Here is a 121,896-nt window from a genome sequence, read left to right as displayed (position 1 = left end):
CAGATTCTCAATTCCTTAAACATTATTACGCACATGCGACACGCACTCCAACCATGGCGAGACGTATAGATCTAGAACTAATAATAAATCATCATTGCAATGAACAAATACATAGGTGACGAAACTTGCGAGAAAAGGAACGCCAATCCATTCTGACACCCATAGGCAGTCCAGCAGGTAGAGTGGGATACATAAGTATTGCCAAGCTATTTGTCTATCGCATTGTTTATTCTCTTTATTTTCCCCAATGAGAGCTTCAAGAGTTGAAACAAAACGCCAAACAAGTTGCTGATAACCTCTGCACCAATATACGTAAACACCATTCCTTGGATGCATGAGATAAATTGATGAGAGTAGTCATGGACACTTTGCCCAACAATATTTGTGCATCCCACTGTACAGACAAGGTGCGTTGGTCTTTCTCATGGTCTTATGGCACATCGAAGGCCAGAGCTTGATTTTAGTTCCACGTCTGTGTGTCCAGGCCCTGGATCAGGTATAAAATCAAGTTTTCATACATTTCTCGGATAACTGACAGGCCAATAACCTTATCCTACTAATCCCATTAATAACCGAATGTTAAGTCCACTTGCTTAGTGATTTGCTGCATGTTTATTTTCCGTTTGCTGTGCAGTGTCAGATTCTGTTCAAAGATGAACGTTTACAGCTTATGAATTGATTTGTAGTATCTGTGTTTTACATAGATGCTCTCTATTGATTCGAATTGTATATCACCGCCGTCTTTTTTTCTCTCAATATGCGCAATCAAGATGTGAAGCTTCAATTATGACGCAAAACTTACCTTTTACAGTCTTGCGTAGCCTACTAGATGCCTGTGCTTTTCATGAAGACCGTAAAGATTTCTACGTTGAAGTGTAAGGGCAAAATGGTTTGTTGTTAGGACAAGACACTCGAATCTGAGCTTCGGTAAATTGTATCAACTTAGAACATATAGACAATTTTGTTACTCCTGACATGTAAAGGTGAGTACACTTTTCTTTGCATGTTACGATATTGTTCAAAAGGATTTTTGTTCGTTATTCAGTGTGTGTAACTGTGTTTTGGTTGCCCCGTTTCTCGATTTCATTATTCTTCCGATATCAACATCTTCACATGCGAATGCAGATGAAACAAGTGGCGCATATCAGCAGTGGTACAGCAACAAGGGGTTACAGGGGATCAAAATTTTAAGAGCAGTTACAGTACAGTAGGTCCTCCCCGAAGCTATCAATCCATATTGTACGTACCTCCCGGAAATTTGTTCTGACAACATTTAGCCCATATTTTATCTAAACCAATAACCACAATCTTTAATAAATGCTTTTCCAAAGGTGTGTTTCCTTGTACATGGAAGCAAGCATCGGCCGATTTCCTTACTTCCTGCACTTGCACTGCTAGCTGAAAATATCATTTCTAATCGTATCCTTGCACATGTTTCTCCGTTCCTCTTTCCCACTCAACACGGATTTCTCCCTCATGCTTCCTGTGACACAAACCTTGCTTGCTTGCTTACCAAAGCGGTCAATTGCCTGAATGCCAAACAAGACATGGATGTCGTATACTTAGACTTTTCCAAAGCCTTTGACTCTATCTCTCACACGCAACTCATCCACAAATTATCGAATAGATTCAATATTCACGGAGCTCTTCTTAAACTACTTTCATCTTACTTGCACAATAGAAAGCAAAAGGTTATCGTATCTGGTTGCTCTTCGTCGTGGCTCCCTGTAGTTTCCGGTGTGCCCCAAGGAAGTTCTCTGGGGCCTCTGTGTTTCTCTCTCTTCATGGATGACATTCAACAATATATTTCTTCCGAATGTTCAGTATTATTGTATGCTGATGACTGCAAATTATTCCGAAACATTAGCTCACTTCAGGACACATGCTACATCCAAGATAATCTCAAACACATTGAACGCTGGTGTCAAGACTGGAATCTCAAATTAAATCCGGATAAATCTGTTGTCATGAGGTTTACTCTAAAATCCAATAGCACAGCGCCATCCTACAAGTTATGCAACCAGGTTATTCCCTTCGTACGCCAGCACAAGGATCTTGGTGTCATTTTTGATAGCAAACTGACTTTCAACCATCACATAGACTACATAACTTTTAAAGCGATGAAAACACTTGGACTAATTTACAGATTTACAGACGTAACACACGTTTCTGCCCTCAAAACCTACTTTACAATGTGTCTTGTTCATATTCTTGAATATGGCTCCTGTATTTGGTCAATGGCATGTGAAAGCAATTTAAAGAAAACAAATAAAGTAGTAAGTTTCTTCGTCAGAATAGTCACACACAGATGCCCAACCCTTGCAAACTTCTCCAAACAATAAATTTTATCCACTCTATAAATTCATGACCTTTCCCTTCGCCGTCAACTCTCAGATTTAACACTACTCTTCAGAATCATTAATGGACAACTTTTCACCAGCGAACTCTTGCTAATTCTTAATATCAGAATCCCACGTCCCAACAGTAAATGCAACAACTTCTTTTACATTAAATCTTCAAGGCTATCTTTAGAAAAAAGATCACTTCTCTACAGGCTACAAACCACTTACAACTCACTAAGAGACGCTCCGGGCTTCCATTTATCAAAACAGACTTAGAGAACGGCGTGCATAAAGCAGCTGTAGAGTAAATAATATTCTTTTTGCCCTAGTTGTTATTATTCTTGTTATATATGTATATGTGTGTGTATGTGTCCATCTTATTATTTTGTTTATTTCTTTTCCTGTTGATATCCTGTTGTAAAATGGATTTTTCTGTATTCAGGACTTTTCAAATAAATAAATAAATAAATAAATATAGTTACAGTTGGTAGAAGTAGGTTTTTAGTACCATGAAACAGGCTCTCTCTCTCTCTCTCTAAAAAAAGCAAATTATGATATTTTAACATTTAAAAAATCCGATATATTTTCAATGTAGTGATTCTTGTGCAAGAGGTTTCAAGGAATCTGTAAATTATCCCAAAAGGCAAGAAGCCAGAGAACACGTTTCTGAGCAAATTAAAAATGTAAAGAAATGGGAAAAGATCAAATAAATTGAGAACATGCTCGCTAGCTACAGTTTGTTCACAAGTAGAAATTAGTAAGAACTTATGACGATTTGCCATATCTCACTGACTCTTTCTCTCTTCCTCAAATATGATAGCAAAGTCTCGATATCATTGATTTTACAGAGGTTTGTCTCGTTCTCGGTCACGTCACGACCAGATGAAATTCATGGACAGTCGCGAAGGAAGGCCCATCCATGCCCAGGCAGGAATTAGAACCTTCAACCTTCGATGTGCGATAGTGAATAAAGTTGACACTTCTGTTATGATTGGGAAGGAGCTTAAGAAAGAACAATCTAAATTTTATTAAAAAACATACTTTTCCTTCCTTCCTAAAAATTAAGAAAGAATGAAAATAACTAATTTAGCATCCTGGACGCGAGCGCAAGTGCGTAGAGAAGCATATAATAACAGGATCCATAATATCCTCTGCTTGTAATCAACGGGACAGGTGACAAATGAACCTAATCCCGGATGATTCCACTCGCAGGTGCTGCCGCCTAGTGGAGTGGTTGAAGTCTGTCTTCATTAACCCACCTGGCCGGAGGCAAGAAGGGCGGAGAAGAAACCGCGTTTTACTAAGCATTCGTTGTCATGGAAACCTCCTTGTGGCTGAAGAGGAAACGCAGCTCAATACACATGCAAGTGCTGCTTTGTGTAATAACTGTTTTCTAAATGATTCTTTGACATTTCATACAATAAATGGACTGAAATGCAAAGTTATTCTATTTTGTTGCTAACTTTTACACACTTCGTTCAAGAAGAAGTTTTAAAAGCTAGGGAGAAATTTTAGTTGTAGTCAGGGCTCGAAATCGAAATTTTCACGAAACGGAATGCTTTATTCTCGTTAACGTTTTTTTTGTCTGATTGCTACAGTGACGAGATTAACGACTAGTGAAATGACGTGCTGTATTAAAATTAATAATAGTTAATATTACAATTTAAAATTTAAACAGACGGGACTCGAGTATGAGAGTCAGCTCGCCCAAAAAGGGGAAAAATTGATTTATGTGTACATATCGTCAATACTTTGGGTAAATTTCTCGTAAGGGACAGACGGATTTCATCAATTTGACAGGAGAAATTACTTACCCAATGCAGTTTCTTTATACTTCTGGAAGTTCGGGGAAGTGTTTTCTCGCATCGTTCATTGAATTTTGCCGGTAAATCATCTATTTTTCGAAATAAATGTGTGACCGATGCACGAAAGCTCTTGCATCCATTTACTTCCAGGTGGATGTAGCCTGTGTGTGATGACGTAATCCCGGTCAGTGTTTCCAAACCTGTGTCTTTATAACTGAAGAAGGTACTTTCCCGCAAATGGTTTGTGTGGCTATGTGTCAATGGTTCGTGGGGCTATGCTAGAATGGTGTGGGGCTACACATATTTTTTCGAAACCAATTTTTAACTATTGTAACCTATACGTGACCCTACATAACCTAACCTTCCCGGAAATGTTTCGTGGGGCTATGTATGAATGGTTCGTGGGGCTATGCGTCAATCGTTTGTGGGGCTACGTAGGTATTTTTGGGTGCAGTGGGGTGGAAACACTGCATGCCGAGTAAGTTAGTGAAACTGTGACCGCCATTTTGCGTGTTACCGAAGGGAAAAGGAAACGAAGAGAACTTACTCGATATGTCGCAAATAAGAGCTTATTTCCGTGAAATAAGCGAAATGCCACCTTCAGCAATGTTTATCAATGCAGCATACGTAAGTACGAATATTCAAATTAAATGAACTAGCAAATTTCAGCCGTTTGTCCGATACGAGAAATTTACCATACTTTGTTTTAATAATACTTATTTTTAAAAAAATCAATTTGTGCAAGTGAAAGATATTTCCATATTGTTATTTTGCGTGTTATCAATGATTGAATTTATTGTTTGACTGACTTGATATTTTACTCTTGGGTTAATCGGGACAAAGAAAAAAGGACGACGAACAGCACTGAAAAAGGGAAGTTCAAGAAGGAAGAAAATACTGCGGATGGTATGATGGTTGCAGTTCCAACGCTCTGTACTTGCCTCCAACCCAGGCAATCGGTTGACGCCGTCACACTCTCCTAAGCCCCCTCGCGGCAACAACACATTTATATTTTTCTAGGTGTAGGGGAAATTTGTATGAATCCTATAATTTTAATGTATAGTGTGTTTTAAAAGTCCTGCAAGGATTCTAAAAAACTATAACTTTAAAGTACGTAATAGGTTTATTACAATGAAATAGTATATGTTTGTTTCTACACAGAGGAAAATTTAAAATTTTGTTCTGCCCACACTGCTGAATGACGTGTGTGCCGGTGATCACGTGATTCCAAGATGGCGGTTCATTTCGAGCCCTGATGATTTACATTGTGCGACTAAATTTTGTAAATTTAGTAAGGAATACGATGTTTTTGTTTATGAAACTTACTCAAACATGTTTTGTTGATGCATTACAAATGAGTTTTTTTTGTGCGTGTGAGGGCTTCTACAAATAAGAGAAACACTTTCTGTTAAGATGCTATTTTGGGAGCCTGCACAATTATTAGTGTCCTAGTGTCCCCATGTATACTATTACCGCACGCAGCGGGGAGTGCGTCTTCGTAATTGTCGCGGTGCGTCACTCCAGAGAACAGTGAATGTAGGATTTCTGAGAATTGATTGGTGCATTTTGTTGGCTTCGACTGGTGGTCATTGTCAGAAGATATAAGAGCAAACTTGCGGACTTAGGAGAAGGATATACGTGGAGGTAAGTATAACCGTACAACTTTTTAAATCCTAGCGCTAGATGGCACTGTTTATTCTTTTGGTTAGTTAACGTCGCGTTAACCGAGAGCTAATCTGGAATTTGAATATGGATGGTACTGGGGTGTTATTGAACTGTTCTTATGTTGCTTTTCTTTTTCTTCCGGCCAACCGCATGGGTGAGGATGAATGATGATTAGATGAAATTGATAAAGAGATCAGTACTCAAACTCAGGATATTCAATGTGATATGCTGATGATGATACACACTTTTTTTTGGAGAATAGCACAGCGTTCAACGACGACAGAGGTACCGGGTTCGAAACCCGGCCTGGACATGTGTGTTCTTTGTGAGTGTCGTTTCATCATATCATCACTCATCCTCACAATTAGCCAAAAGTGACATAAATGCGAAGAAATATAAATCAAATAAATCAATCAATAAAATTTATTGATTGATTTAGTTTATTTTACTTCGCGTTTTGTGCCTCTTGGCTAATTTGCGAAGATGGGGATGAGTGATGAAATTGATGAATGGACATTCACAAACAACCAAGCCCGAGCGGGATTCGAACCCGGGACACTTGGCGTCGCAGCGCGATGTGCTAACCACTCGGCCACAGGGTCCGGCTAATTAATGAACTTGTGTCACGGGTGAGACAGATAAAACACTACCTCTTTACTTAATAATAATAATTTTATTTAAATTTCTGTGCCTTTTTAAATGATGAAAACAGAGAGAAGGTAACTGACCTTTGAAGTTGAAGGGGAAATATAACACTTGAAAGAGAAATTAATTGTTGTTTGGTGTCACGGGTAGGACACAATACACAAAATTAAGTCAAGATGTTAAAATAAATTAACAATATGTAAAATAATTATGTTTATACCTGAATTTCTATCCAAATCACAATTTTAGATTATTGACTCACAAGATAGATTAACGCTATAGCATTTAATTTAATTTTAAAACACTTTATGGGACATGCAATGCCCCATTTGTATAAAATGACTGTGGATTGTCCTTATTTTCAGTCTGTGCAGGATGTTGTGGTTCGTGAAACTTCATTGCGTATTGCTCGTGGTCTCTCTAGAATGCCTTGCCCAGCTGCCTGACTTTCTGTCCGACTCCGGCCCGTCCCAGGACATCAACTTCGAGGTGAGTAACGATTGGTCAAGCCACCGTCCAATCACGATGCTTGATTTCTTCGAAACAAAAAAAATAGATATCCTTCGCTGTTTGACAACCGTTCAAGTACGGATGTCTTATCAGGTTGCATATACACCAGGGGCTTTAATTAAGTCTCGTCAGGCATTGATACCTAATCATTGTCCGAATTGAAAAGAACTTCCTAGTTTCACATTTCAATATTTCACCCACGCAGTATGTAGATGTCAATTCATACTGTATCTAAGTGACAGTGTCGGCAAATGTGAAATATTTGAGGCATATTTACATAAAGCAGCAATCAATTTTTAATGTGAAATGTACTTTTTGCATGATATTTACTTACCGGAGGTTCTGATCATCTGCCTCTTCTTCGTTGCGCCCTTGATAGCGAGTTGGTGAGTATATTTTCTTTATGGGTTCCAGAATTGAAATTTCTTACCTGTTTCCCTTACAATATTTTTTGAGCGCTACGTTGTGCTTCAATCTCATGTTAAAATCACAGATTATATATTGCCAGTCCTTTCATAATAAAGGGTGAAAAGTGTATTCTTAAAATGCTATAGCATACTAAATTTCACTGCGAAAAAAATAGTTAAAAGTTCGAAATTTGTTAAACTAAATGATGTTTCTTTTTAATTTTAAGTGCTGTAGAAATCATACTTCTATTGTCATTGAATAGATGAAACTACGAGGGTAAGTCAATATTTAAGTCACAAAATGGAATAGAAAGAAAAGTTGAAATAGTCACCTGATGAAATGTGGTTTGTTTTTCAACGTAATCTCCATGAACATTTAGGCACTTGTCCCAACGTTTCACGAGTCCCTCAAAGCCAGCAACGAAGAAGGGTTGTGGTTGGTGTCGTAGCCAGCTGGTAACCTCCCGATGGACCTCCTCCAATCCTGGAACCGGTGACCACCCAGGTGATTCTTCAGTGGGCCGAAGAGATGAAAGTCGGATGGTGCCAAATTCGGACTGTAGGCTGGATGTTCCGGTCGTTCCCAACCTAGGGACCGTATGTGAGCCACTGTGGTATTGGCACTGTGTTTCATCCAACAGAAGAACCCCGTCTCTCAAAGCATCTGGACGTTTCCTGCGAATGGCTGACCGTAACTTCGTCAGGGTTCTGCAATACGTGGCTGCAGTGACAGTGTGACCCTGGGCCAGCCACGAGTAGGATGCCTTTTCTGTCCCAAAACACGGTGCCATCAACTTCCGTGCTGACTGGGTGACCTTGAACATGTTACCAGGGCCGGCAGTAGTCATTTTGCCGCCCTGGACGGTGGCGGTAGATACCGCTCCCTTTCGAACGCCTCCCGCCCCCTCCGTCATTACACTGCAACGGGAAATTGAAAATCAACATATTCTTAAGAATAATATCAAACTATAAAATAAATAATGAAACCTGTTACGGTCTTGCAAAACAATTAAGCATAAAAGGAAGTCTCGGCCACAGCAAAACTTTAAAAAATGCGACAATTATTATATTTTATGAAAACTCTCTCTCTCTCTCTCTCTCTCTCTCTCTTTCTCTCTCAAACGTATCTTAAATGTAACAAGTATTATGAAAGAAATGACTTGACTTCTATGTTTAACGTTGTAGGCCTATGATATACGCATGTTTGGATTTTTAAAAGAATTACATCACCCGCGTGGGTGATCTATGGTCTGAATTTTTTCCTGCGTTGTCCTCACATAAAACGGCTCAAATTAATGGGTACCTGGGTGCAAACCTGGGGGTAAAGGTGGCCGGAGAGTGGTGCTGATCACATCACCTCCAAAATGGCCGAGATCGAGAATGTGTGTGCCCCCCCCCATCCCGTAAATGTGCCTTCATGACATGGTGCTATATACAAGGGTAACTTTACCTCTACTATTGCATGTAATAGTCTTTTTCGTATAATGCATAAAATGAAAACAAGCGTGTTTCAGACTTGATTGACCGAAGGTAGTATTTTTATTAGCCTTATTTTAAAAAAAACCTTCGTTCGCCACTTGCCACGGTTACCGACAAAGTTAAAAAAATCGAAGTGTAACACTCAAATTAGGTGCAAAATCATGACCCTTTATCGTTTAAATTAGTAGCTTCTATGTGTTAACATATCGGCAAGTTTTGTAAACTTTTCAGACAAGAGACCAATATCATTAAAAAAATTGAAGAAATCACTGTGATGTTTAAGCTGCTCAACTTTTTCCCTTAGAGCCGAAATGATCGTCTAGGACCTGGTAATGAAAATCAACTTCGTACAGTTTTTGTGGATCTTCAACAGTTTCATCATACTGTAAGTGCTTCTTTCGATTTCGGCCCTGTACAGTGTTGCCTATCTTTGGATCATCTATGTGTATCTAAATTCGATGCCAATTCTTTCTCATCAACCGGGACTCACAGGTCGTCGCCACCGACGCCTCCACGAGTGAAGGGAGGGAGGTCCTGCCAGGCATTATACTGCGAGGTGGCGTCTAAGAAACTTTCAAATTTTTCGTTACTCCTGCTGTTTTCAAAGCGATGATATGTTTGTAAGAAATGGAACAGCATCTAACAAATCGTAGATTAATGTTTTGAAGACATTTGCTCATACATTACGTCAAGTAAAAAGTCATACCACATAACTAGTGAGCAAAGGAATGTAAAGCCTCGAAACTGGTTTGATTTTGTGACATTCGGAGAGTTTTATTGTCGCCACTTATTTAAAGAAGCACATCATAGACCCCTCCCACTTGATATCTCAACGGAGTTAAGGCATCGAATCTGCTTTCCCACCTTGTGGCACTCAGAGGTTTTAAAGTGATACTACTGATATGTTCCTTCAGAACGGTGGGTTGGCATATATTAACTTCCAAGTTATTTATTTGGTAACATAATATTATAACTTCCAAGTTTGCAATAGGCTTACTTTTTCTTCTCTTTCAATTTTGCCGCCCTTAAAATTTGCCGCTCTGGGCGATGGCACCGCCCCCCCCCCCCCCTTTTCCGCCGGCCCTGCATCTTACCCACTTGGCACTTAATGACTCACCGTGCGTTGACGTTGACGTTGAAGTTTCTTGAAATTTCATGTTGAAGTGCCGTTTCCTTGACTTCCATCTGTTTTAAAGTTGTGGTAGTGGCGTAGTGCGATGAATTGGCTTCTGTTACCTCTGCAACTGTCGCTCGAGGTTCGGTCTGCGATGGCAGTTCAATTGTGAACTGAATGTTGTGGTGCTAAAAAGGGCCGAGAAAATTTTGGTCCTAAAAGGGTCGTTTTTGCTATGACAATTGGTGTTACATCTGAGTTATTATTGGTTGTCTGTTTAGAATGCTTCTGTGATGAACTCGATGAGTGTCTGAACGATGGTAATGGCTTTGTCTGTATCGTTCTTTGTCTTTTGGATCTTGTCTTTCACATTCTTGATGAGCGTTTCTTATTCTCTTGTCTTGCAATTTTGTCAGGATCCAGTTGATGATCTCGTTTGTCTCTTCTTGTTCTTCAGTTGGAGTCTGAAGTTTCTGGCTATAAGTCATGGTAGTCGGTGGTATGTTCTTCGCTGGTGGCTTCTTTTGTGGTAGATTGGTTGATAGTTGTTTCTCATGTTCCTTCCCTTCATCTGGTTTTGGTTTCATCTAGGGATGTGACGAAGCTGAAAATTTACTGATGCCGATGTACTCCCCGATAATTTTTGGAACCGATACCGATGCCGATATTTAACCGATTCCAATACATAAGATTATTAAACAGAAATGGGATGTTATTTTCTGCATGACAAAAATGAATTTGCTATGTACATTTCTATTGCATATCATATGTATATACATATATATTCTCAAGAGATGCTAATGTACATTTGCATCTACAAAATGTTATGTGAACCTTTAAGAAGAACATGGATTCTCAAGAGATTAAACATTAGTACACAAGCAGTTCTTTGAAATGCAAAATGAATTCCTGTTCTGCCAGATTCAACTTCAGAAACACGAGATTGGGAAGCACTTCAGGAAGTAACCTACTTCTTTTCTTATCTCAAATCTGTTCAGCAACACTGAACACTTAATCACTGAATACTGATGCAGCAGGTATGCCCAAGTATTTTCTCAGCACTTGCTTCAGATTTGAATATTCATTTTTGAATTTCCAATACAACAGCAGATCCTGGTTCAGCAATGTACTGTTTTATTTCCGATTTATAGTTAGGTTGATCCTCTGAATGAGAGTTTGCAATAATTTTATTACAGAAACTCTACAATAACGAGGAGTCATAACCTAATTTTCAATAAATCTTACAAAACTAGAATATAAAACTTATTATAAGGTAAAAACTCTAGTATAATCTGTACCGGTTTAAATATCGGATTTTTGCCGATTCCGATACCGATGCCGATGTGTCAATTTCGGCCGATTTTCATACATCTGTAATCGGCTTCGGCACATTCCTAGTTTCATCTGATGCGCACGAAAACGTGACTTTATAGCGCCGTATATGATACACGGTGGTGCTGCCACCTACACCGACACTTGCGGAAAGGATCAGTGCAACGACTGATATTCATAAAACATTTTCACATTGCAGCAATTCGAAGATATTTCATTTGGCGACTTATATATTGACTTCCCCTCGTAGTTTCAACGAATACTTTAATCAATACTAATTATAATAGTTTTCTACCAAATCAATCAATCAATCTTTGTCTATTTCATTACTTTCTTTCCTCGTTATTATATGCTACTTATTAATAATAGCGGCGTTTGGGTGCCAAAACTGGGGGACAACGAAAGTTTCTCTTGGTAGACAAGGCTTAGACCTCTCGCTTGCCTTCTTATCGTCGCCACTGCTACTTATTAACTCACACTGTAATTTATCTTTATCATAAAATGAAGTCACTGTTAATATTACATGTAACTTTCTTTTTAAATTCTGTATTTTTTGTATTATCATTCTTCTCTCTCACTACCTCATTGACAAGGGGGGTTGTATCGTTGGTTAAACTGGAGTTATAAACATAGATTTCACTGCAGGCATTAAACGTAGTTTTAACTAAAATCGAAGGTTAAACTGGAGTTAAAAACTATATTTCTCTGAAAGCATTCCTTAAAATTAATTTTAACAAAAAATCGAACATATACATAATTTTCTATTTGTATCTGTGTATCTCATTTTTGGCTGTGCATAGAGATATAGCTGTTTTCTTATTCTGACGGTAGGTGGCAGGTCACGATGCTTTGGATGCAGCGACGGATGAATTAGCGGGTGCAAGCCAAACCACTGATTCCCCATGCACACTGGAAATTCAAGTTGTAAGTAATATCCTGCGTAATTGGTTCTTTGTGTGTGTGTATGTGTGTGTGTGTGTGTTCGAATTTATTAAATAATCATTTCTGCCATTAACAAGTGGTTAACTATAAATGGACTCACATTTACATGTGTTTTACTATACTGATTTAATTTTTGAATATCTTGTAGCAAATCTCTGGTAAATGAATGCTTATAATTGGAGCACTAATATTAGTAAATATTTTGAACAGCTTTGGATTGTTACCAGGCATCGGTATCGGTGGGAATATGTATGAGTATCTGTCCAAAGTGGTATAGCTATGTTTATGTATGTGTGTATGAATATAGTATACAGTAGCTATTTGCCGGCGTGTAAGTTTATCTTTAAAAATAGGTCCGATACTCATTTCTGGAAATTTTCTCTGTTCTGGATCAAAGCTTCATGGGATGCTGTGAAAACTAAGATAGTGGCTAGATCATTTAAGAAGTGTAGCAATAGTAATATACAGAATGGTCCAGAGGACTATTTGTTGTATGAGGACTCAGACTTAGATTTAGAAAGGGTTTCAAGTGACTCTTCATTTAGCTATGGAAGAAAATGCCTGGCTTTGACTAAGATTAAAATGTATTCTTTCCTAGTTAGATTGTGTAAGTTATTTGTTGAAAGTAGACCTACATTTTACATTGTATTTGAAATGGTGTCGTGTAGTTTCCGCCAAGTCATTTGTGCCGAGGCTTCTTATCGGCTCATTTCCGTCGTGACATATGTCAAGACCTTCCTCGGCTGGTTTTCCCACAATCCAGTGTGTCATCACCGCCACGCGCACGTGTGTTTATGGGCAAATGGTGCATCGTGCATAAAGTGGACTTAAAACATAAAATCAAACGTGTGTTTATGACGATGCACAGCTGTGTTTACACTGAGATAAACCTATCCAGAGAGTCAAATATGACTTTTCTTTAATTATTTCAAAAGACGTTACACAGGATTACTTGTATCAATTTTATTCCACAACAGAAAATACATAAATCAGTATTAGCCTATTAACTATTAATCATTTATCGTTAATCGTAAAAAAAACATTGTAAATACAGTATTGTTAAAATATTGAAAGCATTCTACAAGTACTATGTAAATGTACACTTTGGAAGCAACATAAATGTGCCAGTCTATTACACTTAATTATTATACACTACATAAAATCGTCAAAAACATTATAAATACAGTGCAATTTTTTGCAAACATTATAGAAGTAATAGCTAGTATATATAATCACAATATTTCGATACACTTGCACAACAACAATACAAACGTTATTTGAATTCTTGTAGGTATGCAAATGCTCTAAGGCATTCCACGCGTTGTTTCTATCATTTCCATATATTCTCAGCCATCTTGTCGCCTCTTACAAGTCTCAGTTTTACATAAATACTAATTTCCCAATGTATATCCCTCATATATAATTTCATCTTACATTCATTTACCAATCACCTTCCTTTTCAATCGAAGATAAACACAGCTGGCGCTGAGCAACGTCATAAACACACATGCGCGCGGCGGTAATGACACTTCGGATTGTGGGAAAACCCATCAAGGAAGGTCTTGACATATGTCGCGGCGGAAATGAACCAATAAGAAGCCTCGGCGCAAATGACTCGGCGCAAGCGACACGGACTCATTTGAAATACTGTAAATTAAGTATATTGTTCAGTGATAAAGCTTTTTCCTTAAAAATGCGTACAAATAAGGGATGCATCTTATATGCCGGCAAATACGGTATATGTATGCTTGTATTAATCTTGTCGGCGTCAACGATCATGATGCATATTTATATGATAATTACAGACAAAGAAGATCCCAGGGCGATGCATCACACTGGGGAAGAAATCTCGAACGAAGGGTTGTTTGGCTGGAATGTATCTTCACCCTTTACACCAGGATTGCATGTAACAGCCCTAACATCCAGCCGACACAAATGCACAAGCTCTGGACTTGGGTGCAAGCAACAACGCCAAGTTCGACTCAGCTCTATCGTCAAAAGATTGTGATCTCATTGTAAACGTGCCCATTATCACATGTACCAGCCACCATTATCATATATGTATTGTCACGTGTATTTACTCATGAGTGTTGTTTTCTCAAGCAATGTTCAAATATTTACAATTAAATACTACTGTGACATTAAGTATTGTTGTTTATTTATATTATTATTATGACCTGCATTGTTCATATATTGTTCAGTTCCTTACAATGTCCTCTTCCATTTGTACGTATCGATTTCTTTGTGTCGGTTCTTGTGAAAGAGATAATTGCCATGACTTACGCCCCAACCCTCGTAGCAATATGTGAAGACTTTATATTATGTACAAAAAACATAAATTAAACACTTGTATGTTTTCATAGTATATTTATTGCCGGACCCTGTGGCCGAGTGGTGTCGACCTCCGTGGTGGAGTGGTTAGCAGAGCGCGCTACAACGCCAGAGGTTCCGGGTTCGACTGCCGGTTAAGGCATGGGTATTTGTGTTCGTCTGTCATGAGAAAAATCGAGAAAATAGTCCAATTGATATGAGTGAAAGTCGTGTGAATGATGGGGAATACTTCCGTATAGGAGTATTCCTTTAAAAAAAAAAAAAAAAAAAAAGTGGTTAGCACATCGAGCTGCGACGCCAAGGGTCCCGGGTTCGAATCCCGCTCGGGCTTGGTTGTTTATGAATGTACATTCATCATTTCATCACTCATCCCCATCTTCGCACCAAGAGGCACAAAACGCGAAGTAAAATAAACTAAATCAATCAATCATATATTTATTTTGTTGCAATTAAATGAGGTCTAAAAGTGGTAAACGTTGTAAGTGCCAAAAGCGAAAGTGTTGGGAAATCGCATCTTTCCGTACATCAGCCCGTAAGAACGTGCACACTAGTGACCTATTTACACGCCCTTTGAACTACTTATAGGGCTACCAGCCACATTTCACGTTTACCACATTATAAAGCATGGCACATTTCACAGTTTAACGTGGAAATCGGTGTTTGAATTATTATGGCACTTACAGCGTTTACCAATTTTACTCTTCAATTATTATTACAATAAAAAAAGTAAAGTGTTCCCCTGTGCTTAGCACCACGCCATGAAGGCGTATAGGGGGTAACGCCACACACTTTCTTGATTCGGTCGTGAGTGGGGGTGATGTGATCAGCACCAAATAATTCTAAATCTGAAACCCATAGCCCACTACGAAGGATCGTAGCGGGCTATAGTTAACCAACACAATTTTCACCTGGTAGCCAGTAGCGGCGATGCCAAAACTGAAGGGCAAGGACAATTTACTTTCTCTTAGTGCACAAGTTTGAGTTTTTGTTTTAAGCCTACTTTTATGCACAGATAGACTAATTGCGACTGGACCTACAGTTTAAAGCAGGATCCGAACCACAATACCATTGAGCAGGTGCAAAAGTGAAAATAGTGGGGGTGGGGCAACTGTCCCCATGCAACTCCAATCGCCGCCACTGCTGGTAGCCTTGCATCAATGACTATAAAACTAAAAGTACCCAATACCGCAGACTGCAGACTTTTGGAGACTGCCTCTCTTCTACACAACAAACACATTCATTTATTGAAGGACAAAAAAATTGATATGTTTATAAGTTTGAAAAATCGTCGATGTTGCATTTTATAGCTTCACATTAAAAAAAAATCATGGCTCGATGGCGCGCCAAGGCCCCCATGACCCCTCCCCTGGGTACGGGCCTGCCCTGGACCTCCCCTTTACATACGTCCTTGACTATAAATGTAATTCAGTTACTTTTTGAACCAAGAAAGGTAGCAGATCTGGAGGTGTATTAAAAGTGTTCCCCTGTGCATAGCACCACGCCATGAAGGCGTATAGGGGGTGTGGGGGTAACGCCCCACACTTTCTTGATCCGGTCGTGAGTGGGGGTGATGTGATCAGCATCACGTGTGCAGTCGAAAAGCTGACAATGCACAGAGTATGATTGATTGAATTTGTTTTTAAGTGCACTTTATGCAGAGAAAGGCTAATCGGGACTGCATCTACAGTTTAAAGTGGCTCCAGAACCACAGGGTATCGAACTCGGGATCCCTTGATTACAAGGTTGACGACGCTACCACGCTACGGGGAAGGCCACACAGAGTATTGTACCCCAACGGCAAAAGAAACAGTAGACGAGTTGTCCACCACCATTTTCATTCGGTCTATATTACGCAATGTGATGACAATGAATTGAAATAATGACGTCAATAAGCAGAGAACAATGCCTGCTTTGAACCAACATAGTTTCTTCCTTAAAACAATACAGGATGTAGAATAAAGAAGTAATGAAAATAGTGGTGGATATTTGTCTACCATTATCTTTGCCGTTGACTGTACAAATACGCACGTGGACTCGAATTGCTAAGTCTGATCTAATACATTATGTCGAAAGAAACTTGAGAAGTGGGGGAACGTGACGACACAAAAGAACAAACCAATCACGTGCTTTCTTTTAGCGAGAACACCTTCTTGGCACATCCTACACGTCAATCATCCTATCAAGTCCCAAAGCCAAAGACATTTGTCAGTTTTTCTCTCAACCCCTGAAGAAGAAGCGAGCTTCCAGTTTTACACGGAAAAGTGTGCTGACATGAGATGCTTGGCTGCTCTGGCTGCGTGTTCGATCCTACTTCTACAGCTGTGTTCATCCAGCGTAGAAAGGCTGGATTCCGTGCTCTCAGCTCTGGAGAAGGTGGTGACGTTTTCCGTTCGAAACTGGCGGGATATGATATTCGATAGCGTTCTTGGAGTGCAAATAACGGAAGGTAAGTTATTTTCCCTGTTTTAAGGCATTTGATGTGCGGATGGGCTAATCGGGACTGGATCTACTGAACCACTATTTTCAGGTTCGTTAATTTACAATTGAAGCGTTCTACGCTGTATGGCACTTTTGGGAATGTGCTGAGTTACCAGTCAAATCATGCTGCGGCCACAGGCTACAAGCTGGCCAGTCATAAGATCGGATGTTGTCCAAAGATTGCTACTGTGTTTGCATAAGGATTTCTGTTGTAGTCCAGTAACATACAACAGGGTTTATCCGTTGTTCTCGCATTCACTGAAATGTGTCATACAGCGTTATTCGGTGGAAAGCTTCAATTGTGGATACTTTTGTTAACCTCCTCAGATCTGTGGTAATAAATAGGGAGACAAATTTATGGTAAATAAAAACTGAGGAGAGCGGTAAATAAAATGTTAGATCAGCGGTATATACCAGCGGTGGAAAAAAAAATGGCACACACTTTTTCATTATGAGAGGAAACAAAATACAAGAGAGCCATAAATTGATAAACTACTTCATTTTTATATACTGTACACATACACAAGTACTTAGCTGTCCAACCAAAAAGAAAACATCAACACAAAATCACTTCATTTCTAAATTGCATATTCAAGGGAAGAAAGGAATGCACCTTGACAGGGAGCGAAGTTTTCGAACTGAGATTATGTGCATGGGAAATCCCAATTTACAACGTCTTCCTGATGTGATCGAACATAAAACGTTCTTCAGCTGCAAGTGGTAGGAAACTTTAGGCAAACGTTTCGTTACAAATCGACAGTTTGCGCGCACAACCTCGATTGCCGGTTTTTGCGTGTTTTTTACTTAATTTGATGATATTTCACGGTTATTTTGCGAAAAAGCGTTCATTTCGTGGAAAAGCACACATTTCGCATTACTTCGCGAATAAAACTCATGCATATTTCATCATTGGGGGTGTAGTTACGTGCAGAATGTTCAAAATTGCATCTTCTTTTCACATTTCGCGATTTCGCGCATCGCGAAAATTCAATGTCCCTAGTAATAAATAATAACAATAATAAATAAAATTTGTGATTTCGCAAATGTAAGAGTTGCTTAGCAAACTATTCTGGATGCTATATTTATGGGAAGAAAAACTTCTAAACTCTGCCCCCTCCCCTCCTCAAAGTTAAGCCCCAGGTTCGATCCTACCGCCCCCACCCCACCGATGTGCCACCACCGTAGTGTGTGAAATAACGGGGGGATTGCCGCCCCCCCCAAAAAAATTGTGTCCGGCAAAATAATATTATTTTTATTCCTGCCAGGGATGTTTTTATCCCCATCAAAGGAAATGGAATTGAACAATAACAAACGGAACTGAAAAATAATTCGTGTCCATTAATGGTCCAGGCCTCCCCGATGGCGCAGTGGTGGCGTCATCGCCTTGTAATCAAGGGGTCCCGGGTTCGATTGCCGGTGGAGGCACATAGTGGTTCCGAACCCACTTTAAACTGTAGGTCCAGTCTCGATTAGCCTTACTGTGCATAAAATGGACTTAAAACACCAAATCAATCAACCATTAATGGTCCAGTCCAGTCATCAAATAGGCTATTTCCCTGCCGAAAAGTAGGCAGCCTTGTGGATTATAGAAAAACGCTATTCTGAAACTGTCCAACCTCACCAAGCCGAGACAACAGCAGACTGTTTTCCACTTAAGTTTTCATAGCGTAGTGCTGACATTTTACATGTACGCAGTGGCGGCAGTTGCCCCCCCCCCAAATTTCGCCACTTTTGCCTCCGCACTATGCTAAAGCTTATCTACAAAAGGAAAAATACTGTCTTTGCCCCCCTTGTTTTGGCACCTTACCCCCCGGTTTTGGAACGAAATCGCCGCCACTGCATGTACCTATTAAAGTGTTCACAAGAAACTTGTTGGTAGGTTAAGTCTGAAATTGGCAAAATAAATTTGGTCAAGTTTTCGGTGTTAATAGTTCGAAGGCTCCTTTTGTGTATGAGTTTGGGTTTTCGTAAAATGTAAACATACTGTTTCTAAATTACGTGTAAATGTTATCATATTTTTTAATGGCAAAGGTTAGAACCAACGCTCTAAGGTTCTTACAACCGCAAGGCAATAGTTCAGTCTAGTGACTGGTAACATATGCCAATTTACGTACTCAAAAACCTAACTTAAATACGCCTCTGAATGGGCATCCTCCCCAAAACAACAAGCTCAATTCTCACAGTGCTCCACCGGGCAGGCCCGTACCCAAGGGGTTGGGGGAAGGGGCCATGCCCCCCCCCCCCCCCCATCGAGCCATGATATATTTTGACGCAAACGTACAAAAATAACAAGGATAATTTTTAAGATTTTGCAAAAATTTAGATTGTTCTTCTTGTATAAATGAATGGGTTGTCTCTGGAGAGAGGCAGACTCCAGAAGTCTGCAGTCTACGAGGGGCGATCAGGTTGCTCTGACCCTAACATAGAAAGAGTGGCAATAGGGTTTCAATTTTTTTTTATTTTCAACATACTCCTCTGCAACTCCAATACACTTTTCCCATCGGTGCTCCAACGCCTGGATACCTTGCAAAAAAAAAAAATCTTTCGACTGGTCCTCCAACCATGAGTCCACAGCCCTTATCACCTCAGAATCATCAGAAATTTTTTGCCCACGAATGCCATTCTTCAAATGTTTGAACAAATATATATCACTGGGGGCCAAATCTGGGGAATAGGGTGAGTGGGGCAACAATTCGAACGATGCATCTGCGATAGCAGCCCTCCCAATGCGTGAGGTATGGATAGGTGCATTGTCCTGGTAAAGGATAACACCACGGGTCAACATTCCACGCCTCTTTTTCTTGATGGAATCACGTAATTTCTTGATTAGGTCACTGTAGTATGTGCCAGTGATGGTTTGACCTCTTTGTAGATAGTCCACAAGAAGGACACCCTTGCAGACCCAGAAAATTGTGGCCATCACCTTCTTGGCTGACGTTTGAACCTTGAACTTCTTCGTTGGTGAAGAATGTGGGTGTTTCCACTCCATGCTTTGTGATTTTGTTTCTGGGTCGAAGTGATGGACCCATGTTTCATCCATAGTTACAAATTGGGCAATGAAATCGTCTGTCAGCACGAAACTTGTCAAGAAGTTCTTGACTGATGAGCACTCGGGTGCGCTTCTAATCTGGGGTGAGGTTTCGAGGGACCCATCTTGAAGCAATTTTTTTCATTTGCAATTCCTGGGTAATTATGTTTTAAACAGTGCCATATGACAGGCCACACATCTCAGCAACAAGACGGATAGTGACTCCACGATCCTTCAGCACGATATCGTGGACTTTGTTAATGTTTTCGGTCGTCATGACAGTTTTTGGTGCTCCACCTGCATGTTCATCTTCACACGACTCTCTCCCACAATTAAACTCACGACACCATCTCTTCACCATACTGCATGAAGGAGCAGTGTCCCCTAGTGTATCCACCAAGTCCTCATGAATTTTGGATACCGTCCACTTCTTCTTCACAAAATATTTGATCACCGCTCTCACCTCAGTTTTCTCCATTCTGGCACATTGACACAACTTCACTCAGTTAAACCCCTGTAAACAGAAAACTGTACGCTACTCAGACTTGCAATTCAGAATGAAAGCATATAAAGGATCACTAAACAATAACAAAATAAAAAATCAATCATAACGTCATTCCTTCTATGCTAGGGTCGGAGCAACCTGATCGCCCCTCGTACTGTATTTAGTAATTTTAGTTTTATAACCATTTATTCGAAGCTACTAAATGTTCCAATTTGGTTGGGACAGTTCACCATATTTAATCCATGTATTGACTTTTTCGAACTGCGGTCTTGATGAGAAAATGTCCACTTTTTGTGGTTAATTCACATTCAGACATGTTCTTCATTATAAGGATAATTCCATAGCGTTGGGTACGAATTCCCATTGCCGAAGGGGGATCTCCCACCTTCCCACCAACGAGCAAACTAACAAACTCCATAGCCTTCTTAAACCCGAAGGTTCATGGCTGCAGCAACACAGGCCTTCAATCTTTCCCTATCTTGAGCAAGTTCTATATACTCTTTTCCATCTCTACCGATTTCCTTTAGGTCATCTCAACGTTGTCCCTCCATCTTCGTCTTGGCCTTCCTACAGGTCTCTTACCATCAGGTTTCCCAACAAGAATCCTGTAAACTCCTCTTTCCTCTCCCATTCGTGCCACATGGCCTGCCCACCTAAGTCTTCTTGATTTAATTATTCTAATAATATCTGGACATGAATACAAATTATGTTGTTCTAAATTATGTAGCCTTCTCCACTCACCTGTCTCCTCAACTCTTTTAGGTCCAAAGATTTTCCTAAGGATCTTATTTTCAAATACTCTCAATTTATGTTCTTCTTTCAATGTAAGGGACCAAGTTTCACATCCATATAATACTACAGGCAAAATTACTGTTTTGTATATTTTAACTTTTAGTTTCTTAGATATTAAACGAGAAGATAAAAGTTTATGAAGAGAGAGGTAACATGCATTTCCTGAATTAAGCCTACTTTTTATTTCCTCTTTAATATAATTTTCATTTGTTAATATTACTCCTAAGTACTTGAATTTGGAAACTGGTTCAAACGAGTTGTTATCAATAATTAGATTTTGATTATTACCTAACACTTGGTTTCGGCCTGTAAGCATATATTTAGTTTTCTCTTTGTTAACTTCCAAACCTATCTCTTTAGCAGTTTTGAAAAATATTTTAGCATTATTCTTAATTGTATTCACATCATCCCCCAGTAAGTCTACATCATTTGCATATGCTAACAACTGAGTCACACCATTTAATTTTAGTCCTTCTTTAGTTTCTTTTACCTTCCTAACAGCATATTCTAAGGTAAAATTAAAGAGAAATGGAGATAATGCATCTCCTTGTTTTAACCCATCATGAATTGTAAATTTGTCAGACATATTAATACCCACACGAATTTTACTTTCTGTTTCACTGCTGCATATTTTTATCATACTAACAAGCTTCTTAGGTATTCCAAACTCAACTAATATATTATATAATTTATCTCTTTTGACCGAATCATATGCTTTTTTGAAATCAATGAATAGCTGATGGACATTTTGATTATATTCCCACTTTTTTTCCAGTGTCTGTCTGATGTGAAAAATTTGATCTGTAGTTGATCTGTTATGTTTAAATACACATTAATAATCACCTATAATTTCATTAGCATATGGGGTTAGTCTTGTTAAAAGAATGTTAGACAATATTTTGTATGTTGTTGAGAGTAGAGAAATTCCACGGTAATTATTGCAGTTCATTTTATTACCTTTTTTAAACACAGGAACAATTATGGATTCTTTCCACTGTTGAGGGATTTCTTCTTTATTCCATATTAAACAAATTAATTTATGAATTTGACATATTAATGAATTTCCACCATATTTAATTAACTCAGCTGGTATTAAATCAATGCCAGGTGCTTTGTTATTCTTTAGCCTTTTAATAGCATCTTTAACTTCAGTCAAGTTAGGTTCTGGAACTAAAGGTTCTGCTGTGTGTACTTCATTTACTTCTGATTTATCTCCTACATGAACATTTAAAAGGTCATTAAAGTAGTTCTTCCATCTATTTAGAATATCGCTTGGGTCAGCTAGAAAATCACCGTCTTTATCTTTTATCAAGTTTACTTTAGGTTGCCACCCCTTTCTAAACTCATTTACACCTTTATATAAATCTATGATATTTTTATTTTTGCTGTTTGTTTCAATTTCGTTAATTTTGCTTTTCAAGTAATCTCTTTTTTTACTTCTAAACGTGCGGTTAACTTCTCGCTTTATTCTATTATAATTGTTTAGATTTGTATCATCAGAGTTATTTAACCACCTAAGTCTAGCCTGATTTCTTATTTCTATTAGATTATGACATTCATGATCAAATCATGGCTTACATTTTCTCGGTTTATGGTATCCTATACTTTCTTTAGCTGCTGATTCTATTGCATTACGTATGTGCTCCCAATTTTTAGTTTTACAATTCCATTCTCCTGGCCACCTAACTTCCTGGACAGCTATTACATCTAATTTATACTTAACTATCTCATTAACTGTACACTGAAATGCCCCAGGCCGGTAAAGGCTCAGAACATTCCAGGTGCTCTACGCCTAACCCCCAATATGAATGGAGGAACTACTACACAAGACAAACACAAACACATTAGACAGCACAATTACTACACAAGACGAACACAAACACATTAGACAGCACAACTACTACTCAAGACACACACAAACACATCACAACTATAACACAATATAAACACAAACACACCACAACTACTACACAATATGAACATAAACAAACTACACACCACAACTACTACACAAGACAAACACAATCAAATTAGACAGCACAACTACTACGCAAGACAAAACAAACATATTAGACAGCACAACTACTACACAAACATACTAGACAGCACAACTACAACACAAGACACATACATACACATCACCGATACTACACAAGACAAACAGAAATATTGTTATTAACCAATAAGGAATCACCCCCAGATACACATGAAACCTCCCTGTTTCCAAATTAAAACTATGAGGAAACAATTCGACACAGAGACCGGCGGTCCGCGGCATCATGAAAAGCAACTATAAAAGTTTATTTTTGTATTGAGTAATTAGTAACGATGACGACAGCACAAACAACCAACGAGCTTGTTCTATTAAAATGTTTCCCTCATTAAAAACTTTCCGAGGGTAAGAGTTTGTGTTATAACAACAAAGATAAGCAATTAGTTTGGACTTCAAACATACTTTACTAAGAATAACATCATAAACACATACAAAGAAAAGAAGGAATAACAAAGAATGATGTCTGCATGTGCGTGGATGTTGCATACATCTCTTATCTCTCTCTCTCTCTTTAGAGCTGGCAACAGCATGCGGTAAAAACGTACTTCTACAGTCATAGATAAGATTTTAAAATTATATCAAATTGGACTAGTAAGAAATGGAGCCGTAGCTGCGAAGGTGATTGTCATTGTCACCCTAGGCCCATGGAACATAGAAATAATCGTGGACAATTTGTCGAGTAATACTTGTGCATCTATGTCGTAAGTAAAATTAAAGTATTTTAGACCGACCTGTCATTTTTCCTCCATTTCTCACCTCCTTTCGTCGGCAATAAAACATAGTACTTACATGGTAATTAATTTAATAGGAAACTAATGTCTTCTTAAAGTTTCTAATTTCTTGTCCCTCCACCTAGTTATCTTTAATTTGCAATCGATTTTGCAGATGTGAACATTAACACACACTGCTTTATTGAAGACGGTGTGGGATGCACAACCGACTGCCCTTTTATTAGCCACATTTCTTCAATGCTAGGTTTTCCTATCATCGGATTCAACGAAATAGAGTAAGTACATAACATTTCTACAATGTCTAAGTATGCCAGCTACATCTAGGTAGGGGGATGCAAATTCGGTGCAGGGGATTCGAAAATCATTTTCGTCCTGGGCGCTGAAATCTCTAGCTTCAACTCTGATAAGGAAATATTTCCTTTCGAGAGACAATTAATAGATTTACACCATTATAAAAACATAACACAATAAAAGTATGAAAATGTAATTATCATTTTTAATAAAAAGCAATAATTAAATTAACAATAACTATAAAACAAAACAAAAATACAAGAATGTAATTCTTCGTGCGTAAAATCTACTCCCAAAATAACATTTTGTGCATTATTAAGAACTGATTACAGTGAGATCCTCATCTGCCCATTATTGAAGTACGTTCAGACAAACGGACAAGGAATTATGTCTTTTACAAAACCATAAGCTCGTAGCAACTCATCAGGTCTGAGTAAGGACATGACTTCTCAACCTGACATAATGGTGTGAAAAAAGGAATTTCAGAAGTTACCCCTGTTTCGACTGCTGCTGTAGCTCGTTTCCATAGCACCCAGAAGGTCGTTGCCATCTGAGAACCAGCTCCAACCAGGATGCCCTCGCAAAGTCCATGAATCCAGCTAAGCCACAAACCAGAACTGAAACGGAACAGAGCAGAAGTCTTCAGCTAAATGTTTGAATAGTTGTTTTTAGTCCGCTTTATGCACAGAATGGCTAAACGGGACTGGTCCTACAGTTTAATGTAGAATCCGAACTACTGTGCCTCCACGGGGTATCGAACCCGGGACCCCTTGATTTCAAGGCGAGGAATTTACCACTACACCATCGGGGTGACCCTTCTGTTAAATATTGCTATTTCTCAAAACTAACATAAGATTGAGCATATATATAGGGATGAGCATAATTAGCTAAGATTTTAAAATAGTAGAAATAAAATGAACACGTTTCACTAGAGCATATTATTCTACAAATTCGCACAGTGACTAACAGAAACAGCTTTTTCCAGCTGCTGTTACATTTCGTGCTTAGATGCATTTCATTTTCAAGATCTGTTCAGTTAGAAAAATTCAAATAATTCTTTTCCAGTTTCTTTTGATAAGCTTAAATACATTATGCAATTACGGGTGGTGCTTGAAGAAACGTGTTCTGCATAAATTGATTTTTCCTCTTTATCATTTGTCTGTAATGCAAATATTTTTCTCCAGGGCAGCTGGCCGTTCTGCTCCGCCATCTAAAACTTCGAGACTCTTCTACGCTACCCCAGGACGTCGTGGCGAGGATAGAATCGTTGAAAACCAGCTTGTCATGGTTGGCAGACCTGGTTGTTCGGGAAGGGCTCCTTATACCGAAGGCAGAAATGGACCGTGAGTATTTAAACACAGCGAGAGTGGATATCAGTGTACGAATTAACGTGAGGGGGATGCTGAGGATCCCTCTCCCCACGCACAAAACAATTATCTCCGGCAAAAGATAATTATTTTTATCCCTGCCAGGGATGTTTTTATCCCCCTCAAAGAAAATGAAATTGAAATTATAGCGTATAACATTATTATTAACAACCGGGTGGCCAGAATTAAAGTTACCCAACTCAGAGCCTTCTGTAGCCTGTTTGAGGCATCGTAGAACTCTGAAATTTGGTGAATCCACTATGCAGACCATGGGGAAGAGGATGGCGATGAAAAAAATAGTTCAATTTTCCGCCACCAGGCTGAAATGTGGCGCTGTAATAATGAATATTGAAAAACATAAGTGATTTAGCTGAGTTATTAATTAGAAAGACATTTGTTAGTGGCTGGAAGTTGCGAGAAAATAATCTCTCGTTTATTGCAAGATTGCAAGGTAAAGGCAAATCCATAACCAATTGAAGCAGTTTACGTCATTATTACAACCCGTAATGGAAGTACAGCGTCAAATTTCAACCTGGTGGCGGAAAATTTAATTCTTTTTTTATCACCATCCTCTTCCCAATGGACTGCATAGTGGATTCACCAAATTTCAGAGTTCTACGATGCCTCAAACAGACTACAGAGGGCTCTGACTTGGGTAACTTTAATTCTGGCCAGCCGGTAAGTAACAAAATATTGAAAAATCATTCGTGTCCATTAATTCCATTATCAAAGATTTCTCTACCGAAAAGTACGTGGAAAAGGAGACCATTCTGCAACTGCCAATTTTTATCTACAAGCAAAGTTTTCTAAATAAGTATTTTGGAGGATTTAAAGTACGTAATATTCCCTTCAAATCATGGAAAACCGGGAACAAACCAAAACATGTATTCCGTAAAAGTTTACTCGTTTTTCTTCCAGTTCTGGGGTTTGCTCTTGACCCAGATGTGTGGTTGATCGACAATGTTCCGTACCCAAACCAACTGAGTGAAGCTATCCACTGCGAGAACTCGACATACGAACAGTCCGACTTTGTGGAATGTCTCAACGCGCTGAACAACCAGTGTGCAGTGAACGAAGAGTGTTGGAGGAAAATGACATCTTGCGGCACCAGCAGGTACTACTTAACACACCAGTTGATCTATCTGCTGGTAGGGGAACAGGTACGCATGCACAATACGTGTACGTTGGTGATCAGAATTGTGTATTATAGCATAGATTGTTCACAAAGCGTCTCTTATCTAGTTTTATTTTATTTTTAAGTTTTTGTTTTGTGTACACTCCATGCACAGATAGGCTAATCCGGACTGAACTAAAATTTAAAGTAGGATCCGAACCACAATGATGCCTTCACCGGTTATCGAACCTTGATTACAAAGCGATGACGTTACCACTAAGCCATCAGGGAGGCCCAGTTTCTTATTTTGTACAATAGTATTGAGTGTCCCCAAAGTTTCTTTCTTTTGGTACCATAATACAGAGTGTTCCAATTTTTTTGTACCATAGTGCTGTGTCCCCGTTTCTTTTTTATGTGCCATAATAGTGTACCAGAATTTCTTTTTTGTACCATAGTACAGCGTCTACAGTTTTTACACCATGGGACATAGGGTCCACAGAGTTTTATTTTTGTACCATCGTACCTTGTCAATTGAGTTTCTCTTTTGTGCTATAATACAGAGTGTCCACATAATTTACAAATTTACTTTACAAATTAAAAGAAAATGCTGAAATAGCAACTCATGGGATAATTTAATGAAATTTATTGCAATCTACCCTAACGAAATCTGGTGCCGTGCAGTAGTTGGTCAGTGTACCAGATTTGTAGGGAAATAACAGATCTCTCGTAGGTTCGATCTCTACTATTAGGAAAAATAAATTGGTTCATCTGTAGACGAGAGAAGTGTTAAGATTAAGTTTATCAACAAGCGCTAGACAATTAACGTTTCATGCTAATGTAGAGTCATTGTAACCAACAGAAAATTATTCTATATTTTATTCATTTTTAAGAAAGATACAGGTCACATGAGGCATCACACACATGATCCTCAAATTCCCCTGCCTGACTCACTGTGTAAGTAAAAATTATACAAAAGCCCCTATCACACGGAACTGGATTTCTAGTAGGAATGCCCGAGTTGGCGCTGAACTAACTTTCTAGGTAGCAATCATGGCCGCCTGGCTGACTGCTTGACTGGTTTGGAGTAATAGGACATGTTCTAATTGTTACTAGCTTTCCTCGACTAGATACTGTGAAACAGCCAATCAGAGCAAAGTTTCGCCATGTGAAGATAATCTGTGAGTGTGCTAAGGAGCGCTTTTGTCTGTGGTTTCCGAGTGTTACTCCAGCAATGTATAACGTATACAGCATGAAAGGCGCGTTGAGTTACACCATCTATGCTGAGTGCACGGTGTTTACATTTGAAACAACTAAAATATTCTTCCATACGTGTACAGTAAACGTTGTAAAGTATGTATTTAAGCAGCGCCATTGTTTTGTACCTAATAACGTTTTATACGAAACGTTATTCCTCTCGGTTGAATAGTTATCGGCTTTTAAAAATGTGAAGTGATACATTGTTTACATCTCACGCGGCCGCCATTACAACTTCCCTCGTATGGGAACAAAAGTCTATTGACAAGTACGCTGATAAGTATCGTGTGAGGCGAAAACTAGCAAATTGGTAGCCAGTTCAGCGCCAACTAGGGTATACCTACTGGAAATCCAGTTCCGTGTGATGCGGGCTTAACAATAAGTATTGCAGTGTGTGTGTATATATAAATTAATGTCATTTGTATTTTTCTTACGCATGCAGATTGGCTGCAGCCGGGTGTTGGAGAAAATGTCCAATTCCATAAACCTTTTGTCCTTGGACGATTTAAAGATCAGAATATGCTCCAGGATATACGAAGAAGCTGTGGATATAACCAAGAGAAACTTCACTTCGTTTTACGATGAGGATGTGTTCATGGAGCAAGGTAATACACGTTAATACGAAGCGAGATTCCTGTTCAGCAATTTGTTTCACTGGGAAACATTTGAAACGTAACCTATTACGTTATTTAAACAGATTTCGCGAGTAACAAATAAACCTTTATGCAAGGTACTGTCTGACGCCTTGTGGTGGAAAATATTTACTATACGGCAGTACAGGACAAAAAGTATAATTCTACCAGCTTCCCGCCAAAAGGCAGATGGCAGTAGAGAGTTGTGTGTCAACCACGTTCTTTCTTTCTTCCTTCCTCTGTAGCTATCTCTAATTTCTTTCTTTTTCTTTGATTCTCTCTTTTTCTTCCTCTGTAGGTATCTCTATTTTCTTTGTTTTTCTTTCATTCCATCTTTGTCCTATATCTTTCCTTTGTTTTTCTTTGATTCTCTCTTTCTTCTTCTGTAGGTATCTCTATTTTCATTCTTTTTCCTTCATTCCCTCTTTCTTCATATGTTCCTATCTCTTTCCTTACTTCTTTCATTCTATATCTCTTCCACTGTTGCTCTTTATTTCTTTCTTTCTTGTTCTATCATTCTATTTTTCTTGCTCTATTTTTCTCTCGTTTTTCTTTTATGCTCTTCTTCTCTCTTTTTCTGTGCTTCTTCTTTCTTGTCCTTTTCTCTTTCTTCCTCTGTTTTGTTCTTTCTTCACACACACACACACACCAATTGCTTCCTGTTTCCGTCTCATTTCCCTCCAGCTCCTCTCTCTATCTCTTGCACTCCACCTCTTCTGTTTCCATCTGCTTATTTTTTTATCTCCCTGTTCATTCCACCCATGTGTATGCTCCTTCCTCTAAAATAAATTTTAATAAAATGTGTATATTTTGGTGGAGAGAAGGATGGGCTAATCTATTTCACAATCTCGACGATGAGGATAAAAGCTAATTAGATAAACAGATGAAGAAACAAACACAAAGAAACATTTATGCCCTGGCTGGATTTCCAGCTGAGAACCTTTAGCAGCGAGATAGTGATGATATGGATGGAGGCTTCGGTGGGTGAGCAAGAATGCACCAAATGCTCTCCATGAACTGTGCATGGCTTCAAAGTATTAACTTCATTAGGTGTAAGAACTACTGCATTTAAATGTATTGACAATCCACTATTACAGGGATGAGCATAATTAGCTGACGATTTTAAAATAGCAGAAATAATATGAACACGTTTCACTAGAGTATATTATTTATTGGAATAAATTTTTACACTTCTTGCAGATTAATTCAAACAACACAAACACACACACACACAAACTGATACTAACCAGAAATAATGTCTTTCAAGTGTTTATCATGGAGCATTTTTCTGAAGTTTATAATCAGACGCTTTAAGACATCCTTCCCAATACTCTCAACTCTTCATCCGATAAGACTCCAACACTGCGTAGCATTCCAAGGCAACCACTTGTAGAATTTGTAACATAATAGGCTCTAGTGAAATGTGTTCATTTTATTTCTGCTATTTTAAAATCGTCAGCTAATTACGGTCATCCCTATATATAGGTTTAATCTTGTGTCAGTTTTGATAAATAGCAATATTTAACTGAAGGGTCTCCCCAATGGTGTAGTGGTAACATCCTCGCCTTGAAATTAAGGGGTCCCGGGTTCGATACCCGGTGGAGGCACAGTGGTTCGGATCCCACATTAAACTGTAGGTCCAGTCCCGAGTAGCCATTCTGTGCATAAAGCAGACTAAAAACAACTATTCAAACATTTAGCTGAAGACTTCTGCTTTGTACCGTTTCAGTTCTGGTTTGTGGTTTAGCTGGATTCATGGACTTTGCGAGGGCATCCTGGTTGGAGCTGGTTCTCAGATGGCAACGACCTTCTGGGTGCTATGGAAACGAGCTACAGCAGCAGTCGAAACAGGGGTAACTTCTGAAATTCCTTTTTTCACTCCATTATGACAGGTTGAGAAGTCATGTCTTTACTGAGACCTGATGAGTTGCTACGAGCTTATAGTTTTATAAATGATATAATTCCTTGTCCGTTTGTCTGAACGTACGGTATGCGCCAAAATATACAGTACTGATACTTGCGCATCTCGAACACGTGGTTGCGTTTGTCGACGGGGCATAGCTCCAGCTGCACGTTTTCGCAGTAGTGAAAAGGAAGTTGTGTTGTGCAGTTGTTGTTGGAAATGGGTCTCTCGACGGAGGAAAAAGTATTCATAGTTGAGCATTATTTCCGCTCATACGGAAGCGGCCGTGAAGGTGGACCGAGTTTGAAAAAGGTGACTGGTCTATATGCAAACCCAAATGACAATCGTCCACTCCACATGCCCTAACCTAACCTAACCTTAGGTTTCCTGACAGTTATGCAACCCAAAAGGCACGATTGTTATTTGGGTTGCATATAGACCAGTCACTATATTGTAACATGTCTTATACTTTTGTTCATCTTTTCATTTCAGTACTGTATATTTTGGCGCTGTACTTCAATAATGGGCAGATGAGGATCTCACTGTAATCAGTTCTTAATAATGCACAAAATGTTATTTTGGGAGCGGGTTTTACACACTAAGAATTACATTCTTCTATTTTTGTTGTGTTTTAAAGTTATTGTTAAAATAGTTTAATTGTACTTACGACATAGATGCACAAGTATTACTGGACAAATTGTCCACGATTATTTTCATTAAATTTTATCTTGGATCCTACGTGGGACGTGTAAGGACGAAATTATTGTGTGTACTGGTGCAGAGGATTTCAGCAGCTTGCTTAATATTTTGTTCAATACATGAATATCTCGTTGCATAAAACAAACAGAAGAAACCTGGTGATGGACAGCTTGGTTGGTAATACTTATGTATCTCACTGTAAGTACATGTTATGTATAAAAACCAAAACATTTCATATTTAACACTTGCGATAAAGTTTGCCGTTTCGCTTATTATAAGAGCTAATATCTTACAGAAAACGAACTTTCTACGTTGGCCATTAAGCTGAAATTTATATAGCACATAGTTACCTCTTATTGCTTAACTGGTTCTGTATTTGCGCGAAGTCTGTCATTTCAGTCATTCAAAGCGTTTCCACCTGTGAGAAAGCGCTTTGGAAAGAGTCGCAAAGTTAAAACAAAACAAAAGAAAGAAACAGATATTTCAAATGTAAAAGTTGATTGATTGAATTAGGTCATTATGCGTGGCTTTTCTGCCACTTTTGGCTGATCGCGACGGTGAGGATAAGTGATGATATGATGAACACCTATATCTAAGCCGGGATTCGAACCAGGGACCTCTAGCGTCTACGGTAACCACTCCATCACGGAGGTTGACGTGGTACAAGTTATAACTGAAATTGTATATACGCTCAGGGTTTCGTCCAATTTGAGAATCCTGGGAAGTCGGTAAGAGTAAAAAAATTCAGCCCTAGAGTAAAGATAAAACAAGTCACGAAAAATCAGAGAATTTCATAAAAGTAAGGAAATATGATGTTCTTGCGTTTTTGTAAGTACATACTTGATATACCTGGTGTTTTTAATCTGAAAATAAATATTTTAAGATATGGCGTCTCTTACATCTGGAACCACAAATATATGGAAAGAATTTCAAAATGCCTGGAAAATGTGTACGAGTAAAACTCGGGTTAATTTGATTTGATAAAATGAGTAGGAATCCTGTGGGCCTCCAATATGGCAAGCTATCACAAAATTCTGTTTCTATCAAGTTTTCTTGCCTTATAGTAACTAAGTAACCTGTGGATTCAACCAATGTCTTTGTATCAACTTTTGATAAGATTATGCGATTATGCACGTCCCCCCAAATCATTTAATGATTCCCCCGCATTACATTATTCGCGCCCTCAAACCATATCGTAATCCGCACAAAGTAAAGCTTAGGGTGTTAATATAATACGGTTCCTCCGTATTCTTGAGGTAAATATAATTGTTTTAGTAAACCATAACAATAATTACGTGGATTTTATCTTCAGTGTAAATTTAACTTGTTAAAGTAAAATTTCCGTGTGACGAGCAGTTAAAAATGTGGAATCGATATATTTTTGTTCCAAATGATGTACCTGCTTTAAATTAAGCAGTATACCAACACTAAGCATTATATTTTAAGAAGTGATGTTATTAATGAATATCGAGAATATCGCTTATGTCTTGTAATGTACCTATAGCATAAAACTTCAGATTCACCTGAGTAAAGCGCCAAACACGCAATCTCGCAATACATTATTGATTGATTGATTTAGTTTATTTTACTTCGCGTTTTGTGCCTCTTGGCTAATTTGCGAAGATGGGGATGAGTGATGAAATGATGAAATTGATGAATGGACATTCACAAATAACCAAGTCCGAGCGGGATTCGAACCCGGATCCATTGTTGTCGCAACACATTATTGCGAGCGAAGTGTTTTGTGCCTCTTGGCTAATTTGCGAAGATGGGGATGAGTGATGAAATGATGAATGTACATTCACAAACAACCAAGCCCGAGCGGGATTCGAACCCGGGACCCTTGGCGTCGCAACAAATTATTGCCAGCGAAGCGAGCAAGAAATTTATTTTACATCCATTTAATTGCAGGCCTTCAAGAATATTAATTTAATGGGTCTCAATAGTTTCTTAAGATCCCGAGATATTTAGTCTTTTCCAGCTTCTCTTTTGGCACGTTCGGGGTCGAAAACGTGTGGATACCATATCGCTAAATACAGTCTCTAAAATGTAATGTTCGAACTCTCTCTGCAGTACAGAAATTCCTTGACAATCTAAGATTTACTAGTAACACTTTATCAAGAGCTTCCTATCTCCCCCTTTAAATTTAATACTCAATCCTACCACCAACATTTCCATGCCAATTAGCTGTTGATATTGAAGAGTGGATATTGCTTCCTCCAAAAAATTAATTTTGAATTTCCGTAACAATCTAAGACAATAGAAATACACAAGAATTGGATACCTCCCTCAATTTAACGCTCAATCCCCTTGTAACTAAAATACCCGCCATAATGTAAGACCTAGAGTTAGCTACTGCCCCCCCTCCAACATTTAATTCAGAGTCCCCCCAGAACCCAGGTGTGTTAATTAAGGTATAATATGTAAGAGATGGATATTTCTCTCCTCCCTTCATTAATTCCCTTAAATACTTTCTTTTCTTCATCTAATGGATTAGATATGGTTGCATTTAAGGTGTAAAATTTTTACATCGGTTTTGGAAAAGTATATAAATGTTGAATTTTATATTCTTTGAAGGGGAAAAATTCCCCCCAAAAATCTCGATGGCGCAGCCTGCGCCATAATCCCCCCCTGTGGGCACCCCTGCGTCCAACAAACTGTAAACCCATATTTTCCAATCCGGTACTAGATATCTGTGGATATTACGTTCTCAGCTTTCCGATTGTAATAATATTTCACGTTCGTTCTTTCCAGGTCGGAATCAAAAGAGCGCAATCTTGTGAGACGGAAGCGAGATGAACATCTGATGGTAGACAACTGCCTAGCTCACACTTCATCAGTGGCGACATCTGTTTTGGGACTTTTCGCCAGGCTGATAGTTGATTCCAAGCTTACTGGATTAGAGTTGCTACAGTAATTCAACCTTTTGACTTAGCAGTATTTTCTTATGTATGGTATATTAGTGGTTATTATACCTTGTAAACTGCAGATTTTGTCATGATTGAGATGTTTCATGCAAATAAAGTATTTAATCCTTGCCTCAGCATAATACAGTCCAATAAGGAAAGTACCACCAGTATGGAAATTTATGATGGCCTTGTTTCAGTTTCCTTTAGTGCAGGGAGATGCGCTTACATCCCTAGGTTTCATAGTTTGCGAACAGTCATAAGATCGCAACGTAGTTCGTACTGAACTGCAAAGTCCGACTGCACAGCTTAAAGTGGTATCCGAATCACTATTATGTTATTATTTCTTTCACGAATGTTTTGTATATGTTGCAATTATACAGGATACGAGTTGGCAATGGAGGAGGATGTCTTGGAGAATCCACTGACTATGTTATCACGTGAAAACTAAAGTTAATTTTCGTCGGCAATGTGACCCTTTAATAATACATTATACCCACATCTATTACATAATATTTGCATTAGGTTATCAAATTTTCATTGCGGTGCTTGTAACTTAACTTGCTTTCAAAGTAACGTTAATACGTCTTAGCACAAACAATTCATAGGAGGAAAGATCTAGTACAAAATCTCGTCATCTATCAAATATTACATATATGCGAAACCAGTGTTGGTAGAGATATTTCAGAAGTTCTTGAGACAAATCTCTACTAAATTTTAATGTTACTGTATTATAATTATCTGCAAATTGTGTTGTTTCTTAATCATAACCCACACAGTAATCATCCATTTCTTCTAGAAGAAAAACTCCCGATGTGCCTATATGAGCATAAAGTCGACTTAAACTTCAAACTTCTAATGCAAAAAAATAGTGAATAGTATTCACTGAATACCCTTGCAAAATGTGTGCAATCTATACATACTCTTCGTTATTTCTTAATTATTGAGGAGGACATACTACTGTAAAATGCATTTCCTTCCAAAACAAAGCATTTAGCCTGCACTAAATGTTACTTTTTGTATAAGAAAATTACCATCTAACTATACATAAGCCATGACAAGTTAATTCTAGTAGTATTAATATTTTTCACTGCTGGACACATGATCTATTCACCAACGATCTCAGTTTCAAATCCTCCCGGTGGGGGCACATCGTGGTTTAGATCCTACTTTAAATTGTAGGTCCAGTCCTGATTAGCCTATGTGTGCATAAAAACTTAAAACAATAACTTAACTCAGAAATCAGTTTGAAATCCTGGTGGGGGCATGAATGCGAGTGACCCTTCATGACTTTAATATATTCACCATTTATCCTTATCGTGGCGATTAGCTTAAGGAGGAAGAAATGCAACGTGAAATAAGAAAAACACAAATAGGTTATTGTTCACAATAACGTTGTATAATGTTGATGTTATGATACACATAGATTGTAGATAGGATTCAAAGGTTTATCCAGGCTTTTTAATTTGGGAAGGTATAAAGTCGTTTTTAGGACGGGAATAAGGATACATTTAGAGTCAAACTGACTGCTCAGGAAAATTTAAAGGTTTAGCAAAGTTTAAGTAGACTTTATGCATAATGAGTCGATTTGATACGAAATTTGTACTCGAATTAGTGAATCTTCTGTTAGAAAGCTACATCTTTATTCAAAAACTGCATATGCATAGAATTGGTTTACAATGGGGTTAACAGGTGACACACAAAAAGAAAAATAATAGGCCTACAATTTATTCCATAATATTTACATTTCACATATATGTATATTTAGATTTACATTTTTCCAAAAAAAAAGAACAAAAGAAAACAGCATTTAGAAAAAATCTTTTCAAACACATGTATAACATCAACAACTATTTGAATCATCTCTTTGTATCCTGGATACAATTCACCCACTCCCTCGCACACACACACACTTCGGCTCAGAATCAATGCATCGGGCAAGAAAAGTCATCGACTTGTCAAAGTTTAAAATGTAACTTATTAAGTTTTCTGACATCCACTCGTACGAGCCTTTTTCACAATCAGCCTCAGTGACCACGCATCTGTTCAATCACAGCTTTGTCAACATTAATAAAAACATCAACAGGCTACGTTAATATCACATTTATATTTTTACTTGCTTCATTCTTAGTCACAGATAAAATATCTGTACACTAACAAAGGAAAAAAATCTCTTGTTTCTCCAGAATATATTTTTCACAAAAGAATAACAACCTGGCCAAAGCTCCCGAAGGTAATCAACCTTGAGTACATATAACAGTGTTACGTAATATAAATTCCATTTAAAAACAATCTAACTGCAAGAGCACACACTAAGTATGTTAATAATTTTGGAATAATAGGCGACAATGTGGTTCACAACGTTAAAATAAATTATGGAATACTCGACGGTTTAGTTTTCAATACTGTACACTAGCGCCACAATGGCAAACCTCGAAACAACAGGAGGCACTCAATTTCTTCGAAGGTCTTGTCGAATAGGCACGGTAAAAGGTCTAGCCAGCAGACATGTCAAACGAGCAGTCTTTTGTTTTGGCAGTGCTGTGAATACTTGTTAGACATAATGCCTGATGCTCGAATATATTGCCGAGCTTTTGTACGTTAGTTTTATTTATTATGTAAAATTTGTTTTGATTGAAACTTTAAGAATCATTTCAAATTATAACAGTAACTGTTACGTACATGGACCTGTAAAGCATGAAGTGAATATGCTAGAAAACCCAGGTATGTCCATTTCTTTAAGCATGTTTCTAAGATCTTTGTACAATTATACAGAATCTAGATGGTAGAGAAGTCAATGTAAAGTCAGAGATGCGGAATATGATTTTCATTTCATCCACAGAAGCTAAGGAAATAACATAATAAGTTTTATGTAGAACATTATTCACTGCCGAACTCTCGCACTAAAACGAACCGAGAGTTCTTGGTTAGACGTCATTCGCCATAGGCCTACACCTTTCCTGTAGACACAGTCAAAAAATATGATTCTCCGTAACAACTGTGTTATATTAGACTTAGGTTCCGATTGTGTAACTTCGATATCATAATTATACAAACACGTTTTTTACATGAATGGAATTCTATAAGTGTCTACAAACACTTACTAAGCAAGTTATCTGATTTCATTGCTTATTATGTGCAGAACGATTATTTCATCCCGCTCGTATATGCTTACGTGTGAGTAGGTAAGGCGAGTCAAGCTCAGTGCTCTAAGCATTATAATTAAGGAAGAAACTCACTACGAACGTTCGACACGGCACAGACTGGCATTTGCAAGTTTTTTTTTAAGGGAAATCAAACTCACTGAAGTCCGGTTCGGATCTGTTCACGTCGCTTCAGCTCTGCACAAGAGCGGAACAGCCTGTCTCCCCCCGAAAGTTAAGCCTGTTATGGGCGTTCGTCCCGAACCACTTAGACCACGCTGGTTTGGATTTGTTGTTTACTAAAAACACTATTGTGGTCTTGTTGGAGCAAATGTGCATGGATAGTGACGAGAAAGTTTTAACAGAAGTACCCATTCCTCTATGACGCCTCCTATTAAAGTTCCTCCTCCTCTTTTCATAAACCATGAGCTCTCCATTCCAGTTTCTGGCTGGTCCAGTGCCTTACTGTCCATTTGCAACATGTTTCGTGCTTTACCTATGTGCTCACCGTGCTTATATTTTAAGTAGGTTAGGATGTTTAGCTTTGGTTGTCTTAGTATTTCCACACTATCCTTAATTTTCTTCACGGGTATACAAGATTTTCATGCGGAAAGAACCCCATTAATACTTTCTGCGGCTTTGATACATGCACACACATTATTCTTTCCAACTACAATTTTACTCTCACAACAATTTCCAGTATACTAAATACATTCCTCATCCTCTTGTAAAACTTGCATAAATTGTTACACAATCGGAACAGTGACCATATATCAAAAGAAACGATGAGAGATTCTGGAGAAACAAGTGAAATGGATACTCAATAAGGAAACTGAAACCTTAGTGGGGTTGCGGTACAGCGTAGAGAAAATATGTGAAAATCTACTTGACATGAGTAATCATTCACCAAACTTACCAGGTAAATACATATAGACAAACATTAAAACATTTTTCGCTTTCATATTTAAAACAAGACTCCAAAATCGCTTCTTTCAAAATTATAAATCATTCAAATAAACTTTTGTTCGGTTATTAGCATAATAGTTATGAAGTATAAAATTATCTTTAAATATATATATATATATATATATATATATATATATATATATATATATATATTTAGACACTTCGTTTACTCATTTTTACTATTTTTATTTACAAATCAAGTCATGAATACCTTATAACTCTGTGTGCGAGTAGATGCAATTTGTAATAACAGGGAGATAAATTAGTGAACCTGTAAGAGTTATTCTAGCTGGAATATTTATGCTGTGTCATTGTCGTGAGCGGGCCCAACGACGGCAATATATCTATTGCGTGCCATATATATAATAATAATAATATTATAAAAAAGAACAACCAAATGCAATGATTAATTACACTGATTTTACAAGAATGAATGTTATTGTTTTCTTTAACATATATTTTAGTTCTATTAGTAACCAAGAATTTTGTGCTGGTTTGTATCTAGTGAAAAATAATTTAATCGTTCTCAACTGTAATGACTGCGCCTGCAATGAAAGACGTATGGAAAATTTGGACAGTTCTGTATAGTGGAGTTGAATATGTACAATACAATAATCTTAGTTTCATTTACATTGAAGGAAATATAATGTATTACTAACAATTACGTTATTTTAGTTATTAATCTTTAAACCAAAAATAACGGTAACTCAGTACTTCACGTGAGTAAAGTATAAACACTGCTATCAGTTGTATGATTTACGCAACAGTCATGTTTAGCTTTACTAAAAAAGAATAGACAGACATATTTGTGTAATTGTGTGCACTGCATTTCTGATGTTTTCCATTCAAACACATAACGACCCATCTTATACGAATGTCATAATTCTATATGCACTTCGGTCGCATGCTGCCCTTTTTTTTTAAAAAAAATCATGCACCCCTTTTGAGAATTCTGTTTATTTTAAGCCTTTATACCTGACTCATCATCTGGTAGAGTTTGTTGGGACAGAATACTTGCCCTAAATTTTTAAGCAAATTTCATTATACAAATATTATATTTTTTTGAACATCTTTGATACAAATCTTAGAAAGCCAATCAAATTCTGGCCTAAAGTAAGCATATATTAATCCATCTCTTTCATAATTCATATTTTCCTTATATTTTCATGTTCCTTCACAGTAAACATAATGTTAAATAATGTTAGAGCATATTACTCATTGTTCGGTCCAGATAGACTAAGATGCTATAATTGTTCTTGCAGACTACTAGGTTATTATCTATTTATAGCTTTAAAGTTTTTAGATCGATTTGCAATTGAAGTAAATACTAGTTGCCAATATGCTTTAAGACATGTATAGTTTCTGTGGTCCATTGATATCGATAACTTCTTTGGCGCATATTGCTACTAGAATACATTGGCGTAGAAATTAAAATGTTGAAACTAAACCTCGCTTTTAGCAATCTAAAAGCTGTGAGAATAATTAAAAAAGACTTCTTCCATGTTGAACTATAAGATGAAAGAATTCTAATCATGCACACAGATTGAAGCAAGAGTATAACGAGTGTTTACTATACTGATCATACTTAATGTATAATTGTCTTTAGGAAATGATTATTATCACATGTTTATTAATAACAATAGATAATCTATTGCTTTACCCCATCTCCTTCTCAGTTTCATTTTAAGTGAGAAAAACGTTTTCTTTAAACAGTGGAACAGGAATACAGAGTAAAAACATCGAAGGTCATTCGGGGTGTACATTAATGGATACAAAACAGCAATGTACACATACGCGTAAAACAATTACTGCCGACTAACATAAATATACAGTAAATATATAGAAACAGTGCGATATGTCATTTTTTGCTTTTTTTATTGTAAATTAATGTTGATAGAAAATGTCACGAAAATTCCTTGCAAATTCCGATATTATCAGTTAACAATATGGTCAGTTCGATTAAAAGAAGAAACAATAATGGTAATATTTGAGTGTTTAAGGCACGGCGCCTATTGACGTAGCATTACGGAACGACTTTTTTACTTAAATAATACCCGCATTACTTCTGTATTGTTAGTGAGTATCATTGTATCTAGAGTTAATATATTTTTATTGGTTTTTTCTCTTCTTAGATCTCGTGGACTATTCTTCAGTACAGACGTGTTCGAATTACTCAAACGCTACTTTATAGACCGTATGAATGAATTATTTGATTTATTTTACACACACCACATGCAATTCAATCGATAACAATATGCCTTGTTCTGCATTTGTAAATGTGCTTCCTTCTTTCTAGTCGCACCTGTTTACACTGGCTGTAAAAATCTACCCGAGACAGCCAACATTCACAGCGAGAATGTTTATTGAACTGTAGGATCTTGTGCAAGGACTTGCCTGACGTCACGAAAAACTATATTTATAAATCTGGCGATAACATATTCATGGTAATTTGTTTTAATTTATTAAATATTACGAGAACATCGCGACCTGCTCCCCTGCTTAGTACGAGATAGTCCTAGACCTTCAACATGTTACTCCATTTCCATATAACTCGTGTTACGTTATTTTGCCGACTGGCGGCGCTGGTTACCGGTATTTGCAAGGATTTTTCGCACGTACTAAAATACGTTTCGAGAGCAACGCAATTTAAATTTCTTCCAAAAAGAAGTTTCTGTGTGTTTTGTCTTCTACAAACTCAGGATTTGTGCTGTGAAAACCGCCGCTATTGTAGCGTATGCTTGCATTGCAAAAGAAAGACTGAATATTGTGTTTTAGGTACTTCCTGTTATTAGTCTGACATCCATGTCTCACTCCGTTTTATGTTTCAAGTTGAAGCGTTTTGTTGTTCTAGTGGTGGGCTTTCTTCCTTGCCACGGCGTACTGAACGTATAATTGACGTGGGAATTTCTGCATTTTTATCAACTCGGTGTAGAAACTCAGTACGACAATCCACGAACACCATTTCATCACTACAAAGAAAGGAGTAGAACATCAAGGTTATTATATAAGGTTGGGCCGTAAGCGTGATTATTCAAAATGCATGCGATCTGATGACGAATCGTGGGAGCATGTGAATCTAACCCCCGAAAGTCCACACATAAAAGTGTTGCATTATCCACATAAAAAAAGAGCACAAAGTGAAACCTTGAAATGGGCTTATATCTTGATAATAATATCTTCGTAATTACTAAACATTTTTCTAGGTTTTCACAAGTGGACTAAAATTGCTGAATTTCAGATAGAAATGCAAGTTTTCTGATGTGTAATCCGAGGCAACACTTCAGCATTTCAGATCTGCAGAATTCTTGTTTCGTGACACTGTGTTACGCAATTAGTGCCACACGTTAAACAAAATAACGTGCAAAGGCAAGTTTTGTAACTAAAAAACCAAGTATAAGTTGTTAAATCACTACCTTTTGATTCCTATTTCAAGTTTAGCAGAAACCTTTTCTTTTCTTGATTATCTCAGTCACTTTAATTGTATCGCGTAACATGATATTGACATGAAACATCGTATCATTCACTTTATTCGAAAAAAAAATATATGTATATTTTAGTGAAAACTGGTAAAAATAATTACGTGATAATTTATGAATAATTTGTAACATGATTAGTACAGTGCATTTTAATATGATCAATATTTATTGAATCGTGAAAAAATATACAATATTACGTAATTGTGAAATTAATACCTCATTTCTACATAGGATTTTCCTTAGAACTCAATTTTTCAACTGCAGAAAAATACATTACTGATGTTTTTACTTATTTCTGTTGTATCATAAAAGAGCGCTTAATTGTTTTCTCTCAATATAGGCCTATAAGACTTTCAAAATTGTGATTTACCTGTTGCCAGATTACATTCTGAAATTTAATGTGACTTTTTCAGTATTCAAGCAGTATTCCATATCAACAATTATTCATAACCAGTTTTTACACATGGAAAAAGTTGTATTGTGCTTATAAATACACTAAGCTGTTTTGTTAATATGCAAATGGTCAAGTTATAATACTACTAGCTTCTGCTGTTGCTGACAGTCGTAGGTCCAAAGATACAAACAACAAACATTTCGTACAATTATTTTCCAAAGGTTTGATTGATTCATTGATGGATTTGCTTTACTTTATTTCGCTTTTTGTGCCACTTTTGGCTAATTTGCGAAGATTTGTTAACCACTCTGCCACGAGGACGGTCTATTTTCCAAAGGATTCGTCGCTTTGTGACCAGAAGATTCGTTGCATCAACCAAGTCGCTACCAAAATGTAATGAGTTGATACGAAAAGCGGTGTAACACCCTAATTGGTGTAACAGAACACCTATTCTAGTGTTAAAAGCCTGCAACTATGTTTGGTGGCAACTCGGTATCATGTCTTATTTCTTTAATATTGTGTATTACTAACACAATTTGTATAATACCAAATGCTTTCGTACATTTCTATATTATAACTCCGTAAGACACACATAAAATCAACAAGAAGTTTGCATGGCAACAACAATATATACATAATTTGAATATGTGGCTGTTTCAGCACATGGCTGCATACTACTTTCCCAATAATATAACACTAGGATGCATATTTTTGTTATTATTTTGTGGAAATTAAGAGAAACATAGCCTACCTGCTATCAATGTGGCTAAGAAGGTTTTCGCCGTGGCAGTGGAGTTTGTGAAACCGGACACCAGAGCGAACAAGACGACAATGAGAACGCTGTAGGCAAGTAGAGCGATGAACATGTAGCACAACCATGGAAGCACAAGCATTGGCTTATCCTGCAACAGACCAATGCATAATCAGTAAGACAGATTCTGTACGGCAACCTTTTCAAAATGGACAATATCGTTTTAAATCCTAACAACTAATGGTGGCGCCCTCCAACTGTTTATCGAAAGCATTGGCAATGTTTGTTTTAACCTCACTTGTATGCTCAAATAGGCCAATCAAGAATTGACCTACTGTTTGAAGTTGGATCAGAGCCACTGGCGCACGCAGGAGGGTGCTGATGGGGCTATAGCCCCCTCCAAAATTTTGAAAATCAAAAAGTTTCATATAAAAACAGCAAATAACTCAGGTAAAACGAAGTTCTAAATGCAAACGCCCTTAAAATGACCCCCTGATTACTATTTTCGTCTTTCAACAACTTCTAAAACTAAGGTTAATTATGAAAAGCTTTATTGTGTATCGAGCCCCCTCCGAAAAATGCGCTAGTCATCAGAACCACGGGAAATCGCACCTGATACCTGTGCAATTGATTGGTTGAAGTTTGTTTTAAGTCCGTTTTATGCACAAATAGACTAATTTTCCCACCAAAAAAAAAAAATCATCCCCGGCAAAATAAAATTATTTTTTATCTCTGCCAGTGGGTGTTTTTACCCCCCCCAAGGAAAATGGAATTGAAATAATACAGTATACAATTTATTAACTATGTAAAAAAAAAACAATTGTGGATTAAAGAAAGACACCATTCTGAAACTGACCAACCTTATGGAACCGAAAAAAACATCAGGCTGTTTTTCATGGCGCAGTGCTGATATGTCGTGCAATTCGATATATTTTGATAGGGGTTCAATTACTGTTTTGTTTTTATTTTGAATTAGAATTGTGTATGAAAAGGAATTTTACATTTTGTATTAAAATGTTTACAAGAAACTTGTAGGTATGTTAGATGGACGTTAAGTTAGAATTTAGTAATAGAAATTTTGTCAAGTTTTCGGTGTTCTTAGAATGTGAATGTGTTTCTAAATTACGTACAAATGTTATTATGAGATGTAATACTTATGTTCTGAAGTACTTGGTTTACTGACTGGTAACAACATATACAAATTTGCATACACAAAAAGCCCAGCCCCCGAAATGAAATCAGAAATACGCCGATGATTGGGGATCCCCCCCAAAGCAAAAACCTTAATTCGCACAGTTGATACGTTCTATTCAATCAGACGTACGCGTCGTATTATTATACTATTAATATTAACTTAATAATACTCAGCGTTGAACGATGAGACTCGGTGAAGTACACAGACTCCTCTCAGGTACAGGGGTAGTGTTAGGCAAAGACAATATTCACAGCACAGAGAAATAAAACCACATTACTGCAGTATGTATAAACTGAAAGGTTTTATTCTTTATTTATTGTAATTATAGTGCAAATATACTTGAGACGAAGGCGAGGATTTCGCTTTGTCGATGAATTGACTCAACTAAAACGCATAAACTCAATGCGTGGCTATCGGCAAGCCTATGATCACATAGACCTAGCTTGCGCCCCGAACTACCACACCAAGAGATATGCAATGATAACTGAGCCAATATTTGCTCTTTAGCCTTTTATTTCCAAATTAATCTTTAGGCTAGCTTTATTATTTAACGTAGAATGGTTGCAGTATTGTGCATATCATCAATGTATGGCTATCGGCGTACCTATGTTCACATAGGCCTAGCTTGCGCCCCGAACTACCATACCAGGATGTATGCACAACACCGAGGAGTTCTTTTTAAGTTAAAAAGCTTCGACGATCCGTGGCGAAAGTGTGATGATTATTACGCGATATCCTCGCTTTTATACTATTTTCGAGAACACAGATTAAAGTACAGATGAATCATTCACTATCTACAAAAGGATACTATCAACAAAACTGACATCTATACATCTTTAGAAATACAAATTCGTATAGTGCACTCTCGCAAACATGAAGGTACATTAAACTACTCATAACAGAGCACAAAATACAACAAACATTAAACAAAAGATATGCATTACTAATAAGGCGCAATATTACATAGAATAACAAGGAAATTACGCTTTCTTTCACAAAATAAATATATTAGTGACATATTTTCTACTGGTGACGTCACATAAAAATATGGATCATATCATCTGCCCCTTCCTTTCGGAAACTAAGTTTCAGGAAGGAAGTTATCTACCTGGAGGAAACTTAGTTTTAAAGTACAAACTCTTTCTTTTTATCCTCCGAAAAACGCACCATTTTTAGGTTATCCAAGTTAACCTTATCATATAATTCTTTAGTCCTTGGAATTAGCAATGTCACAACATTATTTTCCACTTTGTCCACTAGATAAGGTCCTATCCACAACATAAATAACTTTTGAATGGTCCTATCTAGTGACGAGCTTAAGGAATGGTTTTTAACCATCACGAAGTCTCCAACTGTCACTGTCTTGGCGTTTCCCTTCTGTTTTATATTCTTCGATAGCTTCTTCTTCTCCCTGACTTGGGCTAAGAACAATTTGGACTTCCAATCCGGTTGGGCTTCTTCCCGTTCGGGCCAATTGAAATGAGTTAGGATCTCTCTGGGTATAGGATGATTGAAGAATAGTTCAGCAGGTGAATATCCAGTTGTTTCAGAAATAGAATAATTAATTAACCAAACAACTTTTGATATGTATCGCGACCAAGTCTGATGTTCTCGATAACAAAATAAACGAAGTAATCTGACTATCTCTTGATTTGCTCGTTCTACCATGTTCCCCTTTGGATTGTAAGCTGTTGTGCAAACATGATGGATACCACGGCTTTTGGTAAATTCCTTCCACTGCTTCGAGGTAAACTGAGCTCCTCTGTCGCTTAGGGTAAACGTAACGTTTGGATAGTGAGCAAAATATCCTCTCTGAAGCGTGTTTATAATTTCTGTGGTGCTGGCAGTCCGTAAAGCATATGCGGAGACAAAACGTGTACCCACATCAATAAGGCTCAAGATGTATTGGTATCCATTAGACCGAGGAAGCTTCCCAATCAAGTCCAGAGAAAGCATCTCATGAGGTTGCTTGGGACTGATATGAAGGGTCTCCTTGAGTATCCCTAATTTGTCTGGTTTACTCTGGGCACAAATTTCACAATCTCGGATGTACTGTATTACGTCGTCCTTCATGCCTTTCCAGAAGTATCGTACTGCAAGTCGCTTCAATGTCTTGGATACTCCAAAATGTCCAGCTTCATCATGAATTACTTTCAAGAGAGGTTGCTTCATTACCACCGGAACACACAGTTTCCAAAGGGACTGATTGTCTGATCCTCTCTTAAATAAAATTCCTTCTTGAATGCGATAGGAACGATGCAATCTGAGGTTAGGTTCCTGAGAATTTAGAGATTGGAGTAAATTTTTGCAGATTTCATCTTCAGATTGTGCCTCTCTCCACTTGTCGACGTCATCTATTTCTCCTCTTTCGGCCCACAGGTAGTTTATTCTGAATGTCTGCTGGCTATTTTCAGGTTGAATCTGATGTATATCATCAGCAGGATACCGAGATAAAATATCTGCCAGATCGTTTTGGCGACCAGAGACGTATACTATTTTATACTGGTACTGTTGGAGTTTTAGAGACCAGCGAGTCAAACGACTGTTCCAGTTACGGGCGTCTTGTAACCATACCAACCCTTTATGATCACTGTAGATAGTGAAAGGCCTACCTTTCAAATAAACAGCATACTTCTCAACTCCAAAGATTATGGCCAAACATTCTAACTCATGGATGGAGTAATGGCGTTCGTTCTCCTTCAGTTTTCGGCTTGCATACTGAATGACCTTCCTCTCTTCACCATCCATTTGGAAAAGAATACTACTCAATCCTTTCCCAGAAGCATCGCATTGGATACAGAATTCCTGTTCAAAATCAGGTTGTGCTAATTCAGCATCTCTTACAAGTTCATTCTTCAGTAGCTGGAAACTTTGTTCTTCCTCGTCTCGCCAAATCCAACGTTGATTTTTACCTAACAGCTTGGTGAGCGGTTCAGATTTAGCTGCAAAATTTTCAATGAGCTTCCGCCTCCAGTTGGCGAGGCCAAGAAATTTCCGAACATCCTTTCTAGTTTTAGGTTTAGGAAATAACTTAATGGCGGAATTTTTGTCTGGGTGGATTTTGATAGCATCTCCAGAAACAATGTGACCCAAGTAGGTAATTTCCTTTTTGACAAATTCACATTTTCGCAGCTTTACAGTCATCCCCACTTCTTGGAGTCGCTGCAACACTTCGTCCAGATGTTCGAGATGCTTGGAGAGTTCTTTGTCGAAAATCAGCAAGTCATCCATATATTGAGTTAGATACTCTTCGGTTTCAGGACCAAATACAGCATGCATGGCAGCTATGAAAATTGACACAGCACTAGAGATACCAAAAGGCATTCGAGCAAACATCCACTGACGTCCTTTATAGGAGAAGGCAGTACATGGTTGGCAGTCAGTTTTTACAGGGATCTGTAAATATCCAGAAGCCAGATCCAGATTTGTAAAATAACGAGCACCTTTAAATTTTTGTAAGGCATCCGAAATGGGCTCAACTGAATTCCGTGGAACACGTACAATTTTATTCAAATTTCTGAAGTCAATGCATGGGCGTACTGTACCGTCAGGCTTGTCGACTACAATTAAAGGGTTCAAGTAAGGGGAATTACAAGGCATTATAACACCCCATTGTCTCCACTTTTCTAATTCTTCCTCCAGGAGTTTCCTTTTTGCTATAGGTATGGGATATGGAGATCGATACACAGGTTCTGTGGTGGTGAGTTCAATCTCACACTGGAAGTTTTTAATAGTACCTGGTCTCTCGGAAAATACATCTCTATGCTTCAGTATGACTTCCTTCAATTGGCATCTACCCCATTCGCATAAAATCTCATTCGCATTGACCTTCTGAAGAATGTCGTCAGGACTAGCCGTCCACTGATCGACATGGGAATCTTCACGGACTTTTCTTACATACGTCCCTGTCGAAGATCCATTATTCACGAGGTCCTGCTCTACCGGAACTCCGTCTACGGTGAGGGATAACCTCTCGCGCTGTAGGTCAATTCCTGCTTCATATTTCCTGAGGAATGGGTAGCCCAAAATAAAGTCAGCTTCGAGACCTCTCAAGACAAACATGTCCTCCAATAAATTTCTTCCAGCAATCTCCAGATATACTTGTCTACATCCCACAACTCTAGTTTTGTTTCTCCCAGTGAAATCAGTCAACCTAACATCTGGACATGTTTGTAATTGCAATGACGGCAGCTTCTCTTTAATCTTCTTCCAAATGGCGTAGCTCATGAGATTACATTCGCTGCCAGTGTCCAGAACACAAATAAACTCGACGCCTGTTACAGTTGCCTTAATTAATGGAGCCCTGGGTAAATTTTCCTTTCTAACTGCCTGTTGTAGTGCTCTATCAAAACTTTGTTCTCCTTCATTGAGAGTCAGCACAACAAAAAGATGATTGTCTTCACTATTTATAACGCTGTCATCTGTTCCCAGAGAAGTCCAAGATTTTAGCCCAACCGTGATCGGGAACGAAGAATTCACGTTGGGCGACTGGCTAAATCCGACTGCATACCACTCGGATTAGCACTAGTCGATGGTGCCCAACAAAAGTCTCTTGTCATGTCGACGCTTTGACGTTGCTCGTTCGTCAAACGTGAAGCAGAAGGTTCAAACGGAGGCGCCGTCGCTCTGAAGTTACTGGGTTCAGAGGCGTTACGTGAAGAGTCACGGGAATGTTCTTCTGGATCAGATCTGGAACGACGCGGCCCACGTGCGTAGTTGTTCCTTCCATCCCTTCTCGGAGGATTACGCCGCCTGTTGTAATTGGAATATCCATTCCTCTGGTTCTGCATAACTTGTCTGACTCTGGGTTGTTGGTTTCCAATTCTATTTTGTCTGGGAGCATTTCCCTGGCCTGCACCTTCCCTATTCCACACAGGCTTCCAACTGTCCTGTTCCTCAAGCACCTCGAACCTTTTCAGAAAGTCGGCTAGCTGCCGTACAGTTTGAGGAGAATTAGCTAGACTCAGACTGCGAGCTCTATATGGAAGCTGGGAGATGATTAAATTCACAATCTCAGGTTCTATGTAACGGGCAGACAGATTGCGGTAGGCTGAGTAAATAGACCAGGCATATTCCTCCATGCTCATACCGGACTGCTTTAAGTATCGGCGAGATCTCACTGCTGTCAGCTGCCTCTCTTTGGCTTCTTCTGAAGCATATTGTTTGCGAAAACGACGGCAGAAATCAGAATAGGACTTGAACTCTAACTGGTTTGCTCGAAACCAATGCTCAGCCTGGCCCTTGAAAAGCCGAGGAATAATTTCCAATCGGTATTCGTATGGAATCTGCATTAAATCAAAATTGATATTAAGTTCTTTTAAGTATTGCTCAGCATTCTGGGCTTCCAGGTCTCCCTTGAACTTCGACAAGGAATTAAGGTCTGCCATCCTTGGAGTTCCAGTCATTGCTGATCGCTGAGTTCTTGGCGGCGACTCATCTGGCCCGCTCCTTGAATTTCCATGCCTTCGTGTTCGCTTCCTGATTTTTGCTTGATACTGAGAGTCAGAGCTGGTGCTGGAAGAGGAGGAACTGCGATCTTTCTTCCTTTCTAGACGTTTCCTCTTTGTCCTTTCTTCATAAAGACTGTGCCGGGCCCTGCGAGATTCACGCTCTCTGTAACCTCTGTCATCGCCCGAAAGACTAAACATAGGTGGAACAGCAGACGCCACTTCATTAGCTCTTGAATCAGCAGTAACTCGTGGGCGACAGACTTGTTTGTCTTCTCTAGTTCTCTCTCCACCGGCTCTGTCCATCGCTTCATTTAGTTCAATGTTCATGGTTGGCAACGCTGCACTCTCAGCAACTGCAGACGGATGACCAGCTGTTCGAGATCCAGTTTCTGTTTCCGTTTGGCGGGTAACGTGCATGGTCTCTAACTGATTCGTAAGTTGTTCTACTTGAGTTTTTATTTCCTCAACGTCCTTGCTTCTTTGAGACACAACTACTGAAATCTGACTAATATTTTCTTGGACCTCAGCCCGGAACTGTATTTTGTCAGTCTCGGCCTCGGCCAACATCTGTTCTATTGTCAGCTGTTTTTCGATAATCCTATTGCACTCTCCAGTGAATCTCGAGTTAATATCCTCCACATCTGTGCGAACATTTTCCGTGGCTTTATTTACATCGGCTGCCAAGCTGCGCCGGAAGTCATCAAAGTCTATCTCTCTAGCCTGCCGGATTTCTTCAGAGAATCGAGCCCTAGTTTCCTCGTTCTCAGACTTCAGTTGTTGAATCTCACAGGCCATCTCGCCAATTTCAGCTCTTAATACTTTTATAGATTCATCGTGCTGCTTACCGATATCATCCTTTAGCAACGCACATTGTCTGAGGATATCTTCCTTTAATATGTCAGATTGTCTACAGATATCAGCCTTCAGTGCTTCAGACTGTTTACACATATCAGCCTGCAATGTTTCAGACTGTTTGCAGATATCGGCTTTCAAGCTGGTAATGGAATCAGCTTGCTGTTTAATATCAGCTTTCAGTGCTTCAGACTGTTTACACATATCAGCCTGCAATGTTTCAGACTGTTTGCAGATATCGGCTTTCAAGCTGGTAATGGAATCAGCTTGCTGTTTAATATCAGCTTTCAGTGCTTCAGACTGTTTACACATATCAGCCTGCAATGTTTCAGACTGTTTGCAGATATCGGCTTTCAAGCTGGTAATGGAATCAGCTTGCTGTTTAATATCAGCTTTCAGTGCTTCAGACTGTTTACTAATATCATTGCTAATTCCTTCAATCATTGCTTTTAATGCTTTGAACATATTTAATGGATCAGATGAACTATCCGTAGACAATAATTCACAATCTTTACAAACCAAATCGGTAGACTCGTGGCTTTCAGTTCGAATATCTAGGCCACAACATTCAAAATGTAGAAGCTTTGTACATTTCTTGCACACAAATGTGGTTTTATCTTTATCAATGTCCCGACAACAATCGGGAACATTAAGTCCTGAACTCGAAGTGAGATTTTTATTTGCGCTACGCAAATGCTTCTTGTCCATATCGAAACAAAATAACTCTGTGCTTTTCAATAAATATGAAAGTTCAGTGCTCTTGCACAATTAATCTCAACTTTAAACAATTGTCTTGCCCTTGTACACTACAAAATCGAGCCAACACGTTGAGCTGCCACTTGATACGTTCTATTCAATCAGACGTACGCGTCGTATTATTATACTATTAATATTAACTTAATAATACTCAGCGTTGAACGATGAGACTCGGTGAAGTACACAGACTCCTCTCAGGTACAGGGGTAGTGTTAGGCAAAGACAATATTCACAGCACAGAGAAATAAAACCACATTACTGCAGTATGTATAAACTGAAAGGTTTTATTCTTTATTTATTGTAATTATAGTGCAAATATACTTGAGACGAAGGCGAGGATTTCGCTTTGTCGATGAATTGACTCAACTAAAACGCATAAACTCAATGCGTGGCTATCGGCAAGCCTATGATCACATAGACCTAGCTTGCGCCCCGAACTACCACACCAAGAGATATGCAATGATAACTGAGCCAATATTTGCTCTTTAGCCTTTTATTTCCAAATTAATCTTTAGGCTAGCTTTATTATTTAACGTAGAATGGTTGCAGTATTGTGCATATCATCAATGTATGGCTATCGGCGTACCTATGTTCACATAGGCCTAGCTTGCGCCCCGAACTACCATACCAGGATGTATGCACAACACCGAGGAGTTCTTTTTAAGTTAAAAAGCTTCGACGATCCGTGGCGAAAGTGTGATGATTATTACGCGATATCCTCGCTTTTATACTATTTTCGAGAACACAGATTAAAGTACAGATGAATCATTCACTATCTACAAAAGGATACTATCAACAAAACTGACATCTATACATCTTTAGAAATACAAATTCGTATAGTGCACTCTCGCAAACATGAAGGTACATTAAACTACTCATAACAGAGCACAAAATACAACAAACATTAAACAAAAGATATGCATTACTAATAAGGCGCAATATTACATAGAATAACAAGGAAATTACGCTTTCTTTCACAAAATAAATATATTAGTGACATATTTTCTACTGGTGACGTCACATAAAAATATGGATCATATCATCGTCACTGGACCTACAGTTTAGTGGGATCTGAACCATACCTTCACCGAGTGTAGAACCCGGGAACTCTTGATTAGAAGGCGACGATTTTACCACTACGTCACCGGGGAGTCCCTTCATAACTGAACAAAACGTCCCTGTTTGTTGTTATTGAAATATTGCTTTGGAAATTACTTTTTTATGTTTATATTGGAAATTATTATTTGTTTCTGCTGGCATGTACTTGTTTTTTTATATTTGAAATTATTTATTTTATGTTGGATATTATTAATTATATTTATAATAAAAAATATGTACGTCCATGCACGTGTCGCTTGGACTGCGCCGTTTTATCAATACCATGCAACGTGACGCCTGATTTTGTTGTTAGCTCATGCCTGGTGAATGCTTGCTTGTAGACTGAAGAGGCTTGTGTCGCTTGTCACTTCGGTGTGAAATCTCCCTTAGGAAGCTTTGTGGAGTTATGTGGTCTAAATATTTAAGTACACATTCGTTGTGCACCCTCTTGAGCCGTTTGGTAAACTCGCTGTTGAAAGCTGTAAGTCGTATCGCAGTAATCTATGTGCACTCGACGAGTGCTTTTTGAGCTCCTGCGGAAAAATGTTTTTTTTTTTTTTAAGCGAAATAGCAAATTGTAAAACGCGGTGCGACTTTTTTCAAATGGCGTTAATGTGGCCATTGAAATTGAGATTGTGGTCTAACAATACTGCCGGCCAGATCTTGCCTTAACAGCATGTAAAAATGGGTCAGGTTTTTCGTCAAGCAGGATACCAGGAAGCAAGGCTGTTGCGGAAATGGACTGAGGTTTTCTTTCCTCCCCGATGGCGCAGTGGTAGCGTCGTCGCCTTGTAATCAAGGGGTCCCGGTGGAGGCACATAATGGTTCGGATTCCACTTTAAACTGTAGGTCCTGTCCCGATTAGCCTTACTGTGCACAAAGTGGACTTAAAACATCAACTCAAACCAAACCTACATTTACGGCGTAGTCTGCTTACCTGTGACCACTGAAGACGTTCGTAATATCAGAATTTACACTTGAGATAGCGACATTCTTTCTCGTTTCGGGAAGTGTGTCTGTGGATATATCTAAAATTCGATCTTACATGAGAACATGCGACAAATTGGCACAAACAAGTTAGTGTACGTTGGAATTAATGATTGACTGATTGAATGATGTGGTTGTTCTGCCACTTTTGGCTAATTGAAACTATGAGGATGAATGATGATATGTAAGAACACTCAGTCAGCATGTCCGGGACGGGACTCGAACCCAGGACTCCTGGCGTCGTAGCGCTGTAATAACCACTCGGCCACGGAGGTGGGCATGAATTGGAATTAAATCGAATAAATTATCGCATATATATATATTAATACTGTACATATGTAAGTATACGATATACTCACCCAACTCACTCCAATTATTAAAATTATAGACATGACGATGTTTACACTGCAAGCGATTTCAGACACAAGCATTCCTGGAAAAAGACAAATACATACATTATTGTAATGAACTTCGAGGGTAACAATGCTAATAGTAGAGACACGATTATTTGACAATAACAGCAGTTAATTAAGCATTATCGAGCGACAGGAGATAACAACGAAATGCATTTTGTTTCTTGGAAGTAATTTTAAAATTTACATAATAATGCCTTTATAATTTTCTGTTACAACTATTGATGCATACGCCTTTTTCATATGTAAATAAATAAATTGGAATTGTCGGCAGATTTTTAATTGAATTGAATATAAATTGCCTTTATTTTCTAGATTTAGGTTTAACTTTTGTGTTTGTATGATCAAATCCCTCTTATGACGTATTGTGTACGAATTTGAATTTCAGTTTAAGACAATTTTACGCACATATAGGCTAATCGGGACTGGACCTATAGTTTCGGACCAACCTCCATGTGCCTCCACCCGGAATCGAACCCGGGACCCCTTGATTACAATGCGATGATCTTACCACTACGCCATATTGTGTACGACTGGAGTGGTAATGGTAAAGGTAGAAAGGTAAAGTTCCCCGTGCATATTGCACCATATCATGAAGGCACATATAGGGGCTGTGGCGGTAGGGCCCTCTCGATTTTGGAGGTTATGTGATCAGCACGACGCTCCGGCCGCCTTTGCCCCCAGGCTCCAGGTACCAATTTATTTTAAGCTAGGTGAACCTCAGAGCCGCTTTATGTGGCGATAAGGCAGGAAATTTTCCGACCTTAGATTATCCGTCCCGAGAATCGAACCCGGGTCTCCCGTTTGGCAGTCAGACGCCATACCGACTTTTTTTTTAAAGGTATACCCATAAGTGGTAGTATCCCCCGTTTTTAACCGTTTTCTTAATTTTCTCTATATTATGTATTCTCATTGGGGCTAACATACATCCATGCCTGAACGGGGATTCGAACCCGGGACCCCTGGCATTGTAGCGCGCTGTGCTAACCATTCCACCACGGAGGTCGACACCGACTACACTCGTATTGGAGTGGTAAGAGAACTTTCAATTGAGGAAAGCGAAGAAGATGAAATTAAATGAGTGTGTATGGGGTCAGGGATCACAAAGAAAGTAGTTCCGACTAAATCGGAACCATAGAACAGATTTTTCCACAAAGGGACAAGCAAGGTATTTTTCCATGGGGCATATTACCCAGATTCTAGTGCATTCCCCTAAAAAAAAAACACCACTTGCATTTGAAATTATCGCATTCCTGCGTCCCCATTACATAATAATTAATGTAAATTACTATGACTGAAATCAAAATATACGTGTGAAATACTGTATATACTTTTAGGTTGATCTTAGTTTTCGAAAAGGGGGGGGGGTCATCCTTGACCCCTTTCCAGACGTTCCATGCCCCTATATGATTATACTTTCACCTAGAAATTTAATGGAGAGGTATCTTATCGCTGTTATTTAACAATATTACCAAGGTATACTCTGAAAGGAAATGGCGCAACCACATGGGGGAAGGGGGGCATTGCCTTTTGCCTTTCCCCAACCTTAGACGGAAATCAATTTTAGGGGAGGGGGCAAACATTGAAGTAAAAGGAAGCAAGACTAGCAGAATCTACGAGGAGCAGGACAAAAGGATACTCAAGTCAAGTTCAGAGCCGTAGCTAGGAAGCGGCGGGAGTTGGCCCTGGGCGCCAAACAATTTGATTGAGAAAAATTGTAAAAGAGAATGCCATGGCGTTCCATGAATTGTTTCAAAATCAATACTGTTTTCAACTTGCAAAAATTTGGATCGAAAAGTTTTCTTTCTCGCATCAGTAGTAGGAAAATATATATTATTGGCGCGATAAAGTATGAACCCCCCCCCCCCCAAGCAGATTTGCCCACACTTAAAACTAGCTCAACATGCCCATATGAGCTTTTTGCTCAAGTGTGGAACCCTGTCTAATCCAAGATTTTTGTAAAAATGCCCTCAAAAATTTTCTGAGAAAGTATGACCCCCCTCAGATTGATTTGCCTACACTTACAAAAGGCACTTCTGTGAGATTGTTGTCCATAAATTTGTTAAAAATATGCTCCTCTTGATATTTTTTTTGGCCACACTTAAAACTAGGCCAAGATACACCCACATACACCCACCCACATACACACCCACACACACACCCACCCCCCCCCACACACACACATATTGACCTTGACCTTGACCTTGACCCTGATGTTGACGTTGACGTTGACGTTGACGTTGATGTTGACGTTTATGTTGACGTTGACGTTGACGTTGACCCCGACGTTGACGTTGACGTTGACGTTGATGTTGACCTTGACCTTGACCCTGACCTTGACCTTGACCACACCCACCCACATACATACCTACACCCACCTACACCCAGCCACATACACACCTACACCCACCCACACCCACCCAGATGTTTTCAATGCGGTCCGTGCTTAGGCTATATAAAAGATTTTGCATTGCATATCAGCCAGTATTGTGAGAGCTGTTGAAGAGAAAAGTTGTGTTGTTGCAGTGCTGCTCATATTTTTTAAACACAAAAATATTGCAGATTTGTATAAATTGAATTACAAATCTATTTGATTTAATATACAGAATTTTGACAACCTGTCATAGGTTTATTAAGTATAGAGTTTTGATTTGAACCCCAAGAAATTTTATATAAATACCAAAGCCAAAAATATTAACACACATATACACATACACATACACATACACACACACATACACATATACACACACACACATACACACATACACATACACACACACACAAATCACACTGCTGAACCCAACTGATATTTTTTATTAAGTATAGAGTTTTGATTTGAACCCCAAGAAATTTTATATAAATACCAAAGCCAAAAATATTAACACACATACACACATACACATATACACACACACAAATCACACTGCTGAACCCAACTGATATTTTTTATTAAGCATAGAATTTTGATTTGAATCCCAAGAAATTGTATATAATAAACAACAACAAAAATGCCAAGTCAAAAATATTGTAATCAATGCAATAAAAATATATCCAGCCCCAATTGGGCTAAGCACCAAAAGATTTGTAATCCAGACAAATACAGAACTCCCACAAAAATATGCCCCAAATGCCATAGAAAATATAGCATGGAATATTTCACATATAAACATATGGGTACTTGTTCTGCACAGTCATCAACATTGCCCCCACAACCATCTACATCTGGTCTGAAAAGGAAGCATGAAGCACCTGTTAATGCTGGACCGGCAAAGCAGCCACGCTATGCACCCATCCATAGCAGTTTTAATGCCCAACTTAGGGATTACCGGTTTGTATCAGAGCCAAGATGTGGTATTAATAATTTTTTGAACAGTATAAATTCTGATGTGCAGGCAATTCTAAATGCACAAAATGGCTCTTATAAGCTGTCCCTCAAATTGTTTACACAATATAAGAAGCCAAATGGCACAAAATTTACACAGCCCCACATAACAGAAACTGTACCTGTATATTCAAATGCAAATTCAGACAAAATAATAAGCAGTTTGATAGATCAATTGAATATTAAACACTCTGAATTTGCTGGAAAAGAGTCTGGATGGAGCCTATGCGGATCTCCACACAAGTTATATGTTAATATTTCTGAATTCAGCCATTACAAGGATCTACATATCTGCCATTACCTGCCAATATTAAAAACAAAAGAGCCGTGGTTAATATTGAAAATAATGATGATAAATGCTTTTTGTGGTGTATTTTAGCTGCTTTGTATCCAGTTTTAAGGGATCCAGAAAGAATAAGTTATTATAAACAGCATGAACATGATTTTGATGAAGCAATGGAGGGTTTAGAATATCCAATGTCTATTCAGAATATTGATAAATTTGAAAAAAAAAGCCAGGAATATCAATGATAAACAATTATCTATTAATGTATTTATTTGTTCCACTGGCCGTGGCAATTGCTTGATAGAACCTCTCAGAATCAGTATATTTGTTGATGATTCTGCTATTCCGATTGATTTGCTCTTAATTGAAGAGGATGGTACATATCATTACACTCTGATACATAATCTTGAAGCTTTAGTCAGAACACAACTAGACAAATCCAATACAATATTCAAGTTGTGTAGAAGATGTTTAAGTGTATTTGATGGCAGGAAAATGGTGAATGGGGTTCGGGAAGTAAATGCAGAAATTGCCAAAAACAAGTTAATTGAACATTTAAAATACTGTGGCAACTATAAACCTGTTCATATGGTGATGCCTAATCCAAGTGAAAATGCAAAATTCAAAAAGTTTGAAGCCTTGTTGGAACACCCAGCATATATTGTCTGTGATTTTGAATCAAATCTCAAACCTCTTGCATTCCCCACCTTATCAATAACAAATGCTGATAACAAAGTGAAAATCACCAGTGTAGAATTGGAGGATTTTACAGATCCCAATACATTAGAAACAGCCTATGCTGAAGATGATGGCTCTCTGGAATTTAAAATACAAATAGGGGACAAATTATATTTAGAAAATCCTGCAGTATCAGCTGCTGAACACCCCATAGTTGCAATATTCTTGTTTACATATTATGTCTAGAAAAATTATTGTTGATGAATTACACAGACAGGCCAGACATAATTTTAAGAGACTGCCAGTAGTCACAAAGGGCATAGATGATTTATGGCAGAGCGACTTGATTGAAATGGCAAGTGGACAGCTGAAAAACTTAGACAAAATCAACAAGGGCTACAAGTATCTACTCACTGTAATAGACACATTTTCAAAATTTGCCTGGGCTGTGCCACTCAAATCCAAGACTGGAACATGTGTTACAGAAGCCATCAGAACAATCATCAATCAGAGTGGAAGATCACCGCGCTATTTGCAAACAGATAATGGCAAAGAATTTTATAATTCAGTGTTTCAACAATTTATTAAAAGCCAGGCAATACAACATTATTCGAGTTACAGTGACCTCAAGGCCTCAATTGTAGAGAGATTCAACAGAACCTTAAAAAATCTTATGTATAAACAATTTACACTTCAAGGTAATTATAAATGGATTAATATTCTTCCAGAACTTCTACATAAATATAACAACTCGGTCCATTCCACAATCAACATGAAACCCTCTGAAGTAACTTCATCTGATGAGCAAAAATTGATCAGCACTGTTTATTATCCTAGATATCAGCCAACAATAAGAAAGGCCAAATACAGGGTGGGTGATCAAGTAAGAATCAGCAAATATAAGCACTTATTCAAAAGAGGCTTTACAAGAAACTGGAGCACTGAATTATTTACAGTGGTTCAAGTTAAACCTGGGACCCTTAACACATATATAATAAAAGATCACCGAGGAGAAATTCTCAAAGGCAGGTTTTATGAAGAAGAGCTCAGCAAAACTAAACAGCCTGACACATATCTCATAGAAAAAATCATCCGCAGAAAAGGCAACAAGTTATTTGTCAAATGGCTAGGACTTCCAGAACACAGCTGGATCGATGCAAACAAAATAATAATATGAGCACCTGGGATGTTATAAAGAGGCTGCCAGAACCTGAACAGCAGAATAAGAGAAATAGCAAATTGCTACCTGATAATATTAGGTGTCTTATTGTTGGGCCATCTGCTTGTGGTAAAACTACACTAATGGTTGATAATTTTTTATTGGCACCCAACTGGTTAGACTGGAAAAACAGGCACTTGTATATCTTCTCTAAGAGCTTGGAACAATTAAAATATCAGCAGCTGATGAAGCTATATGATGGATTGGATATTGCCACTTTTGAACCAGATGTTAAGCCACTCCATGAATGTCTCGATAATTCTGTTGTTGTGTTTGATGATATTATATTGGATAATCAAAACAAGGTTAGAAATTTTTTTACACAGGGCCGGCACAAAAATATTGATTGCTTCTACCTGGCACAGACTTTTTCTAAAATTCCGAAGCAGCTGATCCGAGACAACAGCAATTTTATATGTGTGTTTCATCAGGATCATACCAACCTCAAACACATACATGATGAATATGTAGGTGGGGACTTGAGCTACAATGATTTTTCTAAGTTTTGCAGCAGGTGCTGGAACCAGGACAGTTATGGGTTTGTCACAATTGATATGACAAGAACACCTAATACTGGCAAATACAGAAATAAAATCAACAATTTTCTAGACATTGAAACATAAATAAATAACCATGAAAAGGCCAATTATTGATGATCTTAAATTAAGAGATTATCTTGTAAAAAGATTTAAGGGATGGAAATCAGAGAACCGAGGAATTTATGAAAAACACAAACAAACAGAACAGCCTATAATTGATGCTATTAGTGAATTAGGTAAGAATATCAAAACTGTTACAGAGCAAAATCAAAATTTGATCACAGAGCTTGTACCTGTAGCTGCTAGGAACATATTAGATTATCCATTCACACCACTTTCCAGTATTCATACATCTAATCCTGTTGGTCCTAGAAGAATTGAAGCTACTCAGGATCCTATTGAATTGGGTCTTCTTGCTCAAAAATATTTAACCACACCTAAAGACAATAAAGATGAGGTTTTTGGCTTATATGCTGACACAGAGCGTGATGGTAGCATCATACATAGAATTGGCAATTTCAGAGTAACATTTATGGGAGATGATCTGATTGTATATTCAGAATCTCATCTTGGAGAAAAAGGTGCTTTTGTTAAGTACCCCGGAACACCTGGATTGTGGGAACTGATGACTAGGAAGAGGCCTGGTAGCTATATAGAGATCAAGATTATGAATATTACAAAGAAATATTAATAAAATCAGATGCTCCATACCAGAACAATGATCCCACACAAAAAAGAGTCAAGTCTAGCAGTGGGGCAAAATACAATAATTTAATCAAGCCCATATGGTCACAAATTAAGACTGGTAGTGGAATCAAATAATACAACACCCTGCCTAAAGAATTTGTGTGGGTTGATGATGTCAGGAAACTTGTAGATAGGTTATTGGTGATAGCTGGGGAGGAAAATGCTGGCAACCACAATTTTTACAATGAAAAGGTTGGAATTATGGACATGATAAGCACAAAATTGTCTAATTTTATAGTGAATGACACTAAGGAGATTGGATATCTTATAAAAATTATTAATACTCTACCCCCCAAATTTTGGAATATTTTTGAGGGTCGGGGCCTTGTTAATGATATTTTAAACAAGCTGCCATTTGAACTACACATTCCAGGCTATCAGTATTGTGGTCCAGGCACAAAATTGGACCATAGATTAAACAGAGGTGATCCTGGTGTTAATCCCCTAGATGCTGCTTGTAGAGACCATGACATAGCATACAACACACATTCTGATCTTGACAAGAGACATGTTGCAGACAAGAAATTAGAAGAGGCTGCATTTGGTAGATTTGTAAGCAAAGATGCTTCTTTAAGTGAAAAAATAGCAGCATTGGGAACCACCATAGCTATGAACACCAAACAAAAATTGGGGTGGGGATTGTGAATATGTATATAATAAACCTACAATGAAGGCCAAGGGTGTTATGTATCAAATACCTTATGCAGGTCTTAAATCTCTTAAAACTATTGACAGCCTTTTGACCAAAAAGCAGCGCAAGAAAAAAATTCTTGTCTTGCAAAGGGACATGGTATGAAATTGTTGCTTAGTACCCCCCAATTAAAAAAATTACAGCAATCAAGAAAAAAATTACATGTGGGGGGATTTATATTTACCATCCCTGCCATTTTAGCTGCTCTCGGGGCTGTGGGGAGCTTGGCCGGGGGATCAGCTGCCATAGCAAAAACAGTAATAGATGCCAAGAAAAATAGGGCAGAATTAGATGAGCAGAGGCGCCATAACCTGGCCATTGAGAAACAAGGCAAAGGTGTTAAGAGAGCCATGAATAAGTTTAAAAAAAACAAGAGCCGCTTACAAACCAAGATATTGAAGCTTTAATCAAGCCACTGGGCATCAAACATTTTAGAGGTGTGTACATGTCTGATTCTTTACCGGAACAACCACTCAACAAAGAGTGTGGCATTGTTAATTTGGATAAGTACAAAAATCAGGGCACTCACTGGATCTGTTATCTTAAATATTTAAAAAATGAGGCATTTGTGTTTGATTCATTTGGAGGTGTTCCACCTGAAAATTTAATAAAATATCTAAATTCAGCTAATCTTTATTACAATAATGCCCGTGTTCAAAACTTCAAAGATGTTAATTGCGGACATTTGTGTTTATCTGTTCTTAGATATATGTCTCAAATAAATAAACCATCAATTGAAGATTTTCAAAAAGCCTTGTGGTATCTGAAACATCATGGGGGTATTCCATCTCACCAGCCAAAATTAAATATTGAAACTCAAATTGCATGATGACATAGTATATCCCAAAACAATAGCTCTCAGAGCATTTTATGGCATGTACTTGATCCCTAATATTACACACCACAACAACACAATTGCAGTTGGTGATGAAAAAATTGTCATCACTCCAGGGCAATATAATCTATCCACTCTAAATGCTCAATTACCCAGAGGTGTAGTGTTAAGTCAAAATTCTGTCACTCACAGAGTAGAGATTGTATCTGCTACAGAAACAGTGAATCTGGGTACTATAGGAGAGCTGTTAGGCTTTGAGAACAACACAAAACTTGAAGCAGGCATCAAACACACTGCTATGAATATACCTAAATTCTTAGCCATAGAAACTCTGAATATTCACTGTAATGTGGCAGAGGGTATGATCACCAAATCAAATGGCATAGGCACTCACAAACAAACTGGCATTATTGCAACATTCAAACCTAATTCTGAATTTATGGAGCCAATCATCTACAATCCATCCCCAACATTATATTTTCCTGTGTGCCATAATAGAATAGATTATATTGAATTGATGGTCACTAATGAAAAAGAAGAATTAGTTGATTTTGCTGGAGCCACAACAACTGCTATCATAGAAATTAATATTTAAATAAAAATACATACAAGAAAAAAAATGGAAAATATTGAGAGTTATGAGCTACAATCATTCCCTCCAAACAGGAGGACATTTGCAAATTTAAATCAACCCAACACAGAGATTGAGGTTGATCTTGATGTAGGGGATGGCTTTATACACCCCACAGAGCAGATCTATACATCAAATTTGATGTTGTAAAGCTCGATGGTACAGATTATCCGGCAAATTCAAATATAAGATTGGTAGATAATTTTGTGCCGCATCTATTCTCTGAAATTGAGATCAGAAAGCATGGTGTTGTTATAAACAGAGTAGATTATCCCGGCATTACCTCCACAGCTTTGGCCACACTAAAATTATCCAAAACCGAGGCTTCTTACTACAAAATAGGTGGATTTGAGGCTGGTGATAAGATATTATCTAAGAACCACACTGTACTGTTCCCCATGCGCCTGTTGCCAGGATTCTTCTCAGATTATAAAGATATTATGTGGAAGGGTGGTTTAAGAATCACATTTAGAAGAGCTGCCAATGATAATAATGCTTTGATGAGGTACAGCACATTAAACCCTACAGGGGAAGCTCTGCCTAATACCCTACCAGATGCAGGCAAATGCATTATTCAGACTATGGAGCTAAGAATCCCTGTTGTTGAATATGAGGCCAGTTATGCTCTTAAATACAAAGCTGATATAATAAAAAATCCACAAATTCCTCTACAATTTTATACATATCAGTGTGTACAGAAGCCCGCATCTGGTACTTATTATGAGTTTGATGCTACAAATTCATTCTCCAGTATACAATATGACATGCCTGATTTTGTGGTGGTATTGTTTCAGACTGGAAGACACAATAATCAGGAAAAAAATTCAAGTAAATTTGATAGCTGCAACATCAAGAACATATATCTTAAAAATGGCAGAAATGAGGTATTTCCTAGAGAAAATTATAATTTAAACATGTCCAAGGATGATTTCCTCAAATTATATGAAGCATTTACAGCATACAAAAGAGTCACTACAGGCAATACTGACATGTATTACACACCAGATGAATTCAAAGCACAGAGACCCATGTTTGTAATTAACACTTCAAAAAGGAAACAAGTTGTGGTTAATGACAGGACAAACATTAAAATTATCTGTGAATTCCATGAGGCATTACCTGATGACACCATATGTAGTGTTATTCTCATAGGTGAAAAATCATATGTTTATGATGTAAGAAATGAGAGAGTCACAGAGCAATTCTAGAGGGTCTCTGCATATTACATTGTTTTAATATTGGATAAACAAATTGAACCTGGTATCCAATTGAACTTAAACCAGAAGTAAATATGTGTGTGTGTGGGTGGGTGTGGGTGTGTGTGTATGTATGTGTATATATGTGTGTGGGTGGGTGTATCTTGGCCTAGTTTTAAGTGTGGCCAAAAAAAATATCAAGAGGGGCATATTTTTAACAAATTTATGGACAACAATCTCACAGAAGTGCCTTTTATAAGTGTAGGCAAATCAATCTGAGGGGGTCATACTTTCTCAGGAAAATTTTGAGGGCATTTTTACAAAAATCTTGGATTAGACAGAGTTCCACACTTGAGCAAAAAGCTCATATGGGCATGTTGAGCTTGTTTTAAGTGTAGGCAAATCTGCTTGAGGGGGGTTCATACTTTATCGCGCTTATAATACAGTCAATACAACTACTCGCATCGCTCTCAATTTCTTTTCTCCAATGCATTGTAAATGACCACAGAGAAGTAAGAGCGACTAAGTACTTAAGACAGTTGCTGCTATAACAGTTTGGTTTGGAGGAAAAGGAGCGCTCACATTTCAGAGACAATTTATATAATTTTTGCTGTTGGTTTGTTATGGGGCGAATGAATAGATTATGTATTGTATTTAAATAATATGTTTATATATATATATACATATATATATATATATATCACAGTGAGATAAAATGAGGTTTTTCTTTCCCGACTGAATTTTCAATGCTTTTGCCCCCTCCCCTCCCAATCAGAGGATCTGCGCACGCCTATGATCGGGACGCCTGGTAGCCTTCAGTATGTGTTCCCACAAAAAAAGGAAAGCAGAAGTGGCAACTGTGGATTTGTGCTGCGCGGTTGCACACATTGAGGGTAAAATTATACTGTTCCTAGATCGCAGTCAGCGTCAAGACGAGACTTTAAACAGCTTAATATTAGGAACAAAAGTTGTTCACCTTGATGTCCCCAATTTCCTCTGAAAGTTTGTCGATGTTGAAGAACGACGCACATTGTATAGAGCATTATGTTGAAAAATATTCGCGCTCAATTGCCGGTTTACTTCAAGACAACGTAGAACACGTCCCTCCCATAAAATAAACCGAATGAGACTAGGTACTTGTCGAAACTGAGGACACTCGTTTCTTTCTTCGTGATTGTAGGTTGCCCTTGCACTCCTTTTTTTTCTGAACTTCTGTTTTATTTATGAAGCAACTCGCCACAACTCTTCTCGAGCGAACCCTTGCACTTCAGACTGGAGGGTAAATTAACTTTCATCAAATGAACCCAAGCGAAAGGCAGGAATGAATGGCTTCAAAGCAGACAGCCAGTCCTAAGGATTCGCAATTCATCCACCACAACAGGAAAGGATGTTTTCCTTCGAGTTAAGCATGAAAACCAAGAGAAAAGGGTGACGTAATCATGGACGTATGAAGGGAGGGCGAGAGGCCAAGGGGAAAATTGCACACTTAATTTAGCTTAAAGCAGAAGTGTCAAGGGGCACAACCTACATGCAGAATGAACTACTAGACTACGTCCATAAACCTTCATACTGAGAATCAGTGTCAATAAGATAGAGGGTGGATCTTGCTGTTTAAAATGTTAGTGCTTTTCCCCTTCTTTTAACATGTCTATTATTTCTTTCAGAAAATATAAGGCAATTTGAGAGATATAAATCTCATTAATTTGAATTTTTAATTATTCCGTATAAACAATATACATTTGTATTTGTAGCGGTCATTAAAGTTCGCTTTTACATTGAAAGACAAAAAATAATTAAATACCCAATTTCTATAACTTGATTGCATATGATTCATCTGTATCTTGTTCACCTCGATATTTTCGTTTGAAGTTATTCTTGTGAATATGACGCATTTAATTATTGTAACTGTAACTGAATAATATGTACTAATAATAATAACTACAATTTTTATATGGAGGGAAGTATGAGATATTCCTAAAAATAACCACAAAGTGATTTTTCTTTGTGCTTGTAAAACCTTGTGTTAAAAACCGAAAAGTCACAATTGCAGACATTTTAAAGATACTTGACATATTTACAGTTACTGAACCGAAGGACTGGAATATATTTATTGCATTTAAAATTTTTGAAAAATGGAAAAATGCAAACATGGAAAGAAAATCAATAGTGAACACATTGGCTTGTGTTCTTGTTTATTTGATAGGATATTTCAATCACTTGATTGTTCTACATAACTGCAACAAATCAATAATTTATCCAGAGCTCATAATGACCAGTAAACCAGCGTTTCACTGTAGATCGCAACTTCTACTTGTGATTTCTTTTTAGAATGGGCATAGGCTAATGCACTTTTTTAGAATTGGCTAAAAAATAAGAAGCTTTCTCTCAATTATACAACGTGATGGACAATAGCGAAGAAAAGGTAGGACTTTTTTTTAGTGACGCCAATCATAATTGAGTTCGGCCTAGGCCTACTCCATTGATTTATATGATCTACGTTGGTCGTTAAGTGCTGTCACCTATCGGCCACGATTTAAATCATGCCGTGGTTTTTGTTGGTAAATGCGTGGTAAGACTGCAGAATATGGGATGCTTAGGAGGAACGTGGTTCATAATTTTTTGGTAATGCTTTGTAGTTAGTAATCGGGGAAAAGTAAGTTTGAAGGTGCGGAAATTTTTTTTTCTTTAAAAAGAGAACTAGATATACGTATCCAGGTTGGACGCTCTTGGAAGGAAAAGTGACATGGTGACGCACATTCCTGCACAGATCTAGTGAAAGCAAAAAATGCCTACATTGTTAGGTAGCTAGGTTTAGGTCTCTTAGCCTGAATAATAATTAAAAAAGGTAAAGGTAAAGTGCTCCCCTGTGCATAGCACCACGCCATGAAGGCGTATAGTAGGGGTGTGGGGGTAACGCTCCACACTTTCTTGATCCGGTCGTGAGTGGGGGTGATGTGATCAGCATCACACCCCTGACCGCCTTTACCCCCCAGGGTTTCCCCCAGGTACCCATGTTATTCGACGCTGGGTGGGCGCCGGGGCCGCTTCCATCGATAGAAAAGTTCCCGGATTTGAACCGGCTGGGGATCGAACCCGGGACCTTTAGCATGGTAGTCAGACGCGTTGTATTTATGCTAATGAAACCTAACCTAACCTTGTAGGCATTCCTCGTCGAAATAATGAAAGAAACTGTGCGTAAACAATATGGATGCGAATGAATATAGAGAAATGCATTGCTTTTAGTAGCAGGAAAAACATTTTTTACGCGCAATAATATAATAGTAATCAGAAAAGTAACACCGGAAAATGGAAGTAGAAGGTATGTGCTTTCAGGGGATATAAATTTTGTTCGTCTATTTAGAGGAAAAAAGCAGCCCATGTTCTGCAGTGAGACCAAATGCGTTATTTATTTATTATTTGTACAAAAGTTCAAATGCTTTCAACCAATCAATTCATTTTAATGGGCTAAGACACGTTAACAATGAAGTTTAACGGCTTACATAGACACGATTATGGAGAAGTTGTTCATGTATTATAATTTGTCGGTTACAATTTCTGAAACGCATGGTTAGCAACTTTTTTATATTTTATTAACAGCAATAACGTTTTTTTTTGTTTGCTGTAACTCGAGTGGATTTAACGGTTAGTTTTATGTTTGTTTTTTTCTAAACATTTAAGTGACAATGGGAATTGGAAAATGAAGTTAAATATAGAACACCCTTGCTGTTTGTATGCTCTGGACGTTTAAGACTTTGTCAGAGTTCTTGGGTATAGGTGTAGCATGTCTCTACATTTAATCACGGCAGTATGTATCCACATTCTCGACATACGAAAATCGGTAGGATAGGTTAGGTTAGGAAAGGAGTGTTAACATTTTCATCATTCTTCTAAAAGTCCCGATTGAGTCAGTTTTCTGATTTGCAGTGTTCACTGAACGCTCCTAACCTAACCTAACCTACGTGAAAGTAAAATAAAGAAAACATACAAAAATGAAGAACTTCCTACCTATTCAAATGTGGAGAAATACTACACTTATTGTCTTTCTTCTTCTTCCAATGTGGAGACATACTACACCTATACGGAGTTCTTGTTAGTTATCGAGATATCTTGAAAGACTTCATAATATTCAAATTTTGAAATTGTGTTTTAAAACATGGATTGGGGTGCCTTGAAAGACAGTAGGTTATGTCCCTATGCAAATTATTCTGTCTGTTATTCGAGACTGGATCCGTTACTATTTATTTCAAGTATTTCCGCAGTTGTTCTCACGATGCTGGGTCAAGGCCTAAAGTTTCTAGCTTCCAACGGGGATCGATCCCGGACCCTGTTGCACCAGAGGCGACAGCGAAGTTAAACGAAGCAAATACAAAGCAGAACAAATATGACGAAATAGTGAACCCACCTGTGTGTTGGTTGCTTTCGTCCTTCCCTAGAACTGAGATTCTGTAGTCGACAGAAATGTAGAGCGCCACCATGTGGCATATGTTCACCGCCTGGAAGTGAAATCAGAGCAAATGATCAATAATTTTTACAAGATAAAGTGTATGCATAAATATCATTTCTATACTCAGGGACGCGAAACTATGCGGGTCTTGAATTTGCACCGTTGCCACGTCTCTGCCTTTTCACAGCTGGATTTTAACGAGTAAGTTAAAATTTGTGAATGTGTCGGCGCGTATGACCACATTGCAGCCTTCAAAATATGCGAGGAAAACTTTGCTTATGTAAATCCATTAGTTTTAAGTTTAAAAAAAGGGGTGTGTCCCTTGATAAAAGTTAAGAGAAAGGTTGTAAGGGGTACCTGCACACAGTGGCGTGCCCAAGGGGGGGTTGGTGTGGGTTATAACCCCTCCAATTTGCCCAGTATTCCTAAAAAAAAGAAAGTCAAAGATAAGAAAATATGACAAAATGAGGGCTGACTACCAAGAAAAAGTATACATAACCCCTCCCTTTCGAAAATCCTGGGCACGCCACTGCCTGCACAGGATAAACACGACACGTTAAAAGGGTGAGGATAGACTGGAAACTTCTTCAGAAACAATGTAAGAGGCACACCCTTCGCAAAAAGCTCTTAAAACACTGTCATCTCCTCTCATCATGGATGATACAGTTGGGATTTGTTGGGTGATATAATAAAGGGTTTTCCAATACGAATTATATGATTTTGAAATGAACTGGCAACTATGATTCAAATGTTGTCACAGATGACAACTGTCACTAGTTGTCATCTGTGCTTAGTAAACTGTGACAATTCATCATGCCTAAATACACGCTTCAAGAACGTTTGGTTATTATATAAAAAAAAAGTATGGAAATAAACGTTCTAATGAACTTGAAACGGATCATAACTTTTAGTCAAAAAATTATCTTCTCAGATGAAGCTCATTTCTGGTTAAGTGGATATGTTAACAAACAAAATTGTCTTTTTTGGTGTGAAAACAATCCACAAGAGATTCACGAGAAGCCCATGCATCCGCAAAAGTTCACTGAATGGTGTGGTTTATGGCATAGTGGCATCATCGGACCAACTTTTTTTCCAAACTGAGGTAGGAGATGCAGTTACAGTGACTGGTGACGGGTACCGATTGATGTTAACAGATCTTTTGTGGCCAAATTTAGATGAAATTGATTTGGAGGACATGTGGTTCCAACAAGACGGTGCCACATGTCACACTGCTAATGCCACTATCGACGTATTGCAAGAACAGTTTGGTGAAAGGATAATTTCAAGAAATGCAACTGTTAGTTGGCCTCCAAGAAGTTGTGATTTAACTCCTTTAGATTGCTTTTTGTGGGGTTATTTGAAATCTATAGTCTGTGCAAACAGACCACGAACCCTTGATGCATTAAGATTGAACATCGAACGCTGCATTCGTGACATTAGGCCCGAGTTATTGCACAAAGTCATCGAAAATTGGGTTCATCGAATTCACTCGTGTGCACGAAGTCGTGGTGGACACTTAAATGATGTGTTATTCAGAACATAATGTAATAAACTATGCTTCAAAATAGTATAAAAAGTTTGGTTGTATCTGAAATAGTTTTTATTTTATTTCATTGTAAAATCATTTTGTTCTTATTGGAAAACCCTATAGCCTGGTGCAAATTCTCAGAAATGTGGCTGTAAAAAGTGTAGGAAGCATTTTTGAGGAAAAGTGGGCAAACAACATTTTCGGAATGTAATTGATGTGCTGATTCCGAATATTTTGTTTGCCACTCTCGATTTTGATGTTATGTGCTTCAAATCGCTAAAAAACAAAATGGCGGCCATGCGAAATGAGCTCCAAATAACTTTTGAAGGAGCAGAAAGAAAACAGTGATCTTGGTGTCAAACATTGTGTTTTTGGGTATGCTGAATCCCAATATTATGTTTTGTAATCTGAAATTTTAAGCTATTTGCTCCAAATCGCTAAAAAACAAAATGGCGGCCATACGAAATGAGGTCCTAATAACTTTTGAAGGAGCAGAAAGAAAATAGTGATCTTGGTGTCAAACATTATGTTTTTGGGCATGCTGAATCCAAATATTATGTTTTCCAATCTGAAATTTTAAGCTATGTGCTCCAAAGCGCTAAAAAAAAAAACAAAATGGCGGCCATACGAAATGAGCTCCAAATAACTTTTGAAGGAGCAGAAAGAAAATTGTGATCTTGGTGTCAAACATTATGTTTTTGGGTATGCTGAATCCAAATATTATATTCCTAATCTGAAATTTTAAGCTATGTGCTCCATATTGCTAAAAAACAAAATGGCGGCCATACGAAATGAGCTCCAAATAACTTTTGAAGGAGCAGAAAGAAAATAGTGATCTTGGTGTCAAACATTATGTCTTTGGGTAGTATGCTGAATCCGAATATAAGTTTTCTAATCTGACATTTTTGAAAATTGTTGTTGTTTTTTCCCTCTTTTTTTAACAAAAGAACCACAAAAATGACTAAACCTATAATATCTTTTTTTTTTTACTTTATTTAAGAATGATAGAAACATAGAACCATGGATCCACTTATAAATTTGAAAAGACCTGCACCTGTGAGCCATCATCTTCAGATGTTTCTAATCAGTTCCTCCAGAACATTGCCACAAACAAAGGATTTAGCTACTTCAGATATTCAAGATACTCTCCTCAAAGCTGAAACACTGGGCCAGGTAAAGCTAGACACCTTCGTGAAGGAAAGGATGATGGCCCCTGGTAAAAGTCACACACAAGTCAAGTTAAGTGATCCTCTACATAAGTCAAATGCAAAGACATTCAAGTCCTTCTATGAAGTTAAATTGGTAGGAAGTGGCAAGGAAACCATTTTGAAAACTGACAGGAATACTCAGTGATAAATCATAAGCAACAAAATTTAAAAGTTCTAAAATTTGATACAGGAAAGTTTACTGATGAAAGAATTAAGAAAGATTACCAAATTAAACTGTCAAATAGATTTGATGTTTTGCAGGATTTAAGTGATGATGAAAATATAAATGAAACAGACGTAAATAAGAATTGGGAGCACATACGTAATGCAATAGAATCAGCAGCTAAAGAAAGTATAGGATACCATAAACCGATAAAAAGTAAGTCATGGTTTGATAATGAATGTCATAATCTAATAGAAATAAGAAATCAGGCTAGACTTAGGTGGTTAAATAACTCTGATGATACAAATCTAAACAATTATAATATAATAAAGCGAGAAGTTAACCGCACATTTAGAAGTAAAAAAAGAGATTACTTGAAAACCAAAATTAACGAAATTGAAACAAACAGCAAAAATAAAAATATCAGAGATTTATATAAAGGTGTAAATGAGTTTAGAAAGGGCTGGCAACCTAAAGTAAACTTGATAAAAGATAAAGACGGTGATTTTCTAGCTGACCCAAGTGATATTCTAAATAGAAGAAAAAAATACTTTAATGACCTTTTAAATGTCCATGTAGGAGATAAATCAGAAGTGAATGAAGTACACACAGCAGAACCTTTAGTTCCAGAACCTAACTTGACTGAAGTTAAAGATGCTATTAAAAGGCTAAAGAATAACAAAGCACCTGGCATTGATTTAATACCAGCTGAGTTAATTAAATATGGTGGAAATTCATTAATATGTCAAATTCATAAATTAATTTGTTTAATATGGAATAAAGAAGAAATCCCTCAACAGTGGAAAGAATCCATAATTGTTCCAGTGTTTAAAAAAGGTGATAAAATGAACTACAATAATTACCTTGGAATTTCTCTACTCTCAACAACATATAAAATATTATCTAACATTCTTTTAACAAGACTAACCCCATATGCTAATGAAATTATAGGTGATTATCAATGTGGATTTAAACGTAACAGATCAACTACAGATCAAATTTTTCACATCAGACAGACACTTGAAAAAAAGTGGGAATATAATCAAAATGTCCATCAGCTATTCATTGATTTCAAAAAAGCATATGATTCGGTCAAAAGAGATAAACTATATAATATATTAGTAGAGTTTGGAATACCTAAGAAGCTTGTTAGTATGATAAAAGTATGCACCAGTGAAACAGAAAGTAAAATTCGTGTGGGTATTAATATGTCTGACAAATTTACAATTCATGATGGGTTAAAACAAGGAGATGCATTATCTCCATTGCTCTTTAATCTTGCCTTAGAATATGCTGTTAGGAAGGTAAAAGAAACTAAAGAAGGACTAAAATTAAATGGTGTGACTCAGTTGTTAGCATATGCAGATGATGTAGACTTACTGGGGGATGATGTGAATACAATTAAGAATAATGCTAAAATATTTTTCAAAACTGCTAAAGAGATAGGTTTGGAAGTTAACAAAGAGAAAACTAAATATATGCTTACAGGCCGAAACCAAGTGTTAGGTAATAATCAAAATCTAATTATTGATAACAACTCGTTTGAACCAGTTTCCAAATTCAAATACTTAGGAGTAATATTAACAAATGAAAATTATATTAAAGAGGAAATAAAAAGTAGGCTTAATTCAGGAAATGCATGTTACTTCTCTCTTCATAAACTTTTATCTTCTCGTTTAATATCTAAGAAACTAAAAGTTAAAATATACAAAACAGTAATTTTGCCTGTAGTATTATATGGATGTGAAACTTGGTCTCTTACATTGAAAGAGGAACATAAATTGAGAGTATTTGAAAATAAGATCCTTAGGAAAATCTTTGGACCTAAAAGTGATGAGGAGACAGGTGAGTGGAGAAGGTTACATAATTTAGAACTACATAATTTGTATTCATGTCCAGATATTATTAGAATAATTAAATCAAGAAGACTTAGGTGGGCAGGCCATGTGGCACGAATGGGAGAGGAAAGAGGAGTTTACAGGATTCTTGTTGGGAAACCTGACGGTAAGAGACCTGTAGGAAGGCCAAGACGAAGATGGAGGGACAACGTTGAGATGGACCTAAGGGAAATCGGTAGGGATGGAAAAGAGTATATAGATCTTGCTCAAGATAGGGAAACATGGAAGGCCTGTGTTGCTGCAGCCATGAACCTTCGGGTTTAAGAAGGCTAGAGAGTTAGTTAGTTAGACAGGAATATTCTCCAGCGCCTCGAAACTGCCTATGAGGCAGGTCGTAATGTGGATCTAAATCGCATTTTGTTTCATGAACTAATGCCAATTCCAATCTCCCTTGCCAACACAAACAGAAGTCTGAGAACAGGAAACAAAGCCATTCTAGCTGATGTGATGACCAAGGATGTAATTTGTCCACCTGATATATCAATTCCGTCTGCGTCATGCCTTATAATAGATGGTCAAGCATTAGTTGTTGCACTTGGAAAGCCTGCAGGAGTTTTTAAACTTTGGTCAACTGGCAGATGTATTTCTTAACCTTGTTGTTTCTATGGGAAGAAGCTTTAAGAGGGTTGGATGCGTGCAATCTCCAACAAATTCGGTGACTTTCTTGCTAACTCGGAGAATAAAAAAGATTTGGCCTGTTTTCTATCTAATCATTTGATCAACAATGCTCTTGAAGACAAAATATTTGTGGTTTCCGGTGGATTTCACAAGGAGGATGACGTACGAACAAACAATCGTGATTTGTCTATTGAAGGATTGCAGGCAAACCACGAAGAGGCGGACACGCGCATTGTAGTTCACTGTCTTAATTCTGGTGCTGATAACATTGTTGTCTCAGCACGTGATGCAGATGTATTAGTGCAATAGGTAGATTACATGTACGAAATTGTGGTTGCGAGCAGGAACATACATTCCAGTACATGAAGTCAGGCAGAAGCTTTCATTTACGGATCATGTCTTCGAAACTCTCGTCCCATTCCACGCCGTAACAGGATGCGACAGAGTATCCTACATGGCTGGGATCAGTAAGAAGACAGCATGGAAAATATTTAACAGTAGCTACTAAATCTTGGTGTTGACGAATTGAAACAAGAAACAGCACACAAGGCAGAGAAGTTCATATGCAAGTTGTATGGTGTACCGGATGCAAGCAGCTGTGATGAAGCCAGAGTAAAGCTGTTCAGCAAAGAAAAAACACCACAAGCACTGCCTCCCATCCCCCACTACCGATGCTCTACGGTTACATGTACAACGGGTCCACTATCAAGCCATGGTGTGGAGGCAGTCGGTCATACCAAAACCTGTGTTACCACCACCTACTATCTTGGGATGAAAAATGGTTGATGGACAGCTCGTTCCATAACTTCAATCACTGCCACCAATTCCACAACCCTGCTACGACATTATCACCTGTGGATGTTTGGGTGGTTGTATATCCGCTACATGTTCCTGCAGGAAAGGACAACTTGTATGTACTGCAGCTTGCAAATGTGCAGATACTGGCACTAAGGAGTGCATGAATATCCGTGACTAGAAAAATGTTATACTATTTTTGTAGGCAAAATAAGGTTGAATAAGGATAACGTGCGGATTTATCATACACTGGTACTGTCAATATTTCAATATGGTCTTATGCTTTGAATAATATTATTTTGCATCTTTACTTCAGAAATGTTCTATACTTTTTTCTGTATTAAAAACCTACTGTTACACTGTTTTATTCCTAGTTCAAAAGTATGGATACGAAACATTGCATGGATGCACGTAGCCGCCATTTTGTTTTTTTAGCGATTTGGAACAAACAGCTTAAAATTTCAGATTAGAAAACATAATATTTGGATTCAGCATACCCAAAAACATAATGTTTGACACCAAGATCACTATTTTCTTTCTGCTCCTTCAAAAGTTAATAGGCACTCATTTCGTATAGCCGCCATTTTGTTTTTTAGCGATTTGGAGCACATAGCTTAAAATTTCAGATTAGAAAACATAATATTTGGATTCAGCATACCCAAAAGCATAATGTTTGACACCAAGATCACTATTTTGTTTCTGCTCCTTCAAAAGTTAATAGGAACTCATTTCGTATGGCCGCCATTTTGTTTTTTAGCGATTTGAAGCATGTAACACCAAAATCGAGAGTGGCAAACAAAATATTCGTATTCAGCACATCAAATACATTCAGAAAATGTTGTTTGCCCGCTTTTCCTCAAAAATGCTTCCTACAGTCAGAATTTTCGAAACTTGTCCCAGTCTACTATACCTGCTCTCTATCGGTAGTGTGTATACTAAACTTTTAGCTTTAGGATCGTGGCTGTCTTTTGTGGCAGATAAGTGCATACTACTACTACTAGTAATAGTAGTATTAGTCTCGGTCCCGTCGACCTCGAATTATCAGAACTCTATACCAGGGTTGTTAATGGTCCAGGAATTTTAAATAAATTCAATTCCGGTCGAGGAAAGAAAATCATAAATCATAAATGGGTTCTGGACCGTAAAGAATCTTTTAATCTGTATTTAAATTCGGTCCAGGAACCTTTTTTCTGGATCAATTTAAATTTGGTCCAGGAACCTTTTTTCTGGATCAATTTAAATTTGGTCCAGGAACCTTTTTTCTGGATCAATTTAAATTCGGTCCAGGAACCTTTTTTCTGGATCAATTTAAATTCGGTCCAGGAACCTTTTTTCTGGATCAATTTAAATACGGTCCAAGAACCTTTTTTCTGGATCAATTTAAATACGGTCCAAGAACCTTTTTTCTGGATCAATTTAAATTCGGTCCAGGAACCTTTTTTCTGGATCAATTTAAATTCGGTCCAGGAACCTTTTTTCTGGATCAATTTAAATTCGGTCCAGGAACCTTTTTTCTGGATCAATTTAAATTCGGTCCAGGAACCTTTTTTCTGGATCAATTTAAATTCGGTCCAGGAACATTTTTTCTGGATCAATTTAAATTCGGTCCAGGAACCTTTTTTCTGGATCAATTTAAATTTGGTCCAGGAACCTTTTTTCTGGATCAATTTAAATTCGCTCCAGGAACCTTTTTTCTGGATCAATTTAAATGCGGTCCAGGAACCCTTTTTCTGGATCAATTTAAATGCGGTCCAGGAACCTTTTTTCTGGATCAATTTAAATACGTTCCAGGAATCTTCTTCCGGATCAGTTAAAATAGGATCTAAGTTCCGTATGGAAATGAAACAATACGCAACTTGGACCGATTATAAATTGTGTGAGAAGAAAGTTTCCGGTTCTGTCTCGCAACCCCAATAGAACCGTTTACAGTTCTGTAAAATTGTTGGGTTCCTGGGCCTTAAGCAACTCTGCTTCGGGAATCTGTGGAGTAAGGACGTCCAAAACGCTAGAGAAGGGGAGAAAGCGAGTGCGTGGAGCAAAGCTGTGCTGGTAGCTGCAGCCGTATTTCCCCTCCCCCTCTCACGCGTTCATTGGTCGAGCCCTCTGGAGTCACTACTTGCGCAGTGGGCATGTTTTCGTATTCCAGAGATTTCCGGGACGAAGTGTATGTGGAAGCGAAGTTGACATTTTGAGTATTTCTTATAAGATCACCCTTGATTTTGTACTTACTATGTGCAGGAAGCCGATAGTGGTGGAAGCTGACCGCAGCGACTCTGCGTAGTTGCTGCGGGGGATGACTCTTAACATCGTGGCCTCCTTGTAGAGTCACGACGCTTGACTGGGAGGCGATTCTGAAACAAACAAATCATATTAACCCTTCAGTGTTCAATGCAAAGTCAATAGAAGGGACCAAGACCCCTTCACCGGTTCAAGAAACGCTCAGTGTGGAACAGGGTGCGAAATCATTCAAACCTGGTGGGGGGAGAAATTTCTTCATCTACAAACCACCTCCCCCACATGTGTATTATTAAAAGTAAAAATAAATTACTCAATTAAAATATATTATTATTATTATTACTATTATTATTGTTAATTACATAAAGGAAATTGATTTGTTACTTTTATACATAGCTATCAGATATTGCAAAGCAGCTAACTAATTCCTTTAGTAACTGGTTAAAGATGTTAATAAATTATGAAATAGTTGAAGTGGTTTTATTATGTGTTAGTTTTTGTTTAGTTTGTGCTTTATGTTAATATAAATCAATTAGATTTCATAGTTATTATTTTCTTGCATTCTCGTTTGACTTTTATTGTGCGTATTGATGTAGATTTGTTAATGATCTCTTGAGAGAGAATGTATTTAATACTCAGAACTACACTAATTTGTGTGTTCTCGATATTATTATTAGTAAAGTATATTTGAAATTAAAAGTAATTGATTATATTTTGTTTGTTATAACAAAAACTCCCCCCCCCTGAATTTTCGGTGGGGATGTTTGAGGCCAAAATTGTTGGTGGAGGGATCCCCCACCCGTACCCCCAGGATTTCGCACCCTGGTGTGGCAGCTGTGGGAATTATAACGAATCAATGTCTTCGTTTACCCTGGAATGAGATACTTATCGATATTCCTTTAGCAGTTCATTTTAACGGCTAAAACTTCTTATGTATTTGGCGCTGTCCTAATTTGCCAACGCACATTTACGTTGTTCTCTTGTCCGGAACGAAAGGTTCACGAGTATTACTGTTGCCACTTTCCCCGCTAGATGTCAGTTCGAATGGCACCCATCGCGCTCTGGGAAACAAGCGCGCAATACGGAAACAGAAGGAAAACGCCAGTCAAATATCATAAGGTTTTCCACCTATTTGGGTGAGTTGGTTGTAGAGCAGACCTAGGCTGAACCTCGCTCAGCAGAAAATAAAAATTCTATTCTATTCTACTTACCACCTAAATTTGGGTCGATTTCGTGGTCTTCAAAGATGTCATACAGTATTGCCAGCACCTGAGAAGCCAGAGTTCCAACTCCTGAAGCACCATCTTCTAACGAAATGAAGAATATTATGCACACTTTCTAACAGGTTTTTCTTCTGTAGTATTTCAGTCTCTGAGATAGCCTACAATATACTCCCTTGGATTGGTGACTGATAATTTAGACTTTATGCTCATAATATATTCATTGATATAATTTGCCGTGCACTATTAAACAAAACTTTGGTGCACGGAAGGAATATATTCAGAAACATGGCCCCGAATTTCCTCTCTGGACAAGCCACTGGTCCCAACATTGGAAACTTTACGATGAAATCGCTCTCCACTGACACTTTTGAATTATCAGGTAACATTTCTCGGACACGGCTGCTTAAAATTGCATGTAGTGCCGGTACGACTCGACGTATTGGGTGACCTTAGGTTCTCTACATAATCGATCAGGTGCTTGAAGGTCAAGTACTAGCTGCAACTGGCACTAGGTCACGCCATTCTAACCTAAAAATACAACTTCGCTTCTTCCTTAACGTCCCAAGTGTGAGGTAACAAGTCGAGCATGAAATCGCGAAAGGCATTTTGATATTTTACATATTAAGGCTGTACTACAGGCAACTTTCTTATAACTTTCCGATAACAGATGGCAGCACCGTAGCACCGAGAGCCGCGTTGCCAGACGCGTAAATATAATCAAGATAGATATATACAGGGTGGTCGCGTTGAATTCATTCGCGGTTTTGGGGCATTTTTAAATAGTAAGAAGAAGCGCAGCAGCGCAGTTTATTGTACTATCCGATCACATAACTACGCTAAATGTATATTAGTACCACATAGCTACTCTCCAGTCTACACATAACTATTGTTTCTCTACACCTTTGTCTAGCTACTTCAATGACAAGTATATAGACAATAAATACATGCTGCCTGTCTTTTGTTTATCAGAATCTAAGTGACTATGAGTGACTAGTTAATGACACTAAGACTTGTGCACTGTATAAGATTCATTCCATACGAAATTTACACATCTCCCAGCCTGACCATCTCCTATTTTCATGAAATTTGGGGATTTGAAAGTATGCATGGAACTTATTAACTATGAAAATTTTGAGTCTCGTTTGACTTGTAATTGTAAAATTATTCAAGGTCAAAATTTAACTCTGCTCCTATTTGGCCTAGGAAGCTGAAATATAGTTTATTGTGCAGAGAATGGAACAAGCTCTTCAATGATATGTAACAAGCCTACCTTTGGATAAATATATTTTTTTCACGTGACATTGACCTTTGACCTTGATTATCTCAAAACACGTCATCGCTAAAATTCGTGAAAAAAATATATTTGGCACACCATGCTATACTCTAAAACATATGAAAAAATCAAGTGGGACTGCAATGGGATCAGAAGGTACAAAATAATATGTGTAGCTATGTAACTGATAAAAGCCTTATTACGATAGTACCATAGTTGTGGGTTCAAGCAGAGTTACGCCATATTGTTGTCCGCCATATTGAATTCAACTGAAACATTTTTAATGGAAAGGAGGTTGATGTGATATATCAAATCAAGTTTGAATTTCACGAGAATGCAGCGGCAAAGGTTTTTCTGACGTATCTTTAAGCAGCAAATGTTATAAACATACAATGTATTCCACTTACGATATCTGGTCATTACGTTGTCCATGTTCCTGTATGCGCAGTCGTTGACGTCTCTCAAACACACATAGAAGAACATTTTGCAATGTAAACCATAGGCGTAGCTACGGGGTGTGCCTGCCGGGTGTGCCTAGGCACACCCTAATGAGCTGCTTCATCAAAGAGAATTAAATACAGATATTTCAATAAGAGAGAAAATAAGTGACAGTTTGTAAGAATTTGAAAATGCCATTACTTGGTACAAACGTGTGCATTATCGCTGATGAAACGAGTGTCTATAGATTTTCGATTTTTTATGTCATTGGAGAAAGAAGATATTTACTGCATTCTACTCTGTACTGCAGCGCTTTTCTTCTATACCTGTCACAAGCTGCACGTGTGAGAGAGAGCTTTCTCCAAGCTTTCCCAAGTTAAAACTAAATTAAGAGCAACTCAGATGCAGGATAGATTGGAAGCCCTGATCTTGCTATTTGTCGAACAGGAAAAAGCTTAGTCTATTGATCAAAATGAAGTTATTGATGAGTTTAAGAACATTGTACCTTTTGACAGACGTCTCTTGTTATAGATGACGTGCATTTTGATGTATTTGTTTGTAACATTTATGAACATTTTGTGTATGTGTAATTTCTATGCAATTTGATTTTTTCTACTACATATTCAGAAATTTTCAACACTGTCATTTAGTGAATTTATATTCCTTTACAAACATCAGTGCAGTTAAAGAGCCAAGTGATTGTGTTGCAAAATATGATATTAAAAAGGCACAAGACCTCATTTTTTTTTCTTTGTGCACACCCAAATATAAAGTTCTATCTACGCCTATGGGTGCGACATCATCGCAAGCACCAACTGTGCGTTCTATCAGATGGTCAATATCATGAATTTTTAGTGCATATACCATTGCCTTCAAATGTTCCTGAAGGTAAAAGTCCTAAGGTATTAGATGTGTGGAATTTACAGACCTTTCAGGAGGTCCCCAGCTGCCAATCCATCTACTGGGAAATTTACCACGAACCAATCCCGTTATCCATGCATGCTTACCAGCACCAGCAATTCTGCTAGAATCTGTCTAATGTATATCACAGGTATTGCATATTATTTTTATCAATTTCACCATGAACATAAAATTACGTCATTGTGAAGCACTTTTTATTCCATTCCAAAGGAAGCATCACACTGTAATTCTTTGAGACACTATTCACAATATTCAACTATTCGAAACCGTCTGTGTGATCTCGATGCGTTCCTAATACGTTAGAGGCATTTTAATGCTTTATTTTCTAACACCTCGAAAAGGAGAAAATGATTAAAAGCATTCAATCATTACTTTTTGCTGCTTAAAGATACGTTGGAGAACCTTCGCCACTGCATTTCTTGTGAAATTCTAGCCTGATTTGATATATCACATCATCCCCTTTCCATTGAAAATGTTTGAGTTGAATTCAATATGACGGCCAACAATATGGCGTACCTCTGTTTGAAACACACAACTATGGTCCCCCCTGGACCTAACGTGTTTCTATCATGACCAATTGTACCCATGATAACTCTTTCACATCTTGTAGGGATTGTGAAGGGATTTTGACTCACCTAAGTACATTGTAATGTAGCCTTTTTGAGTCACATAGCTACACATATTATTTTGTACCTTCTGATCCCATTGCAGTCCCACTTTGATTTTTCCATATGTTTTAGAGTATAGCATGGTGTGCCAAATATATTTTTTTCACGAATTTTGGCAATGACATGTTTTGAGATATTCAAGGTCAAAGATCAATGTCACGTGAAAAAAAAATATTTATCCAAAGGTAGGCTTGTTACATATCATTGGAAAGCTTGTCCCATTCCTTCCACAATAAACTATATTTCAACTTCCTAGGTCAAATAGGAGCAGAGTTAAATTTTGACCTTGAATAATTTTACAATTACAAGTCAAACGAGACTCAAAATTTTCATAGTTACTAAGTTCCATGCATACTTTCAAATCCCCAAATTTCATGAAAATAGGAGATGGTCAGGTTGAAAATTGCACATATCTGTGTTGATTTGGCATGGAATGACTCATACGAGCCAATACATTGCAAAGTATGAGTTATCTAATATACACGATCATGTACTTGCACATTAATATTTACATTTCTCAACAAACATACGTACTAATGTATTGTCCTATATATCTAAACTATACCTTGTTCATATCTATAGTCAATACTTTAAATTTTATCACCCAATTCGAGCGATGTGTTCCTGGATCTGCAAGTTTCCGACGCCATCTTTAATCTGGTGGACGAGATATGGCGCCATATTGAAAATTTGCTCAAGACAATCGTATAAAATCGTTTCAAGCGTTCGAACTGAACAAAATGTAGAAATGTCTGAAATTTATTTTTGACTTTCTTCTCAAGTATTTTTTATCCGGATACAATTCCATTCAAATCGTATTATTGCAATAAAAATATCAACACAGTGTGAAATTTAAGCCATATTTATTAAAAACAAAATACCATTTTTATCTAAAAACACAATTTACAAAGCACAGTTACTTTGAAAATTTAGGTTTAAAGAACTCTTGCAACAAAGGGGTTCTGTCTGTGTGTGTGTGTGTGGTTCCTGAAACTAAAGTTATGCTGTGGCCTCTATCTTGAAACATGGCGACCGGAAACTCATTTTCACATATGTATTTCGGAAACTATCCACGCTATGAAAAATGCTTCAAACAAAAGCTGTTTGCCATTAAATTTCCTACAATTTTTTTTCTCACGATTTCATACAACTTGCAATTCAATTTGAAAATTTAGTTTTTTTTAAGAGGGAGTGTGAATTTGTTTTTAAAGTAAATGTAAAACATTAGGATAAAATGAGTGGACTGTAAGTATAGCCTACAGCTACAGTAATTCCATTGTTTTCGCAAAGATTTTCCACTGCAATACTGCAAATTACGGATAAATAAGTTAAAAATAACTGTGGTATCTCCTCAGAGGAGTGGGAATTTTATTTTCTAGTTGAGAACGAATTTTGAAATGTGGACCCTGGAAATTAAATAGAGAAGGAAAATCTCGTAGTTTTTCACTCTTCAGTTCGAAAACTGGTTCATATGCACCTAAAGGAAGTGTTAAAGTTAGGAATTCCAAGTTCATTTCACTGTATCTCCTCCCCTGCTTATCTCATCTACATATCTCTCTACTTTCGATCGGCCTACTTAAAGATTCAGTTCAACTCTCTACACGACTCATTTCAAAGAGCTACTCTACCTACTGATTACACTACGCCTTATTGAGAGGTCTACTGCATCGATCTAAGATACAGGAGGTCTTACAGGGAGATATAAATATGCAAACCAGGTCATACCGTTTGGTCATGTAACGTGACAAACCATTTCTCCTCATTGCCCAAGCCTGGACAGACGTAAATACATAGGTGTGCATGTTGTGTAGTGAAAAGCTGGAACATAACCATTAATATTACACATTAACAAGTACATTTATTTTTGAAAATAGATTTTAGTTAGTTATTTACTTGTAAGTTGCTCACAAGGCGGTGCGGAATAATGAAAATGTTGAATTTCCAAACGGCCTGGACCGGAATTGAATTTATCTAAAATTCCTGGACCTTCAACAACCCTGCAAAAATTTATTGTTGGTGGTCAATAGGTCACGTTCTAAATGCTTTTAGATTTGTGACACATACTCCGTGAATCAATGATAATTTCAACAGTTTGATTATTTCACACTGCCTCTGATTTACATTATAAAGGGCGGTCCATAAGTATGGAAGCACCCTTATTATAACAAACACGAATGGCGAAACGTGAATAAAAAACATACCGATACACGATACAGGGAAGAGGAAGAACGGATAGGATATGTAACCAACTTGCCGAAGCACCGTTGCCTTGACAGTGAAAATTAAGTGGACTCTCTCTAATTCGAACTTCGATAATTCGAATCACTAGCTAATTCGAAAATACATTTATTCCCCTAGAAACCATCTTTATGACGTGATCTTTTTGTTAATTTGAACTTTTTTCGTGTACGCCTTGGAGTTCGAATTAAAAAGACTGTTCAACAAATTTCAATGAGAGTTTTTCCACAGAAATGTGACTGATAAACACGATTATGACTCAGCAGCTGACGTTTCCACGAAAATTGGGCTTTATGGTGCACACACTGATAACACATACGTGCTTTATGTCAGAATTGCTACGACAGAATTTCACAGAATTACATAATTTGTGCTCTCCTCACCACTTTAAGGTTAGCCTGTCTTGTGGTTCATGCAAACTCCATATTCCTGAAAAATTTACAAGGTACAAAATGTTTCAGGATTTGTATGAGCTGGAACAATATGTTTGTAGAATCGCAGTATATGTACAGCCACCAGCAATAAACCTTGGAATTCTCGTTTCTCTGTAAGGCGTCATGTGTGTTGCCTAATTCTAGGGCGATGAGTGAATTTAAATAGCAAATTTTCAATGACAAGTTCTGTCATCGCCGTAGAATTAGACAATACACATTACACCTTACAGAGAAACGAGTATTCCAGGGTTTATTGCTGGTGACTGTACATACACATATGCACACGTTCTTTCTGTTACAAATATGTAGTGCTAAGGTGCACTGTAATCAAAGGTTCTATACCCGGCGGAGGTATTTAGCACAGTGGTTCGGATTCCACTTTAAACTGTAGTTTAACCTAACTGTGCATAAAGTGGACTTAACAACTAAAAAAACCTATCTCATACAATGGTTGATTTACTTTATAATACTTCGTTTTTTGTGCCACTTTTGGCTAATTTGCGAAGATGGGGATGAGTGATGTCATGATGAAATTGACGAATGGACACTCACAAACATCCATGCCCAGGCCGGGATTCGAGCCCGGGAGCCCTGGTGTCGTAGCGCGAGGTGCTAACCACTCCGCCAATTAGGCCGGCAAAAACTCTCATACAAATATCATGTTTCTGAAGTAAAAATAAATCCAGGAACAACATATATAGGATTTGAAAAAGCTTGAACAATAATGTTTCTAGATACCATAGCACATGTATGTACGAGCACACGTGAGAACATGCAAATTCCAAAGTGAACATGGCCCCATCAACGTACGGCGCATGCGCACGAGTAATCATATCTGCTTGGGCAGAAGCTTCGTTATCAGGGTGAGGAAATCCGGCGTCACCTTCCCTCTAATCCCACCCCTGACACCGGCACACACTCAGCTCGCAGGAACGAAGGCACGATGACATAAAAGCCCAATTAACCCCCGTCTGGAAATACCCCCATTTGACCCAACGCTTGATATCTTGACTGATAACATGACGTATATAGCCTCGCGTGGGAGAGCGGACAGGTTCGGTTCCTACCCTGCGGTCACGCTACGATGTCGTAAGCATATCCCATGAATATCTTACGCGCTGCTTGTTATGTAATCTGTTCTCTGATATCTGATTAAATTTGTACTTACTCACGGGCGGCGGTTGAACAAAATCGAATCTGTGGGAAAACTGCTGTAGATGTAGCTTTTTTATGGTTTAAGGATTTGTAATGTTGGTTGTTGTCGGGCATGATTTGTATTTCTGTTACTTAGCGTCGCTTTTCTGCAACTTCAGGCTTCAGGAGGAGAATGATTAGATTAAATCGATGAAGAGACGCTCACAAACGCGCCCTTGTCAGGCCGGGAATCGAACCCGCGGATTTTGGTGACCAGTTCTTTTTAGTTTATTTTACGTCGCTTTACTGCAACTTTTGGTAATCGTGGCGATGAGGATGAGTGATCATATGATGAGACTGGTGAAGGGACACTCACAAAGAGCGCCCATGCCAAGGATTCGGAAACTGGGACCCCTGGCTTCGTAGCACGCTGTGTTAACCATTTCGTCACGTAGGTCGACTGAGGGATGACTTGTAATTCTATTTTTTACCGTAGCTAATCAGGACTGGTATGGGAACCACTGCGCAATGTGCCTCCACCGAGTACTAATCGCGACGAAGAGGATGTGTGATGATCCCACTTTAAACTGTAGGTCCAGTCCCGATTAGCGTAACTGTGCATAAAGTAGACTGAACAACTAAAAACAACTCTCTCATACAATGGTTGATTTGCTTTATAATACTTCGCTTTTCGTGCCACTTTTGGCTAATTTGCGAAGATGGGGATGAGTGATGACATGATGAAATTGACGAATGGACAATTAAAAACATCCATGCCCAGGCCGGGATTCGAACCCGGGACCCCTCACGTGGTAGCGTGCTGTGTTAACCACTCCGCCACCGAGGGATGACTTGTATTCTTCTAATTTAGCGTCGTTTTTCTGCAACTTTTGGCTAATCGCGACGGTGATGAGTGATGAAATTGGTGAAGGGACATTCACAAAGAACAACCATGGTCTGGACGGGATATGAACCCAGGGCCCCTGGCGTCGTAGCCGGCTGTGATAGCCACTCCACCATGGATATTTTCTACCTTTCGGGTAAATTGTGACGTTGAGGATGGATCATGAAATGGATTGAGCATTGAGAGACAACGGAATGAAGCCTTGGCAAGCGTTCGAACCTGAGACCTCTGGCTTACGATGACCTTTCCGCCAATCAAATAGTTCCTAGTTCAACTACAGGCATGGATGCTTCTGTGGGAATGTCCATTCATCACCTTCATCCAATCCAGTGCTCGAAGTGGGTATTCCTAGCTGGTCGGATTGTTGGTCGAGTTTGGGGATAAGTGGGGATCAGTGGCGTATACTGGGCTATCTCACTATGTCACATGGTGCTAGACTATGAATAGAAATAAGTTTGCCAACTCATAGGAAATCAGGTTGCCAACTCATAGGAAATCAGGTTGCCAACTCATACGAAATCAGGTTGCCAACTCATACGAAATCAGGTTGCCAACTCATAGGAAATCAGGTTGCCAACTCATAGGAAATCAGGTTGCCAACTCATACGAAATCAGGTTGCCAACTCATACGAAATCAGGTTGCCAACTCATAAGAAATCAGGTTGTCAACTCATAGGAAATCAGGTTGTCAACTCATAGGAAATCAGGTTTCCAACTCATAGGAAATCAGGTTTCCAACTCATACGAAATCAGGTTTCCAACTCATACGAAATCAGGTTTCCAATTCATAGGAAATCAGGTTGCCAACTCCAGAATCACCATCATCTCACTGATATGAATAATTTTATTTACAATTTCTGATCGATTTTTCTCCTGTGTTTTATTCTCTAGACCTCAGGCTTCGGAGATAGCCTAACTAGCCTAGAATATACGCTCCTGGTGGGGATATGCTGGTGTGGATCAACATGGAGGAAATGCAGTAAGTTTTGGAGATACTTGTGTAAACCATCCTACACGGGTCCAAATTCGAATCCAGGTCTGAGCATGTGTTTTTCTTTTGTGTGTCCCTTCATTAATTTGAGGTATAAATGGTGACCCTCTGTACAGATACCCTAACGTCAACTCACATCTATGTAGTACACCTTGGAATGCATTCTTGCAGACTGACGAGGCTGTGGCGTCTGGACTCATAGCCATTATGATCCTCTCCGTCGTCAATGTGTGTTTGTCCTTATATCCATCTCATCATATCACCAGTCATTCTATTCTTCGCGATTAGCCAAAAGTGGAAGGAAAGGAACGTAAAATAAAGTAATTCAATTGAACTTCATGTATCCCCTCGAGTCAAAATTGCTCTCACGCCACTGGGACACTCACGAAGAAAAAGGTCACTATGATTAAGAAAAAGTATAAAGAAGATACATCAAAATGAAGACAGAAAAGGGTAAATGTACTTGCTCACTATGAATTACATAGTGTATTTATATATTAGTGTATTGTATTTTCTATCCAGATAAGAACTTTATGTACGTGAGATGCAAAATGACTGTCTGTTCTCTGTGTCTGTCTTCTCGGTTCCAATCTCGTCTCGAAAATCGAAACAATAGATACAAAGAAGAAAACATTAAAACAAACTTAAAAATAAAAGAAACATTAATTTCTACACATTAAGCAAGACGTGTGTTGTGTAGCCTTTCTATAAATGAGGCATTTCTGATGTAAGTATCTTACGTTCAAATGCACTATCATCTCGAATTAAACGGTCTATTCTCGATTTTAAGATTTTTTTCTCGTTCTCAAGCTAGTCTCGGGATGTTCTTTTCTGAAGGCACCCAGAGGTCAACTCCTCCTCACGTAGTACACCCTGGACTGCATTTTCCGACTAACGAGGCTCTGGCGCCTGGACCTGCAGTCAGGATAACTGTGGGGGTCGTGTTGTGTCGTCCGCATATGTGTGTGAGTGTTCCTTCTCATCGCCATTCACCCTCATCTTTGCAAGTGGGCAAAAATGGCAGACAAGCGAGTAAAATGTAAGTAAATCAATAAAATGAAAAGGTCGGTATTGCTGCTACAATTTCTCGTCGTCTTCTTCTTCTAAGAGAACCAAACCCAATAAGCCTAACCTAACCACCACAGATTATTCACTACCCCAAAAAGCTACCAGCCTATGGAAATGCTTCAAACAGTTGTGGTAGTGCTCATTAAACAAAATGAATACTAAATCAATCAATCTAGTCTCGTCAAGAGCCGAATGGTATGGTCCCGTTCGCGTCTCGTATTTAAAAGGACTCGGTCTGTCTTGAACTTTGACACTTGTCTCGTCTTGATGATATTTCCACTTCTGTAGTGTTACTCACAAGATGAATGCTGTGACAACAGAAGTAGTTGTAGAGCAGAAAAAAGAGTCTGCAACACACAGACGCACGCACACACACGCACACACATACACGTCATATCCGAAAGGGAAAGGGAAACCGTGCTTCCAGTCGCCAGTACCTTGTTAGCTTTGTGCTTGCAGTTGCTAGATATGGAGCGTGTTAAAGCAGGTTTTACACAGAATAAAGGAAACAAGAGAATGGTTGAAGATGATGAAATACGATAGGCGATTGCCATTACTGTAGTTCGGTCACCAGTGCCTCGTTAGCCTTTTGCTAGCAAATGGGTTGGAAATACTATAACAACTGTACCAAAATAGCATTAGCTTCTCTTTGAGAAAAAAAGAGTGAATGGGACAACAGAAATTAGCTTGTAGGGCACTAATGCCAACTAGTGTGTCACGAAGGTTCAGAATTCTCACACAACTTGCCGAGTAATGCCCCTTCTGAGCTGTAGGAAGGGTATTGCAATGTAAAGCGAGCTCACGAAGTATATGTTTCTTGCAATATATGCTTATCAATCCATACAACAGAGCTAAAGAAAAAAGGCACAAGGAAGATCGTGAACAAAGAAACAAAACACTGTCCACACCTACCCCTCGAAGTTGCGTGTCTGGATTTAATGAAACCACAAACATCAGACTTTCAATTAGTGAAAGTGACGAGAAATGAAGCTGTCTCGTAACAGCACAATGCTCGTATCCGATGCGATGAAACGTATTCCTCCCTTTCGCAGCGATGTTCCATTGTCACGAATTGATCGATGTTTCCGAGAGCTCGGCACACTGTTCGCAGCAACGTAGATATGCTTCTTGTGTAAACATGGATCAAACAACATGAACTGGACACTGTGGCACACTTACCTCGCAAATCGTCAGCTGTTTCTCTCTCTCTCCTGTAGTTACGGATCCTCCCCCACCTTTTCTCTCTCTCTCTCTTTTTCGTTCGCTCCGCTAAAATGGCGTCCAGCGCTCGTCGGTGACGTCACCGCGTCGTGGGTCGATTGCATGCTCCCTTATCCCAGGTGCGCTCGGACCTGGCGGGACCCTTTTACCCCACAACTCTCTCTCTCTCTCTCCCTACGATGACGTAGATTGATGTTATGCAAGAACACCTTTCCTGGAAATGATTAACGTTCCAGTGCTTTGGGACAAATCGCGACAATGTGCCTGTGTTGAGCGGATTCCTATGTTTGATCTTTTGATATCATTGCTTAGGGCTAACTTAGAACGGTCTCGTCCTGTCTCGTGTGTGAGAATGTATCTCTCGTTCTGGATCTCTTCTCGATATGTAACTGGGCCCTCTCGGACGGTGGTGTAGTGGTGGCGGCGTCACCTTATAATCAAGGGGTCCTGGGTTCGATACCCGGTGGAGGCACAAGTGGTTCGGATCCCACTTTGAACTGTAGGTCCAGTCCCGATTAGCCTTACTGTGCATAAAGTGGACTTAAAACAACAGATCAAGTCAAGTGGACTCAAATTGTGTCTCGTTTCGAGTTCTACAGTCACCGACAATATTCGCTTCCCGTCAAGGTGTTGTGTGTGTTGCCTAACTGTACGGCGATAATTGGATTTTAATAGCAAATTTCCCATGGCAACTTCTACCACCTTCATAGATTTAGGCAACACGCATAACACCTTGCCGGGAAGCGAGTATTTTAGGATAGGTGTCCTATTTTTATTGTCGGTGACTGTACATGGTTGTCTCGTTCCCGGTCTCGTTTCGAGAATTAATCAGAATATTTGCACTTCAATATACAGGGTGTCCCAGAAATAGGTGGCATAACTTCAGGAGCGTGTTCCTTACATGTAAACAATGAAAAAAGTTTATATGAACATAGGTCCGGAAATGTTTGGTTTCAGAGTTATAGGCTGTCACAACAAGTGCTCACTGGAGTTTGTCTATCTTCCACAGGTGGTTTCCTGTAATACAACCAGGTATTTGATGAGTGGTACATGCTGAGTGGGCGTTGTTGCCAACGGAAGACTAAAGCTTAAGCCTCGGCTGGATGTTTCTCCCAACAGCTGAAAAGTGCTTCTCCTTCTAGTGACAAAATCTCCTATAATATGCTTCCAATTTCGGTGATACTCTGCAAGGCTTTTCTAGTAGGATACACGAAGTGATGTAGATTCTAAGAAAACAATTTGGGGTTCTAGTTTGGCGTACAAAAAATAGTAAAGCAGCATTAATTGGATCTGAAAAGCAGCTTTAAATGGAGCGTTTGAAGAGTTTTAAAATTCTATACCGTTTAGGTTCAATATTGTGGATCTTAGTGTCGTGAATTTATATAGATAATTCCAAGCGTTTGCACAATATTTTCACTAAAAATTATATAATTTTATACAGGTATTATACAGTTCGAGGATTTTCCACCTGTAGCGCTGCTGTCGTTTTTCAACACGCAACCCTCCTCTTGCGGTTCTCGCGTCTGCGGGACGTACCCCTCGGAGCGTGGGAGGAGAGGTGGGAGGGAGGTTTCACCCGCCAGTTCGTAAGCTTATCTATTCTTACCATCTGGGTTTGTGTTGTTCAGGCAGACAGACCTTTATGAAATCAGGGAACTGCATTACTTCAGAGGCTCCTTTCAAAAAACAAGACAGAGTTTTGGAAGTCGAAGCAGAGAATTGTCAAGATTATTAATCACACAAATTACGGCGGTTTATGAGTCTGATCCGAAGGAAGAAGGCAAGTTACGTCGTTCAATTATTCTGTGATTAAAACTCTTCACTTTTGTTTCTATATATTTACTTTAAGCACAATAATGGGAATAAATATACGCAGTAATCGAATTGAATAAAATGTAGAAAAGAAGGGACAGAGATTCCTATTTTGATATTTTTTTACTTCATATAGTCATAAATACTTCGAAAGTTCAGAACTCACAGAATCTTTTCAGGCGGGAAGGTTTCAAACATTCGTACCGATTTATATGAATATATTGAAACTCAAACTGCTTTTAGTTCGAAGACAATCAACGCGTGTGTACACACACACACACACACGCACGCACACAGACACACACACACCTAGTTCTGCGTTAATCCCTCAAAAAATGTACCTGCAGTGTTAAGACTGCAATGCTTTCAATTATGAACGTGGTGAGGAGCAAGGAAATTATTCTAAATTTCTTTGCACACCATGAATTCAAAACAACATTTATTATAAAAATTAGCAATTTAAATTGACGTATTAACGTGACGTGTAGAGGGAGATTGTTTTCATAACATCTTTGGCAGTTATGCATTTGAAGCTTCGGAACGAGTAACAACTATCGAAGCAGCCAATTAACCAAGCGAGCCGCTGACGTCATCTCAACCCAGAACCTATCGCTAAGCCCCTTGCTCAGGTTTTACACGCCCACTAGGCTCGCTTTCTGACGTCGAGTCATTGTTTCACATTTTCAGTGTCTCTCGCTGGCCAATAATAAGTGAGGGTCGAGCACAGTGCTGTCACACAGAACATAAAATCCGCTTTGTATGGGAAATTGTTCTTGTAGATTATTTTTTAAGATTAATATAGAAGATTTCACTCCTTGCTTTAATGTTAACAACTGCATAAGCACTTCTGACAAGCAGAAGCGGCGCAGGAACATTTTTCTTGGGGGGCACTAGATTAACAATGTAGGGGCATGGAAAATTTCATTTTAGAACAGCACACGCGAATTTCCTGTGGAAATAGTGGAATATTTATAATTATTATTTCTTAATTTTTGAGGATTTTTGATAAATTTAAAAACAGATAATTCCGAAATATATGAAGATCTTGGGCCTAGTTCTGCACTCATTAGAGATTTAATGGAAATTGTGAACAAATATAGGTCTTCATGTATCCATTTTAATGCCTGATGGAATTTAAAAGGAAGGATCAGGATGAGGATGATTGCACCCCTGTTTTAAACCATCCCAACCTCTGGTTGTGAACCTTTATTTCGTAATTATTTTTTCAATTTCAGAAACTTTACTAACCAGAATAACTTAATGAACTTGAGAAAGGAAATAGAAATCCACGTATATGAATTATCTGATTTTCGAATATCTGGTTCTGGATTCTCCGGATATTCTGATTAACCATATTATTGGTCCTTAGGCATTTCAGTGGGTATGAGGGGTAATTTCCTCTCTGGATTCTGCATTTCGTTACATCTGTGGACGATATGTTGACAAGTTGGTCAAACACGAAGGACATGACAAGAAGGACAAGAGCCACTATCTGTTCGGAAATTCGAAAACCGCCTGATTTTAGTTTATCGGAGAAGGGGCTCTTGAAACGACATTTACTTGGCGCTTTTCATTGTTTTCATCAGGATGTCTTGGAGATATTCTCTCAAAGATCAAAACAGGCTTAAACTTTCTGCGAAACCCAAGAAGAGGAAAGCTCTATATTTACAGGAATACTGGAAAATGAGAAGGTAAGTTTAATTTTTTATGTAGAAATTTTAAATGGTATATTAACCAAATACAAAAAAGCAGCTTTGGTAATTGTTTGAGGGAGGTAACACCTAAATACTTGACTACGAAAAGTTCAGTTAGTACACATTGGTGAAATTATCCATCCATCCATACATACATATTCTATATACTTTGCATATAAAGTCAAGGTACAAGTATAGCCACACAGGAACTTGTATCGCAAATAGACAGACAGGTGCATGATCAAAATTGTGTAAAAATGCATTTGAATGGCTTATTGCAGAAAGGTACCTGAGTCACATTTTTGAGGTATCGGAGTCACAACTTTTTCATCTCCTCTGTCTCTAGCAGCATACTGCAGGAGGGCGCATTTAGGGTTGCAAAATTAACTATTCATTATGCTAAAAATTTGAGCCAACAACAGCACATTTCTTTCTTACACTCTCAATATTATACGATTTTTCTTGTCTTTCTCAGAATTGTGCAAAAGTGACTCAGGTCCCTTTCTGCAATAAGCCATTCATTTATTCCTGCATGCAAAACTCTGTTGAGAGAAATCAATGCAAATGCACAAGTTTTCAAAAGTGTAGAGAAATTAAGTAACATTATGTCATTATTTGATCAGTATTTTCGCCTCCTCCATTCATAATGCTTGCAAATTTATCACCCACTCCAGCATGTCTCCAATTAATGTTATTATTGCTGTGAATCATGAAATAGCGACAGAAAACCAAGATGGTTCAGTTGCGCCGCAAAGACCGTGGACGGAGTCCCCCAAATCGTTCATATTAATTAATAATATAAATTTATGTTTCGATGCATATGTAGTAATTGATCAGTCAGACCCGTAGCAAAGGGATAGGCTAAGGAGGGGAGGGATGAAAACTGGGACACCAATCAAAGCCTCCACCGGGTATCGAAACCGGGACCCCTTGATTACAAGGGGACAGCGCTACTACCATCGGGGAGGCCCTGCAAACAGCGAATCTAAATACAACCTATATTATTTTATATAATATATATTTGTTTACTTATTTCATAAATTGAAGGAAGCGTAAGAAGAAAATGTCGAAGGACGCAAATAAAATGTGATTGGTAGTGCATGAGTAGGGGATAAGGGGGTGGTGGGCAAACTACTTGTATAATCCTGTCTAGGGCGCCAAAATACACAGCTACGGGGCTGTAATTGGTTAATATTGTAATGCAATTAGCTCGTTAAGTGATCGATAATTTTTCCACATCTTATTAATACAGAATTCTAGCACATTGATTGTTTGTATGACCGATTCAATAATTGTTTCATGTACCTACAGATCCATATCTAGAGTTTTTGAGTCCAAGGCGAGAATACAGTTTGCTGCCTCCTACAACGAATTCGCCTCTTCTGTTTCGGATTAACATTTTTTAAGAAATCCATAGCATAAATTACATGTATTTTTTTCTCCAGCGCAAAATATGTGGCTACAGTTCATTATTCCGGCTACAAGGTGTTAGAAATAAGCGTTCTATGTTATTCACTTTTTCTGCTTTGTCGGAACATTTACAAGTCCTTACTAATGCAATGTACTTGGCACAATCGTTAAAAGAAATCGACAATACGTCTCAGGTTCGATACCATGGAGGCACATAAAAGTGCGGCGGAAATAAATAATAAATACAATACATAAATTAATATTATATCATTATTACACGAATAGGTAAAAGGACTGTATAAGAATAGATATATAACAGCGCATATTCATTACGTAGCTTACCTATAGTTAAGATCGGAATAATTTACATAAAGACAAGTGCCCTGACAATGAAATTATTGTCAAACTGATGAATAATTGAAAATTTATCGAATAACAAAAATGATCTTACATGTAGTTGTAGGAAAGTAAGTTTCTGATTAATATTTTATGCATATTGAGTAGTAATGTGCATAAATCTTCTTTGTAATGTCATTCAAAGCCGTATGATCCCAAAATAATCCTTGCCTTCTAAAAAGTTCAAAGGAAAATTATGCAACAAATACTAATATTTTCATTACTTAATTTTAGTACAGTAGAACGTCGTTTATCCGCATTAATTGGGACCGAATATTATGCGGATAACGATTTCTGTGGATAATCAAACATGTGTTTATTTAACAAAGAAAAGCACGTACAATACAGGTTTATTTTATACATACGAGTCATTCCATGCCAAATCAACACAGATATGTGCGATTTCCAACCTGACCATCTCCGATTTTCATGAAATTTGTGGATTTGAAACTATGCATAGAACTTAGTAACTATGAAAATTTTGAATGTCGTGCGTCTTGGAATTGTTAAATTATTCAAGGTCAAAGTTCGCATAAATTGCCCTTTTTGAGCCCGCTTAGCTATACAAAATGTATTGTAACTCCGCCCCTATTTCACCTAGAAAGCTCGAATAAAGCGTATTGTACAGGGAATTGAACATGCTTTCCAGTGATATATAACAAGTCTACCTTTGGATAAAAATATAATTTTGTCACGTGACCTTGACATTTGACCTTGAATATCTCAAAACATGTCACATTAAAAATCGTGAAAAAAATATAATTGGTCCCTCATGCCATACTGTAAAACATATAAAAAAATCATTCTGGGACTGCAATGGGGTCAGAAGATACAAAATAATATGTGTAACTATGTGACTGATAAAAGCCTCATAACATGAACTATGATGAGTCAAATGTCCCTTAACACCCCCTACAAAATGTAAAGGAAAGAAATAGGTTAGGCACAGGGAGATCCCTAGCTGTGTGTGTCAAGCGCAGGTCCGGCATATTGTTGACCGCCATATTGAATTCAACACAAACATTTCAAAGAAAATGGGGTGATGTGATATATCAAATCAGGCTAGAATTTCACGAGAAATGAAGCGGCGAAGGTTTTTCCAGCAAAAAGTTATACGCATACCTTTCACTTACGATATATGCACATTATAATGTTGTCAATGTTCCTGTGAGTACACTCGTTGACGTCTCTCACACTCATATAGAACATTTGGCAATGTAGCAGGTGCAACATCATCGCAGGCAGCAACTATGCCTTCTCTCAAATGGTCAATATCACGGACTTTTAGTGCATGCACCATTCTCTTCAAATGTTTCTGAAGGTAAAAGTCCTCCTAAGATGTTAGATCTGGGGAATGTACAGGCCTTTTAATAGATTCCGTCTGTCCATCAATCTACCCAGAAATTTACCCTGAACAAATTGCCACAATGTCCACATAGTGTGATCACACTCTGTCCTGTTTCAAAACTCTTGAAAGTGCCATATCCCATAAGCAAAGATGAAAAACCTGTTCACTTAACAAATCCAAGAAGCCCTCACCATTTAAGGTTCCGTTGTTGAATATGGACCAACCATTCCCGTTCTCCATACACTATACCACATCATTAGCTTACCAGCAATAACCATTCGGCTGTGATCTGTCTACTGTAGATTATCAAATCACAGGTATTCCATATTCTTTTTATGAAGTTCATCGTGAATATAAAAATTAGCCTCGTCACTGAAGAATTTTTCATTCCAAAGGAAGTGTCACGTAATTTCTTGAGATACTTTTTCCAATATTCTTCACTATTCAACTATTTGGTGAATGTCGCTGATTAAAATCATATGCAATAGTGTGTACTTACTTCTTTCTCTCCCGAGATGTCAGCGTGATCTCGATGAATTCCTAACACATTTGGAGCATTCTAATGCTTTGTTTTTAACAACTCGAAAAGCATAAAATGGTTACAAGCATGCAGTAATAACTTTTTGCTGGTTAAATATACGTTGGAAAAACCTTCGCCGCTTCATTTCTCGTGAAATTATAGCCTGATTTGATATATCACATCACCCCATTTTCTTTGAAATGTTTGTGTTGAATTCAATATGGCGGTCAACAATATGCCGGACCTGCGCTTGACACACACAGCCAGGGATCTCCCTGTGCCTAACCTATTTCTTTCCTTTACATTTTGTAGGGGGTGTTAAGGGACATTTGACTCATCATAGTTCATGTTATGAAGCTTTTATCAGTCACATAGTTACACATATTATTTTGTATCTTCTGACCCCATTGCAGTCCCAGAATGATTTTTTTATATGTTTTACAGTATGGCATGAGGGACCAAATATTTTTTTTTCACGATTTTTGGTGATACATGTTTTGAGATATTCAAGGTCAAAGGTCAAGGTCACGTGACAAAATTATATTTTTATCCAAATGTAGACTCGTTATATATCACTGGAAAGCATGTTCAATTCCCTGTACAATAAACTTTATTTGAGCTTCCTAGGCGAAATAGGGGCGGAGTTACAGCACATTTAGTACAGCTAAGCGGGCTCAAAAAGAGCAATTTATTCGAACTTTGACCTTGAATAATTTAACAATTACAAGACGCACGAGACTCAAAATTTTCATAATTACTAAGTTCTATGCATAGTTTCAACTCTCCAAATTTCATGAAAATCGGAGTTGGTCAGGTTGTGGGCTGTGTTGATTTCATATGGAATGACTCCTACAGTACACAATACTACATACGTATACAGTACAAGAAAACAAAAGACATGAGAAAACACTCGTTGAATCTTGCTTTTTTAGTGTGCGGATAACTGGCGTTGCGGATAATTGACGTGCAGATAAACGACGTTCTACTGCACTTCGTATCTTTTTTTTTGGGAAGGGGGGGTCCGCACCCCTGGACCCCCTAAATACGTCCTTCCCGTCCTTCAAAGCCGTATGATCCCAATATAATTCTTGTCTTCCAATAAGTTCAGAGAAAATTACACAACAAAGGTTAAATACTAATATATTTTTCATTATTTAATTTTATTACTTGATAAATCTTTCGGGGGGTCCGGACTCCCTGGACCCCCCCTAAATACGTCCTTGCTTATCACCAACATTATTCAGCATCTATTTATAAAAATTAGTAAAGAACTGTTTCCAGAGTATGAGGTGCTAATAATAGAATGAAGAAGAACTGAATGTATAAGATTTGCAAATAACATGACTTTGTTAGCAGAAGACGTGAGAACGGTGAAAACGTAAGTGCCCAATGTAAGGATTCGGATGAAAATAAATGTGAATAAGACAAAGGCCATGGTTAATGGGAAAGAAATCTAAGAAAATTAACGTGAGACTTCAAGGTATAGAGCATCTTAAATGTCTAATTTGCTGTTACATTTGACTAGGGGGAGGAGGTAATGCAACCATCATCCACTGCTTCGAAATAAAGTGTCATAAGTGAATGAATTGAGATGGTTATTTTTACCATAGTTAATTGCATATTGAGTTTTTCAAACAATTTTTCAGGAATTTTTACTGTAAAATTCGATACTGTATGGCATTAATACTTACAAAGCAGAGCTTTCCTGTATCCGTTTTCTAAGTCTTATCAATTCAAAAAATTTCCTGCGTGTTGTGGACAAGTTTACTAGTAACTCGAGGGTGCTGCTTTTAGAACATTTACTTCGAATGTACTGTCTCACTCCATCTCCGACGGTTGGTTTCATCTCAAACGAGTATGCTACTTTATGTGAACATAATTGTACAATGAGTTTCTGACTTCGTTTAAATTATTTTTCACTCAAGTCCCTGAAATTTCCAAGCAAAGGGAAAATTCTCTCCCATTTAAAATATTGATTGATTAATTTTCTTTATTTTACTTCGCTTCTTGTGCCACTTTTGGCTAATTTGCGTAGATGGGGATGGGTGATGACATGATGAAATTGATGAATGAACACTCTCAAACATCTATACCCAGGTCAGGATTCGAACCCGAGACACCTGTGACCTTCAAACCTAAAACAGGCGACTTCACAGCGCAAAGGGGCTGGTGATCTCAAACTCAAAGCAAGTTGGAAAAACTTTCTCGAGAGAAAAGGTTCGGCTGGACCTTTGGCATGCAAATGGGCGAATTTTTTCAAATTTTCCTCTCCATTCGAAAAACTTCTTGGATATTTCAAAATATGAAACATTACATCAGCTTAGAATTCCTTCTAGAGCATTGACGTGAATTTTCATGTACTTTTCTTTCACTGTTGTCTAGATATTATCAATAGTTTTGTGATTACATAAGTCTATTAAACTATTGATAATATCCAGACAACAATGAAAGAAAAGTACATGAAAATTCACGTCAATGCTCTAGAAGGAATTCTAAGCTGATGTAATGTTTCATATTTTGAAATATCCAAGAAGGTTTTTGAATGGAGAGGAAAATTTGAAAAAAATCACCCATTCTTCAAGCACATCTGGCAATGACCAGGAGCATTTCCTCTTCACTGCCCCATCCCTCCTCTTCCCAGATCGTAAAACTCGCGCGGTACAAGGCGCTGTAGCCGCGGGGCCAATTTTCCGAAAGGGTATGGTTTATCGCACCAAATTCGAACACCATCTTGGTCACGCACCGTATTTCATCTTCTGACGTAAGCGTGGAATGTTTTCCTGGTTAGGGAGGCTTGTTAGTTTAAATTTTCAGCATAAGTACACTCTAACAAGGAAAACATTTAACCTGGCCTGGCCTCAGAAGACGAAATACAGAGCTAGACCAAGAAGGGGTTTGAATTTTGTGCGATAAGTGAGACTAGTTGCAAAAAATCGGCAGCGAAGATGGGAGACGTCTGATAGGGACAGAGGGAAATTCGTAGACAGCGATGCCAACGCCTCCCTCGCATTTCTTCGTACTATTGTTAGGAAAGGGAGTAACGACACTCGAACTCGCGATTCTTTTCAACATCCAGCTACAGCGCCTTGAATAACGTAGTGTGGAAAACGACCCAAGAAACTGGTTCCCCGAGACGATGACAAGTAGATGGCAGTGCGATCGACCCAGGTGGTAATTTTGTTATGAAAGTAATGCGGCTTAGTTAGTTTTTGGAATATATTGTGTAGATTTGTTTCTCTAGAAAGGCGGTAAGAGAATTGATGGAAACAGTTATATTTGTGTAGTGATTTGCAGTCACGAAATGGCATTAATTTACACAGAAAAGTAACATAAATACGTTTTATGTGCAACGCAACACGAGCATCAACATATCGCATGTGAGGCTGGACGTCAAACGTTGGATTGTGTACACAAGTTTATTTTCGTATACTAATAAAATTGAAATAGTGTCATGAAGTTCAACAGCATCCGGTACGACATGCTAGAGTTCGTGGCTGTACTCTTCCAGACAGGGAGGAGCAATAATCAGGAGAAAGATTCCAGCCAGTTCGACAATTGCAAGATTAAGAACATCTACCTCAAAAATGGCAGGAACAAAGTTTCCCCACGCGAGAACTACAACCTAAACATTGCAAACGAAGATTACCTGAAATTGTACGAGGCGTACACGGCGTACAAGAGAGTGACCTCCGTCAACGTGGATGTGTATTACAACCCTGACGAGTTTATAGCTTGCAGACCCATGTTCGTCATCAACACATCTAAGAGGAAGCAGGTGGTTGTTAAAGATCGCACCACTATCAAGATTGTGTGTGAGTTCCACATGCCTTGCCCGCCGACACCCTGTGCAGCGTCATCCTTATTGCAGAGAAAACTTTTGTGTATGATGTTAAGAATGAAAGAGTGACCGAACAGTTTTAAGTACAAGAAGAAAAAAATCGCGTAATTCTATAAAGATTATACTCACCGTAGGTCCAAACATTAGATTTTTTTGTTAACCTGCAACGCAGTGTCCAGGATGTACTGCGAAGAGTGGAGGTTAATAATGGAGCATACTTCATGGAACATCATCTTACAATATTAAGATTATATGCGACTTTCACGATACTCTGCCTGTCAACGCATTGTGCGATGCTGTTCTTTTTGTGGAGAAGATATTTTGAGGATAATCTAAAAAAAATAATAAAATTAAATTTTGATGCATTTAGAAATAATCACACTTGAGCGCACAAAGAAACTGCCTCTTTGGCCCTGCATGTGCCCCCTTTTCGTCCCGTAGGACCTCCACCTGTTTTCATTTGAAGATAAACACTATTGTTCCAGTATCTTGGCTATATTAAATTGGAACTTCTGTTACATGAGTTTTTCATTATCATCATTACATACTATCTACAACTACTCCATACTACATTTGAGGCATGTCTTACTCGTTTCTAGACTATAGTGGAACCACGGGAGCGTGTGATTCCCACATTTCAGAACACACCTCTTGTCGTTGCGTTCGTCCAGGGCAACCTTTCTCACCTTGTTGGTTGTCAACACATGGTCGATACTCTGGATGCGCTGCTCCACTCCTAGAATTGGCGATGTGGTCTTCTTCAGGCAATCGACGTAATCCTTGAACTTGAGGTGCTCTTGGACCACCTGGCTGCCCACACCCTTAGCTTTTTTGTGATGGAACCCTCTGCCTGAATAGCATAGGCTTTGGCACGAAGACCGGCAAACTCGACAATATCTCCGTCCTTCTCGTCTTTTAGTTTGGAAATCACCTTCTTGTTGCGAGCCAGGATTTTGTATCGGTTTGGCTGGGGATAGCTTGACGTGTCGAAGAGGTTCACAAGAGTTGGTACCGTGGCTATATCCCTATACGCGTCGGCCGTGCGAACGTGGTACACCAAACTATCCGTCTCCGTGTAGAGCAGGCTGATATTGTGGTTATAGTGCTGGCATAGTATCCCATAATATACTTGAAACATGTGCAGCTTGCTCAGGTCTAATACTGAGGCACCAACATAGATTGGCTTGTTGAGCATCACCTCGCTCTTCCTCATATGCACCAGAGCAAGCTGCTCATTGTAAATAGTACGTGACTTGAATAACGGGCTTGCTACAAGCTTGCGACATTGTGCTTTTTTTGATATTAGCCTCACATCCACACGATTTCGCACATTCTCCATGGTTTTCCCAAACACTTCGTTGTTCATTAACTTGAAGAAATCGCGATCGAAATCAGAAGTGCCGACTGTGCGGTGTTTGGTGTTGAGGTCGATGTATGGTCTCAACCATGAAGAATGCTCGAACATAAGAACTCGATGTACTGTGCGGACGGTAACCCCTTGCTTCATCAACCACCAGAGGTTTTGGTAGTGCAGAACATAACGCTCTTTGGGCTTGAAGTCCATAACGAGCTTTGGTTGGTTCGAGCGAGGCGAGCACGTGAATTCCGGGGCTGGCGGGAGGTCGCAGAACAAATCCTGCAGCTTTTCGGAGAACTCAAGTCCACCTCTGCAAAAAAACCGCATTCCAAATGGTTGAAGATTTTAATATCGCAATCGGCGGGATCAGACCACTTGAACCCTCCGGAGAGGAGTGGCAGCATCATGGAGCGCCCGTAGAGGTTGTTGACATCTGTGTACATGATGTAGCTGGACGGTTGGGAGGGGTCGTAACCGGTGGCCATGTGGTGATTGTTGGCGTGCGAGTGTCGCTGCGACACCTGGACCATTCCACCCCGGACGGCACGTTCTACAAACAGCATCATGTCCACGTCCGAAAGAAGCTCAAGCCTGACTTTTGTAACGCGGAACATGGCCGACCATGCCAGCCCAGGAGGACTATAGAAGTACGCAGGGTCCAGCTTGTAGATGGTTTTCGCAGTTGCACGAAACGCCTGGATCACATCAGCGAGGAGCGTCACATCGAGTTTTAAGTAGGCGTCGTGGTAGTCCCCAAGGTTTTGTCAATCCAGCTCGCACCACATGGACTGAGCATGGTTGTAGTCGTCCTCAGAGATGCCAGAGTCTCGCAGCTTGCTGTAGAATTTCGCTCGGGGAGGCAGCGACTTCTCCGCAAACTTGGTAGGGTCGGTGATGTATTCGTAGGGGTAGACCCCCTTGCGCCTGAAGAGACCGACGTCCAAGTTCGGAAAAATGACAGAGGTGATGAGCAGTTGTTCGTCGCTGAGCTTTCTCGCCAGGGCATCGAGGCTGGCCGGGAGGAACCCCAGGGAGTCGAGGAAACGAAGTTCGATGCCGGAGCTTGATTCTGGGATTCGCACCCACTTGCTCAAACTATTGTAACGCTCCTCGTTCTGCGCCAGGACGTTGATTTGCATGTCGTTGTACCCAAGATGCGCCACCAGATGGTGGAAGTCGTACCCCGAGCCATTGTGGAAAAACACAGGGAAGAAGTGCGGGTCCCGGGCCAACAAATTACACCGGTTGCACCAACGTAGTTGTCGTTGAAGTGATCATGATATTGAACTTTACGGTTGTTGGTGGTAAACTTCCAGGTGCATACAGAACAGGTAGTAGCCTCCTTGTGCTTGATCTCGTCGTCAGAAGACAACGGTAGCATAGGCTTGGGAGTCAGCAGGAACTTCCCTATCTCGTTGGCTTCCGCAACCATCCATCCTCTCGAGGAAGTGTTTGGCTGCGTCAGGACCGCGATACACATAGGGTTCGGGGTCAACATGTCGGTTTCGCCACACCACAACATAAGCAAAACTCGAGGCCTCGTGGAGTTGGTAAGGGGTAGTGGAGGAAACTTCGGGATTGGGATAGCATGTGGACATAGGTTTCAGGAAGGCCTCGAAATCTGCGATGATGATAGCCATGCATGTGGAATTTTTCTACAGTGCCAGGTTTTGGGCAAAACTGCCACCCCTAGCTCGTTTGCATTGCAATAGAGTTTCTGGCGAGCAAGCTTCTCGACAGCAATGTTCGGACCTCGAATGCGCTGGTAATCCTGCTGTTTTCGATTATCAAAAGTAGACATGCACCTGCGACAAACTTCTATGTGGTGTTCGTATTCGCTTGTTTGGCTAGAAACAAGCCGAGAGAGAGAGAGCGAATAAGAGTGTAGTGATGGTGAGTTTCATCCTTGATGAATAGGAGATGGATTTCTAGAGCATCATTGGTGTCTACGTCGCTTACCCGAATAGGGTACACTTTGCTTTTCTTCTCCGTGAGGCCATAAACATTGATAGCCAACTGCGGGTTGTGTGTACGGGCCTGTTGCGAATATCCGAGACCTCCACCGGGTAGTCGATCCCAACCATCGCATCTTTCAACTCCGACTCGTACTGCTTGTAGTGGGTAACACGGTGCGGATGTTTTTGCCGGTGGACAGGGTGCAATGCTGAAAGCACAGACCAGAGGAAGCACTTAGTGTGTCTGTTCTGAATATTCAGAACAGCCTGCTTTGCCGCAAACGTGGATGGCAGGGGAGCATAGCTGGACCCCGACAGTGGCATGAACTTGGTAAGTTTGACGCAGAGTTTGTGCGGGTGCCACACAGCGAGCCTTTAGCCTCGTGCTTCTCCTGTTTGGCCAGCAGCTCCTCGACAAACTTGTCGTAGATGTTTGTAAGGTTGTCGCCATCCGGCATATGCAATGTCTTGGCCTTAGTGTTGTGGTAGAAGTTGTACGTTTCATTGGATGGCTTTTTGTACTTGCAACATAGCGATGCGTAGAATTTGGTGCAGTTTGTGGCCAATGCATCGCGGAGAATGGAAATAATCTTGTCCCGTTTAAACTCCAAGAAGCTTCGCACGTCGCATGAGCCATCCGAAGTGAGAACAAAGTATTTCAATATACGCTCGAAAGCGGTTTGGTCTGCTTTTGCCACAGGCTTGACGCGTTTGGCAGATGGTGCGTTGATGGGAGCTGCTTCTGCCTTCCTCTTGGTCGAGGTGGACGGTTGTGGAACTTGGTCTCCGTCACCCTTACAAGTAAGCTGGTGCTACTTGATGTACGCGATTGTCAAACGTTTACCGCACCCGGGGCACGGTTTTGTTGCGGACAAACGCTTGCCTGGTACGCAATCAGGACAGTGTCGTGCATAATTAGCGCTCGAAACACTTTTCTCGCACACAGGGCAAGTCTTCACCGAACGCATCATGCGGAGATTTTTTTGGGGGTGTGTTCATTTATACACAGTATGAAGTGCAGCGGAGTATAAGGGGAAAAAATGCAAACTTTTTTTTTACTTTCTAAATAATTCACAAGAACCAATGTGATAGGACGTCTGTATTTTTTTATTGCTCTCACAGGACTGACTGCTCTGCACTTGTGTACTTCTGACCATTCAAAAAAATATGTTATTTTTTAATACAATCACTTTACACGTACTGACGTGCGAAAAATAATACACAATCACTATACTTACGTACTACGAGGAGTGCTGCAACAGGTGTCCTTACTCTTCAACCGCTCTCACGACACTGACTGATTTGTAATGTAGAACTCCTTAAGTACCTTAAGCGCGAACCGCATTGAAAATACCTGAGACAGCAAGCCAATCAGAAGACAACACGTCTGATATGACATCATCATATTACGCAATAACTTGCTGCTCAATGTGGCGCAACTTTTTCTGACCAGTCAGAAGGCCACATTGATATGGTGTGATTTTTTCAACCAATCAGAACATACCTGTTATATAATCACTTGGTAAAGTATTTCGCGATATGGGTTAAACTTGCTTGGCAGATGGAGACGCGTCGAGGGGAGTTGCATTCCTCTTGGCCAGGGCTCGGTGGCTAGAGGTGATACAGAGGCCATGCACCTGAAGTACAGGATCCCAGTCAACATACTAAAGTTGCCACAACATTGTATGCATGTTCTATTTATGATGAACTAGCTGAATGCTCGGAACACTAATATCACTCTTTTTTTAAATGTCTACTAGGGGGAGGGGGGGTCTTACCCCACAGAAACCTTCCCGGGCATGCCCACAACAACTTCCCTAATTTTCATCGTAATCCGATGAATGGTATAGGAACACATAAGAGACATACAAAGAAACATTCATTTTTATATATATAGATGTTGCACAACGTTGTGTCAACGTAAACTGTACCTTGTAGTAACATTAGGTATGTTAGGGGGCTAACGCTGCCACAATGTTTTGACAACTTTACCTTGTTGGCTGGGATGGTAATATATATATATACAGGGTGCTCGGAAATTCCCCTTACAAACTCCTAGGGCTAGTAGAGGGGACTGAGTAGACAATATTTGGAATAGGAACCCATGTCCGGAAACGTTCCGTTTCCGTGCTACAACCATCACAATGTGTCGGATGTTCCTGTGCTGGTATGCAAACTGGTAGGCAGTACATGACGTCAGAAGATCACCTGATGGAACGTGACGTCTACCCTGCCGCGGTATCCAGCCAGGCTAACGGGTGCCGCGTACTTGATCTTCCTACAGGAAGTATTGGCCTTGTTCTTGGATGCTGTGCCATTGAACGTCCGTTAGGAACTGTTGTTTCAGCACGATGGCGCACCGCCTCAATTTACAAGTGACGTTCGGAGACATCTTAACCGAAGATTCGGGCAAAGATGGATAGGCCGAGGTGATCGAACCGTGTGGCCCCCACGATCGCCGGATTTAACGCCATTAGACTATTTCTTGTGGGGACGTATGAAGAGTATGGTGTACGAGACTCATGTAAGGAGAGAGGAAGAGCTGCTGGCACGAGTTCTGGTCGCTGCACAAGAGACTAACGGGACACCGGTGTGATGGAGCGAATGTACCGGAAAATGATTAGTCGGTATAATTGGTGCTCGTCATATCGAGCCACTGTTGTAGTTGAGCAGTGCCGTATGCGACACATCCAGTGCAGAAGACATAAACAAATTGTTGCGTTCCACTGTCGACACAAGTGTTATTGTCATCAATGAATAGTACGTTTCTTTGTTGTTCCCTTGCCATTGTTACCAAATAAATTTGTTTGTATTATGTACTGTCACACATCATTCAATTCTGTACCTTACGTAACACCTCATTTGACATGGTTGTAATAAATGATTACACTTTAGGTCATCAGGTGATCTTCTGACGTCATGTACCTCCTACCCGGTTGCATACGAACACAGGCACATCCGACACATTGTCATGGTTGTAGAACGGAAACGGAACGTTTCCGGACATGGGTTCCTATTCCAAATATTGTCTACTCAGTCCCCTCTACTAGCCCTAGGAGTTTGTAAGGGGAATTTCCGAGCACCCTGTATATATATATATATATATATATATATATATATATATATATATATATATATATATATATATACAGGGTGTTTCTAAAGGTCGTTTACAACGCTTGGGGGGTGATTCCTCACACGAAAACAAGCAAGAAGTGTGAGTAACATTTTTACGACTGAGGCTTCGTTTCCGATATAGGAGCCTCGCAAAAGGTGACAAAGTGAACGTCACACTTAACTAGGACGAATACTATCACAGATAGAGAGGCGGTTCCAAGGGAATCATAAAGGAATCGTATGTGCTCAGTCCGGAAGTCACTATGAAGAGTTCACTGCACGCATGCGCAATGGAGTCCTCAAAGGAATTGGGGATTTCCAGCAAGAACTATGCATGGAAAGGGTATGTAACGCAGCAAGAAGGACCGTGACAAGGAGAAATGCGTTAAAGACAACACATTCCGACCTCAAACATCAAAACATGAGCACGGAACACAAAATCCGAAAAGTTGAGCACGGTTGCATACCCCAGTTACACGCGAGGAATGAACGAATCATGTCATGTGACATACGAGAGACACATTACTCCACCAGGAGGAGGAAAAGAAAAACACAATATGAGATGATATTTTTACACGCGACAACTACGTAATACCCCCTCCCCACACGCACAACAAACAACAAATGGTACAATGTCTTACGCACAGACACTGTACACCAACTGAAGATGTCACTTTCACCACACAAAGGGGGTGGGGAGCAATACCAAGAGTGTTCTCACTGGGATTTGCCGAGGGCGATAATCACAGCCGGTTTTCAAAATGTCTGTCGTTCACTTCTACGCAGAGATGACAGCGACGAATCAAGGATTGTCGAGTACGAGCAAACAAGCCAGGTGCATCTGCTACCGTCGCGGCGGCGACGTTGATGAGAGCAACGAGATCCTCAGCTGATGTGACAGGTGTGTCGTATACGAGGGTTTTCATTTCTCCCCAGAAGAAAAATCGAGAGGGTTGAGATCTGGTGACCTCGGTGGGCAAGGCACAGGCTCATTCCTACCAATGAACCTATTGCGAAACACATCATGCAGGAAATGTACTACATTACGATCGAAATGAGCTGGTGCCCCATCGTGTTGGTACCACATTTCTTGCCGCAGTGGCAAAGGTACGGTCTCCAACAGTTTCGGCAGAACCTCACTAAGAAATGCCTGATACGTGCGACCATTCAGGCGAACAGGGAGAATGTATGGTCCAATTAAATGATCATGTACTATCCCGCATCACACATTCACTGAAAACTTGTGCTGGTGATGGGCCACAAAAAGTGCATGTGGGTTGTCAAAGTCCCAGACATGACTGTTTCTACTAATGAAGACATCCATCCCGGTGAAAATGGCTTCATCTGTCCACAATACCTTTGCCCCGAAGTGAGGGTTTGTGTCCAGCTTATGCACGAGGTAACAGTTCTTGTACTTTCTGCAGTTTAAAAGGGTGCATTCCTTCCTCTGACAACACTCGCCAAACATTCACATGAGACGTGTCTCGTGCCCGAGCGAGTGCCAGAATGTTCTGCTACCGCTGTTAACACATCTTCTGCAAACTGACGTGTGCGTACACTTCGGGGTCTTCCAACTTCTTGCCGCGGTGGTAACACTGACCCTGTTTCACGCAGTCGACTGCCCACTACCTGAAAGAAGGCGTGAGACGGTAAACGTCTATGTGGAAAGCGTTCTCCATAAAGACGCCTCGCCTCACGGCTATTACCACGTGCCTCCCCATACATAAGATGCATGTCTGCTAGCTGCTGGGTCGTATACGCAGCAATCTGCGTAATATGGAGCTGGAACTACAAAGTATCGTTTTTGTTTAACACTGACACACTGCACAAATTGGCCGTATCACCGTACGAACATCACAGACCAATTGTTGCGATATTTGACTTGCCCACCCCACCACGTCAACTTCTTTCAATACAACATACTAGTACTTTTCAATGCGTATGACAACCTAGAGCGAACTGCTGATCATATCCCAGCACCTGCAACACGTCTGGGACGACTGAAAGTGACATCTTCAGTTGGTGTACAGTGTCTGTGCGTAAGACATTGTACCATTTGTTGTTTGTTGTGCGTGTGGGGAGGGGGTATTACGTAGTTGTCGCGTGTAAAAATACACGTTGTCGCAATCATCTGATATTGTGTTTTTCTTTTCCTCCTCCTGGTGGAGTAATGTGTCTCTCGTATGTCACATGACATGATTCGTTCATTCCTCGCGTGTAACTGGGGTATGCAACCGTGCTCAACTTTTCGGATTTTGTGTTCCGTGCTCATGTTTTGATGTTTGAGGTCGGAATGTGTTGTCTTTAACGCATTTCTCATTGTCACGGTCCTTCTTGCTGCGTTACATACCCTTTCCATGCATTGTTCTTGCTGGAAATCCCCAATTCCTTTGAGGACTCCATTGCGCATGCGTGCAGTGAACTCTTCATAGTGACTTCCGGACTGAGCACATACGATTCCTTTATGATTCCCTTGGAACCGCCTCTCTATCTGTGATAGTATTCGTCCCAGTTAAGTGTGACGTTCACTTTGTCACCTTTTGCGAGGCTCCTATCTCGGAAACGAAGCCTCAGTCGTAAAAATGTTACTCACACTTTTTGCTTGTTTTCGTGTGAGGAATCACCTCCCAAGCGTTGTAAACGACCTTTAGAAACACCCTGTATATTATTTTTTTCTCGCACTCAGGGTACAGTTCGGTCTCAGTTAACAAGAAAATCGCTGCGTACTCTTCAATCATTTTCTAAATTTGCAAAATATCCCAGTTTCAATTTGATCCATTTATCTGAATCGAAGAAACCGACAATTCACATATCCTCATATCATTGTATGATTGCCCTATTAGCCTCTTTTGCTCAATTAGTTCTCACTAATTGGCGATTTTCTTGAATAGGTCTAATAGAACAAGATACGGCGGTATGAGAAACATGTAAATTAAAGATATTTTAACAATGTACGACGTCTTAAGAAAGGCATATTCAGCTCCAAAGTACTTTGTCTAACACTTACTACCATTCCCTATTGCTGGCAAAGAAAGTTTAAAATGATGTAGTATTGAAAAAAGTTGTCTTGTTCCCAAGTGTTCACCGAGTTCAGATATTTGCACATAGATGGCTCTCTTGTTGTCGCTTATCACACACATATATATATATATATATATATATATATATATATATATATATATATATATATTTGGAATATCTCTAAAACGGAGAGAGACAGGCAAATTTTGGGTGCGTTCCGAAAGTCTTAACGAGACGAACGCATTCAACGAAAATAACTGGACTCGTGAATCTGGTGAAACCAGTTATTTTACGGACTTATGGGACACTCTAGGCGAAAGCGCAGGCGCAGCGTTTTGTTTAGAGAAAGTTTCCGCATGGCGTCAGCGGAAGGTATGTCCTTATGGCAAAAATAAACTCTACTGTGGACACTGTTACTCATTTTAATCACATTCTAAGAACGGTCAAGACATACCTATCTTGTGCATGTTGCTTCATATAGGTCTCTCTTAACATTATAATACATTTTCCGAACTAGTGCAGTTTGAATCCATCAGCACGCGCGATGTCTGAAAGCAGCAGACGATTCTCACCGAACAAACCAGCCTCCTGGCCCGTGAGTTTGGTGAATCTCGTTCTTGCACGAAACGCATGGAATTCGACTTTTGGGACAGCATAATGAAACTCACGAAACGCACGGAAGCACTTATCAGTTAGTCAGTTACCATGACTCGTTTAACGCGTTAAACTCGTGCGCCTTTCGGAACGGTCCCTCTATTTGCAGATTTCTAATGTACACTCGAAGATAAGTAAAAGTCTGAATACAACCTATGCTCGGAAATTCAAAATGGCGACCGGAAGTAGGTTTATCTCTTAAACGGTAGGAGTTAGCCAAAATCTGTTTGCAGATATGTAATGTACAATCGAAGATAAGTAAAAGTATGAATAGAACCTATGTTCGGAAATTCAAAATGGCGACCGGAAGTAGGTATATCTCTTAAACGGTAGGAGTTAGCCAAAATTGTTTGCAGATTTGTAATGTACAATCGAAGATAAATAAAAAATATGTATACAACCTATGTTCGGAAATCCAAAATGGCGACCGGAAGTAGATTTATCTCTTAAAAGGTAGGAGTTAGCCCAAATCTGTTTGCAGATTTGTGATGTACACTCGAAGATGAGTAAAAAATATATACACAACCTATGCTCGGAAATCCAAAATGGCGACCGGAAGTAGGTTTATCTCGAAAACTGTGGGACATAGCCAAAATCTGTTTCCAGATTTGTGATGTACACTCGAAGATAAGTAACCTATGCTCGGAAATTTACAAACAAAGTTCATAATAGATCGCGCATGATCGTATAAGTGTTGCCAACTCACTAGTTGTAGGTTACTTTAACTCGTAAAAGATTGTATGGTGATTTTTTTATGGGGTGAGTTGGCAACACTAGCTCATCATTTTCTGATTTTCTCATCATTTTCGGGCGCAGAAACGGTCCATTACCTCTACTCTTGGGATTATGTTTTCTTTACTGGAAAAAGCGTGATTTTTCACATTACAAGTATTTATTGGTCGTTGCTAGTTCGCTTTCGTTACACACAATATGACTCACGTTGTCTATCGTCAGCTGATATGCAGTGTCCACAAACTATTCACGGAAGGTTACGTTAGGTTCAGTTAGGATAGGCAAACATAGAAAATTGAATTGAAAAAAAAAAAACACGCTGTTTCACTTTCACCTTCACACGTCATCTTCTAAAACTACCGCGTGGTTGCTACACTGTAAGGGGGTTACATAATCGAACGCACGGAACATTTGAGTCACGTAGTCGACGGTAATGGTGGCACGAGCTATCGTGCAAGAGATACATGAATGTCGAAAATTACATTATTTACCGACCGAATAAGTTGCACGAATGGAAAAAACACTATTCCGAGCTTCCAAAAGTCCATAGGAACTCAATTCCGTAAGTAGTTTCCCGTCGTTTCCCCTGTAAATTTGAAGAAATGTGTTTTCACTATATCATACTGTTACCTGGCAATCGCTTACATAACGGATAAAAGCACGCCTTGTGCTGAACTACAATTTCATTCTTAATATTGATTTTTTTAATACCAGAAATATACAAAGTAAAATACTATATCCTACAAATTGCACAATCTCATGCACTTGTGTCTGTATCAAAACATGGTTATTTACATGTGTACTCCTAGTGTGTAAATTTTCATTAATGCATAATATATATATATATATATATATATATATATATATATGTGTGTGTGTGTGTGTGTGTGTGTGTATATATATGGGGATTAAGTTGCATTAATGAAAATTTACAAACTAGGAGTACACATGTAAATATATCTGTGTGTGTGTGTGTGTGTGTGCGCGCGCGTATTTTTTCTTCTAACAATACTGCCTACTGTATTTGTAATTGAATGTACTCATGTTTCTTAACAATGTGTCTAGCAGTCTGGAAGTGTCAAGGAATTTCCTTTTTTCTGAAAATGTAATATTATGTGTTTGTGAAAAAAATCCCTACAATAAAAGCAGGGTTTTGAAGAAAAGAATAAAGAAGAAATTTTGCATTTGTTGTGGATAAACAATTCTTCAATTTGGTATATTGAATATATAGGTAGTTACAGTAAGAATAGCATATTAAATACTCTAGAAAAAGGGCTCTTCTTTTGAACTATTTTCAAGTGGAAATGTACTACAAGTGGCTTTTAGCATTTGCCACTTTCTTGCAATATTTGGGTTGTTTTTGATTTATATTAGGATTAATTCATATATTACTGAATGTTACTACAATTATGTATTCTTTGTAAATGTTATGATTTTGTGTGTAAAAATAATTCTTTGTTTGCCATTAGTCAATACATGGCAAGTAGTACGTAAAGAGCTCACCACAGATACTTCTATCCAACAGCTAATTTCTGTTCACTTTTCTTTCTTGTTATTACTAGAGAGCAGATTTTTCGGTGAAAGCATATTTTCTTGTTTCTAAGGAAGTTAGCTATTCTCAGTAGGAATACCGAACATATGACTGCAATGTAAGCTGCAAAGTCTTATTTTACATAGAAATGCATATTTTTCACTTTCACACATAAAACACATTTGTCTCTGAACAACACAATATATACATGTTTTAGACATTCCGGACAGAACAAAGTTTCCAAATTCTTTGTGTAATTACATAGCCTACTTCGGAGTTAATGCATGAAATAGACAAAATATGCAATAAATTACTATCCTATTTGGGTCTCCACAACATAGCGTACACCACTGTTGATGTTGTTTTGTCAACCACATGGAAAAAATTTGTGCTGAACAACATTTTCAAGTCACCCAGTGCCGACCCTTGTTGTGGTGTGGTTAGTACATCACATGTAAAGAATATAATGATATAGAAAATATTATGTGTATGTGCTATTGTTTGAAAACATAATAGTACTTATGAAAATAAAATATGTAATTTTAGTTAAGTATATTTCTATACTTACATAAAAATGATAACAGAATATATGTAAAAAGATTTTGCCACATTATCATGGTAACAAAGAAGAAACATTTAAAGAATACATAATAATCGCCATGCACAAGTCTTTTATTTATACACAGTTCCCTAATATCACTAAAACAAGACATGTATACTTAATTCGTAATGGAATAAATCTTCTGTACAATCATAACGTTCTCTTAGGAACTGGGAATGATGTTACACAATATACTACAACATATCAACAATTCATGTTAAATGTTTCGGAACGAGTTTACAATACTGGACCACTCTCCAATTTCTATGAAATTTCGCCTACTCATTAATTGTGAACTCCTAATCACGAATCTGCATGTAATAATTGGCGGTGAAGTATGGAAGTCGAGGAAAAAATGAAATAAACTGTTTTCTTAACGTAACGTAACCCTACCATAAGAACAATAGCTCCACTGAAGATGCCATTTTCCCAACATGAAGAAATCAACAGGCAAGACAAGGTATAGATCTCTTAGCTGAAATATTAATTTTTATTTCTATTTAAGCTAATGGAACCTAACCTAACCTAACAGGCCTAACCTAACCTCGTAGCCATTCCTCGTCTGACGCCAGCAAGATTGTTGTGTTGTGCGTAAAGGAAGGCCATTAACGAATTGCAACAGAAATATGGTTCCGAATTGCTGTCTATAGACAATCACCGTGGTAAATCGCAAGGTTATTTTACAAGTTCTACACGTAAATGTACAATTTTAACAAGTGACAGCCAAATATGGACTACAGATACGTCATCAGGACACCGAAATGACTAAGTAGGCTAAATTTTATAGAAATTGGAGAGTGGTCCGGTATTGTAAACTCATGCCAATGTTTCACAAAATGTATGGGATGAAAACACACAAAAACATAAGGGAAAAAATTCTGTGCCAGAAACGCTTGCACTTTCAAATAAACTAAACCTTGGTATTAACCTTTATTTCAATGTAGGTTTTACACTTCATGCCAACATGGATGTTATTTTTGAGCCACAGCACAGGTCTAGAAAATGTAAATTTCCACTTATATGAGAGGGCGCATAACAGGTACACTGCTTCTTTGCTCATTCCGCATCAGTAGGTCTGTAAAATACCTTAACTTCATTAATCAGAGGATACTGAAAATTTGTTAAGGCAGCACAAACCTGCCAAATTTTGGATACATGTTGCAAGAGAAACTGTGGAATGTAATCCAGAATAGTAAATCCTTTTATCCGGCAAATGGCACCCTCAACATGGATAGGAGCCCTTGCAATTGATCGGGTTTGCAAAACCTGTTCTGGAGAAAACTGTGGTGTTGTTAGGAATGGAGGGACATTGACACGAACTCCTGGAGGAACAATATTTGAAATGAGCAAGCCTTTGTCTGCAAGTATCAAGTCACCTGGCTGTAAATGCTCCAGAAAACCACAATTTTGAACTATATATTTATCGGAGGTTGACCCTGCATAAAGATTACTTACAAACGTAATGGTTCCATTTGGTGCAACACCTACCAAGCCTTTCAATGTATTCCTGTGTTTGTAATGACTATATGTCAATCGCTGCTTTTTCATGGAGCCTGGTACTGCTGTGAATAATTCGGTGCAATCGAGAATGAACTTGGTAAACAAGTTTGGTTCTTGTATCGGGAAGGAATTCTGTTCATTAGCCCTGCAAATACCACTTCATGCAACACATGCACCCATGTCAGCACGATATTTGACACGGTATCAGTACTGCAGTTGAAACGTAAACCCAGATCTCTGTGTGGCATGTTCAAGCGGAGTTTCATTAATGTGAGAAGCAACTGGTCTTCCATCCTCACACATTCCACCTTCCAACCATAAAAATAATTAAATGGAAACCTGGAACAAAAATTTAACAATGTGTTGAAGGTTTCTTGATTTGGGAGTCCAGGGAGTACATCAAGATCATTTTTTCATCATTCTTGATCACTTGGAATGAAAAAGAATTTTGCATATATTTCACTTCCTTTTGCAAATTCTCGACATCTTTTTACAGGAAGAAAACTTCAGCCTCAAGAGCAACATTGCTAGTCAAAGATGAGGAAGCGCATGCTTTGTCATTGCTCTCTTCATTTGTAGTACACTCAGTATTACCAAATGACTCCTCATCAGGGTTGTTCACTTCAGGATTTGTAACATTAGGCCTGAAATAAAGAACAGATATTGGAAATTCCAAACCTTTGGATAACTGTGACAACAATTAAATCAATAAAGGGACAGTAACGAAGAATACCAGTCTTCAAACCAGAACTTTAACCTGGTACCCTGGATGGCAATTTCAATATTCTATCAATCAACATGCTTGGTCACACAAGAGCAGCTAAGATAGTAAGAAAGTAAATTTACATATCCCCCCGGGGATTCAATTCTTCTGCATTGGATTTAATAAAAATGTTTCAACCGAATGTTGCAATATGCATGTCTATTAAACGTAATATATGCATAATTGTAGCATGTGCTGCTAAAGTTCAAAATGAGGAGTATCTCACCATGTTGTAATGTTTGAATTGCAAAAAGAAATATTGGATTAAAACTGAAATTATAAATCACAAAATAATAAATAAATAATAAAAAAAAATACTTTAAAACAGGTTGGCAATTCCTGAAGTGACATAATCATATTAAAATAACAATTTTATGCACATTTTGTAATTCATTTTTCTACTGTATTTTAATCTCTGAGCTTCGCTAATAGCCCAGATAGCATAGAATACACTCTCCTGTCACATATCTAGGCACACTACTTTTAGCTTTTCTTTTTACTCTAAGCACCAATGTTCCGATCTACCAGTCAGCGCCAAAAATGCTATGTGATCCATTGCCAGTTCGCTCGGTGTGAGATCCTGTTAAGGCATGATAATTGTGTAGACATTCATTTTACCCATCATTATCTGTCCTACCCATCTTCCTGATGACATGACGAGATGAAGTAAGTGATATGATTTATTTGCATCCAAGGACTACAATTTTGTACAAGTAGGTACATCTGTAGTATAGGACATGTCAAATAGAAATACATGATACTAAAGTTTGGTAATTTTAACATAAGATACACATAAAGTAGGTACATCTGTAGTATAGGACATGTCACATAGAAATACATGATAATAAAGTTTGATAATTTTAACATAAGATACACACAGATAAATACAGTAGAGCGTCGATTATCCGAAGTAATTGGGGGACATGGGTGTTCGGAAAACTGGTTTGTTCGGATAATCGAACTGTACATGTTTATTTGCCAAAAAGAAGTACTGTACAGTAAATTTATTCATAAAAACAGGCATCTCTTTAAGTATTACAAAGTAACGTACAAAGGCAACTTTAGTAGGAATATATAGTATGTGGTACAGTTTATTAAACAAAAATATGTACATATTACATACGCATTTTGCATGAACAATACATACACCGACAGAAGTGTGCTGATTGTTGAAACACAGCGACTGGCGGCTTGGCCGGTCAGCAGCGCCTTATGAAGGCCCCATTAGAAGCAATGTTCCGCCAGCGGTGGCTCAGTGCGGCGACTACTGTGGGAAACTTGGTTTGGGAGTGAGGGGGATGATGGACGGTAGGGTGGGAGAGTAACAGGTGCGAGCGAGTACACAGTTCGGTTAAGCGGTCGTTCGGTTGACCGACGTTAGGATAATCGACGCTCTACTGTAGTTGTATCATAACCCTTGCATATAAAGATATTATACTTGACAATTTCAGTTTGATGTGCAACAGCTAGCTTTGCATGTATGGTAACTAACCATACCTTTTAACATTTATTCTGATTACACATACACAAGACCTTGAGTCCTTCACGCTCTGTCCAATAGATATGTCTGTATGCATTCAAAAACATGAGCGTTGCCACTGTATATTCTTGTATGCTGTAAAATGAATGTTTAATTAGCATGGTTTTGATTTGATTTTTAAACCTTTCCACTTTTGGTTCGTGTCTCATATCTCCGGGCAACTTGTTATAAAGGTCAACTGCTGAGTTTTTAGGTCCCTTCTTGTAGAGAGTAAGAAATTCATTCGAATTTTATCTTTATTTATCGTGTTCAGGCTATGGATATCTTCGTTGGTTTCAAACGTACTAATATTTTGTTTGATGTATACCAGACATTAATAGATATACAAACATGGTAATGTCAGCAAGCAGAAGTTACGGAAGAGATTTCTGCACTATTTCCCATTGAACCCTGCTACAAATCGAAGTGCTCTTTTTTGTAATTTAAACAGTATGGACCCATATGCCTTGTTTCCCCAGCTCATGATTCCATACCTTATTACTGATTCAAAGTGGCTTCTTACAACATAACAAACTTTCTACTGCCAAGGCATCTTTATGGTGCATAATTAGATTTTTCTGTTCCCATCAAACTTTTAAGAATGCAAAATCAAGTCCAGTGAATTTTTAAAAATGTGTTCCCCAGTACATCTAATTCTGGGTTATACCATGTGACAACATGTGAATCAAGCAATGAAGAGGCAGTTTTCAACACCACATATTTTTAGAAATAGGTACGTGTATATTGCTGAGAGTTTGAAGTTCATCTGCAATATTTCTAAGAGCAGGTAATGTAAATATTGGTCTCATGTATGTTAATTCCAACAATATTGTGTTTACATTTTATTCTCATTGCGGTACTTTAGTATTATACGGACTACCTCATTTGGCTACGTTAAATTATATTCCCCTCACAAACATGGTTAGGTTAGGCAAAAAAAAAAGCATAAACGACCATTTGCTTTCTCAGGAAACAGACGGTCTGAAATCAGGTAGTACGTATAATACTAAAGTACCCTCATTGCTTTTAAACGTTTGCTTTGAATTGTAGGAATTTATCAATGAAAATATGTTATCAAACATAACCTAACCTAAATCTAACATAAGTCCAGATCCCATTGGCAATTGGCATCTTATTTCCAAATTTTGTACAGTTACTGAGTAGTTGTATATACATGACACCCACACACCCCTATAATATATATATATTATATATATATATGTGTGTGTGTGTGTGTGTAAAAATAAAAAAGGCCGGTTTTGAGAAAATGGCTACCCAAATTTTGATTGCACCACATTCGAAAATTTTCCCCTGGTATAGGAATGTAATATTTCACATGAAATGATTCTTCAAGACCTTTGCAACAGCATGTGAATCACTTCTATACGTGACGTGTTTGCCGAAATATTGCAATTAAAAATTAATAAGATGATGCGAAATGCTCAAAATCGCACATTTTGAAGACCTATAATTTCATAAATACAAATGATATGGACCTGAAACTTTACACAGGTTCCTGCCTCAGGTGGCCCTTTCAGTATGCGAAATTTGAAATTAACCAAAAATTGAATTGTTGAGGACTTTCATTTGACATTGAGCAAGATGGGGGGAAAGTAGGGGATAATGGGGTGGCCTCGGACATGTTCACACAGTGATGTGCTTCTTGGTAAGAAGATGCAAAATTGTTTTAAAACAAGCCTGAAATATTTATTTGGAATGTGATCTTTATTGACAAAGCAAAGTTATCGAAAGAAATGCAAAAAGAAGTACATAAACAAATGACAATACAGATCGCTACATTTTACATATTTTCACATATTGGCGGGCACCACCGGTCACTTAAGATAATTGAAAAAAAATCATATTCTACACTTGGAAGGAACAATAAGCACACCTACCCACGAAGTTTACAGTGATCACATGTGTAATGGATATCAGTTGATTCGATATCGGTGCAGTTGTCATGGGCCCAGCCATCGCAGGATTGACACTGAACCCAGCCTTCATTGAACGTTTCACCGCAAATGATGCATTCAGATGTGCTTTCCTGTTCGTCTGGTCGTATGTCCTCTTTGTTATTGTCACAAGCAAGCTGATCGTGGCCCATTAGCTTCTTGCGTCCTTTCTTTGCTAGTACATGTGTTGAGGTCACCTTTCTTTCAAGTTGCTTCTAATATGGTGAAGATGTTAGTACCTCACTCACTGCAGTGATTCTTGTTCGTGACGCTAAACGTCTCTTACGATTTTCTGGTAATGGTGATAACTTTTCAATAATGGAGAGCCCTTTGCTAGTTGATGGACGAGGAGATTCAGGTTCCTCGGTGACATGCAGAGAACGTGGATCCACTGCAGACGACGGAGAAGCAGCAGCCCCCGTTGCCTCCACCGCTGCTGAAGTTGAAAGTTCTGGGTCTTCACAGGTTTGCGGAGTAACATCTTTCAACGCGAGTCACGTTTGCGAGCAGGTAGTCAATATCTGTGAATATATTACGGTTGAATGGATATTTTCCAGTGCACGCAAATCCATTGAGAGCAATGTCCATGCGACACACCTTACGGTATGTCTCTGCAACAAGGTGCGTCACATCATAATCGGTTATCTTTACTCCAGCATTCTTGCGCATCCACATCGAACAAGCTTCATTGTATGCTCCTTTAAACGGTTTCATAAAAGACCTGTCAAGGGGCTGAGTCTTGTGTGTGGTATGTGGAGGAGTACTGAGCATATGAACAGTGCTCGAAAATTTTTTCATTAAAGCTAGGCGCCAGCTCTGAAAATTAGGCGCCAGGAAACCACCTACTAGCAATTGTGCATACTACAGTATGTTTCAAAAGTCGCGCAATCCAAACTTTGAAATCGTAAGAGATATTTACACCGGGTTTTCTGCACTAAACTAATCCTGTAGGCTATCACTGGGTTCATAAATTTATGTTAGCATTTATCTATGTAAATAAAAGCAATTACATTATTTTAAAAAACATTGTTAATTTGCTGAAAATATCTGAGAACTGATTTTCAACAATAAATACCAACTCTTAAACAATTTGTGGGATCATACGCGTATGTTGGTGTTTGACTGGTTGTAAAACAGTTGCTTTATGAGGTACAGCAGATGCAGGGATTTTTATTGGAAAAGTTCTTGCACATGCGTGTAAGAATTAGTAGTAAAATACTCTTCAGCAAAGCACACACGCTGCTCCAATGTATACGCCATGCTGAATCAATTAAAAAAAACAAAAAAACAGGCACAGTAGCGGCGAAAGTGAGCGAAGAGAATTCAAGGAACCAGGGGCAGCCTTGGATTCTCTCGAGTCCAATTTCGGCACAAAAATCTTGATTTACGATTTTTCATGTAAATGTATAGCCAATACTTAGACACATGTTTGCGACTGTTGGCAATATTTCGACCTGCTAGTGTTGCCATATACGAAGATATGTCCCAAAAATGGCACTTTTCGCTCAACCCATAAAATTGCCAGTCAAAAATTCATCAAATGTTGCACATGACCAATATTGGTCGCAAATGAATAACCGACATGGCATGCCTAATTATGACCCTTCGATAATTTCTTACAGAGTTTTCTTACTCAAAAGTTCATTTCTGGAAAAATTTGAATTCTGCTTCCGTCAGTTATTAATTTATATAATTTTCTGTACGGAGTGAACTGATAATTTTAAGCATTGAAAAATATCTCAATGGATGAGGCTTTATAATGCAGAAAACCCGGTGTAAATATTTCTGACGGTTTCATTATATATATTTCCAAAGTTTGGGTTGTGCGACTTTTGAAATATTCTGTATAAGATGCTGAGTATCACGGTATTGAAAACATCACTAAATTATTTGAGAAAGCAGGAAATTGGGTGTTGGGGGACAAAGGATAAGAAAATTGTTATGGACTCTATGGAATGTTCACAACGTTGATAAAAAAAATGTTAACTTACGCTGTACTGCAATTTGAACTTAGAATCATCAAAATTTCGTACATATTACAGCAAAAGATCACAGTCGCCAGGCTGAAATTTTTAGTCGCCATGACGACCTGGATTTTTCGAGCCCTGCATATGAATACTGTGATCCCTCGCATATTGGATCACTTTCAAATCCTTATGACTGCAATGTTCGTCAACAAGTAGCAGAACTGGGTTCCGAGGGGAAGGATGACAGAATTTCACAAAGTGTTCCAAACAAGCTACAAAAGTATCACAGGTCATCCAACTTTGTGCTACAGCAATACTGTCGGGCGGAGAACCAACCACCAGCCTGTCATTGAATCTCTTGCGCGGAAATATGAAGAGGGGCGGTACAAACTGACCAGTAGCGCTCATGCAGAACATCAATGTTATATTCCGACCTCTTTCGCTCGACGTCATCTTTCCCACGCCTCGTTTCTCTTTCTCACACATTACTTTGGGATTAACATGAACACACGATACACCCGTCTCATCAGCGTTGAATATTCGTGATGGTGGAAAATAATGTTTCTCCACCAGTGTGCCCAAATTTGTGAAGAACTTTCCAACTTGTTCCTTATTAAAACCTGTTGTTCTCATTATGCTAAGGGACAAAATCGGGATGTCGCTTCATAAACTGGTAGTAAAAATCTTTCCCAGCACTCTGTGTGTCTTTGTTGAACCTGTGATTGATTTTTTTAGTTCTTCAGCTAAATCAAACGCAAGCTTCAGGAATTCCTTTCGCGATAATGGCATTA

The 121,896-nt window shown here is 38.6% G+C and overlaps 3 protein-coding genes across 5 annotated transcripts; 2 read left to right on the top strand and 1 right to left on the bottom strand.

Moving 5' to 3' along the window:
* The first annotated feature begins 6,826 nt into the window (after positions 1–6,826).
* Positions 6,827–14,285, top strand: LOC145977985 (uncharacterized). The gene is made up of 3 exons (XM_083110339.1): positions 6,827–6,946; positions 12,131–12,223; positions 14,047–14,285. The coding sequence occupies exons 1-3, from the start codon at positions 6,833–6,835 to the stop codon at positions 14,149–14,151; spliced, it is 312 nt and encodes a 103-aa protein (XP_082966465.1). The 5' UTR covers positions 6,827–6,832; the 3' UTR covers positions 14,152–14,285.
* A 2,558-nt stretch (positions 14,286–16,843) lies between these two features.
* LOC145978188 (UPF0764 protein C16orf89 homolog) lies at positions 16,844–34,348 on the top strand. Its single transcript, XM_083110628.1, has 6 exons — positions 16,844–17,018; positions 25,635–25,793; positions 26,736–26,977; positions 28,628–28,790; positions 30,547–30,670; positions 34,174–34,348. The coding sequence occupies exons 1-6, from the start codon at positions 16,844–16,846 to the stop codon at positions 34,334–34,336; spliced, it is 1,026 nt and encodes a 341-aa protein (XP_082966754.1). The 3' UTR covers positions 34,337–34,348.
* A 4,252-nt stretch (positions 34,349–38,600) lies between these two features.
* Positions 38,601–89,477, bottom strand: LOC145978439 (uncharacterized). Of its 3 annotated transcripts, none has more exons than XM_083111080.1 (6): positions 89,374–89,477; positions 76,897–77,018; positions 68,416–68,506; positions 53,753–53,826; positions 43,056–43,206; positions 38,601–41,403 (listed from the first exon to the last, which is right to left on the bottom strand). In XM_083111080.1, the coding sequence occupies exons 2-6, from the start codon at positions 76,972–76,974 to the stop codon at positions 41,282–41,284; spliced, it is 516 nt and encodes a 171-aa protein (XP_082967206.1). In that variant the 5' UTR covers positions 76,975–77,018; positions 89,374–89,477; the 3' UTR covers positions 38,601–41,281. The 3 variants fall into 3 exon arrangements, with proteins under 3 accessions (XP_082967206.1, XP_082967207.1, XP_082967208.1); XM_083111081.1 differs by lacking the exon at positions 89,374–89,477 and adding an exon at positions 89,107–89,267; XM_083111082.1 differs by lacking the exon at positions 89,374–89,477 and adding an exon at positions 79,806–79,828.
* Between the last annotated feature and the right edge of the window lie 32,419 nt (positions 89,478–121,896).

This window comes from Lepisma saccharinum, chromosome 24 (assembly GCF_977018435.1).
Source record: "Lepisma saccharinum chromosome 24, izLepSacc3.1, whole genome shotgun sequence".
Classification (NCBI taxonomy): Eukaryota; Metazoa; Arthropoda; class Insecta; order Zygentoma; family Lepismatidae; genus Lepisma; species Lepisma saccharinum.
Note: the sequence above shows the minus strand (reverse complement) of the source record. Positions and strands in the feature narration are given on the sequence as shown.

Bases quoted from the DNA above. Each gene is read 5' to 3' on its own strand.
- LOC145977985 (XM_083110339.1), top strand. From the start codon at position 6,833: ATGTTGTGGTTCGTGAAACTTCATTGCGTATTGCTCGTGGTCTCTCTA. The intron at 6,947-12,130 runs GTGAGTAACGAT...TTCTGACGGTAG, and splicing joins CCCAGGACATCAACTTCGAG to GTGGCAGGTCACGATGCTTT. The intron at 12,224-14,046 runs GTAAGTAATATC...TGATAATTACAG, and splicing joins GCACACTGGAAATTCAAGTT to ACAAAGAAGATCCCAGGGCG.
- LOC145978188 (XM_083110628.1), top strand. From the start codon at position 16,844: ATGAGATGCTTGGCTGCTCTGGCTGCGTGTTCGATCCTACTTCTACAG. The intron at 17,019-25,634 runs GTAAGTTATTTT...ATTTTTCTCCAG, and splicing joins TGGAGTGCAAATAACGGAAG to GGCAGCTGGCCGTTCTGCTC. The intron at 25,794-26,735 runs GTGAGTATTTAA...TTTTTCTTCCAG, and splicing joins ACCGAAGGCAGAAATGGACC to TTCTGGGGTTTGCTCTTGAC.
- LOC145978439 (XM_083111080.1), bottom strand. From the start codon at position 76,974: ATGTTAAGAGTCATCCCCCGCAGCAACTACGCAGAGTCGCTGCGGTCA. The intron at 68,507-76,896 runs GTAAGTACAAAA...TTTCACTTCCAG, and splicing joins CTATCGGCTTCCTGCACATA to GCGGTGAACATATGCCACAT. The intron at 43,207-53,752 runs GTGAGTATATCG...GGTCTGTTGCAG, and splicing joins TAATAATTGGAGTGAGTTGG to GATAAGCCAATGCTTGTGCT.